Source organism: Budorcas taxicolor, chromosome 18, assembly GCF_023091745.1.
Source record: "Budorcas taxicolor isolate Tak-1 chromosome 18, Takin1.1, whole genome shotgun sequence".
Classification (NCBI taxonomy): Eukaryota; Metazoa; Chordata; class Mammalia; order Artiodactyla; family Bovidae; genus Budorcas; species Budorcas taxicolor.
The window spans coordinates 67,221,572-67,351,964 of NC_068927.1; the positions used below are offsets into that span (position 1 = coordinate 67,221,572).

The following is a 130,393-nucleotide window of genomic DNA, read 5'->3' on the forward strand; positions in this document are numbered from 1 at the left end:
CCATATTGATATCTAATCAAACACATTTCCTATGTTTACTCTCCGATTTCTATGGCAAGAGTCTCAAGTTGGCTTGCAAAGAACAGCCTTTATGGTCTTTCTTTTTTAAATTTTTTTATTTTTTGCCTTTATGGTCTTTCATGCCAGTGTTTTTCCATCCACTGTCCCCTAACATTTCTTCTTGGCTATAAATTCTCAACTGTCTTTAACATTGAACTCGATCTTTCACCCATACTGTAACAAGCCCAGAACTCTGGGCATCCATCTCACATGCCTGTCCCAACATCTCTCTGGAGCGTTTCTGTGTTTCTCTGGCCCTGGGTCTGCAATTCCCACCGTATTTTCCCAACAAGGTCTCATTTCTCATTTCCCTTTGTGCTGTGGTACATGAGTTTGTAGATCCAGGCCGCAATGAAGGGTGGTCAGCATTCAAACTCTGTCACACTGTGTCCCCTGCTGGGCTAACATTCAGCAATATTTAGAACACTTTCATGTGCAATAAAGTTACTGGAGTTACATAAGGGCTCTCTTAGTTTACAAATGCATTCTAAAAAGTTACGTATGCAATGACATACCTGGGATTATAAATTAAAAAAACACAAAAGTACATGATGCTACAAAAACACACAAAAAATAAGACAGATGATATAACATAGGGGAAGGACCCAATAGTCATTCCACTTATATAAACATTTGAAAATTGTCTCACAAAAGTGGTGGGCTGCACTCAAAGCTCAGTGGTAAAGAACCCACCTGCCAACGCAAGAGACGCAGGTTCGATTGATCCTTGGTCTAGAAAGATCCCACATACCCCCGGAGTAACTAAGCCCATACAGCACTACTAGCGAGCCTGTGCTCTAGAGCCTGCGAACAATGACCAAAGCCCATGACCTAGAGCCGCTAGTGTGCAACAAGAGAAGCCACCACTCTCCACAACTAGAGAAAAGGCTGCACAGGAATAAAGATCTAGCACAGTCAAAAATAAGTAAATACAATTATACATTTTAAAAACTAGAATATGCTTTTGCATCATGATTTTAACGCTGAGGATGAATTAAAAATGGTAGGTTCAAGGGGTGTGCATAAGTATCAAAACGCACATTTTAAATACGTTAAATTTATTTTAAGTCAACTATACATCCATGAAATGTTTAAAACTAATATCCAAAACCTATCATTTTATAAATATTCAAGTAATGTGAAATTCTTAAAATTATATGTAGAAATACTGAACTTGTAAAGGGGGTAAGTACACAATGGTGGGCTACTGGCAAAGGTCCCCAACTCCAGGTTAAGTGACATCATGCTGGCAATCTGACACTGTTTATGGGAGTATTGACACCCACAGAAATTGGCAAACATTATAAAATAGGCCTTAATTTACTTTCTAACTTAATGTCTACACTTAAGACTGAAGTAGCATATGTTAAAAATTCAGATTTATCTTAAATGTGTATAGTGTATCTGGTCATTACACCATGCATACTAAAGAAATTGAGGAAAACATGAGAACATATTCTTTCAGTATTCCAAATTCTGTGCAGACGTCCTTGACATTACTGGCTAATGGGTGAACTCTCACAGATGTCTTTCTTGTTGACCTGCTCTCCTATTCATCAAAAAAAGAGAAAATGGGGAAATAAAATAAAAGAAGGCAAAAGATAAGAATAGGAAGATCTTCAAACAAGACACATAGGTAAAGAGATATTAAGAAACAACACTCAACCTCAAGAATCTTGACAGATGCAATTAAAATCACAATTTCACACTGCTGTTACATGGCCTTCATTGGAGGTATCAGCATGCATCCAGTCTTAGATTTTAACATAGGTTGAATTTCTGGGTCATATGGTAGCTTTATTCCTAGTTTTTAAGAAATCTCCATACTATTCTCCATAATGTTTATGTCAATTTCCACTCTCACCATATACCTTGAGAAAATGGTAATTCAAAAATATACGTGTTCCAATGTTCACTGCAGCAATATTAAAATAGTTAGGACATGGAAGGAACCAAGATACTCACTGACAGATGAATGGATAAAGAAGTTGCAGTATATAGAGAGTATTACTCAGCCATAAAAAGTAATCAATGTGTCGGTTCTAGTGCGGTGGATGAACTTAAAAGCCCATTATACAAAGTCAAAAAAGGACAACAAATATAGTTTACTTATGCACACATATGGAATCTAGAAACATGGTACTGATGAACTTATTTGCATGGAGAGAACAGAAATACAGACATAGAGATTTATGGACCCAGCAGGTGAAGGAGATGGTGAGAGGAATTCAGAGTATCATTGAAATATATAATTACCATGTGTAAAATAGCTAGTGAGAAGTTGCTGTGTAACACAGGAGCTCAACTCAGTGCTCTCTGACAACCTAGAGAGGTGGGATGGAGTGGGGGGGGGGGGGTGGTCAAGAGGAAGGGTACATATGTATACTTATGATTGATTTATGTCATTGTATGAAAGAAACCAACATACTGTAAAGAAAGTTTCCAAACAAAAATATATTTTTAGAAATGTTCATCAAAAAAAAAAGAAAGAAATGTTCATCAACTGTGCTTCCTAATGATGGGGGCGGGGGGGGGGGGGGGGGCAAGTTCTTACTGATTAACAATCATTACTGGGCGACTTCCATTTTTCGAAGTGAGTGGGGGTAGGAGGAGCAGTGACAGGACACGCAGAGGTTAAAAGGAAGAACGCTGCAGACCAGGCTATGTGAGGACTACAGAGGATACTTAGTTCTTCAGTGTTCCTCACATTGCCTAGAACATGAGTGGGTCAACTGCATAATGGGACAACAGGCACATCCTGAAGTGAAGCCAGTGTAAAATGTAGTGACCCAACGAGCGAGTCTGGAGTCTCCGGCTTAGTGTTGCTGTCCCTGTGAAGAACTTCCCAAGGGGAGAATGTTTGCAAGAATTGTGCATAGGTGGAAATGAAGCTGGAGCCCCTGGTGGTGATGCAGGCATCAGGTGTCCATAGTTCATGGTGGAACACAAGAGAGTCTCTGCTCTGAGCAGCAGCAAAGCCGCCAGCGTATATGCGCAGTGAAGAGGAACCGCTCTCACGAAAGGTCTGGCAAGAGAGAGCCCTTATGAAAAGCCCTCTACCTCTCTGAGATGGATGCCCCTTCTTTCTCAAATAGCAATAATAAAAACTGAATCACAGCACCGGTTTGGTTGAGTAGCTAAATGGAACGATCTACAGGGAAGTCATCAATGTTGGTTTTCAGAAAAAAAGGTAATCAGCGTGAGGCTAGGGTATAAGCAGGGCTCATCAGGCAGGTGATGAGGGGTGCAGAAATGTCAGGACGGACAAGGTGTTCTCTCAGTCTCCAAACCTGGAGGGAGCAGGAGGGGGTAAAATGACCAGACTCCCTAAATCTTGAAACAGGTAACCTGGAATTAAATCCCAGATCCGTATCCATTGAGAAGAGATCACAAACATGATACAGCATCTCTGTGCTTGTTTCTTCTAGAAAGTGTCCGTTTGCTGCATAGGTACGTCCCACCTTCTTACTACCGCAAATCCCTCGATGTCACTGCCAGCCATATTGCGATACTCATAAAGCCCTTTCTTCAGTGTGAGCTACTTGATGGCTAATCAAGTGGCACTTTCAGGAAAATGATTGATCACATTCCTTGCACTCGTAAGGGTTTTCTCTAGTGTGGATTGTCCTAAAGGAACTCAGTTGGTGGGTTTGGTTAAAGGATGTCCTATATCCACTGTGCATATAGTGTTTCTCTTCTGTGACTGCCCAGATGATAATGGAAGCCAGACAGAACATGTAAAACTCGCCACATACATTACACTAATAAGGCCTTTCTAAAGCCTTTGACTGTGTGGATCACAAGAAACTGGAAAATTCTGAAAGAGATGGGAATACCAGACCACCTGACCTGCCTCTTGAGAAACCTATATGCAGGTCAGGAAGCAACAGTTAGAACTGGACATGGAACAACAGACTGGTTCCAAATAGGAAAAAAAGTACGTCAAGGCTGTATATTGTCACCCTGCTTATTTAACTTATATGCAGAGTACATCATGAGAAACACTGGGCTGGAAGAAGCACAAGCTGGAATCAAGATTGCCGGGAGAAATATCAACAACCTAAATATGCAGATGACACCACCCTTATGGCAGAAAGTGAAGAGGAACTAAAAAGCCTCTTGGTGAAAGTGAAAAAGAAGAGTGAAAAAGTTGCCTTAAAGCTCAACATTCAGAAAACGAAGATCATGGTATCTGGTCCCATCACTTCATGGGAAATAGATGGGGAAACAGTGGAAACAGTGACAGACTTTATTTTGGGGGGCTCCAAAATCACTGCAGATGGTGACTGCAGCCATGAAATTAAAAGACGCTTAACTCCTTGGAAGAAAAGTTATGACCAACCTAGATAGCATATTGAAAAGCAGAGACATTACTTTGCCAACAAAGGTCCATCTAGTCAAGGCTATGGTTTTTCCAGTGGTCATGTATGGATGTGAGAGTTGGGACTGTGAAGAAAGCTGAGCGCCAAAGAACTGATGTTTTTGAATTGTGGTGATGGAGAAGACTCTTGAGAGTCCCTTGGACTGCAAGGAGGTCCAACCAGTCCATTCTGAAGGAGATCAGCCCTGGGTGTTCTTTGGAAGGAATGATGCTAAAGCTGAAACTTCAGTACTTTGGCCACCTCATGAGAAGAGCTGATTCATTGGAAAAGACTCTGATGCTGGGAGGGATTGGGGTCAGGAGGAGAAGGGGACGACAGAGGACGAGATGGCTGGATGGCATCACAGACTCGATGGACATGAGTCTGAGTGAACTCCGGGAGATGGTGATGGACAGGGAGGCCTGGTGTGCTGCAATTCATGGGGTCGCAAAGAGTAGGACACGACTGAGTGACTGAACTGAACTGAAAGTATGAATTCTCTGATGTCCAATGAAACAGTACTTACAGGTAAAAGACATCACATTTCTTGTACTGATAAGGCTTTTCTCCACTATGGATTTTGCTATGGGTACTGAGCTACTTCCTTCAGCTAAAGGATTTCCAACATTCAGTGCAGGTGTAAGGCCTTTCTCCACCATGAACTCTGTGATGTACAATTATGTTCCAGTTTTGGAAAAAAGATTTATTATATTCACTGCACTCGTAAGACTTTTCTTCAGTGTGGATTTTTCTATGGATATGTAGAAGCTGTCTCTGGCTAAAGGATTACCAACATTTAAGCCCTTTCAGAAGTGTGAACTCTCTGATGACGATGAAGGCCTGACTTATCAGTAAAACATTTCCCACATTCTCTGCACTCATAAGGCTTTTCTCCACTATGAACTCTCTGATGACGATGAAGACGTGACCTATCAATAAAACATTTTCCACATTCAATGCACTCATAAGGTCTTTCTCCACTGTGAACACTCTGATGATTCTGGAGGCCTCTCTTAACAATAAAAGATTTCCCACATTCACTGCACTGATAGGGCCTTTCTCCGCTGTGAACTCTCTGATGGTACCGGAGACCACTTGAGAAAATAAAACATTTCCCACATTCGCTGCACTCATAGGGCCTTTCTCCACTGTGAACTCTCTGATGATACTGAAGACCTCTCTTATCAATGTAACATTTCCCACATTCACTGCACTCATAAGGCCTTTCTCCAGAATGAACTCGCTGATGATAATGCAGGTCAGATTTAGCGATAAAAGATTTCCCACATTCACTGCACCCATAGGGCCTCTCGCCACTGTGGACTCTCTGATGATACTGGAGGCCACGCAGAGCAACAAAAGACTTTCCACATTCACTGCACTCATAAGGCCGTTCGCCAGTGTGAACTCTCTGATGGTCAATTAACCTCCCCTTTTGGATGAAAGATTTACCACATTCTTTGCATTTATAAGGCTTTTCTCCAGTGTGGATTTTTCTATGGATTCTGAGGTACCTCCTTTGGCTAAATGACTTTCCACATTCAGGACAGGCATATAGTGTTCCTCCAGAGTTAAATCTCTGACCTGCAAGGAAGCCAGATTTGTGGGCAAAAAATTTTCCAGAATGGCTGCATTCATAAGACCTTTCTCTGGCATGAACTTCCTCGTGCTGAATAAGGCTATTTCTTTGGGTGCAGGCTTCCCTACATTTGCTGAACTCACAAAATCCTTCACCAGTGAGGGCTTCTTCATCCTGAACAAGTATATCTGTGGGGTTAGAGACCATCTTGCCTTCTCCCCAGCTCTGATGACTTTTTCCACTGTGAAAAACAGCATCATACTCCTTACTGTTGTTTCGTGGCATCCTGGTATTAGCGGCTTGTTTCTGAACTCCCATGTTGGCCAGGAAGTCATTTCCAATCTCCATGTTGGTAGACAGATTCCTTGCTGCATGGATCATACAGCTTTTCAAATATGCAGGTCTTCCCATATGACACTGGCAGAATTTCACTCCAATGTGCTGCTGAACATTGGCAGTAAAATAGAATTGTTTCCCACATGCCCCACATGTGTATTCTTTCTGCTCCCTATTTGTTCCTTGCTCTTCAGCTAAATGTAAAATGTCTCTCAAGACTGGGACACATATCTTACAAGGCTGGGTATTCTCAGGAGACAATTCTGCCCTGGGAGTCCTAATCTGTGATGCTCTCTCTGCAGATACATTCTGTTCAGAACATGTCTCTGCATCCTGGACTCCACAAGAACCTGAAAACAAACAGGTTGACTTTATTGGAGGGAATGACATCGTCACAACTGTACATCTGATACATGATAGAGGCAGTCCACGGAATCGTGTTCAGGACATGAACTGGGATTAAACTGAAGAAGCAGCTGGTCTCACTATGTCCAGGACACAAGGATTGGATGTGGCTCTCACAGCCAAGTGGTTAAGACACTGCACTGCCAATGCAGGGAGTGCAAGTTCAATCCCTGGCCATGGAACTAAGATCCCACATGTCTCACAGCCAAATAAAAGAGGAAAAGATTAAAAAAAAAAAAAGAAATAGTTACTATATTAATATCAAAGCTGACTTAACATAAACAAAGTCATCAGGGATAAAGAGAATAACACAATGATAAAGGGGTCAATTTTTCAGATTTCAAAATAATCCTTAACATTTATGTGCCTAACAATAGAATATTTAAATGTGAGGCAAAACAGACCTACAAGTAGAAACAGATATAATAGTTGGAGACTTCATTTAACACTGCTCTACCAGAAATGAGCAGATTCAGCAAACGGAAAATCTGTAAAGATGCTGTTGAACTGAAAAGTACCATCATCACTCAACTGGATGTAAGGACACCTAAAGACTACTAGTATACTCCATCCAAAATCAGAACAATAGTCTATTCATGCTGACATATAACATTCACAAGATAGACCACATCCTAGGTCAGAAAACATACCTTAACAAATCTGAAACAACTGAAATCATACAATGTCTTTTCTCAGAGCACAGCGGAATTAAAACAAAAATCAGTAACACAGTTGGGAAGATCCCCTGGAAAAGGGAAAGGCTACCCACTCCAGTACTCTGGCCTGGAGAATTCCATGGACTATACCCATGGGGTCGCAAAGAGTTGGACATGACTGACCGATTTAAAAAAAAAAAAAAAAGTAACACAAAGATAGCTGAAAAAAATCCCCAAATTTTGAGAATTAAACTATAGACTTTCAAATAAGACATTGGTCAAAGAAGAAGTCCCAAAAAAGAAATCTTAAGAAAACTTTTAATTAGAACTGGACATGGAACAAGAGACTGGTTCCAAATAGGAAAAGGAGTACGTCAAGGCTGTATATTGTCACCCTGCTTATTTAACTTTTATGCAGAGTACATCATGAGAAACACTGGGCTGGAAGAAGCACAAGCTGGAATCAAGATTGCCGGAAGAAATATCAATAACCTCAGATATGCAGATGACACCACTCATTGCAGAAAGCGAAGAAGAACTAAAGAGCCTCTTGATGAAAGTGAAAGAGGAGAATGAAAAAGTTGGCTTAAAGCTCAACATTCAGAAAACTACAATCACTGCACCTGGTCTTACACTTCATGGCAAACAGATGGGGAAACAGTGGCAACAGTGGCTGACTTTATTTTTCCAAAATCACTGCAGATGGTGACTGCAGCCATGAAATTAAAAGACGCTTACTCCTTGGAAGGGAAGTTATGATCAACCTAGACAGCATATTAAAAAGCAGAGACATTACTTTGTCAACAAAGGTCCATCTAGTCAAGGCTATGGTTTTTCCAGTGGTCATGTATGGATGAGAGAGTTGGACTATAAAAAAAGCTGAGCACTGAAGAATTAACGCTTTTGAACTGTAGTGTTGGAGGAGACTCCTGAGAGTCCCTTGGACTGCAAGGAGATCCAACCAGTCCGTCCTAAAGGATATCAGTACTGGGTGTTCATTGGAAGGACTGATATTGAAGCTGGAAACTCCAATACTTTGGCCACCTGATGTGAAGAGCTGACTCATTTGAAAAGACCCTGATGCTGGGAAAGATTGATGGCAGGAGAAGGGGATGACAGAGAATGAGATGGTTGGATGGCATCACCGCCTCAATGGACATGAGTTTGGGTAAACTCCGGGAGTTGATGATGGACAGGGAGGCCTGGCGTGCTGTGATTCATGGGTCACAAAGAGTTGGACATGACTGAGCAACTGAACTGAACTGAAGAAAACTTTTTAAGTATTTTCAAATAAACACAACATTTATCAAAATAAGTGAAAGCAGTGTTTATAAGGCAATGTATAGCATTGAATGAACATATTGCAAAAGGAGACCTAAAATCAACATCTGTGCTTTTACCTTATGAAACTACTATATAGAAAAATCAACAAAGCTCCAAAAAACCTTGTTATTTAAAATGGCCAATAATATAAAAAGGATTCTAGTCAGTGTGAAAATGAGGCAGTACACAAATTAATAATATCAAAAATGAAAGAAAAGGGGGGAAAAAATGAAAGAGGAGGGACATCCTTGGTGGTCCATTGGCTAAGACTCCTAACTCTCAAAGCAAGGGGCCCAGATTCCATCCCTGGTCAGGGAACTAGATATCACATGCTGCATCTAAGAGTTCACATGCCTCAACTAAAAGATCTACATGCTATGAAATATCAGTAAATTGAATCAAAAACTGTAAAAAATATATATATATATACACCATGATCAACTGGGATTACTGCAAGGTACACAAGGATAATGTAACATTCAAAAACCAATAAACAGAATCCATGTCAAGAATTCCCTGGCAGTCCCGTGGTTACGAATCCATAAGATCCCTGGTCCAGGAAGATTCCACATGCCACAGGGCAACTAAACCCTCAGGCCACAAGTACTGAAACCAACCTATAAACCTTGCTCACCAAACTAGAGAAAATCCTCCCAGCAACAAAGACCCAATGCATCCAAAAAATTAAAAAAAAAAAAAAAAAAAATCTAAAAACAAAACAAAAGCAACAAAAAAAGACAACCTAAAAAACTGGGAGAAAATATTTTCAAATGATGTAAGTCAGAAAGAGACAAATACCACTTGATTTCACTTCTTTACGGAATCTGAAATATAACACTATATATCTACATATAAACATACAGGAAACAGAAACAGACTCAGGAATAGAGAACAAACTTATGTCTGCCAAGTGAGAGGGAAGTAAGTGAAGGAAGGATTGGGAGCATAGTGTTAGCAGATGCAAACTAGTAAACATGGCATGGATAAACAAGGTCTTGATGCCATACTACAGGAAACTATATTCAGTACCTGTGATAAACCGTAAGGGAAACGAATAAGGAATATATATATATATATATATATATATGTCTGTGTGTATGTGTGTGTATTAAAAAAAACTTGGTAGCTATGCTGTGCAGCAAAAATTAACATAAAGTTGAGAACTGAACAGAATATTTTAATAAAATTATACAAACAAAAAAACAAAAAGACTACTGACCCTGAATCCTCAGCTGCAAATTTGGGGATACAGGTGTTCTGGCACTGAGGTTGCTCTCTTCCTAGCTATACTAACCACAGGACATAACTCAGCTTTTTGAAGAAGTAGTGCCCATGGTTCATTTGTGAGAAGAACATACCTGCCCCAGGGGAAAAGGAGAAAGGCAGAGCCTAGCTCTGAGGAGTGAGATGGGTGTGTAGGCCTTACCCAGCATGCACACAAGTGCAAAGTTCTCCAGCATGACATCAAGGTACAGGCGTATTTGAACCTCATCAAGAAGACACCATTCATTCCAGGAGAAGTACACGGCCACATCCTCAAAGGTCACACTGCCCTGGTACAATAGGGACAAATGAAACAATGAACAAACTCACTCCCAAAAAACCACCATCCAACTTCTTCGCACATCTCCCCCACTGCCCAGTCAGATGGGGCCTCCTGAAACCTGGAGTTAAAAAAACACCTCCCTCCTTTGATCTGACCCTCCCATTGGCTCCAGAAAACACAGGTAGTCCTTTCAAGCCAAAATCCTGCTCTTCCCTATGTTTATTCCCACCAGGAGAAAAAAAGAAAACAAAAACAAAAACCTGCACTTACCTAACTAAACCAGTTCAGCCTCACAAAAGTGACCAGTTCCACACTTCCTTCCATCGATGATGGAAAACAGGAACCTCCTCAACAAACCCCGGCCTGCATTCACGACCCTGAACATGGGGTTCTCCTTCCCAAACCAAGGGTCTGGGTGAATGGCAAGTGAAGAGCCTCAAGACCCTTCTCAAATACAAAGAATGCATGCATGGGCTTGAGAATAATTGAGGGACAGGGACAACCTCCATTTACCAAAAGTGCTTCTGCAGTCCTGGGAATCTATGGGAATGGGCAGACCATGGAGGAAGGTGACCTGGGTGATATTCCAGGGGCTCAAACTTTCCCAGGATTTCTGCCTAGGACCAGAGCCCTGGTAATGGAACGGCGGCTGGCTAAGGTCTCCTTTGTGACTCCATCCTCAGTACTACCTCTTTAGGACTTGTGAGCAAGGAAAAGCCAGAAATTCCCTCTACCTCAAATTAAGAATCACAAACCAACAGACTTTCCTTTCACTAAACAGTTTTGAAGCCTAATTTTAAAAACCTAAAAAGCACAGATGACGTCCCTCCTGTGCTCAAGTCTTCACCGCTTCCAGCATGTCTAAGCGGGAAATTACAACCTCTCATCTGGCACTCCAGGTGAAGCCTGCCCGCAAACGTTGTTCCTCACAGAAGCTGGACGGACCTCAGGTTCCCCAACATTCCTGCTTCAGTTGCGTCTCAAAGCCTCGCTCACACATTACACAGGTCCTCGGAAATAAGGACACCGCCTGTGAAGGCCTGCAAGAGGCCTTCAGGCCTGTCGTGGAAGAGGGCCCTGAGATAAAGCGACCTGGGCAGGCGTTCTCGCACGGGGCATTCATATTCTGACGGGAAGGCGGGCAGGGCGAAACGTTTACCTGAGGTGGCGCCGGCAGCGAAGCCGCCGCCATCCGAGCCTGTGGGCGGAGCGGAGCTTCCAAAGTGGAGCGACCAGGTCGGTTTCGGTAGGACAACTCCCCGCAGAAGGTGACCTCCCCGACCCTAAGAACAGACGCTGTGCAGTGTGCACGAAGACTCCGCTTCCGCCTTAGACCCCTCACTGCCCAGCAAACTCCTCACTCGTGAGCTTATCACCAGCCCCACGGTCTCGACAACAAACAAAACGTCGAAATAAACGCGCCGGAAGTCACTGCCGGATGTTCGGCCTCCAGGAAATGCGCGTCTTCTGAATGTTCAAGGGCTCAACCCGCTCCAGTGTTCTTGCCTGGAGAATCCCAGGGACGGGGGAGCCTGGTGGGCTGCCGTCTATGGGGTCGCACAGAGTCGGACACGACTGAAGTGACTTAGCAGCTACCTCACCTTCGCGCAAGTTCTTCTGGGTAATGTAGTGCCAAGGCCTCAAGGAACGGCGCCACACTGGAAACGCAAGGAGGAAAGCCAAGCGCTGGGAAATCACGTGTCGGGGGCCTCCGTCCTCATTAAAGAGATGGGGAGTCGATGACGAAATAGGGGGAGGGTGCTTCAGAGAATTTAAGTCTTTAATGATACTGATCACTTAAGTGTAGGAATAATCTAGCTGACATCCATTGGTAACTGGAAATAAGAAAATATTATCTTATTGCTCTTGAAATGCATGCAGCCTGAAGTGCTCAAGTCATCTGTAGATTATGGTCAGGGAAAAGGAAAAAAGACTACAGGATTCTGACTGGGAATGTCGAAAGTTGATACTGGGCAGGCCTACTACAGCTGAACACGCTTATTTTGAACACACTAACCTCAGATATGCAGATGACACCACCGTTAGGGCAGAAAGTGAAGAGGAGCTAAAAAGCCTCTTGATGAAAGTGAAAAAGGAGAGCGAAAAAGTTGGCTTAAAGCTCAACATTCAGAAAACGAAGATCATGGCATCCGGTCCCATCACTTCATGGGAAATAGATGGGGAAACAGTGGAAACAGTGTCAGACTTTATTTTTTTGGGCTCCAAAATCACTGCAGATGGTGACTGCAGCCATGAACTTAAAAGACGCTTACTCCTTGGAAGAAAAGTTATGACCAAACTAGATAGCATATTCAAAAGCAGAGACATTACTTTGCCGACTAAGGTCCATCTAGTCAAGGCTATGGTTTTTCCTGTGGTTATGTATGGATGTGAGAGTTGGACTGTGAAGAAGGCTGAGTGCCGAAGAATTGATGCTTTTGAACTGTGGTGTTGGAGAAGACTTGAGAGTCCCTTGGACTGCAAGGAGATCCAACCAGTCCATTCTGAAGGAGATCAACCCTGGGATTTCTTTGGAAGAAATGATGCTAAAGCTGAAACTCCAGTACTTTGGCCACCTCATGCGAAGAGTTGACTCATTGGAAAAGACTCTGATGCTGGGAAGGATTGGGGGCAGGAGAAGAAGGGGACGACCGAGGATGAGATGGCTGGATGGCATCACGGACTCGGTGGACGTGAGTCTGAGTGAACTCTGGGAGATGGTGATGGACAGGGAGGCCTGGCATGCTGCGATTCATGGGGTTGCAAAGAGTCAGATATGACTGAGCGACTGAACTGAACACACTGAAAACACTTATTTTGGTCCCCCAGAAAAGGCTGTCTTGCCTGCATAGTCAGTGATGGTGTGCAACTAAGTGAGCAACAATGATGGATATTCAGGACACCCAAAATGGCTGTATTCTTCCTCTTTGTACATCCCCTGCCCCACCAGTCTGATTCACCTATACCCTACTCACCTGCCTGAACTTTCATTTAATAATAAAGCCTCATCTGTCAATACCTACCTTCTTGCTCTAGCCCCAGATAGTCCTTGTTTTTCTCATTAGATAGTAACTACTTTGCATTGAATTTCTCAGAGACTGTGAGTGGCCTGCTTTTTTCCTGGTTTCCCTGTCAACTGACGAGCCAACCTCACCTCAATTCCCTCTAAAGCAAGTACCTCCCTATCCTCCCCAGTAAAAAAAAAAAAAAAAAAGCCTATGGCCACATCCTGCCTGCTGTGTCTGACCACGGTGACGTGTCTCTCCTGGGCCTTGTGATGTCTTTGTCCTTGTCTTTGGGCTCCTTCTTTGCTATTCAGGCTGAGCGATTATTAATGTTATCCTGACTCTAAGACTAGACCCCTTTGTCTCTCACAGCTGATCAGTGTCTCCAGTTTCCGCCACTCTTGCCCTGCCTGGCACAGTTCCACAGGGAGGAGGCAGGGCCAGGGTGGTTTCTCTGTAGGTATGCTGGGGTGGATAAACTGCGGCTAAGCAGCTGTCAGAAATGTGGGCTGTAACTGCCAACAATGGCCACCGCAGCCCAACCTGGGTTCTGCCCTGGGACTTGCCTTTGCACCCCAAAATCAAGTCCTTACCCTGGTCTTGACTGCACCAGATCCAGCAACATGTTGGGGCAGAGCATGTCTTCTCCTTGGCTGGGGTGTATGTGAACCTGCTCACCGGAAACCAGCAGCTGATAAAGCAGACCTCACTCTGCCAGGCTCAAGGGCCAGGAGCAAGCAAGCAAACTCCTACTAAACAGGGTTCAGGCTCCTGCAACTTTTCTATCTGTCCCACTGTGCCTCCAACCAGTCCACCACATAGAACCTAGGACTGGGACATTCTGTTTCTTGAACTGCTCACACTCCAGATGCCATGATGTTACAAAAACACACACACAAAATACATGATATGATAAATGATCTCACAAAGGGGTAGGACCCAATAGTCATTCCATTTATGTAAACATTTGAAAATAGTCATCACAAAAGTAGTGGGCTTCCCTCATGGCTCAGTGGTAAAGACAGCACCTGCCAGTGCAGGAGACAAGGGTTCAATCCTTGGTCCAGGAAATACCACAGGTCACAACTATTGAGCCTATGGTCTAGAGCCTGGGAACCAAAACTACTAAGTGCATATACAAAAACTATTGGAGCCCGAGTGCCCTAGAGCCCTGCTCTAGCACACTGCAATGAGACACCCGTGCACCACAACTAGAGAGTACCCCTCACTCTCCACAACTAGGAAAAAGCCTGTGCAACAATGAAGACCCAGCACCATCAAAAATAAATAAAATTATATATTTTAAAAAGTGGAATATGCTCTTACATCAGTAATTTTAACGTTGTGGATGAATTAAAATGCCAGGTAGAAACTGGTTTGAGGGGTACACACAAAGTATCAGAATATTGACATTTACATTTTAAATACCTAAAATTTAAGTCTACTACACAGCCACAAAATGATTTTTAAGATATGCAAAACCTGTCACTATATGACCATTCAACTATGGTAGCATACTTGAAAGTTATTTTGGCTACTGAACCTGTAAGAGGGGAAAGTATACAGCGGTGTGCTACTGGCGACGCTTCCCAACTCCATGTTCAGTGACATTATGTTCGCAATCTGACATTGGCTATGGAAGTGTTTACACTCACGGAAACTGGCAAACACTATAATATAAAAAAGGATTTACTTTGTAACTGAATGTCTGCACTTAAGATTGAGGTAGCTTATGTTAATAGTATACATTTATCTTAAATGTGTATAATATATTTGATCCTTGCATTATGCATAGTAAAGAAATTGAGGAAAACATGAGAACATGTCTCTCAGTATTCCAAATTCAAATTCCATGCAGGAGACACTCACATTGTTGAAGAATAAGTGAAATATCACAGATATCTTTGTTGTTTCCCTGCTCTCCTATTTGTCACAAAAAGGGAAAATGGGGAAATCCCACAAAATAAAAGTAGGCAAAAAGATAGGAACAGAAAGATACCCAAACAAGACACACAGGAAAAGAGACATTAAAAACCAACAACAGGTGGGGTGGGGGGGGTTCATGTTTGGGAACACATGTAAGAATTAAAGATTTTAAAATTAAAAAAATTAAAAACTATTTAAAAAAAAACCAACAACACTCAACATCAAAAATCCTGAGAAATGCAATTAAAAACATAATGATTTCATACTGCTATCTTACAGTCTTCATTGGAGGTGTCAGCATGCATTCAGTCTTAGAGTTTAAGATAGGCTGGATTTCTGGGTCATATGGTAGTTTTTAGCTTTTTAAGACATCTCCATTCTGTTCTGCATAATGGTGGTATCAATGTACATTCCCACCACAGACCCTGAGAAAACCATAATTCAAAAAGAAACATCGACCCCAGTGTTCATTGCATACTATTTACAATAGCTAGGACATGGATGCAAACTATGTGTCCACTGACAGATGAATGAATAAAGAAGTTGTGGTACATGTGTACAATGGAATATTACTCAGCCATAATAAAGAATCAATTTGAATCAGTTCTAGTGAGGTGGATGAGCCCAGTATACAGAGTGAAGTCAGGAGGAAAAAAATGTCATATATTAATGCATATAATGTATACATGCATATACATTAATGCATATGCATACGCTATATTAATGCATATACAGGAATAGAGACACAGACAGAAATTTATGGAAACACTGGAGGAAGGAGAGTGTATGAAAAATGGAGCGAATAGGACTGAAACACCCTCTACCATACATAAAACAGATAGCTATTGGGAAGGTGCTGTATAGAACTGGGGTCTCAACCCAGTGCTTTGTGACAACTTAGAGGGGTGGAACTGGGTGTGGGGATGGGATGCAGATTCAAGAGGTAGGGGACATATCTATACTTGTGGATGATCATGTTGTTGTATGGCAGAAAGAGCAAAACATTGTAAAGTGATTATCCTCCAATTAAAAGTAAATATTAAAAATAAAGAAAAAAGATAGCTTGATCTAGTGTGGGTCCCAAAAATGGGTAGGCAAGTACTTGTTGCTTAACAATCATTCGGTGACTTAATTCTTACATTTATGGAAGGGTATGGGGATGGGAGGAGCAATGAGAAGATCAGTAAAGAGGACAGGAGGAAGAACTTGGGAACCAGTCCATGTGAGAACCACAGCAGATGCTCTTCTTCCTTCAGTGTCCCTCACATTAACTAGAACCATCAGTGGGTCAACTAAATAATGGAGTAATAGGGACATGCTAATCAAACCAGTCAATCTTAAAAGAACCAGTCCTGAAGGACTGATGCTGAACCTTAAGTTCTAATACTCTGGCCACCTGATGTGAAGAGCCAAATCATTAGAAAAGACCCTGATGCTGGGAAAGATTGAAGGCAGGAGGAGAAGGGGATGACAGAGGACAAGATGATTGGATGGCATCACCGACTCAATGGACATGAGTTTGAACAAGCTCAAGGAGATGGTGGAGGACAGGGAAGCCTGGTGTGCTGCAGTCCATGGAGTCACAAAGAGTTGGACATGATTGAGCGACTAATCAGCAACAACTAGGAATATGCTGAAGTCTGTATATGAAGATGGAAAGGACTTCGGAAACCAAACATGGCATATGGTGGTGAAGAAGTCTGGGGTGATACCAATGACCCCGTCTGGAACGCCTGGCTTAGTGCTGCTGTCCCTGTGAGGAACTGCTCAAGCAGGAGGGTGACACGCCTGGGTGGAAATGAAGCTGGAGTCCCTGGTGGTAAGGCAGGAAGATGTGTGCAGTTCATGGTCAGGACACAGGAGACAGAGCCCTTGCGCTGAGGGGTAGAAGTCAGTGTATGCGTGCAGTGTGGAGGAACCACTCTCACGAAGGCCTGGCAGTAGTGAGCACCTGTACAAGTCCCTCACAGCATCGGTTTGGCCATGGTATAGGCAGGGCCTCTGGCGCGGGGCTGGGAGTGCTGAAGTGTTCGCATGGAGGGGTTCTTTTAGTCCCCAAACTTAGCGGTGGGGAGAGGCAGCAGAGGAGTGGAATGACCAGACTCCCCAAACCCTGAATCAGGCAACAGTGAATCCCAGATCCATGTCCACTGTGCCAAGATCGCCGAGATCACGAACAGATGATACTGTGTCTCTATGCTTCCTCTCTAAAGAGGGTGCATTTGATGCAGAGATTCTTTGCACCTTCGAACAACCAGCCCATCCTAAAGGAGGTCAGTCCCGGGTGTTCATTGGAAGGACTGATGTTGAAGCTGAAACTCCAATACTTTGGCCACCTGATGCGAAGAGCTGACTCATTGGAAAAGACCCTGATGCTGGGAAAGATTGACGGCAGGAGGAAAAGGGGACGACAGAGGATGAGATGGTTGGATGGCATCACCGACTCAATGGACATGGGTTTGGGTGGACTCCAGGAGTTGGTGATGGACAGGGAGGCCTGACGTGCTGCGATTCATGGGGTCACAAAGAGTAGGACACGACTGAGCGACTGAACTGAACTGAACAACCTTAAACTCCTTCAAAGTCACAGCCATCCATATTTGGGAAATTCATAAGGCTTTTCTCCAGTGTGAACTCTCTGATGACAATGAAGGTTTGAACTACCAATAAAACATTTCCCACATTCACTGCACTCGTAAATTTCTCCAAGATGGATTTTCCTATGGGAACTGAGGTAGCGGATTTGGTAAAGGATGTCCTACATTCTCCAGGCTTATATAGCCTTTCTCCCCTGTAAATGCCCTGATGATACTGAAAGCCAGGCAGAAAAGTGTATGATTTCCCACATACTTTACACTCATAAGGCCTTTCTCCAGTATGAGTTCTCTGATGTTCAATGAAAGAGTACTTACAGGTGAAAGGTTTATCATATTCCTTTCACTGATATGGCTTTTCTGCAGTGTGGATTTTCCCATGGTTATTGAGCTACCAGCTTCGGTAAAATGTGCTGCAAGTAAAAGATACTAAGTGTCACAACTAAGACCCAGCTCAGCCAAATAAATAAATAAATATTTTAAATGTGGGTCTGCCCATATCATATTTGCAGGATTTCTCCCCAACATGCTGCTTCTGGTGCTGCTGAATGTTGGCAGTGAAATAGAATTATTTCCCACATGACCCAGATACACATACAGCAGTTTCTGCCTGCTGTTTGCTCTTTGTTCTTGAGGCAAATGCAAAATGTCTCTCAAGACTAGAACGCACATCTTACAGAGCTGGACCTTCTCAGGAGACAAGCCTGTGCTGCATGTCCTCATCTGTGAGAGTCCTTCTTCAATTTGCTCTGTTCAAAAGGTGTCTCCTTATCCCAAATTCCATGCCAAGAACCTGAAAACAAAGAAGTGGTAAAGAAGTCCTTGTTGGCTTTTTTGGAGGGAGGGATGACATCACAAATCCATGTTGGACACGTGAAAAAACCACTGCCCAGGAGTATGTTCAGAAATAGGCTTGGAGTCAAATTGAGGAAGCAGCTGCAAGAGTCGTAGGCTGCAGTGAACCTGGGAAAATTGGGAAGTAGTAGAAATGACAAGTTGACCAAAGGTCAAGAATAGACAAAGATGAGAGAAGTGATTTGTAGCCACTGACAATGGCACCATGACGCTTGTCCAAAGAAAGAAAGTCATTCTTTCTGTTATGACTTGAACACAGACCTGATATCAAGCCCTCACCCAGCTGCCGTTCATTTCCCCAGGGTACCTCTGAGCACTTTATGTTGAGACCAGAGTGATGTCCATACCATGAAACCCCAAGAACTCTCCATTGCAAGCTGAAAGATTACATGGGACACAAACTATACAACTTCTAACTGAGTCAAGATGGGTCAACGGTAATACTGGCCCAGAGGAACTCAGTACACAATATATGACATTTAAATATTACATTTTAAAAAATCCAGTGGATCCAGGGAAAGGGATGGACAGTGGATAGAATTTAGGAATTTTAGGAATCTATCTCCACCAAAACGTATTAATAATCGTACAAGCAGAGTGTAATTTATCTAACACTTCTGCAGCTATGGAGCCTGCTGAATATCTGCAGTGTCCCACGAAACAGAGTTTGAAGAGATAAAGATTCACAACCAGAATCAGATATCACATGGATGTTAAGATGATCACATTGGGAAATAAAATAATTATGAATAAGCTAATTAACCTCTGCTAAAGAATAAAGAAAACAGCATACAATACCAGAAGGACGATGTAAGTTGAGAAATGAGAATTCTAACAGAGGACCAAAAGCAAAGCTACAGTCAAGTACACTGTAACTGAAATGAAGAATGCACATATTATTCATATTACTCATAGGCTGAACACACCTGAGAAAAGGATGTTTAAGCTTGATGTTCTCTTAGTTCCAAAACTAAAAAGCAAACAAAAACAAATGACAGAAAATAAAATGAAAAACACCAGAACATTCAAGACCTGTGGGAAAACTGCAAAAGGTTTAATATACACATATGGAAACATGGCAAAGAGAAAAAGAAAAAAGAACAGAAGAAATTCTTGAGGCAATAATGATGAAGAAATTTCAATCAAATTAATGTTAGATACCAACCCATAGATCCACAAAGCTCACAAACCACCAGACAGATTGAATTAAAAAAAAAAAAAAGACAGGTAAGTATATCACATTCAAATGCAGGAAATAAAAAAAGAATCCTCAAAGAAGCCACAGAAATAAATGCCTTTTAGAGAAGCAACAAAAACAATGACATTTGAATTCTCCTCAGAAATCAGGCAAAGAAGAATGGAATGGAGTTAAAATATTTAAAGTGCAGTGATTGTGATGGGGTTTGGGAAGGGTGGATATCCCCAATCTAGAGTTTAATATCCATAACATTAATCTTTAAGAGTGAAGGTGAAATACTTTCTTAGACACAGAAAAATTATGGGAATATAGTAAAGGAAATCTTTAGACAGATGAAAAATGACATCAATTAAAAATCTGGGTTTCAGACTTCCCTGGTGGTCCAATGGCTAAGACTCCATGTTCCTGATGCAGGGGGCCTGGGGTCAATCCCTGCCTGGTCAGGGAACTAGATCCCACATATTTCAACTAAGACCCTGTGCAGCCAAAATAAATAAAAATAAACACTTTTTTTAAAAAAAATCTGGGTTTCATAGGGAAAGTAAGAGCATTAGAGAATTAAAAATTTTCACTGACATATAACTGCAATGGAACACTGTGTATCTTTAAACTGTATAACATGATTTGATCTTGGCTTCTCTGGTGTCTCAGATGGTAAAGAATCTGCCTGCAATGCAAGAGACCTGGGTTCAATCCCTAAGTCAGAAAGATCTACTGAAGAAGGGAATGGCTACCCACTCCAGTATTCTTGCCTGGAGAATTCCATGGACAGCGGAGCCTGGCGGGCTACTGTCCTTCGGGTCACAAAGAGTTGGACACAACTGAGCGACCAAGCACTGCATATACCTTGCACTAACAAATTACGTTTAGTTAACAGAGTTACAACTTTTTTCCCATGATGAGAACTTTTAAGAACCACTCTCTTAGAAACTTCTGAATATACTGTCTAGTTTTTGGACTTTCCTGGAGGTCCAGTGGTTAGGACTCTACACTTACACTACAGAGGATGAGGATTCGATCCTTTGTCAGGGAACTAGATCCCACAAGCAACTCATCTAAATAAATAAATAATTAATTAATTATAAGATACAGTTTTGTTAATGAGTCATCATGCTGTGCATTACATTAAAAAATTCATTCATCTCATAAGCAGAAATCTATAACTTCTGACACCCTTCACTTATTTTATCAATGGACCTTCCCCCTCTTGGCAAGCATCAATTGTTAGTCTGTATCTAAGTTTGGTGTTGTTGATATTATTTTAAATATTCAACATGTTAGAATAATCATACAGTACAGTTAATCCTGGATCTAAATGGGTTAGAACTGCTTGGGTCCACTCATATATGGATTCTTTTTAACGTGGATATTTTTCAACAAATAGAGATGACTATAGGCTCTATACTTGGAAGAATCATAAATGCAAAAACTTCAGAATCAGAGAGCTGACGATGGGACTTTAGCATCTAATGATTTTAGTATAGGCAGGGGCTCCTGGAACCAATCCTTTGTGGAAGCAGAGGGACAATTGAGAAAAATAATAAAAAGGAAGAGAGAAAGCAATTAGGAGTTTTAAAAATTATAAGGTATTCAAATCACCCAGGAAGCTGCACAGTGTTATATGAAACTGGACTTCAGTTCAGTTGCTCAGTTGTGTTTGATATAACTGGATATATGGACACCTATAGACTACTAGTTTACTCCATCCAAAAACAACACATAGCCTTCTCATGCTGACATATATAACATTCACAAGACAGACCACATCCTAACCCAGAAAACGTACATTTAACAACCTTGAAACAACAGAAATCATAGAATGTCTTTTCTCAGAGCACAGAGGAATTAATGCTAGAAATCAGTAACACAAAGATAGCTGGAAAAAAATTCCAAAATACTGAGAATTAAACAATATACTTTCAAATAAAACATGAGTCAAAGAGGAATTCACCAAAGAAGAAATTTTGAGATAAATTTTTAAGTATTTCAACACTTCAAAATATGTGAATACAGTGAAAGCAGTATTGATAAGGTAATTTATCTATTTTTTCTTCTTTTTTCTTAATATATATAATTTAACCACTGTACCAGCATGGAATTTCCCAAAACATTGTAAGTACAGTTGATTTACAATGTTTCAAGCATGCAGCAAGATGATTCAGTTATACATATATATATACATTATTTTTGCAATTATTTTCCATTATAAGTTGTTACAAGCTATTGACTATAGTTCCCCGTGCTATACAGTAAACCTTAGTTACTTGTTGCCTATCTATTTTTAAAATTAGAAATCTAGCATTCTAGCAATTTATAGCACTGAATGCAGATGTCAGAAAAGACCTAAAATCAATCAGCTGTGCTTCTACCTTATGAAATCACAATAGGAAAAAACTAAATCCAATGGGAGAAGAAAAAAAATACTTAAAAATCAACTCAGAAAAATCAACAAAGCCTCCCAACAGTTGGTTCTTTAATATGACTGACAAAATAAAAAATATTCCATTCCCTGTAAACATGAACACAACACAGGATGCAAACTACTAATGAAGAAGGAATTCATAGGGCCTGGACTCCATCTTGGGCCTGTTCATACTGATCATGCTCGGCCACCTTTCCAATAGATGCTGAACTCTGTGTTTAGTGCCTATGAAAACAACAACAGAAGGATAAGACCCCCTCCAGACAGGGGAACCTTGAAGATCGTATCTAGGTTATTCTTGGCCTAAGAGAAAACATACACCAATCACCCCTTCCTCCAGACAGGCCATAAAATTTTCTGTATCTATCAGAGTGTAACCTTGGGTTTATTGATTATTGGCTAATTGTTTGACTGTTTGAGCACATGAGCACATAGCACATGAATGATGGGGTTATTAGGATTGTATTTTCCTTGGTTTATGTAAGTCTCAAGGAATTTGGAGTGGTGGGTTCAGACACGTACACATGGGGTATAAAAGATTTTCACAAATGCTGGTCGGGGTCCTTGGCTAAGAGGAGACTCTGCCTCGGGCCCGCCAGTATAATAAACTGCACTCCACTATCTGCATTGTCCTTCTGAGTGAGTGAGTTTGTTTCCCGGAACGTGTGGCTACAACACTGGGACACCCTCCACCTATCAAAGGTGTTTCTCCACCCCTGGGAATCTGTGGGAACAGGAAAGCCATAGAAGAAAGTGACCAGGGTCATACTCCAGAGACGAGGACTTGCCAGGACCGCTGCCTGACACAAGAGCCAGGTTACCTTGATGCTGAGAAGGGCCCTGTGGGAATCCTGGGCACAGAGGCCTTTTTGTCCTCCATTTCTTATAGTCAAGACTCCAGTCTCCATGACCTTCTCTCATTTCCATGTAACAGAACAGTTGCTAATCAAAAGAGGAACAGCAAAGAAACCACCTGAAGCAAGATTAAAGAACCAGAGAATCTCAACAAGATTAGGAGACTGGATCACCTAAGATCCTGCACACATCCTAATCCTGTAAGCAACCCTACTACCCTTTTGAAACTTTGTGGAAGAAAGAATACAAGACTGTTACTGCCTTGATCCTTACGACATATACCCGCCTGACTACATGCATGCATGCTCAATCACATCCGACTCTTTGTGACCTCATGGACTGTAGCATGTCAGGCCCCTCTGTCCATGGGATTTTCCAGCCAAGAATACTGGAATGGGTTGCTATTTCCTTCTCCGGGGGATCTTCCTGTTAGGTAGGTAGAATAGGGAAAAGGAGTCCAAAATGGCGGTGGCTAAAAGACAAGGAAGGGAAAAGCCCATGAAAATAGAACGAAAGAAGGTCCAAGGACCAGAGTGAAGACTTCAGGTAGAACAAACAGCACTCCTGGCTAAGCCCAATTTGCATAGGGCAGGCCCAGGTGGAGGAAAAAATACATATAAAAGGAAGAGCCAAAGCGCTTTCTCTCTCTCTTTCCCGCATGCATGCGCTCTTTCTCTCTCCCTCTCTCTCCCCCTCCCCTATGCACTCCCCCACTCTCTTCCCTCCAAGTCTTTGGGTTGGCATGCCCTCACGCTTCGAGGATGTATTCTCCTGCTAGAGCTGAAACACTGATTTGCCTAAGAGCTATAACACGGTTTGTCCAAGACCTGAGAGCTGTGATGCACCGAGGGCTTTTACGTCCATCGCTCCAAATCTTTGTTGAGACGAGACAAAGAACCGAGGAACATACACTCGTGTGACATTCCCAACCCAGGGATTGAACTTGTGTCTCTTGCATCCCCTGCATTGGCAGGTGGATTCTTTACCACTGTGCCTCCTGGACAGCCCATCTGACTACATAACCTTTCCCTACTCACCAGGAAGCAGGGGCACACAGTTCTTGAAGGGCTATGTACTGCATTCCCCTTTTGCCTGGCAAAGTTATAAAGCCGCTCTTTCTCCTCCATGAACTAAAAAGATGCACAATGTTCAGAGTCACACGTTAAAGTTTATTTGGGGCAAAATGAGGACTGCAGCCTCAGAAACGGCACTTCTAAGAGCCCTGAGAGAATGCGCCAAAGAGGCAGTGGCAGGAGGTCAATATATAAGATTTTGGTGAAGGGTGAGTTCCATACACTCTGGCACTTAAGAACGGTTTTCTGCTAGTCATGAGGAACTGATGTCACCATGAAGGGATTTGGTGTTTTTCTAGATATGAAGAGATGCTAGGATTGGGATCATGAAATCAGTTCCAGGAACTATCTAACTATCTAAAAGATCTGTTCCACCAGTTTCCCTGGAGCACAAAGTGCCTCACTGGGTACCCTGAATTCCCCTCGGGGGTGTTAAAGCTGGGCAGTTAGAGCAGCACAGGGTTCAGTCTCTGCAGAGGCGGATGGCAAATGCTTTTGTTGTTGCTGTTCAATCGCTGGCAAATGCTCTTGTGTGTGCAAGCTAAGTCGCTTCAGTCGTGTCTGATTCTTTGTGATCCTATGGACCGTAGCCTGCCAGACTTATCTGTCCATGGAATTTCCTGGCCAAGAATACTTGAATGGGTTGCCATTTCCTCCTCTAGGGAATCTTCCTCACCCAAGGATCAAATGTTTGTCCCTTGCATCTCCTGCATTGGCCAACAGGTTCTTTATCACTAGCACCACCTGTGAAGCCCACCAAATGCTCTTGCAAGTGCCAATTTGTAGCTGACGTTGCCATAACTCTGTTACAGCATTTCTGTTTGGCATTGGTGCCCAGAGCCAAGATTCTGGCAACAATCTCTGGTTGACTGGCTAACATCTCCTCCATTCCTCTGTCCTCAGTGCTATTGCTTATCAGTTGTGACCTTGAAAAAGCCACAACTTCCCTCTCCCTCAAATTCCTCATCACCTCTTACAGACTTTTCTTCCACTGAACAGGTTTTCCAGAGTTTTTCAACACCTAACTTAGATTGTGTCCTTCCTCTACTCAAAACACTCCTCCACTCCCACGGCCCTGAGAAAAAAAGTACAACCTCTCATCTGCCACTCCATGTGCAGCCTGGCCTCAAATGTGACTTGCAGAAGCAGGATGAACTCAGGATTCCAGATGTTCCTGCTGCAGTTCCATCTCCAAGCCTCACCCACGCAGCAGTGGTGCTCAGAAATAGGAACACCACTTCTGAAGGCCTCACTGTCCTGGACCAACGGCGCAAAATAAAGCAATGTGAGCAGGCACCTCTCACTCGAGGCATTCAGGGGAGAACCCTGAGCACGCAGCATTAACCTGAGGTGGGGCCGTCAGCTCAACTGCCGCCATCCGAGTCTGTGCAGGGACCCGAATGGCGACAGTAGGACGACTCGGTCGGATTCCGCACGGTTATTCCCCGCCAATGGTGAAGTCTAAGACCTTGTGCAGTACGAACAAAACCTCCACTTCCGCCTTTGGCCCCTCACCTCCCTCCCAACATCTCACTGCAGAGTTTCTGACCAGATCCACAGTTTCAACGACAATCAAATCTGTGCCTAACGACAAAAAGGCTACATGTTCTAATGGTTCCCCCTCTCCCTTAGGAAGGATGGATTCCTTCTCCAGCCCTAGAGGTCACGTCTCCGCTCTCTTGGCAATTCATCTTGGGTTTTTCTGCCCCAATGTTTCAGGTGTGGACCATTCTTCCTTGAGGCCTGAGAACTACATTACCCAGAAGTGTCGCGCTACGGAGCAGTGACGTTTATCCAATGAAAATACACAAAGGAAGCGTTTCCGGGGAGGGGCTCCCGGTGTCTTCCTGGCGGACATTTTGATTTCTCTCAAGTCTGTGGAGCCGGACGGAAGGTCTGAGCGTGCGATTTTGGGAGGCTTGTTACGGGCCGAGAGAGCGCAAGGGGCGTCTTCGAAGGCACTGCATAGGGGACGGCGTAAGAGCTGGGGACACTGCCGCCTGCAGGGTGTGTCCGCGCCAAGTCCGACCTGACCTGTGGATGGTCGCCGCACCGCTCTGTGAAGGAAGCTCTGATGGCGGTGCCTGCCCTGAAGGACCCCGGTCAGGTAAGTGCAGTGAGTTCCGGGTTCTCCGCTGCCCGTTTCCCCACCAGAATGTGAATACCCCAGGTGAGCAGGTTCCCGCTCACGTTGTTTGTGGCCTTAAAATATGTACAACTCAGAAGTTGAGTTATGTTTTAGTCCGTGTGGATTTTTAGGATTTCCAGCTCAAGAAACATCTCAAGGAACCCAGGGAGGTGAAGGGAGAAACTGTTGCAGGAAGGGGGACCCCCTCCGGGGCCCGAAAGTGGGCTCTGTGTAACACTCGGAAGTGAACTGTTCGAGGAGGCACTTGTGCTGGCAAAGCAAGAGATTTTATTGGGGAGGGGCTCTGGGTCAGAGAGCAGTAGGGTAAGGGAACCCAGGAGAACTGCTCTGCCACGTGCGTTGCAGTCTGGAGTTTTATGGTGAGGGGATTAGCTTTAGTTGTCTTCAGCCAGTCATTCTGACTCAGAGTCCTTCTGGGTGGTGCGCACCTTTTTCAGCCAAGATGGATGCCAGTGAGGAGGATTCTGGGAGGTGGTTGGACACCTGGTGTCACTTTTTTACCTTTCCTGATCTCTCCCTGTTGGTGGTGGCTTATTAGTTCCAGTGTTCCTTACCAGGACCTCCTGTTGTAAAACAACTCATGCAAATAGTTACTGTGGTACCTGGCCAGGGCAGGTGATTTCAGTCAGTGTGCTTTCCCTAACAAAGCCAGCGTATATATAGGTTTTGCAACAAAGGGCAGGTGTTTGGAAAGGGCAGGTTAAGGAAAGTCAGATAACCCAAGTTAAAGAATTAAGCACTTTTCTGTGTATGGAAAGATGTGAGAGTCTGGGTTCACTGAAATCATTTCTGTCGTGGCAGTCTGAGCTCTAGTGGAAGAAGAATTTCCAGACACAAAGCATTTTAGACTAGAGCGAATTTATGGAGAACAAAGAGGAGAGGTAGAGAGGAGTGCTGAAAAGACAGAGGGCAGACTTCCTAACTGACCAGGGAGAGCTGCCAGGAGACTGTTGGAACAGCGGGTGGCTCAAGGGCTTGTCGACTATAGCCTCAAGGAAAAGAAAATCCCTGTGGACAGGGGTGATGTTAGGTCAGTAAGTCAGCATTCTGTATATTATGTCATTTGGAGGCTGGATCTGTCTGGTTAGGAACAGAATGGCTCATAACAAACATGACAATGGTTGCTCTGGAGCTTGGCTAATTATGGAGATATTGTCCTATCATCTCAGTATAGGGCTCCACAACTCCTTTGATATGCACCTCTGGTATCTGGGGCCAGTATCCTGTGTTTTCATATCCTGAGTTTCTCAGGACTCAAGGAGTGACTGTAGTCTGCTGGCTGCTAAATGGCAGGTATTCTCCTTCCTGAATTCCCTTAGGGCTCACTGGCTCACACTGGAGGGCTGCAATCACTGATCACTGTGACATCTTTTCTGTATACCGATATGGCAGGAAATGTCCCATTTTTCACACTTTATCTCATATGCCTGACCCAGCCGCAGTGAGGCCTTAAGAGGTGGTGTCCCTCTTTCTGACCACAGGTGTAATGTGGTGTGGGTGAGGCTTGGAGATGCAACTGAACCAGCAACATTGGGGAACCTGGAGTCCATCGTGTTTCTTCAAAAAAACAAAGTTTGAGGCCAGGCTGCAAGTGGAGTGGCACATGAGAGGTTGTACCTTTCTTAGGGCACTGGGAGTGCTGGAGAGTCTTGAGTTAAGGAAGCACGTGATCTCTGGGCTTTTAAAAGTTCTCCAAGGCCTGTTCAGTGGAAGAAAAGTCTAGGGGTTGATGAGGATTTGAGCAATGGAAAGTATGGCTTCTCAGAGTTCACAGCTGATGAAAGGTAGTACTGAGGATGGAGTCATACAGTAGATGTTAGCCAGTCAGCCTGAGGTTATCTGGCTCTGGTAGCAGGCAGCTGCCCTGGCAAGTCCTGAGCCCCTGCAGCACTGCCCTGGTCACTTTCCTCTGTGGTCTGCCTGTTCCCACAGATTCCCACAGCTGCAGAAGAACATTTAGTAAATGGAGGTTGTCCCAGTCCCTTACTTGTGCATACTCTCATGTACACATTTTCTGTATTTGAGGAGGGTCTTGGGGCTCTTAACCTGCCATTTTCCCAACACTTCGGTTTGGGGACCTTGGCAACCCTGTGCCTGGGGTAGTGAGGGCACACTGGTTCTATGGAGGAATTAATGGAACATTGAAACCCATACCAGTATGTCGAAGTGCTTTGAGGTAAGGCTAAGCTGGTTAAGGTAAGTGCAGGTCTTTTTTTTCTGGTGGGAATAAACAACAGGGAAGAGCAGAATTTCAGCTTGAAATTAAATGCCTGTGGTGTTCCAGAGGCAACAGGAAGTTCAGATCAGAGGAGGGAGTTTTTCTTCCCCAGGTATCAGGAGACTCCATCAGGTTGGACAGTAGGGAAGATGTGTGAGAAGATGGAAAATGTGAGACTGTTCATGATTTTATTTGTCCCTGTTACACCAGAGCCGTGTGACCTTTGAGGATGTGGCCGTGTACTTCTCCCAGGAAGAATGGTGTCTTCTTGATGAGGCTCAGATACAACTGTACCTTGATGTCATGTTGGAGAACTTTGCGCTTGTATGCATGCTGGGTAAGGCCCCACTCCCTCCTCTATCCTCTTGAGCTAGGCTCTGCCTTTCTTCTCTTCCCCAGGGACAAGCTCTGTCTTTCTTACATGTGGACCGTGGTTACCACGTATCTGATATTTATTTCTGCCTGTCTGTACAGAAGAGTGTTGTCACTGACATGGGCACTACTAAACAGATGGGGAGCTATTCTTCCCACAGCCTTTTTCAGGGTTCCAGTTTCCCTACATACATGCCTGCAGCTTTAATTTTTGTCTTTTGATGATTACGATCTAATGGATGTGTAGTGGTATATCTTTACCATTTCCATTGCATTTCCCTTATGGTGTGCTTATTGGCCATTTCTATATCTTTTCTTTTTTTTTTTTTTGGTCCAAGCCATGTTGACTTTTGGGATCTTAGTTCTCTGACCAGGGATTGAACCTGGGCCTAATGGCTGTGAATGTGTAGAGTCTTAACCACTCTACTGTCAGGGAATTTCCGTGTATATCTTTCAAAAATATCTATTCAGGCCCTTTTCCCATTTTTTTCATCAGATTGGTTTCTGGTTGTTGAGTTCTAGACTTCATCCATATATTCTGGATATTAATTCCTTGTTGTACTCTGTGGTTGCCTTTTTACTGTGTTTATAGTTCCCTGTGATGTGCAGTAGGTCAGTTTTTTCCTTTTCCCCCATACCTTTCTTGAGGTATAATTGACAGATGACATTATATTAAAGGTATGAAGCAAACAAAAATGCTCTTTTTTTTTTTTGAGGTTCAGTATCTCGTTTATTCTTTTGTTGCATGTGCTTTTGTTGTCATAGATAAGAAATCATGCCCAAATCCAACATTTTGAAGCTTTTGCCCTTTGTACATGTCTTGGTAGGTTTATAACTAAATACCACTTTCTTTTTCTCTTTTTTTTGTACTTATGTACATGGTATTTAGTTTTTAGCCTCAAATTTCAGTTTCTTGTGGGGCTGGTATGTAGGTCAGTGATTGGTTTTTATATTGTAACTTTGTATACTGAAAACTTTGTTGTTTTTTAGTGAAAGCAGGCTTATTTACAGAGATACACCCAGAATGTGGGCCATCTCAGAAGGCAAGAGTGGCCTGTAATTACTTTTTGTTCTAGGGTATTTTTGGCAGGGTGTCTACATTTGGTGTTTTCGACATAACCTGATCATGTCATCTGAGAGTGAAGACAATTTTACTTCCTTCCCAATAAGTATACCTTTTCCTAATTAAACTAAAAAGCTTCTAAACAGCAAAAGAAGCTCAACAAAATCAAAGGGTAACCTACCTAATGGGAGAAAATATTTGCAAGCATATATTTAAGGGGTAAATGTTCCAAAATATAAGAACTTACACAACTGGATACCAGTCTTTTAAGTATTGATATCTTTTAAGTATTGATAGGTTAACTGACTTTCGAGTGTTAAACCAGTTTCACTTGCTCAGTTGGTCATGGTATATAATTCTTTTTATATAGTTTTTTAATCAATTTTTAAAAGTTGTTAAGTTTTTTGTGTCTATGTTCATGAGAGATATTATTCTATAGTTTTCTTTTAATGTTTTTGGTTTGGTATTAATACTGGCCTCAAAGAATGAGTTGGGAGCTATTCCCTTTGTTTCTATCTTCTGAAAGAGATTGTAGAGAATTGTACATTCTCTCATTACATGTTTGGAAGAATTTTCTTTTTGGCCACACTGCATAGCATGATAAATCTTAGGCCCTGACCAGGAATTGAATGCATGCCCCATGCAGTGGAAGCCCAGAGCTTAACCATTGGAACCCCATTGAGGCCCCCTGATTCATTTTCTTTAATTGACGCAGACCTATTCAGATTATCTATTGTGTGAGTTTTGGTAGACTATCTTTCAGGGAATTGATCCCTTGCATCTAGGTGATCAAATTCATGGGGTTGAAGAGTGCTCATATTTTTCATTATTATTCTTTTAATCTCCATGGTATCTACAGTGATGTTTTATTTTGAATTTTTTGTGTTATTAATTTGTGTTCTCTGTTTTTATCCTCATGAGCCTGTTTCAACTGCTGTGAACATAGGAGTGTATATCTTTTTGAATTAAAATTTTTGGCTGGATATATGCCCAGGAGTTAAACTGCTGGATCATGGCAACATTACTTTTAACTTTTTGAGGAACATCTATACTGTTTTTCATAATGGCTGCACCAACAGCATTTGTTATTTGTAGACTTTTGTTTTTAATATGTGTGTATGTAAGTATTTGGCTATTCTGGGTCTTAATTGGGACACCTGGGAGCTTTTAGGTGCTACATGCAAACTCTTATCTCGAGCTTGTGGAATCTTAATTCCCTAACCAGGGATGGGATCTGGGCCCCCTGCATTGAGAGGATGAAGTTTTCTTTTCTTTTTTTTTCTTTTTGGTAAGCAAGGGAGCATGGAGTCTTAGCCATTGGACCACCAGGGACGCCCCTCTAGACTTCTTAATAATGGCATTCTGTCTGGTGTGAGGTGGTACCTCATTGTAGTTTTGATTTGCATTTCTTTCTTTCATTTTTCTCTTTGCTTTTCAGTTTTGGAAGTTTCTACAAAGAGAACATCAAGCACAGAGATTCTTTCCTCAGCTGTGTCCAGTATATCAATAAGCCCATCATATTCATTCTTCATGTCTGTTATAGTCTTTTTGACTTCTAGAATTTTGTGTTCTTTCTTTGAATTTCCATTTCTCAAATGTCCAAGTCTTTGCGACCTCATGAACTGCAGCATGCCAGACTTCTTGTCCTTCAGTTCAGTTCAGTTCAGTCACTCAGTCGTGTCCGACTCTTTGCGACCCCATGAATCACAGCACACCAGGCCTCCCTGTCCATCACCAACTCCCAGAGTTCACTTAGACTCATGTCCATCAAGTCAGTGATGCCATCCAGCCATCTCATCCTCTGTCGTCCCCTTCTCCTCCTGACCCCAATCCCTCCCAGCATCAGAGTCTTTTCCAATGAGTCAACTCTTCGCATGAGGTGGCCAAAGTTTCAGCTTTAGCTTCAGTCCTTCCAAAGAACACCCAGGGTTGATCTCCTTCAGAATGGACTGGTTGGATCTCCTTGCAGTGCAAGTGAGTCTCAAGAGTCTTCTCCAACACCACAGTTCAAACACATCAATTCTTGGGTGCTCAGCCTTCTTCACAGTCCAACTCTCACATCCATACATGACCACAGGAAAAACCATAGCCTTGACTACACGGACCTTAGTCGGCAAAGTAATGTCGCTGCTTTTGAGTATGCTATCTAGGTTGGTCATAACTTTTCTTCCAAGGAGTAAGCGTCTTTTAATTTCATAGCTGCAGTCACCATCTGCAGTGATTTTGGAGCCTCCAAAAATAAAGTCTGACACTGTTTCTACTGTTTACCCATATATTTCCAATGAAGTGATGGGACCGGATCCCATTATCTTCATTTTCTGAATGTTGAGCTTTAAGGCAACTTTTTCACTCTCTTTCACTTTCATCAAGAGGCTTTTTAGTTCCTCTTCACTTGTCCCAAACTCCCAACTCTACCAAACATTAATCAGCATATATATTAAACTTGTTTTGTATTTCCAGTGTGATGAATGTGTTGGTAAGATGTGGAGAAGGGAAGCCTGCACAGTACTGGAAGCATTCATAGCATGTTTACTTAGCAGTCTTTTAATGAGCTTGTATGTCTGGCCTGTGAAGTTCACAAGTTACTTTCAGTTTATTTTCCTTCCATTAGGTGGGACAGCCATGTGTAGAAAGGGCTGGAATTGAGCACTTGTTTTTCTTGTCAGTTACCTTATTAAGAAGGACAGAATGTTCTGGCTATTTTATTTGTCTGATCTTTATCATTTCCTTTTTCATAATGCTTTGTCTATTTAGCACGTGTTTTGTTGTTGTTTTTTGTAGTTCATCAAGTTGTAAAGATTATGATATTTCTCTTTTTAATGTTAGCATTTATTGCTGTAAATTTTCTCCTTAGTACTGCCTTTGCTGAATCCTGTAGTTTTAGTGTGTGGCGTTTTGTTTACATTGGTCTCTTAAATATTTTCTGATTTCCCTTGTGATTATTTTCTTGAACCTATTTATTTCCAGAAATTTGTAGATATTTCAGTTTTCCATATGCCATGTTATGGATCTTAATTCTGTTGTGGTTAGAGAGGATAGTTGGTATAAACTTTATCTAATTATATCTATTTTTCCTATCCATTACTGAGAGTAGAGTATTGAAATTTACCATTATTGTAGAACTGTCTGTTTCTCCTCTTGATTGTCAGTTTTTGCTTCATGTATTTCAGTGATCTACTATTGAGTGTGTGACTATTTATACTTATTGCATCATCTTACACTGAATTCCCAAAATGTATGTCCTTTGTAGTCTTTTTAGATTTAAAATCCTTATTGTTTGGTATGATTTATAGCTACTCCTGTGTGCTTTTTGTTACTATTTGCACGAAATATCTTTATCTACCTTTCAGTTTCAACTTGTGTTTTGTCGACAGCATACAGTTGTTGTCATCGTCGTCTTGGATTGCCACACAGCCTGTGAATTCTTCCTTCCATGATCAGGGATTGAACCCATGCCCTCAGCAGTAAAACTGCGGAATCCTAACCATCGGACTGCCAGGGAGTTTCCTGGATTGTTTTTTTGAATCTATTCTGCCAGTCTCTGTTTTGCTCTGAGAGGTTAATCTATTTACTTTAGAGCAATTATTGATGAGAGATTATTTTTTTCATCTTGCTCTTTGTTTTTTGTATAAGCCTTGGAGCTTTGTCATTCCTTCCTTCCTTTTTGTTATTTTCTCTTTTTGTGTTTAGTTGATTTTTTTTTGTAGTGAAATATCTTAATTCCCTTTTCATTTCCTTTGTGTACATTATAAAACTTCTTTTTTTTTTTTTTTTTGTATTTACCATGGGGATTACATTTAATATCCTAAAGCTAGAGCATACTAATTTTAATTTATACCAGCTTACCATCAATAACATTTTAAAATTTTCTGGGAATTCCCTAGTGGTCCAGTGGTTAGGACTCTGCAGTCTCACTGCCATAGGCCTGGGTTCAATCCATGGTCTAGAACTAAAATACTAAGAGCTGTGCTGGCAGGCCAAAAAAACAAATCTTTTTGATGCTTCTATAAAGCTTTATCTTTATCATTTTACTCCTTAGTGTCTTTTCAGTTCAATCTGAAGGACTCCCTTTAGCAGTTCTTAAACTTCTGCATCTTTTGTTTACCTGAGAATATGCTAATTTCTCCTTCGTTTTTGAAAGAATCTTGGTTGGCAGATTTTTTTCCTTCAGCCATCTGAACATAGCAGCCCACTATCTTCTGGCCTTCTCAGGTTTCCCATGAGAAATCTGCTAATGATGTTGTTTGAGACCCCTTGTCTGTGATGAGTCACTTCTCTCACTGATTTCAAGATTCTCTGAGTTTCAGCAGTTTGATTATAATGTGCCACAATGTGGGTCGTCTTGTTTATTCTGCTTGAAGTTCGTTTATGTTCTTGGATGTTTACGTTCATATCTTGCCTCAAATCTAGGATGTTTTTCTGCATTAAATTTCTCTAGTGATTTTTTTTCACTACAGCAGTTGTACTTTTCAGCACCCAAGTTTCTTTTTTTAAAAATACTTACTAGCAAAAAAAAAGAAAAAAAAGGCAAAACAACTTGCTGTATCTTTATTGTTCCATTTTGTTGAGGCAGCTTAAAATTTTTTTGGGGGGTTCATTTGTTTACCAATTTGAACATCTTTTTCAGACAAATCTTTTTCTAGTCACTATAGGCTCTACTGGTGGCACAGACAGTAAAGAATCCACCTGCAATGCGGGAGACCTGGGTTTGATCCCTGGGTTAGAAAGATCCCCTGGAGGAGAGTGTGGCAACCCACTCCAGTATTCTTGCCCGGAGAATCCCCATGGACATAGGAGCCTGGCAGGCTACAGTCCGTAGGGTTGCAAAGAGTTGGACATGAGTGAGCAACTAAGCACGGTTACCATCTATTCTTTTTGTACCTTTTCATAAGGTACAGCGGCTGTTGATTGTTATTGTCCTTTCCTTCTTTGTATGCCTTGTGAGTTTTTGTTGTTGAAAACTGAACATTGGCATCTTATGATTGTAACTCTGGAAATACTGTGCTTGCCATTAACCAGGGTTTGCTGGGCAGTGGGGGGAGGGGGGGTTCTCCTTGTTTTTGATGTTTTTAGGGTGTCTCTTTCCTGTATATTGACATGAGATGTAAACTGACAGGCTTTTCAGTGTGCCTTTCCTTGGGGGTGCACCATGACTTAAAATTCCACAATATAAGTGGTTGTCTTTTATGATTTTCTTTATTATTATTCATTTCTTGTCTATGCGGGGTCTTTGTTGATACATAGGCTTTTCTCTAGTTGTTGTGAGCAGGGGCTATGCTCTAGTAGTGCACAGGCTTCTCATTGCTCTGGCTTCTCTTGTTGCAGAGCACGAGCTCAAGGGTATGTGGGCTTCAGTAATTGTGGCACATGGGCTCAGTAGTTGTGGTTCCCAGGCTCTAGAGCACAGGCTCAGTAGTTGTGGCACATGCACGTAGTTGCTCCACAGCATGTGGGATCTTCCCAGACGGGAGGTTAAACCTGTGTCTCCTGCACTGACAGGCAGATTCTTCACCACTGAGCCACCAGGGAAGCCCAGTTTTTGCTTTTGATTGCCGTAGTCCTCAAATGTTTCACTCTCAAAAGGGAAAAACAGAAAAATGAAGAACAGGAGGTGAGACACTGGCCCTTAAAATCTTCAGCCAGAGGGGGAAGAGATTTGTGTATCAGTGGTACCATTTACAGCAATGGGTGTCCTTCTCCGTATTACTCACATGCATTCAGGAGCAGCAGCCAGCAGTCAGGCTGTAGATCACTGACATTTGGAGGACTAACTAGGTCCTTATTTTCCATGCTGGCTCATGAAAAGTACGTGCAGTCTGCTCTAGAAACATGTACACAGTAGCCTGCCATGGCACTTTGGGTTGAGGAATGGGTAGCTCCAGAGGCTAAGAACTGAACTTGACTGAAATAAATTTAACTTGGGAAACTGCAGATCTTCAATAGATTCGAGTTCCAAGAGCTACCATTGGATTCTGTCAGCACAGTTACTGTTAAGGTGAGGAGATGGAATCCTAACATTTTGTATACCATCTGCTGCACATCCTTTCATCTGGTTCCATCAGAGCGTCTTTTGCAGTATTTAAATATTGTCCCTGTTTGTGTGCTGAGTTCTTCTGGGCTGGTGTTGGCCACTCACCTGACCTGCTCTTCTATTAAGAGTTGTATCACTTGCCTTCCATGTAGTTGTTGAACTGAGAGTGGACAGTCCTTCATGATTTGCAGGATGGACATGATTCTGGTCTCAGCACAAAGCACTCAGGTAGCCTGGCCAAGTTGAATGGCAGCTGGGATAGCTTCATGTCAGGTCTGTGTTCAAGTCATTTGAGGAACCCAGCCTGTTTGACTGCTGCCTTTAGTGTGATTGCCAGTGGCCACAAGTCATTTCTATAGACTTTTCTTCATTCTTGACACTACCAGCTTACAATTTCTTCTACTTCTCACTATTTATTTATCCATTTATTTTAATTTTGGCTGGATCTTCATTGCTTTGCAAGGGCTGTCTGTAGTTGTGGCGAGTGTGGGCTACTCTTTGTTCTGGTAGGCGGGCTTCTCATTGTGGTGGCTTCTCTCATTGCAGAGCATGGGCTCTAGGCCTGCAAGCTTCAGTAGTTGTAGCCCACAGGCTCAGTAGCTGTGCACGGTATTGGTTGCTCCACAGCATGTGAAATCATTGCAGACCCAGCCTCGAATCCATGTCCCTTTTTGGCAGCTGGATTCTTACCCAGTGTGGCACCAGGGAAGTCCTACTTCTCATTTTTATTCTGACTCCAGCCTGGGATTAATTCCCTACCGCCTCTCTAAACCATTTATTTTATTGGTCTTCACAGTGTTTCCTCCAGAGTATTTTCTGACACTGTTTATGTCCTGAAACACAGAAGTATCCCTTAATATTCCTTAAACACCAGATACCTGTTCCAGTCAGATTTTCTGAGGCCTGGACATACAGTTCTGCAGAGAAAAGGTCACTAGCAGTTGTGGTCCAGGCAGAAGCTATTGATAAGAGTGAACTGTAGAAAAGGCCTTTCACCCTTGCTCCATACCCAATTCTTGTGTCCTGTGTTTGCTGAGACCTCATCTGTTCTGTAACCTTAAAGCCCTGTAACACAGAGCAGCTGCTTCCTCAGTCTGACCCCAACTCCATTTCCTGAACACAGTCTGTGGACTTGTTCTTTCAAGTGTCAGATGTACAGTTGTAACGGTGGCATTTCCCCGTACTAAACTCAATATGGACTTCACTATTGTTTTCAGGTTCTTGGCCTGGAGTTGGGGATGAAGAGACACCTTTTGAACAGAGCAAATCTGCAGGAGTGTCACAGACTGGGACTCCCAGGACAGATTCGTCTGCTGAGAAGGTCCAGCCCTGTAAAATATGCATCCTGGTCTTGAAAAACATTTTGCAGTTGACTGAAGAGCAGGGAACAAATAGTGGACAGAAAGCAAACACATGTGGGGCACATGGAAAACAGTTCTGTTTCACTGCAGACATTCAGCAGCACCAGAAGCAGCACATGAGAGAGACTCTTTTACAACATATTACAGGGAAACTCTCATTTTTGAAGAGCTGCACAATGCATGCGTCAGGAAGTCTCTCCCCATACAGTGAGATTGGGAAGGAATTCGTGGCCAACATGGGAATTCAGCCACAGGCCCAAAACACCAGGAATCAACAAAACAACAGTAAGGACTGTGAAGCTGTTCTTCACAGTGGAAAAAGTCATCAGAGCTCGGGAGAAGGCAAGAAAGCCTCCAGCCGCACAGACATACTTGTTCAAGATGAGAGAATCCTCACTAGTGAACGGTCTTGTGAGTTCACAGGTGGCACTCACAAAAGTAACCATGTTCAGCACCAGAAAGGTCACATTAGAGAAAGGTCTTCTGAGTGCACTGAATGTGGGAAATCCTTTGGCCAAAGAAAGTATCTCAGGATTCATAGGCGAATCCACACTGGAGAAAGGCCTTATCAGTGCAAGAAATGTGATAAATCTTTTACCTATAAGAACCGTTTCATTGGACATCAGAGAATTCATACCGGAGAAAGGCCATATGAATGCACTCAATGTGGAAAATGTTTTACCCACCAATCCTCTTTCTATGTACATCAAAGAATTCATACTGGAGAAAGGCCTTATAAGTGCAATGAATGTGGGAAATCTTTTATCAACAACTCCAATTTCCATAGACATCAGAGAATTCACAAAGGAGAAAGGCCTTATACCTGTAATGTATGTGGGAAATCTTTTATAACTCTGGCTGGCATCCGATATCATCAGAAAGTTCACAACAGGGAAGTGCTGTATAAGGGCAGTGACTATGGGACATCCTTTAATCAAATGCACCACCTCAGTTCCAGTAGGAAAATCCACACTGGAGAAAGGCCCTATGAGTGCAGTGAATGTGGGAAATCTTTTACTGCTAGCTCTAGCCTTTGGTATCATCAGAGAATTCACAGTGGAGAAAGGCCTCATGAGTGCAGTGAATGTGGGAAATCTTTCATTGTTAGGTTGAGCCTTCGTAATCATCAGAGAGTTCACACTGAAGAAAGGCCTTATAAGTGCAGTGAATGTGGAAAATGTTTTACTAGCAGTTCGAGCCTTCTTCGTCATCGGAGAGTTCACAATGGAGAAAGGCCTTATGAGTGCAGTGAATGTGGGAAATCTTTTACTGCTAGCTATGGCCTCCGGTATCATCAGAGAGTTCACAGTGGAGAAAAACCTTATAAGTGCAGTGAATGTGGGAAATCTTTTACTGCTAGCTCTAGCCTTCGGTATCACCAGAGAGTTCACAGTGGAGAAAAACCTTATGAGTGCAATGAATGTGGGAAATCTTTTACTGCTAGCTATGGCCTTCGGTATCATCAGAAAGTTCACCATTGAGAAAAACTTTGAGTTCAGTGAATGTGGGAAATCTTCTACTGCTAGCTCTGGCCTTCGGTATCATCAGAGTTAACAGTGGAGAAAGGACTTATGAGTGCAGTGAATGTGGGAAATCTTTTTATTAATAAGTCCAGTCTTCTTGATCATCAGAGAATTCACACTAGAGAAAGGCCTTTTGAGTGCAGTGAATGTGGAGAATCTTAATAGTAGATCAGTTCTATTTGGTTATCTGAGTTCACACTGGAGAAGGGGCCTTACGAATGCAGCTAATGAGGAGAGCACTAGCGTTGGAGTTGGGGGTCGTAACAGCGTGGGAGGACAGAAGTACAGTCATCAGGCAGCAAATGGACCGTTTCTAGGTAGGGATTTGAGGCACAGAGGATGAGTTTTCTAATTATTACCTCCCAGCAATGGACAGATATTTGGGATTCAATGTCAGGTTGCCTGTTTTCAGGACAAGGGGAGTCTGGTCACTGTGATCCTCTTTCCCTTCCAATCCAGCTTTGGGAACTCAAAGAATACCTAATCCATCCTCTGTCCCTGCCCCCCCCTCCTCAAGAGTCCTGCTCATACACTGTACTTCATGCTAAGCGGTCATGACTGTCCACTGGAAAGCAACATTTGTGGTTTTCCTGTGAATGAATGATCCTATTATCTACCTGGTAATGCTCTGTTCCCAGCACCTCCATGCCACAGCATTGCACTGGGTTTAGGGCAGCCAAGAGTGGAGAAGAGACTTGTATGATACTGTATGATATCTCTTATGTGCAACTTAATACAAAAGAATACACATGCAAAACAGAAACAAACTCAGGTTTAGGGGCTTCACTGGTGGCTCACTGATAAAGAACCTGCCTGCCAGTGCAGGAGATGTGGGTTCAATCCTGGGTCGGGGTGATCCTTTGGAGGAGGAAATGGCAACCCACTCCAGTATTCTTGCCTAGAGAATCCCATGGACAGGGGAGCCTGGCAGGCTACAGTCCATGGGGTCTCAAAGAGCTGGACATGACTTAGCAACTACACTGATATAGAAAACAAACTAATGGTTATCAAAGGAGAGACAGAAGTGTGATGGGACAAATTATGTGTATGGGATTAAGAGATTAAAAACTACTTATAAAACAGCAAGTTTATACTGTATCAGATAAAGAATTATAGCCATTATTGTATAATAACATTTGGTAGAGTATAATCCGTAAAATACTGAGTCACTGCTGTACACCTGAAACTAGTATAATATTGTAAATCTACTGTAATTAAAATTTTTACTTTTCTCTAATTTTTTTAATTAAAAATAAGTTTAAAAAATAAAAGGTGAATTTTCCATGGAGAATTGTTAAGATTGTATTCTCTGGATGGTACAAGCCACCAGACATTTAATAAAGGGAGTATCTATAAAAGTGATTTGTATTATTTATGAGATGGTCAGTCAGGTGTGGCTACAAGAAAAAAACAGGAAAACAGTAATGCTCACAGATCCTGGAAACACATGGGACAGTTATCAGGGTAGTCATGAGACATAAGGCAGGAGTGGGAGTGTTCAGACCACTGTCTGTGTTGAGGTTCTGTGGGAAAGGCCTGGCAGAGTGGGGTAAACAATTTAGGATTGCTTGCTTTGAGTAACTTTGGACTTCATGCTATAGGGGTGGCCTCTAGTTGCTTGGTGCTTGGTGCTGTGATGATGAAGGAAGGGAAACATTGCCTCCAGGGGTGTTCAGCCATGTGGAGGATGTGTAGCTCTTGATTGTTCAGTTTGCTTTCACACAGAAGCAAGACACATTTGAGTATCACATGAGAAGCTAGTATATTTTGCTGTATGAGAAAGAAATAGTCACTTGGCTGCTTAGCCACATGTGCCATGTCACTTTGCCCATGACCTCTCTGGCCATTGATACGGGCATGGGGACTAGAAATAAAAATGCCAGTAAGGGCTTGCAGGCTTGTAGCTATTATGAACCAGTGGCCTACCTGAGATGAATTTCCTTCATTTCATAAACATTCCTGATCGGGAGGTGTCTGGTGGGGGAGCAAAGCGGATCGTGTCCCTGTGGTGCAAAGAAGCACATGATAAAAAATTGTATCTCCTAGTTTAATGTTTCTTTCCATTTTCCCAGGACATCCTACTAGATAATGAAGCATAATTAGGTTAATTAATTACCATACAACTTAAGTTTTTCTCTTAGCAATTGAAGGCAGGGATATACTTCTTACCATTTTACCCCAGGATGTAGCAGAATTTATTGCACATAATAATCACCTATTTTGAAAGAATAAAAATTAATTTTAAAAAGCAAAAAGAAACCCAAAGTGAGTAATTGATCCAAATGCCAAAATGAGAGAAAACTTATAGATGTTTAACAAGAGTAGGAAAAGTATTTTTCTCTGGTGCAGAAGGCAAAGAACTTAGAGAAACAAGTGTCACTGCTGATAAACACAAAGGAGCTGGAAGCTGGGAAACATCAAAGAAGCTAGTAGCACAGTGTCCATCAGTCACTGGCCTGGATTTACAATCATAGCAACAGAAAGAGTAGAAATGGAAGAGAAAGTTAAAAGTCGAAGAAGGTCACCAGGATCAGGATGGCGTGTGTGGCTCTGGCATCATGGGAAAGTCTGGGGAAATACTGTTGCTGTGAATGTGTTGGACCTGCTGCTTGTGCCTGTGAAGGACAGAGATCATGTACCCACTAGTCCAGATCATGGCACCCAAACAGTAGCATGCAGTTAAAATCCAAATACACGTGCATCTAACATCTGACAGAGTATCTGTCAGACATGACTGAGGAGCTGTATCCATTCTGAATGGAGCCCTCCAGAGAGCTCCATCACGTACACATGTACTGGTGGCATTACTATTAATAAAGTGTGTGATCTCCCATTGTTAACTTGTTCAGTCACCAAGTCATTTTCCACTCTTTGCCACCCCATGCCAGCTTCCTCTGTCCTCCACGATCTCCCAGAGTTTGCTGAAATTCATATTCACTGAGTTGGTGATGCTATCTAACCATCTCATCCTCTGCAGCCCCCATTCTCCTCTTGCCTTCAATCTTTCCCAGCATGAGGGTCTTTTCCAGTGAGTCAGCTGTTTGCATCAAATGGCCAAAGTATTGGAGCTTCAGCATCAATCCTTCCAGTGAATATTCAGGGTTCATTTCCTTTAGGATTTACTGGTTTGATCGCTTTGCAGTCCAAAGGGCTCCGAAGAGTCTTCTGGTTGATCCCAAGTGTATGCCCAAGTAGCCAAGCATCAAGGAGAGGAGTGCTGTCCTTCAGTACTGTGACCTTTGGCAAAAGACTGGGGACCAAGGCCACCTCTTCCTGCAAGTGGGAAACACCAGAGCTCCAGGAACAGCTCTGTCATGTATCAAGGCCTTGCTGTCGCACTGAGTTTCCTGGGTGTTGTGTTGCTTTAATAACCGAGGAAATAAGGTAACTGGGTACAGAGTGTCACAGGTTCAGGCCCTGTGAAAGCCTTCCTTTACCAGAAGGTTGAGTAAGCATCCAGCAGTTGTTGCTCACACGCCATGTCGTGACGTTGAAACAAACAACACTTTGTACCAGAAGACCCTGGGTAGCTTACTGCCATCATGGGCCCAGAGACTACAGAGCATAGGAGGTGTGTGCAGAGCTTCGACCAAGGAGTCTCCAGGAGGCACCAAAATAAGTGCCTATTAGGAACTTTCCTCACGGTCCAGTGGTTAAGACTCCACGTACCCAATGCAGGGGGCACAGGTTTGATCCCTGATCGAAGGAACAAAGATCCTGCATGCTGTGTGGCACAGCCAAAAGAAAGTATCTGTTGAATGGTTGGCCATCTGAACTGACTAGGACTTTTCGCTCATAAAGGCCCCAAAAGTGGGATGATTTTTGAGTGACGACATAAATAAGCCTTAGTCATCAACGCAGAATACATTGCCTCTAAAAGTCAGAAAGATCCAATAGGTCTGGCCCCTCTGAGACTGGTGGGAGCTGACAAAATCAGAAGTTGCCCTTTAACCACATCAGCCATAGAGTAGCCCGTACAAACACTGGATGGAGCTAAGAAGTTTACTGTGCTGGCAAGACACTGAAACGTGTGGGGCCGTAGCCCATCTGTTGTCTGTAAGCACAATGAATGTATGTCTTGCACAAGTGTCTTGCAAATCCCTCACAAGGGTATGTCATCAATAAAGCTCCACACTTGGGTGCCTGAGCACAGATGGGTCCAATAAAGTTCTTGTCCAGTGAGGTTGTATGTGATACCTGAACGTTTGAGGTGCCCCATGGGCAACTAAGTAAAGGTATATTGTACTGAGTCCCTATGTAGGTGAAGGAAAGCCTCTTGAAATAGGTATATGAAGATTGAATAGCACGTTCATTTCAATTATGAGTGAGCTATAGGGATCTCAGTGGATGGAACCAGGGAGATGCTGGTCACCAGGCTAAGTCACCATGAGATGCTGTTCCTCCTAGGACACTTAGTATCTATCTATGACAGTGTCTCAGATGTAAACAAAATTGGTTACTTCTCACTTCAAGTTAATGAACATGATGTGTATATTAAACATGTATTTTGAAAAAACATTCCATCTTGGCTGTGTTGGGTCCTGTTGTGGCACACGGGATCTTGGGGCATTCAGGCTCCAGAGCACGTGTGGGCTCTAGTTCGCAGCACTATAGTTGAGGTGGGTGGGGGCGTAGTTGCGCCAGGGCATGTAGGATCTTAGTTCCCCTCCCACGAATTGAACCTACATTCTCCACACTAAAGGCAGATTCTAACCATGGGCCACCAGGAAAGTCCCCACATATCTTTTTGATACATCTTCAAAATTACTTCTGGCCTTTCTGTTTTCTCATTTAATTAATTAAATTATTACTATTTTGCTGACTACTTTAGTTATTTCCTGTTCATGTACATACATGTGAAAGTGTTAAGTCACTCAGTTGTGTCCAACTCTTTGTGACCCCGTGGACTATAGCCTGCCAGGCTCCTCTATCCATGGAATTCTCCAGGCAAGAATAGATATGAGGATAAATTTAACAGTTTCCAACCCACTTGTATAAATCTGGAAGGAACCACATTTATGGCTATAGATCCTTGCAGAAACATTCAGATTCACTTAATTACATATGTCTTTTCTTTTACATACGACTTTTCTCACTCCATCTATCTGACCTCCTGGCTGTTTGATTCATTCCCATAGTGCTGTTTTAGCCCCTGCCAGATGCCTGCAAAAATTGGTGGTTCAGTGATTAAGATTCCAAGCTCCCAAAGCAGCGGTCACAGTGTGGTCAGGAAAAAAAGTCAAACCCTGGAACTGTGACTAATGGGCAGCTATTTTCTTCCCAAAACTTTAGTGCTATGGACATGTTGTTATAGAATGTATGAAATATGGAACCTGAAATGTGACAGAAAACAGTCCTAGTTTAAATGTACTGGATAACTACAAATTATAAAATTTGCTCCTCTTAAATACAGATGATAATACTGAGAATGCTCAGTTCAGTTCAGCTCAGTTCAGTTCAGTCGCTCAGTCGTGTCCGACTCTTTGCGATCCCATGAATCGCAGCACCCCAGGCCTCCCTGTCCATCACCAACCCCCGGAGTTCACTCAGACTCACGTCCATCAAGTCCGTGATGCCATCCAGCCATCTCATCTGTCATCCCCTTCTCCTGCCCCCAATCCCTCCCAGCATCAGAGTCTTTTCCAATGAATCAACTCTTCTCATGAGGTGGCCAAAGTACTGGAGCTTCAGCTTTAGCAATCTTCCTTCCAAAGAAATCCCAGGGTTGATCTCCTTCAGAATGGACTGGTTGGATCTCCTTGCAGTCCAAGGGACTCTCAAGAGTCTTCCCCAACACCACAGTTCAAAAGCATCAATTCTTCGGTGCTCAGCCCTCTTCACAGTCCAACTCTCACATCCATACGTGACCACAGGAAAAACCATAGCCTTGACTAGACGGACCTTAGTCGGCAAAGTAATGTCTCTCTCTTGAATATGCTATCTAGGTTGGTCATAACTTTTCTTCCAAGGAGTAAGCGTCTTTTAATTTCACTGAGAATGCTAGAGCATAACAAACTGTAAGTATGCTCCTTTGTTTTCAAATTTATTGAAATTTCCAAACACAGAGCTCTAATCATTATAAATTGTGATTTACTCATGAATTTTCTGTCAACAAAGAACAAAGACACAAACTTCCAGAGCATTCACACTGAAAAGAGTATAGTTTTGATTCCAAAATAAACTGCTGGAAACTGCATCTCAATTTTTAAAAATTAATTAATTTTATTTGGCAGTGCTTGGTCTTAGTTGTGGCATATGGGATCTCGTTCCCTGTTCAGGGATTGAACCTGGGTCCTCTACATTGGAAGCATGGCATCCCAGCCCCTGGACCACCAGGGAAATCCCTGCATCTCAATTTTTAATTAATGTGCATTCTTTTGATCCTTTCTGAGGAAAACATCTTCAAAGTTCAGTTGTTGTCCCCCCCCCCCCCCAAGAATTGCCTTTATTTTAAATATCTTTCTTGGTCTGTTTATTTTTTAAAGCATTTAAGTATTTAAATTAACTGAGTAAGGGCATTATAGATTATCTTTTGTTTCCAATGAAAATAATGATTTTTGGGGTAAAAGTATGTATTAAAACATAAAAATGTACATCCTAAATACATGCACTCTATGTTCAGTCAGGTATACCTTATGTGTGTGTTCAGTTGTATCCAACTCTTTACAAGCCCCTGGATGGTAGCCTGCCAGACTCCTCTGTCCAAGGGATTTTTCAGGCAAGAATACTGGAGTAGGTTGCCATTTCCTCCACCCAGGGGTTACACCTTACACAAATGTTCAGAACTTGTCACTTCATAATAATTTTACTATGTTTTTTGGGGGAGGGACGGTTAAAATATTTTAGTTGAAGGATAATTGCTTTACGGTGTTGTGTTAGATTCTGCTGTTACCAAGTTTCATTATCATTTGTATCATTTGTTGCTACTGGATCAGTATGATTGAGTTGGAATGATGTACCTCTATCAGCTTTTCCCAACTCCATGTTCAGTGACACCATGTTGTTAGTTTGAAATTGGCCATGCTAAGAATATTTGTATTCAAAAAACTGGAAAACACTACAAACCTGGACTTCATTATATTATTGAAAGTCTAGATTTAAAAATATGTGGATGTGCAGATTAAATTTAAACTACATGGTATATGTGGTAATTACATTGTATATAGCACACACAAAAATTGAGGATAAAAAGGAGCTTTTTATTTGTTACTGAAAAGAAAAGTAGGTGAAAGATATGAACAGATATTTTACCAAGAAGACATACAGATGGCAAATAAACCATGTGGAAAAAGAAAGATCAACATTATTATTCCTTAGGGAGATGTAATTAAAATGACTACTTCCTTAAATTCAAAATTTAAGGAAATCCAAAAGACTGACCATACCAAGTATTGGCCAGAAATTGGAAGCATTTTACATGCTCCTGGTGGGTATGTAAAAACAATCTATAAATGTAGATCATAGTTTGTCAGTTTCATAAGTTAAACATTCACCTATTCTATGACTCAGGCTTTATACTTTGAATTACTAACACAGTGTAAGTGAAAATCCATCCATCCATACAGAATTACATATAAACGTTCTAGCACCTTTATTTACAATAACCCACAGTAGAAATAACCCAAGTGACCATAACCAGATGAATGGATGAACAAACAATGTAACTATAGAAATGCTACTATTCAGCAATAAAGAATGTACTACTTATATATTATCACTTAAGAATCTCAAAATATTTAGATTCTGCACTTCAAATAGACACACTATATCATATGTCAACTACATCTGAATAAGAATTTACAAAATGACGCAAGAGAAAAATCTAGGTCTGTGACACTTTCTAGGAAATCAGATCTTGAGAAATCCCTAGTGGTCCAGTGGCTAAGAATTGGCACTTTGACTGCCATGGCCCAGGGTTCAGTCACTGGTGAGGGAACTATGATCCTGGAAGCCTCAAAGAACAACCAAAACCAAAATGAAAACTCCTCGTGTCTCGCAATCCTATATTGCCTTTCTTTTCTGATGACCTTGGAGAAGCACCCTTGTCTTAGTGGCAGCAAACACTGATGAGAAGAGATGTCTTCCCACCTGAGTTAACAGGAATGCTGGCTGATCACAGAGCCGCACTGTGGATGAAGGGATCTTTCTGTTTGTTTCTCTGCCTCTGTGGCAATGGCCTTTGGCTGAACATTCCAGATGTTCAGGCATCTGTGCACACTGATACTGCATAGTCACAGTCACTGGAGCATCTGCTGATGCAATGTTAGGACACACTCCACCTACTTCACTACAATCTCCGCTCCAGGGTTACTTGATGAACATGGTTTCCTCCAGCCCCGCAGACTTACAGTGGAACTATCTAGTGAATTCTAGGGATCAGGACATGTGGTTCTTTTATAGGTTAACTGCTGAGCATTATGTGATCATTCACTGTGAATAACAATTCATGTTTCCAGAAGCACTGGAGGTTGTCACAACTTCATGGCTCCTCAGATGTTTTCTGAGCCCACAAAAAAACCCTGATACACAGTCCACAAATCAGGACCCCAAAGCCTTGCAGTCTTTCTGAGGAGACCTTGAGCAACAATGTATTTACATTAGGCCAACCCCACAAAGAGAGCTACATTCTTCAATCATACTGATGTGAGGCACACAAGGCGCAGGACCCCCCATGAAAGTTGTGCCATCATTAATGCTGGTAGAGCCCAATTTTATTCTGATCACCTCATATAAAGTGAATAGAAGGCCCAGACCAAAGAGAGCTGAAACATTAATGCCTTTATCATTGCAAAATGCAAAGGAATACAAGGCATGCAGTTCTCAGCTTGGTGACTGGGAAAATCAGAAGTGTCACCAGAAACTAACATGTCCCTGAAAATGCAGTCCCTGATGGCAAGTCACCAACAGAACTGAAACTGGGTCCAGTGGGCCCAAATTGAGTGAGGTTCATGCCCTAGTTTCGCAATGAGAAAGGAATGAGGATGCCATAAGAGCTAAGACTACTCATTACTTCCCTCCACAGAAAGGGATGGGACAGAAGTCAGCTTCCCTGAGCATGCTGGGAGGTAATTTCCACACTGTGTGAACCTGCCAGGTGATAGAAATGAAACTGGCAGTGACATAAAGCTGGAAAGGGCCTGGCAGGTAATTGAGCCACAGGGAAAGCCCCTAATAAAGTAAAGCACAGCTTCTTAAAGATTCCTACATACCTGGAACTTAAGGGGAATCTCCCCAGTGTAGATTTTCAGATGCATTAGATGGCTCAGTCACAACTTCTCCAGTGTAAATATACTAGAAGGAAACTGCACATCCCAGCGTATCTAAGGCCTTTCACTGGTGTGACATCTCTGGGGTTGAATGAGGTCATATTTCTAGCTGAGACGTTTTTTTCCAACATTCACTGCACTCAGGACCTTTTTCGAATGTGAACTCTCTGGTGCTGAATGAGGCTGGAACTTTGGCTAAACGATTTTCCACATTCCCCACACTCATAAGGCCTTTCTCCAGTGTGAACTCTCAGGTGTTTAACAAGGTTAGATTTACAGCTAAATGATTTCCCACATTCACTGCACTCAACAGGCCTTTCTCCAGTGTGAACCCTCCAGTGATTCTTGAGGTTGGAGCTATGGCTAAATGATTTTCCGCAGTCCCCACACTCATAAGGCCTTTCTCCTGTGTGGACTTTCCGATGTGAGCTAAAGCTGGAGCTTTGCTTAAAGGATTTCCCGCATTTACTGCACTCATAAGGCCTCTCTCCAGTATGAAGTCTTCTGTGGTGAATGAGGCTAGAGCTTCGGCTAAAGGATTTTCCACATTCACTGCACTGATGAGGCCGTTCTCCAGTGTGAACTCTCCGGTGGTAAATGAGGCTAAAGTTTTGGCTAAAAGATTTCCCACATTCACTGCACTCATAAGGCCTTTCTCCAGTGTGAACTCTCTGATGCTGAATGAGATTAGATCTTTGACTAAAAGACTTCCCACATTCCCTGCACTCATAAGGTTTTTCTCCTGTGTGAACTTTCCTATGGCTGTTGAGGCTATAGCTTTGGCTAAACGATTTCCCACATTCGCTGCATTCATAAGGTCTTTCTCCACTGTGAACTCTCTGGTGTATAATGAAGCTGGAGAGGTAGGTAAACAATTTTCCACATTCATGGCATTCATAAGGCCTTTCTCCAGTGTGGACTTTCTGGTGCTGAATGAGGTTACATCTTCGAGTACAGGCTTTTCCACATTTGCTGCACTCATAAAGCCCTTCTCTAGTAAGGACTCGTTGGTCCTCAACAAGTGTATCTGTGCAGTGGAAGGCTTTGTTGCCTTCTTCCCAGTTCTCATGCCTTTTTCCATTGTGAGAGACAGCTTCACACTCATTACTATTGTTTGGCTTCTCCTCAGTGTGAATGACCTGTTGATGGAAAAATCCCACATTGACAAAGAAGTCGTTCCCAGTCTCCCCATAGACAGTGGGTTTCCCAGACACATGGGTTGTGCAGCTGTTTATAATCAAGGCTGTGTCCACAGCACTTCTGATGGGTATTTCTCCAATGTGTTGCCCCTGGTATTGCTGAAGGTTAGCAGAGATATAGAATCGATTTCCACATGTGTATGGTTTCTGCCCTAGATGTGTTTCCTGGTGCTCAGGAAAGTGCAAAATATCTCTCAAGACTGGGCCACACATCTCAAAGGGCTGGCCCTTCTGGGGAGACGAATCTGCCTTGAGAGTCCTGATCTGTGACACTCCTATACAAATGCTCTGTTCAGAAGGTGCTTCCTTATCTTCTACTCCGTGCCAACAGCCTGAAATTAAAGAAGTGATGGTGAAGTACATGTCAACCCTATTGAGAAGAGGCAAAACCATCACAAATGTAACTCAACACATCAAAGGATCAGTTCATGAAACTGCTTTCAGGAAATCTCATCTTCAGGAAGCAATTGCTGTGTACTACTGGGTCCCTAAGTTCACGGAATGGTGCGGGTCTCACTGGGCACAGGACATGAGGAAACGTTTGTGCTGTAACTCATTTTTCTGTCAGCAGCTTTTCTTTTTTTGCAGCCATGCCACTTGGCATGTGGGATGAGAGTTGCCCAAACAGGGATTGAAACAGTGCCCTCTGCAGTGCAACCACAGAGTCTTAACCACTGGACCACTGAGGAAGATCTGTCAGTAGATTTTAGCAGGATTATATCTGCTGATGACATGTGATGCTGTGCAGAAGTCCAGTCCAGTCCCAGAAAAATCTGACTGAAACAAAGGTAACAGTATTTAAGGACTATTAAATACCTGCACCCTTTAGAACATGGCAATGTCTGAGTAGGAAACAGTGTGAGGAATGAGTGAGGTAAGCAGTGTGGAGAAGTGGAGAGTAGCTCTCAGCTGGAATCAGAGTAGAAATGACTAATAGAAATGACAAGTCAGCACAGTGTCAAGAATTGAGAAGGGAAAGGAGGGAGGTGTGGCTCCCGGCAATGGCACCAATACAGAAGTAAAACAGGATAGGTCCCTGGTATGATTTCAACCAACACCTGAAGTCATGTCCTCTGTCAACTTTCATTCATCTGGGTCAGGTCTGCTCTGAGCCCATCTTGTTGAGAATGGAGTCATATCCATCCTGTGAAGCTCAGAGGACTTTTTCTGTGCCCCACCTGAAGATCTGCATGTACCCAAGAGAACCAAAATCATAAGGGAATGACAGGACAAGTCAGTAGCCAAAACAGGCCCAGACAACTCAGCACACAGGAGACCACCAGAAACCTATTAAATGTTAACAAAAAATTCCTAAGGCCGTAGCTGAAGAGAAGATAGCACAGTAGTAAGAACCAGGAATCTGACTTCCCTTCTGGACGACGACACCAGTAGAGTTAGTCTAATGCAACTCTTCCGCCGTGCTCAATTGCTTTAATTGTGTCCCTTTCAGCTCTTATCATGGTCATAGTAGTCATCCTTCCACTCCCTACCTCTGAGCCCTTGGGGTGGGGACCTTGTACATGTTCCAAGAATAGCTTCCAGGAGTCAGCATGGGCAATAAGGAGTCTGTCCTCCAAATGTCAGCAATACTCCAACATCAGAAACAAGAAAATGATGCCAGCTTCTACCACTAGTATTCATTGTAGTATCGGAAGTTCTACACGGAGCCTTAAGAAAAAAGACAAAAGGGATCCATAGCTCACGAAATTGTGAAGATTGCACCACAAAACTTCTAGAATAAATGAATTCAGCAAATGAAGAGTATACAAATTAAATATGTGTGGGAATTCCCTGGTGGTCCAGTGGCCAAGGCATGGGTTCATGCTGTGGTTGGGGAACTAAGATTTTGAAAGCAGCAGTGTGGCCAAAAAAAAAAGAAACTGGTAAATGTTTTGTATACATGTTCCAAGTGAAATAAAGCAAAAAGAACCTTAACTAAGGGGCTGTCAATAACATTTGTATAAGCAGTGACTATGTAAGTGCCTACACTTCCAGCACAGTCAGAAACAAATGTGAGCTATAGGAAAGAAGGGTGCTATACTAGGGTGCTATGGTGCTAGAGAGTTACCCAGCGAGGCAGAGGGCAAGGCATGGGGGTCCATTAGGCTGACAAAACAACAGTGATACCAAACTCTTCCCTAGGAGGCTTTGGGGCAGTAGGTGCTGTGCTGACACAGATGAGAAGGAGGCGAGCACTCAGCCCAGCCCTTGTAAACACAGCACAAATCCAGGCAACTAGGGACACACCTGCCCCCGGAGAAAAGAGAAGCACAGAGCTTGGCCCAGGGCACAGGGGCACGTAGAAGAGCTTACCCAGTGAGGATGTAAGTGCAAAGTTCTCCAGCATCACATCGTGGTACAGGCATCTCTGAGCCTCGTCAAGGAGAGCCCATTCCTCCCAGGAGAAGTACACAGCCACATCCTCAAAGGTCACACTGCCCTGTCAGGATACAGACAGATGAGACCATCAACTGCCTCACTCCTGAAGACCCACAATCCACCTCCTCGCACATCTACCCCATCGGCAGCTTCCTCCTGAGAGCTCAGAAGAGATTCCTGACCTCGGTGCCACAGCTGACTGCTCTCTCCTCACTCTCCCACTAACCACTCTGTTCACGCTGCCGTCCACGCTGCAACCAGTGGAGCCTGTGAAGACCCAGAAGAAATCGCCTCCCTCACCTGCTCCACACCTCCCACTGCCTCCAGAATAGATGCCCACTTCACAGACAGTCATTCCAGCTCTCACTGCTGCTCCCCACAGCCAGTTTATTCTCACCAGGAAGGAAGGAGACCTGCAATTCCCCGAACCAACTTAGCTTCACCTCCAAGCACTTCCTGTTTTTGTGACAAGCTTCCACAACTCTTTCTATTGGTGGCCTGAAACGGGAGCCCTTTCATATAATGCTTAGACTGGACTCAGGACTGAGCTAGGATTCTCCAAGGTCTGCACACCCAAGGGCTGGGAAAATGCCAGGTGACACGTTTCATAACAACTCAAATTTGGAGAAAATTAGAAGGCTTCCCTGGTGGCTCAGACGGTAAAGAATCTGCCTCTGATGCAGGAGACTTGGGTTCGATCCCCAGGTCAGGAAGATCCCCTGGAGAAGAGAATGGCATCCACTCCAGTATTCTTGCCTGGAGAATTCCATGGACAGAGGAGCCTGGCAGGCTATAGTCCATGGGTTTGCAAACACGACTGAGTGACTAACACAGGGTTGCAACTAGGGAGGGTAATCTCCACTTACCCGATTAGATTCCAAAAGCACCTCTGCAGCCATGGAAACCTGTGGGAAGTGGTAGGTCTTAGAGGGATGTGATCCTGGCAATTTTCCAGGGACTGAGACCTTCCCTACACACCTGGGGGCATCTGAACCAGGTTCCACGAGTGTCTAACCTCTATTCACTCTCAGCAATTGTGCGTCCTTGGAAAAAAACCCCAAACTCCATCTGCTTCAGTGTCCTCAGCATCCCTACGATTAGTTCTTTCATTGAACAGACTCTGGTGATTTTGCAAACCTAACTTATGTCACTTTTCTTTGCCTCACAATTTTCCATGGCTCCAAATTTGCTGTATGACTCAGGAAACTCAAACAGGGGCTCCGTATCAACCTGGAGAGGTGGGATGGGGAGGAGGTTCAAAGGGGACCGGATATATGTATCAGTTCAATTCAGTTCAGTCGCTCAGTTGTATCCGACTCTTTGCGACCCCATGGACTGCAGCACGCCAGGCTTCCCTGTCCATCACCAACTCCCGGAGTTTACTCAAACTCATGTCCATTGAGCCGGTGATGCCATCCAACCATCTCATCCTCTGTCGTCCCCTTCTCCCACCTTCAATCCTTCCCAGCATCGGGGTCTTTTCAGATGAGCCAGTTCTTCATATCAGGTGTATACCTATGGCTGATTCATGCTGAGGTTTGATAGAAAACAACAAAATTCTGTAAAGTAATTATCCTCCAATTAAAAAAAATTTTTTTTTAATTTTCCATGGCTTCAAAGGCCTCAAGAAGGAAGGTACAACTCCTCAGTCTGCCACTGCAGATGGGACAGCATACCCACACTGTTCCCTGCAGCCATCAGATGGACCCCTGCTGTTGCTAAGTCGCTTCAGTCGTGTCCGACTCTGTGCGACCCCATAGACGGCAGCCCACCAGGCTCCCCCATCCCTGGGATTCTCCAGGCAAGAACACTGGAGTGGGTGGCCATTTCCTTCTCCAATGCAGGAAAGTGAAAAGTGAAAGGGAAGTCGCTCAGTCGTATCCGACTCTTCGCGACCCCATGGACTGCAGCCTACCTGACTCCTCCGCCCATGGGATTTTCCAGGCAAGAGTACTGGAGTGGGGTGCCACTGCCCAGTCTCCACGAATTCTCCTGCCTCAGTTGGACCGCCACATCTCTGCGCCTGCGCATCCCTCCGCCCATCACCCTGTACCAGGCGCCACCGTGCGGTCGGTCAAACAGAAGGCCCCGCCCGCCACCGCAGCCCCGCCCTGGACACCCGGGTCTGAGCTGCGGGCACGTGCGCAGGCGCTCGCGGCTTTACGTCTGTTAGGATGAGGCCGAGGAGGGCCGGACTGATGAGCGTTTACCTGAGGAGTGTCCCTCAGCGCCGCCGCCGCCGCCGCCACCGCCATCGGACTCGGTGGGCGGAGAGGGGCCAGCCGAGCGTCCCGGAAGGACCCGGCACCAGCGTCTCCAGGCCGCCCTGCAGGTAGCGATGTGCCCGACTGTAGGACCGCCTCTGGTCCTTGGGGGCAAAGCGTCTCCTCGCGCCTTCTCGGTCACCTCAACCCCGACCCTTCGGCCCTCGAAAACCGCTCCAAGACGCGCTAGGAAAACACAGTAAGTCCCGCCTTCACCCAGTGAGCCCACCCCCCGGAAATGCCGAAATTCTGGGCGTTCATTGGGCGGGCTCCGCTGCCGCTCAACGCTCAGCGCTCTGGATAATGGAGTTCGGGCAGGCCAAGGCCTGCAGCCTGAGAGATTCTGCTTGAACCTCCCAGGGCCAGGCAATCCTCTAGGCTGCTCAAAACTGACCTCCCTGTTCCTCCAGGTAGGCTAGAAGCTTCGCTTCCTCTGCAAGGGGCTAAGGACAATTTCTGAGGAATTCGAAGAGCATTTAGAAAGCCTTCAAAGCTATTGATCTCCGAAGTGTTTGGATAATAATTTAGATTCCATGCAGCTGTAGTGAACATGCCCTGATAGATGGCAGTGATGAAACACTATCATACTGTCCCTTAAATGTACTCAGACTGAGGCGTTTAAGTCATTTTTGTGAACTTTAGTGAGTTTTGTCTGGGACTTTAAAGGAAAACAATCACCTGTACCATAGGAGACAAGATCAGTTCAGTTCAGTTCAATCGCTCAGTCGTGTCCGACTCTGTGCGAGAGTCAAGACAGGAGACAAGATAAAGGAGGCATACTGGGCCGCTCTGACAAAGATGGACGTCGTGGGATCTGGGCCTCGCCTTCCTCTTAGTCAGTGACTGTGCTGAACTCAGAAACATCGTTTTATCCATTAAACATGAAATTATTGTATCTTAAATGCAAATCTTTTGTATACGTACGTTCTTTTTTTAATATACAGTTGCCAGTTTCTCATGAAATATCACCTTTGCTATTGTTTATTAAGGAGTACTACTGTCTGTACATCTATAAAATAGAAAGTTGTTGAAAAACAAAATTCAGCTGAGTATGTGTTACAAATCTAAATGATTTGGACTTCCCTGGTGGTGCAATGGTCAAGAATCCACCTCCCAGGGCAGGGGACATGGGTTCCATTGCTGGTCTGATAAGATTCCACATGCTGGGGGCAGCTGAGCCCCTGTACAGTAGCTACTGAAGACTTCCAACCTAGGGCCTGTGCACCATAACAAAAGAAGCCACTAATAAGCAGCCCTCACCCCACAACTAGAGTGTTACACCACCCCCCATCCCCCTGCTGCCCTGCAGCAACTAAACTAACGAAAGCCTAGGCACAGCAAGGAAGAACCAGTGGACCCAAAAATAAATAAATAAAATTTCTAAATGGCTTTATTGAATGATTCATGACTCTGACAGTGTCAGTCAAGCAAGTTCAGAGAGTTCCAAAGTGCCACAGAAACAGAAAGTTTTCTTTAAGGCAGCACAAAGACATCATAAAACTTGTGGACATGGGGAGAGGGGAGGAGATGGTGAGATGGACGAGATGAATAACAAGGAAACTTACATTCAGTTCAGTTCAGTCGCTCAGGCGTGTCCGACTCTTTGCAACCCCATGAATCGCAGCACGCCAGGCCTCCCTTTCCATCACCAACTCCTGGAGTTTACCCAAACTCATGTGCATTGAGACAGTGATGCCATCCAGCCATCTCATCCTGGGTCGTCCCCTTCTCCTCCTGCCCCCAATCCCTCCCAGCATCAGAGACTTTTCCAGTGAGTCACCTCTTCCCATGACGTGACCAAAGTATTGGAGTTTCAGCTTCAGCATCAGTCCTTCCAATGAACACACAGGACTGATCTCTTTTAGGATGGACTGGTTGGATCTCCTTGCAGTCCAAGGGACTCTCGAGAGTCTTCTCCAACACCACAGTTCAAAAGCATCAATTCTCCGGCGCTCAGCTTTCTTCACAGCCCAACTCTCACATCCATACATGACCACTGGAAAAACCATAGCCTTGACTAGACAGACCCTTGTTGGCAAAGTAATGTCTCTGCTTTTGAATATGCTATCTAGGTTGGTCATAACTTTCCTTCCAAGGAGTAAGCATCTTTTAATTTCATGGCTGCAGTCACTATCTGCAGTGATTTTGGAGCCCGAAGAAATAAAGTCTGACACTGTTGCCACTATTTCCCCATCTATTTCCCATGAAGTGATGGGACCAGATGCCATGATCTTTGTTTTCTGAATGTTGAGCTTTAAGCCAACTTTTTCACTCTCCTCTTTCATTTTCATCAAGAGGCTTTTTAGTTCCTCTTCACTTTCTGCCATAAGGGTGGTGTCATCTGCATATCTGAGGTTATTGATATTTCTCCCGGCAATCTTGATACCAGCTTGTGCTTCTTCCAGCCCAGTGTTTCTCATGATGTACTCTGCATGTAAGTTAAATAAACAGGGTGACAATATACAGCCTTGACGTACTCCTTTTCCTATTTGGAACCAGTCTGTTGTTCCATGTCCAGCTCTAACTTGCTTCCTGACCTGCGTACAGATTTCTCAAGAGGCAAGTCAGGTGGTCTGGTATTCCCATCTCTTTCAGAATTTTCCACAGTTTCTTGTGATCCACACAGTCAAAGGCTTTGGCATAGTCAATAAAGCAGAAATAGATGTTTTCCTGGAACTCTCTTGCTTTTTCCATGATCCAGCGGATGTAGGCAATTTGATCTCTGATTCCTCTGCCTTTTCGAAAACCAGCTTAAACATCTGGAAGTTCACAACTCACGTATTGCGGAAGCCTGGCTTGGAGAATTTTGAGCATTACTTTACTAGCGTGTGAGATGAGTGCAATTGTGCAGTAGTTTGAGCATTCTTTGACATTGCCTTTCTTTGGGATTGGAATGAAAACTGACCTTTTCCAGTCCTGTGGCCACTGCTGAGTTTTCCAAATGTGCTGGCATATTGAGTGCAGCACTTTCACAGCATCATCTTTCAGGATTTGAAATAGCTCCACTGGAATTCCGTCACCTCCACTAGCTTTGTTCGTAGTGAGGCTTTCTAAGGCCCACTTGACTTCACATTCCAGGATGTCTGTCTCTAGGTGAGTGATTACACCATCATGATTATCTGGGTCGTGAAGATCTTTTTTGTACCGTTCTTCTGTGTATTCTTGCCACCTCTTCTTCATATCTTCTGCTGCTTTTAGGTCCATACCATTTCTCTCCTTTATCGAACCCATCTTTTCATAAAATGTAATCTCTAATGTTCTTGAAGAGATCTCTAGTCTTTCCCATTCTGTTGTTTTCCTCTATTTCTTTGCATTGATTGCTGAAGAAGACTTTCTTATCTCTCCTTGCTATTCTTTGGAACTCTGCATTCAGATGCTTATATCGTTCCTTTCCTCCTTTGCTTTTTGCGTCCCTTCTTTTCACAGCTATTTGTAAGGCCTCCTCAGACAGCCATTTTGCTTTTTTGCACTTCTTTTCCATGGGGATGGTCTTGATCCCTGTCTCCTGTACAATGTCACGAACCTCATTCCATAGTTCATCAAGCACTCTATCATATCTAGTCCCTTAAAGCTATTTCTCACTTCCACTGTATAATCATAAGAGACTGATTTAGGTCATACTTAAATGGTCTAGTGTTTTTCCCTACTTTCTTCAATTTCAGTCTGAATTTGCCAATAAGGAGTTCATGATCTGAGCCACAGTCAGCTCCCTGTCTTGTTTTTGCTGACTGTATAGAGCTTTTCCATCTTTGGCTGCAAAGAATATCTGATTTCACTGTTGACTATCTGGTGATTTCCATGTGTAGCATATGTGAAATAGATAGCCAAGGGGAATTTGCTGTTTGGCTAAGAAACAAAGTGGCTCCATATCTGCCTAGAGGGCTGGGATGAGGAGGGTGATGGGAGGGAAGTTCAAAGGGATATATGTATACCTAAAAGACTCTGATGCTGGGAAGGATTGGGGGCAGGAGGAGAAGGGTACGACAGAGGATGAGATGGCTGGATGGCATCACTGACTCAATTGACGTGCTGCTGCTACTGCTAAGTCGCTTCAGTCGTGTCCGACTCTGTGCGACCCGATAGACGGCAGCCCACCAGGCTCCCCCATCCCTGGGATTCTTTAGGCAAGGATACTGGAGTGGGTTGCCATTTCCTTCTCCAATGCATGAAAGTGAAAAGTCAAAGTGAAGTCGCTCAGTCGTGCCCGACTCTTCGCGACCCCGTGGACTGCAGCCTACCAGGCTCCTCCGTCCATGGGATTTTCCAGGCAAGAGTACTGGAGTGGGGTGCCATTGAGTCTGAGTGAACTCCGGGAGTTGGTGATGGACAGGGAGGCCTGGCGTGCTGCAATTCATGGGGTCGCAAAGAGTCAGACACGACTGAGCGACTGAGCTGAACTGAACTGATGACTGATTCAGGTTGAGGTTTGACAGAAAGCAACAAGATTCTGTAAAGCAGTTATCCTTCAATAAAAAAATTAAAAAAAATTCATAAATAGGAAAAGGAATTATTTCAGATGTTATCTCCCTTTGGAGAAAAGTTCTTTTTAGAGAGGTTACCACATCTTCCTTTGAGGAATGGAGAAGGTCCACGTGACAGATGATCCCATTGGTACTGACCAGAAAATTCGTTGCTAACGCTGTATGATTACATTTCTGGGGAAAGGTGTAACTGCAGTTATGATACAGATCAAGTCTTGGTTTTAACACGGATCACTCTGCTTAGAACCTGTTGTTTTTTGTTTAACCAAGTGAAAAATCTAATTATTGTATCTTGTGGAAAAAAATGTTTATGCAATGGTAACTTTTTAAAAATTCTGTGTACACATAGATGCATCTATCTGGGTTTGCCTGTGTGTATGTGTGTGTATATGTATACACATAATATATATATGTTATGTGTTTGTTTCTTAAAAAGTAATTTGTAATTTGGGTATAGAGTTGTTGTTTGCTCACTTAACAAGAGTTTTTTTATCTACCATTGTATCAGTAATTCTAGCATAATAATTTGCACGGGTAATTATGTAATTTAAAAAGTTAAAAATACAAATTGATAATTGACCTAACAGAAGAAATGAGTATAGTTATAGCTGGTAAGCTAGATTAGGGGACTTTTTTCCCCCTCATGCAGAGATCAAGGAAGAACTTAGAGACAGGAGTGTCACTGCTAGTGAACAGAAAGGTGTTGAAAGCAGGGAAACATGATGCTGTTAGCTCAGTGATGTCCATCAGCCACTGCTTTGGATTCACAATCAGTGTATTGCAAAGAGTCAAAATGGAAGAGAGACAATAAAGAAGACAAAGGCGCTCACTCGGATCAGGATAGTACCTGAGGCTCTGGCCTCATGGGAAAATCTGGGTGAGAGTCTGTTGCTTGTGCCTGCGTAGGGTAAGGACCATGTACCTACTAGTCCAGCTCATGAAGCCCAAACGTACAACATCAATGGAAGATAACATAACTGCATGTAAGAAGCTGATAAATTTGTCTGGTGTGAGTGAGGAACAATATCCATAATTGTTTTTACACTTATTGTTTTGCTGTTTATTGGGCCACCTACTCTAAGAGGAATGCAGATGTATACCAAGAGTATCCAGAAAAGGAAACTACAGAAATCGGTGCACTTTGGAGACTGAATTCCTAAGTCCACTCACAAAGTTGTTCTAGGGCAAAATTTCATGGCCTGGAAGTCACTCAGAAGACAGGGAGTGCTGAGAGAAACCCCTCAGCACCCCTCAGAAACCCGTTTTCTTAATAGAAGAAAAGTTTACATCCACCATCATCAAGTAAATATTTCCATCCAAAAGCTGTCATCGTCTGGGGGACCCCTCTGGAAGAGAGAGCCAAGTTGTTGCCTAAGGCCTGTTGGTTGACAGTCTGATCTGTGGGTCTCAACTTGTGTCCAGTCAAAAAGTGAAGTTATAAAGACAGAGAATAGAGGAGTTCCCCAGGATCCCAGCTCCAGTCTGAGTGAGGAAGATAATTTCCATATCCTGCTTGGCATGTCCTGCACTTTCACATCTGAAATATCTAGGAGATATTGATTTTAATTTGAGACAGAAATAAATGAAGAAATCCTAGAAAGAGAAATGAACTCAAATGTGTCACTTCCTTCTGCTTGGCTGTATCTACTGCTGAACACAGCACAAGACTTTCTTTTGGGAGCACATTTTCTTACTTGAGTCCCTAAGTTATGTCTGACTCTTTTGGGACCCCATGGACTGTAGCCCGCCAGGCTCCTCTCTCCATGGGATTTCCCAGGCAGGAATACTGGAGCAGGTCCCAGTTCCTCCTCCAGGGGATCTTCCCGACCCAGAGATTGAAGCCAAATCTCTTGTGTCTCCTGAGTTGGCAGACAGAATCTTTACCCCTGAGCCACCATGGAAGAAGTCCTATAATAATGCCCCTATTCAAGTCAGAGTATTTTACTTTAAATGGATTTAAGAGTAAGTGGTTATTAATGAAGGTCTTCTGGTGGACTCCATCCAAGTGTTCATATAAGGGAGTATTTGAATAAACAATGCACCATTCACACGACATTTCTTCCTACAGCCATGAATTGAATGAAGATCATTTCATCGATGTATAAAGTCACCTTCAGTGTATGTATATATATTTTTGACCAATCCACGCGGCTCTCAGGATCTTAGTTCCCCAACTAGGTATCAAACTCCTACCCCTGTACTGGAAGCACAGAGTCTTAACCACTGGACCAGAGGGAAGTCATCTTTAAAAAATTATATATATAGTTATTCTAAAAACTCAAAGATAGAAGGAAATATAAGTAGTTTCTCCTGTTCTTCCAGTACAGACCACTTCAGGGTAATCAAATTGAGGAGACAGAAAAAAAAATTTTAATTCAAAATATTTTTTAATAAGCACCAAATAGGATAGTCCTAAACTTTTCACTGAGAACCTCTTCATTACTGAAAGAATGTCTGAAACATAATCAGTTAAGTTAGGCTTTTAGTCAAGAAATCTCAAGCTGCCAATCGTCCCAGATGGTAAAGAATCCACCTGCAATGCAGGCATATGGGTTTGATCCCTGGGTTGGGAAGATCCCCTGGAGAAGGGAATGGCTACCCACTCCAATGTTCTTGCCTGGAGTATTCCATAAACAGAGGAGCCTGGTGGGCAGCAGTCCATGGGGTCACAAAGAGTCAGACTCAACTGAGCGAATACCACTCACTCATTCACTCAAAGCTGCCAATCAGAGCTTCTGATAACCAAGTTAATGACCTTGAAATTATAATCTGTTATTTTTAACTATAGCATATTTTACGTTACCCAAATTTTTTTGTTGGTCAAATTCCTCTAATAAGAGTTTTACATTCTCACCTTCCCTATCATTAGCCATAATTAACCAAACCATAAATAACCTAAAAATTGGTAGGTCTTCATAATAGTCTGAACATTTAAAATTGTTCAAAATTTAAGCAGAGAATACTCAGATTTTATATATTTACACTTGTATAATTTATCACCCACTTTTACTTCAGTGACATTTCCTAAGAATCTCCAATTTTCATTTAAAGGAATTTAATAGATATTTATACAAACAAGAATTTATTTTATGTTATCTATTTCAGTGCTTACCATTACATTATCAGTTATGTATCTGAAATAAAGAAGGCATTCAGCATCAATATTCAGCAGGCAGAAACTGACTCTTCATGAACATTCACACATCAGTCATGAGAAGTTTCAGTGTTAAAGCAACTGTAAAGCAGTCAAAATTTTCAAATAAAAAATAGATCTCATTTTTGGGCAAGTAAAAATGTTGACCCCAGTAGCAATAAACCTGTGTGGTCCTTGGATGTGGAATATCAGATATAACAAAAATTATGTCATAGAACTGGATATAAAAGCAAGGGCAAAGACTTAGGAATCCTTTTGAAGACAAATCATAAAATGAACCTAAATTACAGAATGCAGGCCAGTAGACATGGTGAGGGAATTAATAGTTTCCTTAAGCCACAGGTGGCTCTAATGGTAAAGAATCTGCCTGCAAAGAAGGAGGGTTCCATCTCTGGGTTGGGAAGATCCCCTGGAGAAGGAAATGGCAACCCACTCCAGTATGCTTGCCTGGGAAATTCCAAGGACACAGAATCCTAGTGGACTATGGTCTATGGGTTCACTAAGAGTTGGATGCAACTTGGTGACTGAATGTGTGTGCACGTGCACACACACACACACACATAAGATAAATGTGGGGGGTGGGTAGGAGAGAGGGAAGAAGGGTGAGAGAGAGAAAATGTGTTGCCTGGCAAGATTTAGAAGATTAGAAAGTTCAATGACAACAGCAAGGCAGTTAAAAATATAATCAACTGATAAGCCAACTTTATATTTTAATTTTTAAAATTCCTTGATTATTCATTTGCATTGTTGTTTAGTGGCTCAATTTTTTCCACTCTTTGCAACCCCATGGATCATCGTCCATGGGATTCTCCAGGCATGTATCCATGGGGTACTCTGGCATCCTGATGCCAGAGTGGTTTGTGATTTCTCACAGCAGGATTCCTTTGCATAATCTTTAGCAATATTTGCTTTTATAAATGAATTAAATGCCTGTCGATGAGAGGGAGAGACTCTGGTTTCTCCAAATGGAAAAATAATATAAACAGGCTCTGTTGATGAGAGAAAGGCAGAGACTTTATTACTACGGACTTCCTTCAGCTCAATTTCCTTTCCCACCATAAGAAACGCATATATGAGCACCTGCCACTCAGACCTCAGGTGCCTGCTTAGTGTCTGGGAGATCACCTTCATCTTACTGCTCTTCACGTGCCGGTGGTGGGAAGCTGTTCAAGTGAAGCTGGTTCAGGGTGTGTGTTGAGGGAAAAGGGGAGAGAGAATTACAAAGAGATGAAACAGGGGCTTCCCTGGTGTTTCAATGGGTAGGATGCTGAACTTCCACTGCAGCGGGCGTGGATTCGATCCCTGGTCGGGGAGGTAAGATCCCACATGCTGTGGTGAACAGTCAAGAAATTAAAAAATAAAAAGCACTCAGAGATGATAAAACTGGTAGGAGAAAGAGGAGACGTTGTGCATATCCAGGGTTGGAGAACCGGGTTGAAAATCTGTCTCTAGTTCTCTCAGAAAACATCTTGCCTAAATATGTAAGATACAGGTGCGCTGTGACCCCAGAAAACAAAACTATTTTACAGAAAAGAGTATGATCTCAGGGAGACAGCAGTGCGCGGTCCTAAAGAGAGATCTTACTTCCCTGCCCAGGAATTGAACCTGGGTAGCCTGGATGAAAGCCAGACTACCAGGGGCTATAGGCTAGAAGCAAGTGTCCCTGGTTCTTCCCCTTCCCCTCACCTCCTCCCCCCCCCCCCCCACCTTTGAAATGAGGAATGTTTCAAGGAGGCAAAATCTATTAAAAAAAAAAAAACAGGAAAAAAATTTATTATTAGAGACACAACATAGTGTATGGAAGAGCGCACAGAGAGCCAGTTTATTTATTTGAGTCAGAAGCAAGGCAGAAATACACAGCCAGGGAGTACAAAGAGGTGATTTAAATCCCTTATATAGGACAGTCCTTCCGGGTCTTTGTGTTTTTGCTGTCATGTCCTACTCTTTTCGACCCCATGGACTGTAGACCGCCAAGGGTCTTTGTTTACTTTTGGTCAATCATCTTGTTTCTTTTTTCAGACCTGACCAGTCTTAGGACCGCCCCCTCAACATAGTTGCAAAACTTTTTGTAAACATGGATCCCACTACAGAGACCTGTGGATGCATGTCCTCACTTATGGGGTTCAGCCCCTCCCTTTTTGACCTTTTTAAGGAGCATTCCTGTGCATGTGGAGACAAGAAAGTTTTCCTTGACCTCTGGAAAGGGCGCCTTATCTCTCTTGTATTTTTTTTTTTATTTTTTAAATTATGAAAATATAGCACATTTACAGGAGATTTGAAAAATACAGAACAAGCTTACATGTAGTTGCACTATATATTACAGTTTTTTAATAGATACATTAAGATTTTTAATTAGAGTTTCAATATCAAACTCTCTAAAGTTAGTAGAATGAATATACAGAGACGTAAAAGGATATAGGAGACCTGAAGAGGACTAGAAACCAATTCAACATAATTAAGATTTACACAGTTTTCACACAACAGTAGGATACAAATTCTATTCAAGTTCCCATAGAGTAAACCAAGAGACACTGGAACATATCCAGGGACATAAAACGAGGAGCAGGGGTCACCTTATCTCTTTATTCCAACAGAGCTCAGCTTCTGCCACTAGCTTTGTCCTTGGAGTGTCTGGGTGAAAACAAGGTGAAGGTGAAGTTGCTCAGTCATGTCCGACTCTTCGCGACCCCGTGGACTGTAACCTACTAGGGTTCTCCATCCATGGGATTCTCCAGGCAAAAATACTGGAGTGGATTGCCGTTTCCTTCTCCAGGGGATCTTCCCGACCCAGGGATCGAACCCGGGTCTCCCGCATTGGAGGCAGACGCTTTAACCTCTGAGTCACCAGTGAAGCCCCATAGCTTCCATTTTCCTCCACTTGACAAACACCAATATTCTAATGCCAGGCCCCACCTACCTCAGTTATTGGACTTCTTGAGATAAAAGACTTCTGGGCTTTCCTAGTGGCTCAGATGTTAAAGAATCTACCTGCAATGTGGGATCCCTGGGTCAGAGAGATCCCCTGGAGAAGGGAATGGCAAACCATTCCAGGATTCTTGCCTGGATAATTTAACGGATAGTGGAGCCTGGTGGGCTGCAGTCCACGGGGTCACAAAGAGTTGGACATGACTGAGGGACTAAGGATTTCACTTTCAAGAATTGTTGCTTATCTGAAAAGTATCTCCTTACCCAGTTGACTGCCAGGACAGTGGGTGCAGGAATGAGCTTGGAGCCTGTTCAGCAGCTGAACCACAAGATAAAGGCTTGGATGCCATGATCTCATCTCCTTGTTGGGAAGTGATTTTCACTTTACCTGTAATCGCAGTCACATTGTCTGCATGGGGAGTGGAAATTATCTGTAAACGACTTTTTATTTTTATTTTTACTTTATTTTACTTTACAATACTGTATTGGTTTTGCCATACATGGACATGAATCCACCACGGGTGTACATGAGTTCCCAATCCTGAAGCCCCCTCCCACCTCCCACCCCATATCATCTGTCTGGATCATCCCCATGTGTAAATGACTTTCTGAATTGTGTATATCGCTCAACACTATAGAAATCTAATCATAAAGATGGCTCCCCGATGATGTGGTAAAATAGCTAGGAGAGAAAATATTGGGAATTATCAAGGAGGAAGGGGGAAAGGACGAGAGTCAGGTGCACACCTGACATTCAAACCTCTTAATGAGGGAGTGAAGTTGAGTAGATGGTTCTGCTGGATTCATTATCACTTAGAAGGTTTTCTCCTTCAAAGAATGAGCTGTCAAAAATGTAATGATGAGCTGTGATGTGGATTCTCCCCTTTAGTCTAATTGGGATTTATTGTGCTTTCTGTGTCTGACAAACATGGAAACGTTTCAGCCATTATTAATTTTTTTTAACCTCCCTTGCTTCTGATTCATAAGGCCATTTGGTATTTTCCTACAAGTCACTCATGCTCTTTTTTCCTGTATCTCTCTTTCTGTGCTTTCTCATATTTTCCATGGCTACACCTTCAGGTTCACTCATCTTTTGTTACATGCTGTCTCAACTGTTGTTTTTCCCATGTAGCATATCTTATGCTTTATATATACACATATGTAGGAGACACAAGAGTTTGATCCCTGGGTTGGGAAGATCCCCTGGAGTAAGAAGTGGCAATCCACTCCAGTATTCTTGACTGGGAAATCCCATAGATAGAGGAGCCTGGAGAACTACAGTCGATGGGGTTGCAGAGTCAGACATAACTGAGCACATGCACATATGCACATATCCACGTACAAATTGATAATACATAAATATATTTTAATTTCTCTAGCAAGAAAGTATATGGCATGTACACCCGTGGCAGATTCATGTCAATGTATGGCAAAACCAATACAGTATTAAAATTAAATTAAAAAATATTCAGTTCTCATTGTCAAATGATATCTATGTTTTGAAGATGCATACTGAATTGTGTGTGCATAAAATTGTACGTTTGACATTTGCTGTGAAATGCTTCAGGAGAAATAGGACCACCTGGTATGGACAGGCGTGATGCTCTTGCACTGATAATCAGTTGTTGAGCCTGCATCTTTTTATTCTAAGTAATGTCATATGTATTTGAAAATATTCATTAGAGAAGGTTTGAAAAGCATATCTTTAATAAAAATTAGTGCTCTTTTGATTGAAGAATGTATCTTCACTCAAGAAAAATACGCTTTATTTGCTTTTAGTTTCTATCATTTAAGAGTTGTCTTAGTTCATTTCAGTTCAGTCGCTCAGTTGTGTCCGACTCTTTTAGACCCAATAGACTGCAGCACACCAGGCTTCCCTGTCCATCACCAACTCCTGGAGCTTGCTCAAACTCATGTCCGTAGAGTCAGTGATGCCATCCAACCATCTCATCCTCTGTCATCCCCTTTTCCTCCTGCCTTCAATCTTTCCCAGCATCAGGGTCTTTTCCAGTGAGTCAGTTCTTCGCATAAGGTGGCCAGAGTATTGGAGCTTAAGCTTCAGCATCAGTCCTTCCAATGAGTATTCAGGGCTGATTTCCTTAAGGATTGACTGGTTGGATCTCCTTGCAGCCCAAGGGACTCTCAAGAGTCTTCACCACCACAGTTCAAAACCATCAACTCTTTACGTTCAGCTTTCTTTATGGTCCAACTCTCACATCCATACATGACTACTGGAAAAACCATAGCTATGACTAGACGGACCTTTGTTGGCAAAGTAATGTCTCTGCTTTTTAATATACTGTCTAGATTGGTCATCGCTTTTCTTCCAAGGAGCAAGTATCTTTTAATTTCATGGCTGCAGTCACCATCTGCTGTGATTTTGGAGCCCAAGAAAATAACGTCTATCACCATTTCCATTGTTTCCCCATCTATTTACCATGATGTGATGGGACCAGATGCCATGATCTTCATTTTTTGAGTGTTGAAAGAGTTGTTTGCTTCATATCTTTCATTGCTTTTCAAAATGCAGGATTCGTAGGGGAAATCCCTTGTCCAGAGGTTAGGGCTCCGGGCTTCCACCACAGGGAGTTTGGGTTCAATGCCTAATTGGGGAACTAAGATGCCATGTGGTGTGGCCAAAAAGTAAAATAAATAAGTAGGATTGTTCTAGACGTACTTGTATATATGCTGAGTCACTCAGTCATATCCGACTCTTTTGCGACCCCACTGAGCTGTAGCCCACCAGGCTCCTCTATCCATGGAATTCCCCAGGCAAGCATCCTGGAGTGGGTTGCCATTTCCTTCTCCAGGGGATCTTCCCAACCCAGAGATGGAACCCTTCTGCATTGCAGGCAGATTCTTTATGGTCTGAGCCACTAGAGAAGCCCAAGTGAACCCAATATAAAAAAGAAAAATTTTTTTAAAGAGTAAATAATTTTTTCAAAATTATAGGATTTATAAATTCAGATGGGTTCACTACCCAGCACAGCAAGATAAGTGATGGAAATCAGCCCAGTGTGCAAGTTGCAAACCAGAGGAAGAAAAATCATCTCCGTGAAATTACTTTAACATCCAGTGAATTACTGTGGCACTAGTGGTGAAGGACCTGCTTGGCACTGCAGGAGAAGTGAGAGACATGGGCTCGATCCCCTGGGAAAGGAGATGGCAACCCACTCCAGTGTTCTTGCCTGGAGAATCCCATGGACAGAGGGGCCTGGTGGGCTACAGTTCATAGGGTCTCAAAGAGCTCAACATGACTGAGCCACTTAACACCCAAGCACACACGAATGTTACAGGATAATCACATTTTTCAGAACAAAAGAGGCATATGGGTTATCACAAGGCATCTCCTAATATTTTTTTGGTAATTTATCGAGGTAAAATTCACATAATATTAAATTAAACTTTCTAAAATAAACAGTTTGTTACCAAACTAACAAATACACAGGTGTCAAAACAAATCCCGGAGACAGTTCTGGGTGACTTAGAAAAGGATAGGCTTCTTTCTTGAAAAACTATGTGTGTCAGTCCCAGAGAACTTGATGAGGGTTTTTCTAACAGTGAATCAAGTTGGGGTCTTTAACAAACTAGGGTGTGGGCAGGGTCTCAGGTGGTGGGGTCTCCTAAATTTTTTTAAATTGGAGGATAATGGCTTTACAATGTTGTGTTGGTTTCTGCTGTACAAGGACTTGGATCAGCCATAAGTATACATATATCCCCTCCTTCTTGAGCCTTCCTCCCATCTCGCATCCCACCTCACCCCTCTAGGCTGTCATGGAGCACCGGGCTGAGATCCCTGTCTTATACAGCAACTTCTCACTGGCTATCCAGTTTACATAGGATAATGTATATGTTTCAGTTCCCTCTCAATTTGTCCCACCCTCTCCTTCCCCTGCTGTGTCCACAAGTCTGTTTTCTACATCTGCTTCTCTGTTCCTGCTCTGCAAATACATTCATCAGTACATTTGTCTAGATCCCACATATATATATTTATGACTCATTGGAAAAGACCCTGATGCTGGGAAAGATTGGAGGCAGGAGGAGAAGGGGATGACAGAGGATGAGATGGTTGGATGGCATCACTGACTCTACAGCCATGAGTTTTGAGCAAACTCCTCCGGGAGTTGGTGATGAACAGGGAAGCCTGGCGTGCTGCAGTCCACGGGGTCGCAAAGAGTCGGAAACGACTGAGAGACTGAACTGAACTGATGGCCAATTAACAAAGTTGTGACAGTTTCAGGTGAGTAGTTAAGGGACTTAGTCATTCACATACATGTATCCATTCTCCCCCAAACTCCACTCCCATCCAGGCTGCCTCATAACATGGAGCAGAGTTCCCTGTGCTCTACAGTATATCCTTGTTGGTTCTCCGTTTTAATACATGTATACATGTCCATTTTGCTTTTTTGCATTTCTCTTCCATGGGGATGGTCTTGATCCCTGTCTCCTGTACAATGTCACGAACCTTATTCCATAGTTTGTCAGGCACTCTATCTATCAGATCTAGGCCCTTAAATCTATCGCTCATTTCCACTGTGTAATCATAAGGGATTTGATTTAAGTCATACCTGAATGGTCTAGCGGTTTTCCCTACTTTCTTCAATTTGAGTCTGAATTTGGCACTAAGGAGTTCATGATCTGAGCCACAGTCAGCTCCCGGTCTTGCTTTTGTTGACTGTATACAGCTTCTCCATCTTTGGCTGCAAAGAATATAATCAGTCTGATTTCGGTGTGGACCATCTGATGATGTCCATGTGTAGAGTCTTCTCTTGTGTTGTTGGAAGAGGGTGTTTGCTATTACCAGTGCATTATCTTGGCAAAACTCTATTAGTCTTTGCCCTGCTTCATTCCGCATTCCAAGGCCAAATTTGCCTGTTACTCCAGGTGTTTCTTGACTTCCTACTTTTGCATTCCAGTCCCCTAGAATGAAAAGGACATCTTTTTTAGGTGTTAGTTCTAAAAGGTCTTGTAGGTCTTCATAAAACCATTCAACTTCAGCTTCTTCAGCGTTACTGGTTGGGGCATAGACTTGGATTACTGTGATATTGAATGGTTTGCCTTGGAAACAAACAGAGATCATTCTGTCATTTTAGAGATTGCATCCAAGTACTGCATTTTGGACTCTTTTGTTGACTGTGATGGCTACTCCATTTCTTCTGAGGGATTCCTGCCTGCAGTAGTAGATATAATGGTCATCTGAGTTAAATTCACCCATTCCAGTCCATTTTAGTTTGCTGATTCCTAGAATGTCGACGTTCACCCTTGCCATCTCTTGTTTGACCACGTCCAATTTGCCTTGATTCATGGACCTGACATTCCAGGTTCCTATGCAATATTGCTCTTTACAGCATCGGACCTTGCTTCTATCACCAGTCACGTCCACAGCTGGGTATTGTTTTTGCTTTGGCTCCATCCCTTCATTCTTTCTGGAGTTATTTCTCCACTGATCTCCAGTAGCATATTGGGCACCTACTGACCTGGGGAGTTCCTCTTTCAGTATCCTATCATTTTGCCTTTTTGTACTGTTCATGGGGTTCTCAAGGCAAGAATACTGAAGTGGTTTGCCATCCCCTTCTCCAGTGGACCACATTCTGTCAGACCTCTCCACCATGACCTGCTTGTCTTGGGTTGCCCTGCGGGCATGGCTTGGTTTCATTGAGTTAGACAAGGCTGTGGTCCTAGTGTGATTAGATTGACTAGTTTTCTGTGAGTATGGTCTCAGTGTGTCTGCCCTCTGATGCCCTCTTGCAACACCTACCATCTTACTTGGGTTTGTCTTACCTTGGGCGTGGGGTATCTCTTCATGGCTGCTCCTTACCTTGGATGAGGGGTATCTCCTCACCGCCGCCCTTCCTGACCTTCAACGTGGGATGGCTCCTCTAGGCCCTCCTGCGCCTGCACAGCTACCACTCCTTGGATGTGGGGTTGCTCCTCCCAGCTGCCGCCCCTGGCCTCGGACATGGGGGGCTTCTCTCCACCGTTGCCCCTGGCCTCGGCCACAGGGTAGCTCCTCCCGGCCGTCGCCCCTGACCTCGGACGTGGGGTAGCTCCTCTCCGCCGCACTTAGCGCGCGGGCTGCCTGTGCTTAGTGTGCTGGCCGCAAAAGCAAAATGGCTGTCTGGGGAGGCCTTACAAATACCTGTGAAAGGAAGAGAAGCAAAAGGCAAAGGAGAAAAGGAAAGATATAAGCATCTGAATGCAGAGTTCCAAAGAATAGCAAGAAGAGATAAGAAAGTCTTCTTCAGCAATCAATGCAAAGAAATAGAGGACAAGAACAGAATGGGAACGACTAGAGATCTCTTCAAGAAAATTAGAGATACCAAGGGAACATTTCATACAAAGATGGACTCGATAAAGGACAGAAATGGTATGGACCTAACAGAAGCAGAAAATATTAAGAAGAGGTGGCAAGGATACACAGAAGAACTGTACAAAAAAGATCTTCATGACCTGGATAATCACGATGGTGTGATCACTCATCTAGAGCCAGACATCCTGGAATGTGAAGTCAAGTGGGCCTTAGAAAGCATCACTACGAACAAAGCTAGTGGAGGTGATGGCATTCCAGTTGAGCTGTTTCAAATCCTGAAAGATGATACTGTGAAAGTGCTGCACTCAATATGCCAGCACATTTGGAAAACTCAGCAGTGGCCACAGGACTGGAAAAGGTCAGTTTTCATTCCAATCCCAAAGAAAAGCAATGCCAAAGAATGCTCAAACTACCGCACAGTTGCACTCATCTCACATGCTAGAAAAGTAATGCTCAAAATTTTCCAAGCCAGACTTCAGCAATATATGAACCATTAACTTCCTGATGTTCAAGCTGGTTTTAGAAAAGGCAGAGGAACCAGAGATCAAATTGCCAACATCCGCTGGATCATGGAAAAAGCAAGAGAGTTCCAGAAAAACATCTATTTCTGCTTTATTGACTATGCCAAAGCCTTTGACTGTGTGGATCACAATCAACTGTGGAAAATTCTGAGAGAGATGGGAATACCAGACCACCTGACCTGCCTCTTGAGAAATCTGTATGCAGGTCAGGAAGCAACAGTTAGAACTGGACATGGAACAACAGACTGGTTCCAAATAGGAAAAGGAGTACGTCAAGGCTGTATATTGTCACCCTGCTTATTTAACTTATATGCAGAGTACATCATGAGAAACGCTGGACTGGAAGAAGCACAAGCTGGAATCAAGATTGCTGGGAGAAATATCAATAATCTCAGATATGCAGATGAAACCACCCTTATGGCAGAAAGTGAAGAGAAACTGAAAAGCCTCTTGATGAAAGTGAAAGAGGAGAGCAAAAAAGTTGGCTTAAAGCTCAACATTCAGAAAACTAAGATCATGGCATCTGGTCATCACTTCATGGGAAATAGTTGGGGAAACAGTGGAAGCAGTGCTAGACTTTATTTTGGGGGGGGCTCCAAAATCACTGCATATGGTGACTGCAGCCATGAAATTAAAAGATGCTTACTTCTTGGAAGGAAAGCTATGATCAACCTTAATATTATATTCAAAAGCAGAGACATTACTTTGCCGACTAAGGTCCGTCTAGTCAAGGCTATGGTTTTTCCTGTGGTCATGTATAGATGTGAGAGTTGGACTGTGAAGAAGGCTGAGCGCCGAAGAATTGATGCGTTTGAACTGTGGTTTTGGAGAAGACTCTTTAGGGTCCCTTGGACTGCAAGAAGATCCAACCAGTCCATTCTGAAGGAGATCAATCCTGGGATTTCTTTGGAAGAAATGATGCTAAAGCTGAAACTCCAGTACTTTGGCCACCTCACGCGAAGAGTTGTCTCATTGGAAAAGACTTGGATGCTGGGAGGGAATGGGGGCAGGAGGAGAAGGGGATGACAGAGGATGAATGGCATCACTGACTCGATGGACGTGAATCTGAGTAAACTCTGGGAGCTGGTGATGGACAGGGAGGCCTGCCATGCTGCGATTCATGGGGTTGCAAAGAGTCGGACACGACTGAGCGACTGAATTGAACTGATACATGTGCATCCCACACTCCCTGACTACCTTCTCCTAATCTTGATGCGCTCCTCTGATCCCCTTTAATCTTGCCTCAGGTGATTTCTTGGCTGTTGTTTTCCAGTCACTAAGTTTTGTCCAACTCTCTGCGACCCCATGGACTGCAGCACCCCAGGCTCTGCTGTCCTTCACTATCTCCCAGAGTTTGCTGAAACTCATGTCCATTGAGTCAGTGATGCTATCTAATCATCTTATCCTCTGCCACCTTCTTCTGTTGCCTTCAATCTTGGCTGCTCCTCCCTTACTAGCAACTGTTTGGAACCACCTTTTGGAACTCAGTGAACCTCATAATGGCTGGAGTTTTGCCTACAAGAAATGGGGGACCGAAAGGCCTCCATGTCTGGGAGCCCCCACTTGGTTTCAGATTCAGTGGCATTAGGTTCATGCACAATGTGGTGCAACAACCACCTCTACAAAGTTCGAAACACTTCCATCCCTCCAAAGTAAAACCTCTTACCCATCAAACAGTGTCTCTCAATTACTCTCACCCCCACCCTACCCACTGGCAACCACCAATCTGCATTCTGTCTCTAGAGATCTATGTATTCCAGATTTGTCATTGTTGTTGCTGTTGTTCAGTCACCAAGTTGTGTCCAACTCTTTGCGATCTCATGGGCTGCAGCATGCCAGGCTCCTCTGTCCACTATCTCCCACAGTTTGCTCAAATTCATGTTCATTGAGTTTGGTGATGCTAGCTAACCATCTCATCCTCTGCCACCTCTTCTCCTTTTGCCTTCAGTCTTTATCAGCATGAGGGTTTTTCCAGTGAGTCAGCTCTTGGCATCAGGTGGCCAAAGTGTTGGAGCTTCAGCTTCAACATCAGTCCTTCCAATGAATATTCAGGGTTGCTTTCCTTTAGGATTAACTAGTTTGATCTCCTGACAGTCCAGGGGATTCTTAACAGTCTTCTCCAGCACCACAATTTGAAAGCATCAGTTCTTCAGCCCTCAGCCTTCTTTATGGTCCAGCTCTCACATCTGTTATGTGACTCCTGGAAAAACCATAGCTTTGACTATAACGGCCTTTGTTGGCAAAATGATGTCTCTGCTTTTTAACATGCTGTCTAGGTTTGTCATAGCTTTTCTTCCAGGGAGCAAGCATCTTTTAATTTCATGGTGGCACTCACCATCCACAGTGATATTGGACCCCAAGAAATTAAAATTGGTCACTGCTTCCACTTCTTCCCCTTCTTGTTTGCCATGAAGTGATGGGATTGGTGACATCCGTGATCTTAGTTTTTTTGAATGCTGAGTTTCAAGCCAGCTTTTTCACTCTTCTCTTTCACCCTTATCAAGAGGCTCTTTAGTTCCTCTTCATTTTCTGCCATTAGAGTGATAGCATCTGCATGTCTGAGGTTATTGATATTTCTCCCAGCAGTCTTGATTCCAGCTTGTGATATTTTATGTTTGAATATAGTGCACAATGGTCACAATATGTCTAGTTAATGTATATCATGGTTTATGTTCACAGTGTTTTTCTTTTTTATTCATTTATTTATTTGGCTGTGTCAGGTCTTACCTGTGCCATGTGTGATCTTTAGTTACAGCGTTCGAACTCTTGGTTGCGGCATGTGAGATCTAGTTCCTTAACCAGGGATCCAACCCAGACCCCTGCGATGGGAGTGCGGAGTCTTAACCGCTGGACCACCAGAGAAGTCCCCACAGTTTTTTCCTTGTAATAAGAAATTTTAAGATCTACTCTCTAAGCACTTTCAAATACACAATACCTTTTTTTTGGCTGCACTGGATCTTCGTTGCTTTACATAGACTTTCTCTAGTTGCAGTGAGCAGGGCCTACTCTCTAGTTTTGGTGCACAGGTTTCTCACTGCTGTGGCTTCTCTTGTTTCTGAGCACGGGTTTCAGTACTTGTGGTGCAAAGGCTTGGCAGCATGATGAGTCTTCCTGGACCAGGGATCGAACCCTGGCCCCCTGCATTGGCAAGCAGAGCTTTTACCACTGTGCTACCAGGGAAGCCCAATACATTGTTATTAATTATACTCACCATGCTGTACATTACATCCCATGACTTTGAGTCAATATCAAGAAAAAATAACACGAAGAAAATATATAATTGTTTAAATCAACGGGAATTGATTGGATTAATTATGGTGTATCTTCTTGATGGGACACTTGTGGATGTGTTTGTGCCGCAGTCTCTCTATCGATGCAGGTCCAGAACGCGCTGATATGTTTAGTAAAGAGTGGCAGAATGTTAAGTGAGGTTATCTTTCTTTTTCTGAGCGAGAGGAAGAAAATATATATATATACACCTATGGGCTTCCCTCATGGCTCAGATGGAAAAGAATCTCCCTGCAATGAGGGAAACCTGGGTTCGATCCCTGGGTTGGGAAGATACCCTGGAGAAGAGAATGGCTACTCATTCCCGTATTCTTGCCTGGGAAAGAGGAGTGGGCAGACTACAGTTTATGGGGTCACAGAGAGTCAGATATGACTGAGGAACTAACACTTTGACTTCACTTTCGTGCACGTATATACATGTCATACATATTCATATATACACATGAATTAGTGAGTTTTAAAATAAAAATATATGTGTTTTGTATGTTTACATGTATATGTCTGTACATCAACATGTATATATGAATTGAAATTACACATTAAAAACATTTATGAAAAATGAGTACCTGTGAGGAGGAATCATATGTTAAAACAAAGACTTCAGACTCATAAGGAATCCTGAATTGATTCTTATATATGTATGTATATATATCTATATAGGTATGCATGTATTTGGCTGCATGGGGTCTTAGTTATGGCATGTGGGATCTGGTTTTCTGATCAGATATTGAACCTGGGCCACTTCTTAGCTGCTGAACCATCAGGTAAGTCCCTGGATTGAGTCTTGATGGGCTCCCCTCTCTCATTGTCAGATCTCAGGGTCCTTTCCTCACATCCCACTGGAATTATTCCCCCACATCTGTTCCTGCCGCTTCTGGTGGGTATCTGTATTAGTCACTTTCAGTGATTCCCTTTCAGTGCTTCACAGAAGTCCAGACGTTTGTCACGGATGACTTCTTTTCTCTTTGCAGTCACTGGTACTTCAATTACAGGTGGAGTGATAATCACTTCCCAGAAAGGAGCTGAGATCATGGAATCCCAAGCCTTTATCTTAGATGCGTATGTTCCATTTGCCCACCTGAACACTCTGTATCAACAGTCACTGTCCTTGAAACAAATCCAAGTTTTTAGGTAGCTCTTAATTTCAGATAAGTTTCAGGTTCTTAGAAAGCATGTATTTACAAAATCAGGTAACTGTTCCAAAGGCTATTAGATAGACTATAGACAACTTACCCCCACTCTCTGTGAACAGAGACACTAAATTTCTTATTGATTCATCTCCACAGACCTCTATGATCAGGAGAAATGATGAGTCATTATTACTTCCGAGGTACTGCAGGACTTTAGGGGCCAGAATGATCAGTACCTTCAGTGACGCCAAGATTGTCAGGCTCCCTAATACATGTAAATTTTAAATAGATAGATAGATATACTTAGATGGTAGGTAGAGAGATACACATACAGGCACAAGCATATTCAAACAGAAAAATATATTTGCTAAGGGAACCAGAGACATGTCATCATGCTATTCCACCTCATTCAGGAAGCCTGTCATCTTCTCTCTTTTCAGCTATATTGTCTGAATTTCTCTCACTTTATTCTCATTAAACACAACCTCATAGCCTACCTTCTAAAAATTTCAGGTCACAGGCCCTGGTGAGTTTTAAAATGAAGAAGGTAAATCTCCTACTTCGTAGACTCCTGAGGTCTGTGTGATGGTGGTGTTTATAAGCGCACAACTGGTTTTGTGTTTTATTTTTGGCTGGGGAACATGTGTTAAGTGGAGTCTTTAATGAATTATTTGTAAAATTCTATCATCACTGCAAGGCGGTAATATTTGTCGCATTCAGACCAAGGACATAATCATATATTCAATTTGGGGGGATTATGGAATAAATGAGTAATCAGGGTGGTTAATCAGTAATCAGGCTTCCGTGTTTGGCTCAGCTGATAAAGAAGCTGCCTGCAATGCAGAAGGTCCTAGAGATGCAGAGTGGATCCCTGGGTCAGGAAAATTCACTGGAAAAGGAAATGGCAACCCATTCCAGTATTCTTGCGTGAAAAATTCCCTGGACAGAGGAGCCTGGCGGGCTACAGTCCAAACGGTAAGAGTCAGAAGTGACTAAGCATGCGCAAAGTGTAATACATCACATAAATGAATCATGAGCTGCAAATTTAAATAGCTGCGCACAACCTTCTCACTTAATCTGTAACCCACACATGTCCCTCTAATAGATTCTTTTTTAAGTTATGTTCTCTTTTTATTGTTGTCGTTCAGTTGCTAAGTTGTGTCCGACTCTTTGTGACCCCATGGACTGAAGCACGCCAGGCTTCCCTGTCCTTCACTATCTCCCACAGTTTGCTCAAACTCATGTCTATTCAGCGATGACATTCAACCATCTCATCCTCTGTCGTCCCCTTCTCCTCCTGCCTTCAGTCTTTCCTAGCATCAGGGTCTTTTCCAATGAGTCGGCTCTTCACATCAGGTGGCCAAAGTGTTGGAGCTTCAGCTTCAGCATCAGTCCTTCCAATGAACATTCAGGGTTGATTTTCTTTAGGATTGACTCGTTTGATCTCCTTGCAGTTCAAGGGACTCTCAAGAGTCTTTTCCAGCACCATAGTTCAAAAGCATCAATTCTTAGGCATTCAGCTTTCTTTATGGTTCAACTCGCACATCCATACATGACTACTGGAAAACTATAGCTTTGACTATATGGACCTTTGTTGGCAAAGTGATTTCTCTGCTTTTTAATACACTGTCTAAGTGTGTCATAGCTTTTCTTCCAAGGAGCAAGCGTCTTTTATTTATTTTTGGGTGTGCTGGGTCTTCTGCTGCCCAGGCTTTTCTCTAATTGCATCAAGGCAGCGGGGTACTCTTCATAGCAGTGCAGGGGCTTCTCATTGCTCCGGCTTTTCCTGTTGCTGCGCACCAGCTCCAGGGCACTCAGCTCTGGAGCAGAGACTCAATAGTTGTACCGCACAGGGTTAGTTGCTTTTCCAGCATGTGGGATCTTCCTGAACCACAGATTGAACCGATGTGTCCTGCATTGACAGGAGGATTTTTTACCACTGAACCATCTGGGAAGCCCTCTCTAATAGATTTTTAACAGAAAATAGCTTATGTGGCATTTCGTACATGACTGTCAACTGTTTATTACAAAAAAAAAATTATGTGCCCGTGTAAAACAGTGTTGTTTTTCAGCTAAAATAATTTAATGTTTTATGGATCAGACGGTGCTTCTCAGTGTTCTGTACATTGACTAACAAGAAGGAGAAGCCCGGGTCCCACCATGTCCATCTTCCTCGGAGATGTCCAATAGGCCTCCTCTATCTTGTCTGCTATGGTCCAGGTGATTTTTTTTTTTTTCTTTAAAGTCCCGGCCAAAACTCACTAAAGCTCACAAAAATGACAAACTCCTCAGTCTGCGTGCATTTCAAGGACTCTTGCATCTACCAGCGTATGTTCCCTAGAGGCGACTGCATGGAATCTGAATTATCTAAGCACTTAAACAGATCACTATTGATCTCATTAAGGCTTTCGAAATGCACTTCGGTCTCCGCAGTAATTGGCCTTCGCCTCTTTAAGAGGAAGCGAAGCCCATCCCCGAGCTAGAAAAACAGGGAGGTCTGCTCTCAGCCGCCCTGGAGATTGCTTGATGCCTTTCCAGGGGAGATTCAAGCAAACACGCCCCTCCTGCCCGCCTGTGTGGCAGCGGGAACTCCATTACCCAGAAAGCCATGCGTTGAGAGGCAGCTAAGAGTACCCAATGAACGCCCAGAATTTCAGCGTTTCTGGGACGTGGTGAGGCGGGACTTCTGGTGTCTTCGTTGCGGTCTTTTCGGTTGTTACCTGGGTCCTAAGGCCGAGTGCGTAGACTCGGGCTTGAAGTAACAGAGAAGGCGCGAGAAGAGGCTTTGTACCCAGTGGCCGGAGGCTCTTCTAAAGTCGGGCACGTCGCCGCCGGCGGGGCGGCCTGGAGACGCTGCTGCCGGGTCGGTACGGGCCAGGATATACCAGGCCCAGCGGTTCCGTAGCGGCGGGTGCCCTGAGCGACCTGCTTCAGGTAAACGCTGTCCTTCCGGCCCGCATCGCCCTCGACCCGCCGGACGCTAAAGCTCAGAGTGTGGGAAGCCTCCTCACGTGCCCGCAGCCCCGGCCCCGGGATACAGGCGGTGAGGCGGTCGTGTGTGGGGCCCTGTGTCTGACGGACAGTGTGATGGCGCATGGGAGAGGGTGACAGGCTGAGGGACCCCCAGGTGCAGAGGCTTGAAGGTCGGACTGAGGCGGGAGGACCGGGAACCCTGGAACCCATTTGATGTCTGCAGGGAACAGGACACACGGCTGCTGAAAGTCAGTACAGAGGTTAGACGCTCGGCCCCAGGTACTTGGTTCGGGTGCCCCCAGGTGTGCGGGGAAGGCCTGAGGCCCTGGAAAATTGCCAGGATCACATCCCTCTAAGACATACCTCTTCCCACAGGTTTCCATGGCTGCGGAGGTGCTTTGGGAACCTAATCGGGTAAGTGGAGGTTACCCTCATCGGTCGCAACACTGTTAGTCGCTCAGTCGTGTCCGACCCTTTGCGACCCCATGGACTGTAGCCCGACAGGCTCCTCTGTCCATGGAATTCTCCAGGCAAGAATACCGAAGTGGGTTGCCATTCCGTTCTCCGGGGGATCTTCCTGACCCGGGGATCGAAACCAGATCTTCCTCATCAGAGGCAGATTCTTTACTGTCTGAGCCATCAGGGAAGCCCTCTGCTGCTGCTGCTAAGTCACGTCAGTCGTGTCCGACTCTGTGTGACCCCATAGACGGCAGCCCACCAGGCTCCTGTCCCTGGGATTCTCCAGGAAGCCCTCTAATTTTCTCCAAATTTGAGTTGTTATGAAACGTGTCACCTGGCATTTTCCCAGCCCTTGGGTGTGCAGACCTTGGAGAATCCTAGCTCAGTCCTGAGTCCAGTCTAAGCATTATATGAAAGGGCTCCCGTTTCAGGCCACCAATAGAAAGAGTTGTGGAAGCTTGTCACAAAAACAGGAAGTGCTTGGAGGTGAGACTAAGCTGGTTCGGGGAGTTGTAGGTCTCCTTCCTTCCTGGCGAGAATAAACTGGCTGTGGGGAGCAGCAGTGAGAGCTGGAATGACTGTCTGTGAAGTGGGCATCTATTCTGGAGGCAGTGGGAGGTGTGGAGCAGGTGAGGGAGGCGATTTCTTCTGGGTCTTCACAGGCTCCACTGGTTGCAGCATGGACAGCAGCGTGAACAGAGCGGTTAGTGGGAGAGTGGGGAGAGAGCAGTCAGCTGTGGCACCGAGGTCAGGAATCTCTTCTGAGCTCTCAGGAGGAAGCTGGCGATGGGGTAGATGTGCGAGGAGGTGGATTGTGGGTCTTCAGGAGTGAGGCAGTTGATGGTCTCATCTGTCTGTATCCTGACAGGGCAGTGTGACCTTTGAGGATGTGGCTGTGTACTTCTCCTGGGAGGAATGGGCTCTCCTTGACGAGGCTCAGAGATGCCTGTACCACGATGTGATGCTGGAGAACTTTGCACTTACATCCTCACTGGGTAAGCTCTTCTACCCGCCCCTGTGCCCTGGGCCAAGCTCTGTGCTTCTCTTTTCTCCGGGGGCAGGTGTGTCCCTAGTTGCCTGGATTTGTGCTGTGTTTACAAGGGCTGGGCTGAGTGCTCGCCTCCTTCTCATCTGTGTCAGCACAGCACCTACTGCCCCAAAGCCTCCTAGGGAAGAGTTTGGTATCACTGTTGTTTTGTCAGCCTAATGGACCCCCATGCCTTGCCCTCTGCCTCGCTGGGTAACTCTCTAGCACCATAGCACCCTAGTATAGCACCCTTCTTTCCTATAGCTCACATTTGTTTCTGACTGTGCTGGAAGTGTAGGCACTTAAAAAGTCACTGCTTACACAGTGTAAGTACTACTTACAGATCCTTTGGTTAGGTTTTTTTTTTACTATATTTTTGTTGTTGCAAAATATACAAAACATTGGCATATACAAAATATACAAAAAATGGCATTTAGTCCATTCTCATTGTGCAGCCATCACAATCCTGCATCCATAGAACTTTTTCATCATCCAACTGAAACTCCATTTCCATTAATCAGTCACTTCTTCCATCCATTGACGGCCACCATTCTACTTTCTGTATCTATGAATTTGACTGAGTGTTTCATGTAGGTAGAATCAGATAGTAGTTCTCCTCTGATGTTTGGCTTACTTAGCATAATATGCTAAAGGTTTATCTATGTTGTAGCATGTGTCAGAATTTCTTTCCTTTTTATGACTAAATAATGTATGTACAGATTTTGTTTACTCAGCATTCCATCAGTGGACAGTGGGTGCTTCTGCCTTTTGTTTCTCGTGAATCATGGTGTTATGACATGGGTGTGCAGATTTCTTTTAGTGTCCTTGCTTCAATTCTTTTAGGCATATATATACCCACAACCAGAATTTCTGTATCTGTGATAGTTTTCTTTTAAACTTTTTGAAAAATCACCATAGTGTTTTCCATAGCAGCTGCACAAAGGTACCAACTTCTCCTCTTCTTGCATACACTTCTTGTTTGTTTTTTTTGAGTAATAACCATTATAATTAGTGTGAAGTGGTAACTCATTGTGTTTTGATTTGCATTTTTCTAACGACTGATGATGTTGAGCATCTTTTCATGTGCTTATTGTTTATTTATCTTTGGAGAAATGTCTCTTCAAAAAGTCTTTTGAGAATTTTTGAATCAAGTTGACTGATTTTTGTTGTTGAGTTTTAGGAATTCTCTTTGAGTGTTAACCCTTCATTGGATATGTGATTTGCAAATATATTCTCCCATTCTATGAGTTGTCTCGTTCTTATGTTCATGGCATCCTTTGATGTACCAAAAGTTTTCATTTTGATCAAGGCCAGTTTGTTTTTCTTTTGTTGCTTGTGCCTTTGATGTCATATCTAAGAAATCATTGCCAAATGCAATTGTCTTGAAGCTTTTCCATTATGTTTTCTTTTAACAGTTTTACGGTTGTCACTATTAAGTTAGATCTTTGACCTATTTTGAGTTAATTTATGTACCATGCAACTTCATTCTTATGGATGTGGATATTCAGTTTTCCTGGCATCATGTGTTGAAAAGTCTGTTTTTCCTTTTCGGATGGTATTGACCTTCTTTTTGAAAACTGTTTGAACTTATATGAGCAAGCTTATTTTTTAGCTCTTTATTCTCTTTCATTGGTCTATATGTCTGCCTGGATTCCAGTATCATGCTGTTTTGATTACTGTAGCTTCACAGTGGTATTTGATATTTAAATGTGTGACTTCTCCAACTTTGTTCTTCTTTTTCAAGTTTGTCTTGGCTATTTCGTGTCCCTTGAGATTCTATATGAATTTTAGGAAGAATTTGTCTAATACCACAGAAATTCTCACTGGATTTTTGATAGGATTGCATTGAACATGTAGATGTTGTGGATAGTTTAGTTTTTTTTTTTTGGATAGTTTTGACATCTTCAATATTAAATGTTCCAATCCATGAGCATAGAAGTTTTTCCATTTATTGTCTGTAATTCTTTTAGCTATGTTTTGTAATTTTTAATGAACAAATCTTACCTCCTTGGTTAAATTTGGTAATTTATTCTTTTGACAAATACTTTTATCTGTGGAATTCTTATCTTAGTTTCCTGTTGCTAGTTAGTGTATAGAAATGTAACTGATTTTTTTTTTCCATTTTATATTCTCTTTCTTTGCTAACTTAATTTATTCTAACAGTTTTGTGGTGGAATCTTTAAGATTTGATGAGATGTGGTGATTTCTTCTTTCTTTTCACTTTTGGATGACTTTTGTCTTTCTTGCCTAATTGGTCTGTCTAGAATTTCTAATAGTATGTTGAATAGTAGTGTTGGAAGTTGGCATTCTTTTCTTATTTGTGATTTTGGAAAAATAGTTTTCAGTCTTTTACTATTGAGTTTGATGTTTGCTGTGGGTTTTTAATTTTTTGCTTCCATTATGTTAAGCTAGTTTCCTTCTATTCATAGTTTCATAGTTGAGTATTTTCATCATAAAAGGGTGTTAAATTTTGTCAGCTGTGTTTTGTACATCGACTGAGATGATAACATTTTTTTCCTTTCTGTTAAAGTGATATATTACATTGATCAAACTTTGTATGTTGAATCATCCTGGCATTCTAGACATAAATCCCAGTTGTCTGTGGCATACCATCTTTTTATTGTGCTGCTGAATACAGTTTGCTAGTATTTTATTGATTAATTTTGCACTGATAATCATCAAATATATTCCCCTGTAAGTTTCTTTTAGTTTCTTTGTGTGCCTTTTTCTTTTAATATCAGAGTAATAGTAAGAGCTCCAAATGACATAAATTAAAGCAATTTTGCATTACAAAGTGGTTACATCAGACTGATTCTACCACTGTAGTTGTTGTCCAGGTGGGAAAACACCTGGTTTTACTGCTCTGCCATCTTCCTGCTTACTTACTCCTGCATCTTACTACTCTGCCATCTTTACTACTCTGACACTCTTTTGTTGTGTCCATAGGTACTATTTGTAATATTTGAAATATGTTTCCTGTGATCTGTTGTGTCCTGAGTTTTTTGGGCTAGTATTGGCTGCTGACTTGTCCTGTCCTTCCCTTCCCTTTGGAGTTGTATCATCCAGCTCTCATGTGGTAGCTCAGCTGGGGCTAGAGGAAGAGTCTTTTGTGCTTCCCAGGATGCATATGATTCCACCCTCCACAAGATGGGCCCAGAGGGGACCTGACCCAGATGAACAGCAGATGGAAGAGGACATGACTTCAGGGCTTGATTGAAGTCATATCGAGAATCTCTCTTGTTTTACTTCTGTTTTGGTGCCATTGCCAGCGGCCAAGCTTACCTCCATCTTTCCTTCTCCATTTTTGACACTTTACTGACTTGCCATTTCTATTAGTCATTTTTATTCTGACTCCAGCTGAGAGCTACTGACTACCTCTCTGGACTGCCTACCTTACTCATTCCTCACACTGTTCCCTCCTCAGCGCTTTCCCTCTTTGTAGTGTTCTAAAGTATGCACCTATGTAATAATCCTTTAACTCCTGTTAACCTTTGTTCCAGTCAGATTTTTCTGGACCTGAAATAGACTTCTGCACAGCATCACATGTCATCAGCAGGTATAATCCTGCTAAAAGCTATTGACATGCCTTCCCTGGTGGTCCAGTGGTTAAGACTCTGTGCTTCCACTGCAGGGGGCACTGATTCAATCCCTGCATCCCACATGCCAGGTGTCATGGCCAAAAAAATAAGGCCATTGACAGAGAATGATCTGTAGCATGTGCCTTTCCCCTGGGCCTTTCTTTGTGTCCTGTGCCTATTGAGGCCTGTACTGTTCGGTGACCTTAGGGACTGAGTGGTGTACAGAAGTTGCTTTTTTAAGGTGACCCCAACTTCCTTTTCCTGAAAACAGCTGCATGGACTGATTCTTTGATGTAACAAGTTACTTTTGTGATGCCTTCTCAAAAAAGTTAATGTGTACTTCGTCATCACTTCTTTAATTTCAGGCTGTTGTCATGGAGTAGAAGATAAGGGAGCACCTTCTGAAAAAAGCATTTCTGTAGAAGGAATGTCACAGATCAAGACTCTCAAGGCAGATTCATCTCCCCAGAAGGGCCAGCCCTTTGAGAAGTGTGGCCCAGTCTTGAGAGATAATTTTCACTTGCCTGAGCATCAGGAAGCACATCTTGGACAGAAACCGTACATGTGTGGGAATCGATTCTATATCTCTGCCAACCTTCAGCAATACCGGGGGCAACACATTAGAGAGATACCCATCAGAACTTCTGTGGACACAGCCTTGATTATAAAGAGCTGCAGAACCCGTGTGTCAAGGGAATCCTTTTTCTCTAAAGGAATAAGGACAGACAACTTAGCCAGCATGGGATTTTTCCATCAACCTGTCTCTCACACTAATGAGAACCCAAACAACAGTAATGAATGTGACACTGTCTTTCACAGTGGGGAAAGGCATCGGAACTGGGGAGAAGGCAAAAAAATCCTCAGCTGCACAGACACACTTGTTGAGGACCAACGAGTCCTCACTAGAGAAGGGCTTTATGAGTGCAGCAAATGTGGAAAAACCTCTACCCGAAGGTGGAATCTCATTCAGCACCAGAAAGTCCACACTGGAGAAAGGCCGTATGAATGCCATGAATGTGGAAAATCCTTTACCCGAAGCAACAGCCTGAAGACCCACAGGAAAGTTCACACTGGAGAAAAACCTTATGGGTACAAAGAATGTGGAAAATCTTTTAGTCAAAGATCCAACCTTGTTCAACATCAGAAAGGTCACCATGGAAAACGGCTTCATCAGTGTGGTGAATGCGGAAAATCCTTTAGCCGAAGCTCCACCCTCATTCATCACAGGAGACTTCATACAGGAGAAAGACCTTATGAGTGCAGTAAATGTGGGAAATCCTTTAAGCAAAGTTCTAGCCTCAGTTCACATCAGAAAATCCACACAGGAGAAAGGCCTTATGAGTGTAGGGAATGTGGAAAATCATTTAGCTGCAAATCTAACCTCATTATCCACCTGAGAGTTCACACTGGAGAGAGGCCTTATGAGTGTCAGGAATGTGCAAAATCCTTTAGCTGCAAATCTAACCTCATTAACCACCTGAGAGTTCATTCTGGAGAAAGGCCTTATGATTGTACAGAATGTGGACAATCTTTTACTCAAAGATCCATCCTCATTCAACATCAGAGAATTCATACTGGAGAGAGGCCTTATGAATGTCATGAATGTGGGAAATCTTTTAGCCGAAAATTTAGCCTCATTTACCACCGGAAAGGTCACACTGGAGAACGGCCTCATCTGAGAAAAGAACGTGGGAAATCTTTTAATTGCAAATCTAACCTCAATGAACACCTGAAAATTCACACTGGAGAAAGATCTCATGAGTCTGGGGACAGTGGAAGATCCTTTAGCCACAGTTCCAGCCTCATTCAGCAGTAGAGGGTTCACAGTGAAAAATATCTTAAGAGTGCAGTGAATGTGGGCAGTCTGTTAGCTGCTAATATGGCCTCATTTAATACTAGAGACTTCACCCTAGTGAAGGGCCTTAGATGTGCCAGCAGATGCAGTTACTTCTAGTATAATTACACTGGAGGAAAGAAGTTGTGAGGGAGCCATCTACCTGAATAACCCTAACCCTAACCCTAACCCTGAATTAAAGCTGAATTAAAAATCTTCAGTAGGGGCATTCCCCTAAAATTCCAGGTATGTGAGAATCTCTTAGGAGTTGTGTTACAGTTTCTTACCTCCCAGGACCCTCACCAGCTTTATGTCACTGCCAGTTCTGTTTCAGAATTCATTTTCATCTCTATCACCTGGCAGATCCACATACCTGGCAGTGTACATAAATTACCTCCCAACATGCTTAGGTAAGCTGACCTCTGTCCCATCTCCTTAGGGGACGGAAGTAATGAGTAGTCTTAGCTCATATGGCATCTTCTTTCCCTTCTCATTTCCACAGTAGGGCGTGAACCTCATTCAGTTTGGGCCCAGTGGACCCAGTCTGAATTCTGTGGGTGACTTGACAGAAAGGCCTGCATTTTCAGGGACATGTTAGTTTCTAGTGACACTTCTCTTGGATTTTCTCAGCCTCCAAGTGTGGAGGAACTAGAGGAACCACACTGGGAATTGCATGCCTCATGTTACTTTGCACTTTGCAATAATAAAGACATTAATATTAAGCCCCCTTTGGTCTGGGCGTTCTATTCACTGTGTAAGGTGATCTGAAGACAGCTCGGCTCTACCAGCATTGAGGGTGGCACAGATTTCATGGGGGTCAGGTACATTGTTTGCCTCACATGTCAGTATGAATGAAGACTATAGCTCTCTTTCTAGTTTTGGCACAATGTAAATACATTGTTACCCAGAGTCTCCTAAGAAAGACTGCAAAGCTTTGGGGTCCTGATTTGTGGACTGTGTATCAGGGTTTTTTTGTGGGCTCAGAAAACACCCTCGGAAGCCAGGAAGTTGTGACAACCTCTAGTACTTCTGGGAACATGAATTGTTATTCAGAGTGAATATCACATAATGCTTAGCAGTTCACCTATGAAAGGACCACATCCCTGATCCCCAGAGTTCACTAGATAGTGCCACTGTAAGACTACAGGGCTGAGGCGAACTCTCTTGGTAAAGTACCCTGGAGCAGAGGAGACTGCAATGAAGTAGGTGGAGTATGCCCCTTCCCCAGTTGTGTCAACAGATGCTCCAGTGACTGTGCAGTATCAGTGTGCACAGATGCCCAGAAATTGGCAGCCTCCAGGCATGTGTGTCTTTTGTGGCTGAGGTCATTGTCAAAGAAAATGAGCTATTGGTTTTCTGGATTCCTATAGCCTCTCTGGGGTGTTCAGCCAAAGCCCCTTGCCACAGAGGCAGAGAAACAAACACGGAGAGAAAGGAGAACCCTTAGTTCACAGTGTGGCTCTGTGACCGGCCAGCCTTCCTGTTAACTCAGGTGAAAAGGAATCTATTACTCATCAGTATTTGCTACCACTAAGGCAAGGCTGTTCCTCCAAGGTCATCAGGAAAGAGAGGCAATATAGGATTGCCAAGCCTGATTTTCTGAAGAGTGAGATATCAATATTTCGCCTTTGAACCATTTTATAAAATTTTATTCTAGTCATCATGCAATATTCTTCATCTATTTGAAGTATGCAATTTAAAGTTTACATGTAAACCAAGAAAACCTCATTGGAATCACAATAATGTAAGTTATGGCCATCATTAATTTACCTTCCAATAGATTGTTTTGTGTGTTCTAGAATTATATATGATTTTATTCTTCAAATGTTTAGTTTTTTCTGATTTTATTCATGGTTCATAATTATTTTGAGATTCTTCACTTATATATAAATAGTTCATGCTTTTTATTGCTGAACTAAGTATCTTTTCTGTACTTACTCCATTTGTTTATTCATTCATCTGGTTAAGAGAATTTGGGTTACTTCCAGTTTTGGCTTTTCTAAGTAAAGCTGATAGAATAGTTTTGTGTCATTCTGTATGTATGTATTTTCACTTGTCTTGTGTTAATAACTCAAAGTGTAATACCTGAGTCAGAATAGGTGAATGTTTAACTTACAAGATGGCTAAATGGTGACCTTAAATCATTTTTTGCTTTTATATATCCACCAGGTTTTGTAAAATGCCTCCACATTTTTGCCAGTACTTGATATGGTCAGTCTTTTGAATTTACCCTTTTAGTAAGGAAACACTAATTTTAGTTACATCTCCATAAGAATTCATGGTGTTGAACTTTTTTTTAAATGTGTTTATTTGCCATCTGTATATCTTCTTGGTGAAATATCTGTTTATATCCATACTTGTTTTACTTTTTTTTCTCATTTTACTTTTTTATGTTGTGATTATTTACCATTTTATTAATAAATAATCAGCTCATTTTTGTTCCTTAATTTTTATGCATTCTGTACAATGTAATTGCCACATATACTACATAGTTTTATAAATTTAATCTGCATTGTTTATATATTCTTAAGCCTAGGCTTTCAAAAACATAATTAAGTCTTGGTTTGTAGTGTTTTCCAATTTCCCTTATATAAATACTCTCACTTTAGCCAATATCAAACTGCCAACATGGTTTCACTGAACATGGAGTTGGGAAGAGTTGCTAGAAGTCCATCATTCTAACTCCAGGAACTACAATAATCTGTAGGACTCAGATAATAGTAAAACATAGTAAAATTATTAGGAAGTGAGAAGTTTTGAATATTTGTTTCATGAAAGTATAATTGACTGAACATACACACTGCATGTGTTTAAGGTGTATATTTTGATGTTTTGATACACACTTAAAACACCCCTGAAACCAAAATTTACACTGGAAACAAAAGACCATCTATTGATATATTAATGACACTTACTCAGTTAATATTAGTGACACTCAGTTAAATTATTCAGTTCATTATCTCAATTATTCAAGAAGAGAAAAGCAGAACATGCAAGATATTTCAATTACAGGCAATTGTTGAGGAAAAAACAAAAAAACAAACTTTGAAAACGTTTTTCACACAAAGGGTCAGAAAGAATGCTTATTGGGAATTCCCTGGCAATCTATTGGTTAGAGTTCCACACCTCCATTGCAGGGGACACAGGTTCCATCTTTGGTTGGGGAATTAAGATCCCGAATGCTGTGCAGTGCAGGCAAAAAAGAAAAATGCATATTAAAAGTTGAGAAGCAAAGCAAAAAGGAAGTTGAGATGCAATTTTCTAGCATTTTATTTTGGAGTCAAAACCAAACTGTTTTCAGTATGAATCCTTTGATAATTTGTGTCTGTGTTCTTGTTGAGGGAAAAGCCATGAGTAATCCACCATAATTCAGAATAATTGGGGTGCTATAAAGTGGGGAATTTCAGTACATTTAAAAGCAATCAGAAGGAGCATAGGTATAATTTAAAGTGTTTTCAGCTCTAGACATTCTCAATTCTATCACCCACTTAACAGAGGAGCAAATTTTAGACGCTAATTTCTAAAGTTATCCAATGCATATAGACTAGGATTTATTGAAGACTGTTTGTATCTCTCTTTCCCACATATCAATTGCCTATATTTGGTAAATACTGTAATCACAAATATAATCAAAAGCAGAGACATTACTTTGCCGACTAAGGTCCGTCTAGTCAAGGCTATGGTTTTTCCAGTAGTCATGTATGGATGTGAGAGTTGGACTGTGAAGAAGGCTGAGCGCCGAAGAATTGATGCGTTTGAACTGTGGTTTTGGAGAAGACTCTTGAGAGTCCCTTGGACTGCAAGGAGATCCAACCAGTCCATTCTGAAGGAGATCAGCCCTGGGATTTCTTTGGAAGGAATGATGCTAAAGCTGAAACTCCAGTACTTTGGCCACCTCATGCGAAGAGTTGACTCATTGGAAAAGACTCTGATGCTGGGAGGGATTGGGGGCAGGAGGAGAAGGGGACGACAGAGGATGAGATGGCTGGATGGCATCACGGACTCGATGGACGTGAGTCTGAGTGAACTCTGGGAGTTGGTGATGGACAGGGAGGCCTGGCGTGCTGCGATTCATGGGATCGCAAAGAGTCGGACACGACTGAGCGACTGAACTGAACTGAATGTTTTGGGAAGAAAATAGTTGCCTATTTCAGGGCTGGGTCTTGAAGGGCATATTTCACAAGCTACAATCATGCAGCTGTATGCAGACATCTGTGTGTGCTAAGTCACTTCAGTCGTGTCCCACTCTTTGCAACCCTGTGGGCTGTAGCCCACCAGGTTCCTATGTCCATGGAATTCTCCATGGAGTGGGCAGCTGCCGTGCTTTTCTCCATGGGATCTTCCCAATCCAGGGATTGACCAATCCAGGGATTGACCCTGCAACTCTTGTCTCCTGCATTGGCAGACAAGTTCTTTACCACTAGTGCCACCTTCTGGCAGGAGCTAAAATAGCACTATGGAAATCAGACAGCCAGGAGGTCAGATCCAGAGACTGAAAACAGATGCTACTATAAGTGAGCCAAATGTCACTGAAAGGATTCACAACAGTAATTAATTTATTTCACACTTATACAGCTGGGAAGGGAAATGTTTGTGTTAGAGTTATCCTCATAAGTGTTTACATGATCTTTTCCAAATAACTTTAAGCACAAAATAGCAAAAGGAATTGGTAGACAAAAGTCATACAATATGATCAATTACATGAGAAAAGACCAGAAGTCATGTGAAAGACATAACAAAAATGACTTTTATATAGAAATGAGGTTCATTAGCATAAAGAGAAGTAACCGATTTTGTTTACATCCGAGACACCACCATAGATGTTAGGGATCCTGGGAGGGATGGCATCTTACGGTGGGTTACAATACATTGGTCCCGTCCGTTGAGGCCCCTGTACCTCCTGTAACGCACATGAACAGGCCATTCAGTCTTTGCAGGTCAATAATTTACTGTATATGTGTCGTTTAGTCACTTGGTCAGGTCCGACTCTTTGGCAACCCCATAAATGCAGCCTGCCAGGCTCCTCTGTCCATGGGATTTCCCAGGCAAAAATACTGAAGTGGGTTGCTATTTCCTTTTCCAGAGGGTCTTCCCGACCCAGAGATCAAATCTGTGTCTCCTGCTTTACATGTGGGTTCTATATGAATTGTAAATAAGCACGTGAAAATAGTGTCAGTATTATTGTTTAAGGAAATATGAGTGAAAACCACAGCGAGGCCCTTCTGCACACTCATTTTCATGGGTAGCATTGAAAGACTGACAATATCCAGGTGTTGAAGATACAAAGAAAAGCAGAACCCTCATACACTGCTGGTAGGAATGCAAAGTAGTAAAAGCTTGGAAACACTGGCAGTTGATAAAGTTAATCATCCACTTTTCCTCACTATAATTACAAGAGAAATGGAAACCCTGTGTCCACAGAAATACTTGTATGTATTCGCACATTTGAGCTTCCCTAGTGGCTCAGTGATAAAGAATCCATCTGCCTGGAGAATCCTATGGACAGAGGAGCCTGGCAGGCTACAGTCCATGGGGTCCCAAAAGAGGCAGACATGAGTTAGTAACTAAACAGCAATTCTCACATTTCCAGGAACTTTATTCTTCAAAGCCTACAACTAGGTAGCAAAAAGAAATATCCATCTACAGATGGATGGTTAAGAAAGTGTTATATTTATCAGTGGAATACTCCCCATCAATATGAAGAAATGACCACTGACACAAGGCGGGGGAAACATCAGTTTGAAAGCATTTTAGTAGGTAAGGATATGTGCGTCATGTGTATCCACAACCGCCGTAGACTAGAAGCCTGCTGAGATTGGGTGTTCACATCCAACAGGAAAATGAAGGCCTGGGATCTGGCCCTCAGCTGCCCAGTTCTGAGGGGCCACCCCAGGTGATATAATTGAAGATTTGCTCCTCGCCTGGAGACAGGCTGGGGATATAGGACCTGAGACCCTTTGCTGCGGTGCTTGCACCTGGACAAACGTCTCCTTGAATGGCAGATACAAAGAAGCTTTAAGGGACTAAAAATAACTCCATGCATGGGCAGTTGGGGCAAATTATAAACAATAAAATACGAAAAGGCCCAAAGCCAGCTGCCACCTTTGAGGTGCCCGTCTGCCGGGAGCCAAAGCGAAATTACAAAAAGTACTACACATGATCTCTGCACACAGAACCTCCACAGAGGGGCAGGCAGACCCTCTGATCTCCCCCTGCCCTCACTGCATCTAAGGGACCTGCTCGGCCCTCCTCCAGAAGCCAGCAACGACATCTGCTCTTTGCACTTGCTCTGTTGTTCTGTGGCTCGAGTTCCAATAAAGCCTTGCCTGAATTTCTCATCTGGCCTTTTATTGATTTCTATTGATTAGGGAAATCCAACAAGCTGAGTTGGTAACAATCTCTGAGCTAGACTAAATGGCTCCAGACTAAGGGCCACTGGGAGATGGAAGAAGGCTCCGCAGGTGGCTCAATGGTAAAGAATCTGCCTGCCAATGCAGGAGACACGGGTTCAATCCCTAAGTCAGAAAGATCCCTTGGAGGAGGAAGTGGCAACCTAGGAAATCCCAAGGACAGAGGAGCCTGGCAGGCTGCAGTCCATGGGGTTGCAAAGAGCCAGACACAACTGAGCATTCACACATTGGGAGATGCGAGAAACACTGCTGCACCCTCAAGTTCAATGAGCTGCACCATTTGCTGATGAGGAGTCTTGCCTTGTGTGTGTGCGTGTGTGTGTGTGTGTGTGTGTGTGTGTGTGTGTGAAAGAGAGATTTGTGTGTGTGTGTGTGTGTGTCAAAGAGAGAGAGATTTTAGTGTGTGTGTGTGTGTGTGTGTGTGTGTGTGTGTGTGTGTGAAAGAGAGAGAGATTTTAGTTCCCTGACCAGGAATTGGACCCATTCCCTCGGCAGTGAGAGCTCAGAGTCCCAACCACCGGACCTCCAGAGACTTCCCAGGACTCTTGCTTTCTTGCTTTCTGGCCTCTTTCCCACTCCTACCAGCCTCTGTACACACGCCCTCACATAACAGCCTCATGGTGCCCCCAGCCGGGTCATCTGTGCGTCTATCTTGTCCCCTGACTCTCCCGCATCATGTCCACACCTGACTTAGACTGCCGGACCCCGCCCTCACCCACACAGACCCACGTCTCCTGCCTGATCATCACGTATTTTCCTCTCTCTTGGGGAGGGATCCAGATCTGGGTGCGTCTGCTTCCATTTCCTTTACGTATCCCACAGCTAGTATTTATTGACATGTCTATTTTCGCCCGTGCTGTGTCTCTTGCTGCGCACGGCCTTTCTCTAGTGGAGAGCGGGGCCACTCCAGTCGCAGCGTGTGAGCTTACTGCAGTGGTGTCTCCCGTGGAGCCACGCTCTAAGGTGAGCAGGCTTCAGGAGCTGCAGCACTCTGGAGGGCTTCGAGGGGGGGCTCAGCACCACGACTAGTTCATAGGAATAGGTGTTAGCCACTGTTTTGGAGGCATAAAGCAGAGAAAATCCCTCCCCCCAGGTGGATCACAAACTTTGTTCTTTTTTGCTTTCTATTTCAGTCTCCTACCCTTGGCCTTGTAGATGTCATCTTCGTCTTCTGATCATCGGACTCACTGGTTCATTCTTTAAATATCCCCATCCCAGGTGGGCTTCCCAGGCGGTGCAGCAGTTGAGAATCCACCAGCCAATGTAGGAGACACAGGAGGTGTGGGTTTGATCCCTAGTTTAGGGAAGGTCCCCTGGAGGACGAAATGGCAACCCACTCCAGTATTCTTGCCTGGGAAATCCCATGGACAGAGGAGCCTGGCGGGCTACAGTCCGTGGAGTCGTACATGAGAGCGACAGGACACACACAGACACGCATCCTCCTTTGTATTCTATTCAGTCCTTTATCAGTGTTGTCTATAACCAACATTTTTCCTATTTTTAAAAAGCATATATTCTTGGTCCTGTGGCTTTTTCTCTCCTCACCTCCTGGCTTACTTTTTCCTCTTAATTTCATTCCTTTATACTTTTCTTCCAGTTCTTCATTCCATATAACATATGTTACTTACTGTGACTCTTGTGAGCCCGGCATTCTTCTTCCATGTCTAGTTATTTCCCACTGGATGTATGAGTTGCTCTGTGTTTGTGTGTGTGTGTGTGTGTGGAGGAAAGACCAAGTTCAGGCCAGAAGCCTTGGAGGACACACGTATGTGAAATGACTAGGCAGGGCATGGAAGGGAGTCCAGCTTTCACCACAATAGGCCACCAGATTCATCTGTTTTAACCTTAATTTGGCCAGGGTAGAGGTGCCTTCTGAGCTGTCATCCCCAAAGTCTGTGGGATGAGAGGGCCTGGCCTGACAAGCCAGGACAGTTCATCAGCCTGACCTCTCCTCAAAGTCTATACAGGAAGTCATTGAGTATCCCAACGCCATGTAACTGAAACCGTGTGTGTGTGTGTGTGTGTGTGTGTGTGTGTGTGTGTGTGTGTGTGAATTAGCAAAGGGTTTCAGGACAGTGGGGAAGGGCACAACATATGGAACGCTTCCCAGATTTGCATGTTATCCTTGCGTAGGGGCCACGCTGATCTCTGTCATATGTCTTTATGTCTTTATGTCTTTATGTCTGCAGCATAAAACTCTGCTGCCGTTTCATTATATGTACTGCTGAAATGAGCATGAAGCCACTTTCTTTCTATTTAAGTGTTTTAGAATTACTTGGCTGCATCAGGTCTCAGTTGTGGCGCGTAGGTCTTGAGCTCCCAGGCTTCAGTGGTTGCAGCCCGCGGACTTAGTTGCTCCAGGGCATGTGGAAAGTTAGTTCCCTGATCAGGGCTGGAACCCGTGTCCCTTGCACCGGCATGTGGATTCTTAACCACTGGCCCAGCAGGAACTTCCCCAGAAACTGCCCTGCTTTAACTCCTCCTCCCCACAGCTTAAGACTCTCATCCAGACAAGTCTGAGGTGACCTCAGTTCCCCACAGGACTCTGCTAGTTGCTGTCATCTGTGTTTCTCGCTGCAGTTTTGGGGTGTGATCAGCAGCCCTCCCAAGATGACCATCTCTTCCGCACCTGGAACTGTCTTGAGGTCCCCATTCCATAAACCAAGTCCGTAAGTCTGATTCTGCCTTACCTGCAGCGGCCACAGTAGGTCAGGCCAGACTCTCTCACACCTGGAATATTCATTTCAAACTGACATATCATTAATGAGGCCTGCCAAATGGCAGCTCTGTGTAAATCACTGGAGATAACAGAGCCAAACAAAACAGAAAAAAAATTGCTATCAATGGGGACCGACAGGCAATAAACAAGACAAGTAAGGAGAATATAGTGTGTGATGGAGATCAGTGCTGTGGAGAAAAAGCTGAGAGGGTAAATAGAGACTGACGGGGGAGGGAGTGGGGAGGTGGTGAGTTGTAGAAAACGGGTCCAGGTCAGTTCTTACTGAGAAGCAGATGTTTGAAAAAAGACCTGGAGAGAATTTGAAAAGAACTCCAGGGTTCTTCCCCCAGAGACAGAAGGAAGGGGAATAAAAGCCTAAAATGAGGGTGAAGCCTCGGGGTTCTGGGAACAGCAGTGTCAACGAGGGTGGCTCAGAGGAAGCAAAGGGGCAAGAGGAGGAGATGAGATGCCTAGCACCCCAGAGCTGGGTCAGCAGGGCCTCTGGGCCACGGTCAGCACGCCAATTTCTACACTGTGGGACCTCCACACTCTCCTGCCTGGGGCGAGGCAAGCCCAGAAACGGCATGTAAATGCTAAGGGTGAGTTGACAGGTATTTTAGGTCCATTGAATCTGATCACATAAACGAGCTTACATTTTGTATGGCTTTGTTTTCATGTTAATTTCACATTGCTGATCATTTTTATGGAATTGTATGAAACTGCGAGGCTAAGGGAAGTGGAGGAGCTCTTTACTAGAGGCAGTCTGAGCCGCTGGGAGCTTCCACAGACAAGGGACATGTCCAGACATAACAACAGTTCCCTACTTAATCCCTGGCCATCCAGAGGGTAAGATGCTGAGCAGGGGGTTGGGACTGATCCCTGGTCGGGGAATTAAGATCCTGCATGTCACGTGGTGTGGAAAAACAAATAAATTTTTTTTAAAAAATGTTGTTTTTAAAGTGTCCCTCTGATGACTGCTTCGGGAATAGAAAGACTCGTGGGGGGGATTCCCTGGAGGTCCAGAGGTTAGGATTCCAGCTTTCCCTGCTATGACCTTGGGTTCAATCCCTGGCTGGGGAACTAACACCCCACAAGCTGTGTAACAGCACCCCACCCTTCCCCGACAACAAAAAAAGACTGGTGGGAGAAGTTAGTCAGGAGTTGGCCTCATTAATCCGAGGGAGGGCTGGAAGAGTAACGGATTATGGATATAACTTGAAAGCAGATAATATTAGGACTACTCCCAAAATCCCTTCTCTCAGAAAGCGCTCTGTCTGCTTCCCCAATTCTCCTCTCATTTTCCAGGGGGTCACTCACTCCACTAGTCAGAAAAAAGTGCTGGATTTTCCTGAAATCCCTTCCTCCGGCCTTCCCCCGAGTGAGTACACAACACACCCCCACCAGATTTTCAGACCAGGCGCCAGTCCCTATTTAAACCCCTTCCCCCTCCTCACTCCCCACAAGTCCATCAAACATCGTGCACTTGCTTTACCTAAAATAAGCACTGCTCTTTCCCTTCCCACTAAATGATCTTTGTTTCCAGTCCTGTGATTCTTTTGTTGGACTAGGAACCCTTCCTTTGGGATCCTAGGGGCACCCTCTGACTCACCAGCACAGGAGGAGAGACTTTTTCTTTGTCTCCGTTTTTGTTTTGGCCCAGCCTCATGGCTTGATGTATCTTAGTTCTCGTGGCCCTCACCAGTGAAAGTGCCAAGTTCTAAATACTGGACCCCCAGGGAATTCCCAAAAGGAGGGAATATTAGCCTTATTCCCTGCTTCACTTGGAATCCACAAATCTTGGAAAATTGGAAAGTGTTAAGTTTGTATAAGTCTCATTTGTGACAAAACTGTGGGACTTCCCAGGTGGCTCACTGGTAAAGAATCCACGTGCCAATGCAGGAGACCAGGGTTCGATTCCTGGGTTGAGAAGATCCCCTGGAGAAGGAAATGGCAACCCACTCCAGTACTCTTGCCCAAGAAATCCCAAAGCAGAAGAGCCTGGCGGGGTACAGTCCATGGGGTCACAAAAGAGTCAGACACGACTTGGAGACTAAACAATAATGACGACAGAACTTGACCAGAACACGCCTGAGATTATTATACTTTCTATCCCCACTTCAGCGCAAGTGTTGCATTTCACTGCAGAAATATGTGTTGACTGTGGCCTATTGCCCCAGGCCAAGGGCTGGTATGTAATACTGTACTGGAAAGCTGAGCCTGCCGCTAATGAAGCTTCCAATGAAGATCCCATCAACAGGCACACTATCCAATCAGGCCTTTAAATACATTACTGTCCCTTGATCCTATAAAAGGGAGGAGCCTTGGAAGGGCACATCAGATGAACTCAGTTGAGAAGGGGAGTCACACGGGGAAGAGTCCTCGGCCTTCAGCTCAGGGTCACCCAGCGTGGAGTTCAGTCTTCTGGGGGAGGTGAGTTTCCTGAACAAAAGGAAATTTTGCTATCTCGTGCGCGTGTGTGTGTGTGTGCATGCGCCCGCTCCTGTGTTTGTAAGCATAGCTCTGGGGAGAAAATTCCTAGATACAAAGACATGGATGCCTCGCAGGCATGGGGGATAGTCTGTCGGAACATCTGATCAGGCTGTGCAAAATCTGGCCCGACTGAGGCCAACTTCTCCTAGGAAAATCTGGGTCCGGCATGGTTTTTAATTTTTTTCCGTCACTAAATCATGTCCGACTCTTTGCGACCCCATGACTGTAGCCTGCCAGGTTCCTCTGTCCATGGGATTCTCCAGGTAAGAATACTGGAGTGGGTTGTCATTTCCTTCTCCAGGGGATCTTTGTGACTCAGATCAAACCCAAGTCTCTTGTATTGGCAGGCAAATTCTCTACTGCTGAACCCCCAGGGAAGCCCCCTGGAGGTCCAGATGGAAGTGGAGGTTCACGGCTAATTGAGGTGAGGGTGGGGCTGAAAGTGAAAGGGTGTGTGTCAGTTACTTAGCAGACTTTTACTCTGTGCTTGCCATGTGCCAGTGACTCCTCCATGTGCTTCCTATGTAGTAATTATTTTGGCTCTTGTGGCAATTCTGAGCTGGGTGTCCTTAGAGATCAGAGTCCCCCTGACAAGGATGAAAGCCTGATGGTATCATGTATGGGGTCACACAGCTTGGAAATGCCAGGCTTCAGACTAAAAACACCAGTAATATGGTGTGGGGGAAGGGTTGTTGTGTTTTGTTTTCTCTTGAGATATAATTGCCATATATACTGTATTAGTTTCAGACATACTACATATGACATATTTGCATGCATTGGGAAATAATCACCACACTTAGTCTAGTTAGCATCCATCAACATACATCGTTACATTTCTTTTTCTTGCGATGAAAATACGACAATTTCATATTCCAACAATCGTCTAAATAAGACAGTTTCAAATTCCAAGTCTTAGCCATAATGCTGCTCTGCAGCCTTGCTTGTGTGAAATTGAGTGCATGTCTGCAAATGTGACCATGTGGTCTATGTATGCCTGGAGAAGTCCACAAAGAGAACACATGGGACTTCTCTGGCCATCCAGTGGTAAAGACTCGAAGCTTCCAATGCATGGAGTGTGGATTTGATCCCTGGTTGGGGAACTAAGATCCCACATGCCACATGGCAAAAAAAAAGAGAGAGAGAGAATTCATACGGAGTCCCAGGGGTATTACACCGGGGTGGGGGGGGGGGGGGAGGGGAAAGAAACCCATGAACGTGGATATAGATAACCAGCCACTACACCTAAGGTGGGGTGGGAGGGGTGAGGACAAGCGGAGGCGAAGCCTGGCGGAACCAGGAAGCCCTTGGTACTTTTCACCGAGAGCAAGAGGGAGCCACAGAGGGAATTTTAAGTGGAGCAGTGGAGTCTGACCTGAGCAGATTCACATTTTTAAAAGACTTACTGGATAGGTGTGATAAGCGGATCGTTGTTGTCTAGGCACACTGAGGCCTGTCCAACTCTTTTGAGACTTGGTGGCTTGTCTCACCAGGTTTCTCTGTCCATGGAATTCTCCAAGCAAGAATATTGGAGTGGGTTACCATTTTCTTCTCCAGGAGATCTTCCCAACCCAAGGATAGAACCCAAATCTCTTCTGTCTCCTGCACTGGCAGGCGGATCCTTTATCACTGAACCAGAAGCCCTGATTAGGGGGCGGGCAAAGATGTGCTCTGTTCTCCTATAGGGTTTTTCCTAGAATCATCTTTGCCTCATTCATTGATGAGATCAGGGTGGCTACTCTGATCAGATCACCAGGTGAGGTTGACACAAAGCATGATATCAGTTAACAGAAACTATTTAGGTATTTGGAAGCCTACCTATCAATCCCAAAACAGCCCCAATTTCTGATCTTGTGGCATGAATTACTTAAAAAAAAAAAAAAAACAACAACACCTCAAATCCAGAGACTTCCCTGGTAGTCCAGTGGTTAAGATTCTGCACTTTTACTGCTGAAGGCATTGGTTCGATTCCAAGACCCATGGCTGAGCCAAAAAAAAAAAAAAGAATAACCTTTGAAATGTGAATTGTATAGAAAAATAAAAGAAAATAAAGTCAGAACAATAATATAGGAAGAGGATTGAATCTTTGGCTTGACATCCCCAGGGTGTGCCTATAGTCCTTGTTGTTTAGTCACTCAGTCCTGTCTGACCCTTTGCGACCCCATGGACTAGAGCTTGCCAGGCTCCTCTGTCCATGGAATTTCCCAGGCAAGAATACTGGAGTGGGTTGCCATGCCCTCCTCCAGAGGACCTTCTTGACCCTGGAATCAAATCTGAGCCTCCAGCTTGGCAGGCAGTTTCTTTACCTCTGAGCCACCAGGGAAGCCTGTGCCTGTGGTTGCCCAGACCATATGCTTTACAGTTACAAATCAGTATTGAGCAATGCAAGCTTCACCTCTGAATCCTCCACTCCGATGGAAAAGGACAGGCGTTAGAGACAGATAATATCAGTGAAGCAAAGACACATGGTTTTCATAAGGAAGGATAATTGTTGATGGGAAAAGAGGGACAGAGGTGAAAGTTAAGGGCAATTTTTCTAAGGAATGCATCTTCAAGCTGATACAGGGTGTAGCGGGCTGGGTCTGCAGACTGCTGTGTCTGCTGTAGGAGTCTGCAACAGAAGATCATGTGTGTGGATTCCAGCCTGCCTGTTTCATTCACTTTATTGTCCTTCTTATTATGATTTTTTGTCCTTTTATTATTGTCCTTTTTTTTGTGATAGTTTGTTTTCTCATAATGACTGAAGGGATATCTTTGTATTGATACTAGATCATTGTCTTCATTCAGTTCAGTCAATTCCAATTATTATTTAAGACTCCATTTATTCTTTTAAGACTTCCCTGGTGGCTCAGATGGTAAAGCATCTGCCTACAATGTGGGAGACCTGGGTTTGAGCCCTGGGTTGGGAAGATCCCCTGGAGAAGGAAATGGCAATCCACTCCAGTACTCTTGCCTGGAAAATCCCATGGACAGAGGAGCCTGGGAGGCTACAGTCCATGGGGTCGCAAAGAGTCAGACACGACTGAGCGACTTCACTTCACTTTTATTATTTTAAAATAATTGCTTTGCTTTCTTTTTTGGCTACACTGGGTCTTAGTTGTGGTATTCAGGAGGATCTTGTTCCCTGACCAGGGATGGAGCCCAGACACCCTGCATTGAGAGTGTTGCGCCTTAGTCACTGGACTACCAAGGAAGTTCCCCCATTTACTGTTTAAATCTTTTTAAAAACTATTTATTTTTATTTTTTGGTTGCACTGGGTTTTTGTTGCTCTGCATGGGCTTTCTCTAGTTGCGGTGCCCGGGCTTCTCATTGCGGTGGGTTATTCTGTTGCGGAACACAGGCTCTAAGCTCACAGCCTTCAGTAGTTGCAACACACAGGCTCAGTAGTCATGGTACCCAGGCTTCATGGCTCCATGGCATGGAGAATCTTCCTGGACCATGGATCAAACCCGTGTCCCTTGCATTGACAGGGGGTTCTTATCCACTGTACCACCAGGGAAGTCCACTCCCCCCGCCCCTTATTATTTTAAGGTAGGTTGACTTTTAGATTATTTACAGCATGGACTAGAGATCTCTTCAAGAAAATTAGAGATACCAAGGGAACATTTCATGCAAAGATGGGCTCAATAAAGGACAGAAATGGTCTGGACCTAACAGAAGCAGAAGATATTAAGAAGAGGTGGCAAGAATACACAGAAGAACTGTACAAAAAAGATCTTCATGACCCAGATAATCACAATGGTGTGATCACTCACCTAGAGCCAGACATCTTAGAATGTGAAGTCAAGTGGGCCTTAGAAAACATCACTACAAACAAAGCTAGTGGAGGTGATGGAATTCCAGTGGAGCTATTTCAAATCCTGAAAGATGATGCTGTGAAAGTGCTGCACTCAATATGCCAGCACATTTGGAAAACTCAGCAGTGGCCACAGGACTGGAAAAAGTCAGTTTTCATTCCAATCCCAAAGAAAGGCAATGCCAAAGAATGCTCAAACTACCGCACAGTTGCACTCATCTCACACGCTAGTAAAGTAATGCTCAAAATTCTCGAAGCCAGGCTTCAGCAATACATGAACCATGAACTTCCAGATGTTCAAGCTGGTTTTAGAAAAGGCAGAGGAACCAGAGATCAAATTGCCAACATCCGCTGGATCATGGAAAAAGCAAGAGAGTTCCAGAAAAACATCTATTTCTGCTTTATTGACTATGCCAAAGCCTTTGACTGTGGGATCACAAGAAACTGTGGAAAATTCTGAAAGAGATGGGAATAGCAGAGCACCTGACCTGCCTCTTTAGAAATCTGTATGCAGGTCAGGAAGCAACAGTTAGAACTGGACATGGAACAACAGACCGGTTCCAAATAGGAAAAGGAGTACGTCAAGGCTGTATATTGTCACCCTGCTTATTTAACTTATACGCAGAGTACATCATGAGAAACGCTGGACTGGAAGAAGCACAAGCTGGAATCAAGATTGCCGGGAGAAATATCAATCACCTCAGATATGCAGATGACACCACCCTTATGGCAGAAAGTGAAGAGGAACTAAAAAGCCTCTTGATGAAAGTGAAAGAGGAGAGTGAAAAAGTTGGATTAAAGCTCAACATTTAGAAAACGAAGCGTATGGCATCTGGTCCCATCACTTCATGGGAAAATAGATGGGGAAACAGTGGAAACAGTGTCAGACTTTATTTTTTGGGGCTCCAAAATCACTGCAGATGGTGACTGCAGCCATCAAATTAAAAGATGATTACTCCTGGGAAGAAAACTTATGACCAACCTAGATAGCATATTCAAAAGCAGAGACATTACTTTGCCGACTAAGGTCCGTCTAGTCAAGGCTATGTTTTTTCCAGTGGTCATGTATGGATGTGAGAGTTGGACTGTGAAGAAGGCTGAGCGCTGAAGAATTGATGCGTTTGAACTGTGGTGTTGGAGAAGACTCTTGAGAGTCCCTTGGACTGCAAGGAGATCCAACCAGTCCATTCTGAAGGAGATCAGCCCTGGGATTTCTTTGGAGGGAATGATGCTAAAGCTGAATCTCCAGTACTTTGGCCACCTCATGCGAGGAGTTGACTCATTGGAAAAGACTCTGATGCTGGGAGGGATTGGGGGCAGGAGGAGAAGGGGACGACAGAGGATGAGATGGCTGGATGGCATCACTGACGCGATGGATGTGAGTCTGAGTGAACTGCGGGAGTTGGTGGTGGACAGGAGGCCTGGTGTACTGCGATTCATGGGGTCGCAAAGAGTCGGACACGACTGAGCGACTGAACTGAACTGAACTGAATCAAAGCATTTCCAATGCGAGTTCTCACCAGCAGTGATTGAGAGTTCCAGGTCCTCCAATCCATGCCACAGCTAACTATTTTCTCCTAGTGCTTCTGGGAGGTAGTGATTTTGTAGCTTGTTGTTTTATTTTAAATTTCTGGGATTACTAATAATGTTGCCATTTTCTCCATTCGTTTATTCACTAAATGTCCAGTAGAATTGGTCCATGAACTCAGTTGAACCTGGATTTTATTTCTTTTCAACTATGACAGTGTTGTATTTTTTTTTTTGACAGTGTTGTATTTAACTACATATTTCTTCTGCCTCTAGGTTTGCAGTCCTTGAACATCTACTGGTTGTTGCAAGATTGCCTCAGAAACAAATTAGTGGAGACTGAATCCCTCAAGTTGCAGCTCTCTGAGAAGTCTTGTTAAGAATGGCTTCAGACCTCAGAATCTCCTTTGAAGGTGAACCATCCAGGAGGGGTCCTGGGTCAGAAAATTCACCCACCCAAGGATCTGCCATCCAGGAGGAAGAGGGAATCCCTGAGTTCCCCAGCACTCAGCTCAACTTACTTCGAGACAGCAATAACTTAAGTGCAAGACAGGAACTGCAAAGACTCTATCACTTATTTCACTCATGGCTGCAGCCAGAAAAACACAGCAAGGATGAAATAATTTCTCGTCTGGTCCTGGAACAATTTATAATCAATGGGAACTGCAGTGACAGGTCCACTTTACGGAAGAAATGGAATGCAAGTGGCAGGAACCTGGAGAAACTCATGGAGGATCTGACAGATGATGGCATGAAGATGCCCGGCTTAGTAAGTAGGGATTCTGAGCACAGGGGGAGGGGCATGGGAGTGTTAGAAATAAGAAGTTGGAGTTGCTTGGGGGTAGAGAAAGAAGAGTTGTTACAGACAGTAACCAGGCTTCATTCACAGGTCCGTGTGAACATGCAGGGACAGGAAGCCCTCTTTTGTGAGAATATGCCCTTAAGACAAGTCATCATTCACTTCACAAAACAGTTATCAACAGGAACCCCAACAAGAGAGAATGCGGGGACACCCTCCTGGACTCCTCAAGATACATCCCTGGAAACAGGACAAAGTGAGTGGGCAGAGCCCAGGTCCCAGAGGGGTGGCCCATGTGGGCTCTTTCTTGGGTATAACTTCACTGAGTCACTTTTTCGCCCCCTACAGGAAATGAAGATCAAGAAAATGGTGGCAACATTTCTGCGAAAAGAGGCAGTATTACTAGTCCAAGCAATCAAATACCTTCCCTAATCATTGTCCAAGAAGAGAACCATCCGAGGCTGGAAGAAGAAGGTGTTTCTCTGGAGAATCCACGAAGCTCCAGAAGAGGAGCAGGTCCAGGCCCCTCCAGGCCCCAGGACGGATCCCTGAAAGGACCCTGCTCTCAAGAGGTCCTCATGGAAGTGGAACCAGACCAGGTCACTCCTGAGCCTGTTTCTACCCGCCAGAGCTCTGAGGGGACTTCTGCACGTGGGAAACACCAGGAAAGACCCCATAGAGCCCCAGAAGTATACAGATGTGAGAGATGTCCCAAGACCTTCAGGCATTCCTCTCGGTTCCGAATTCACCAGAAAAGACACAACAATGAGAGAACATATATTTGTGCCGAGTGTGGCAAAGGCTTCTTCCAGGCATCCGACCTCCATGTGCATCAGAGGATTCACACAGGAGAGAAGCCCTTTGTGTGCAGCACATGTGAAATGGCCTTCACCCACAAAACCAACCTTCGGGCTCATGAGAGAACCCACACGGGAGAGAAGCCCTATGAGTGTTCCCTCTGCCAGAGACGCTTCCGCCAGTCCTCCACCTACCACCGCCATCTGAGGTTTCACCAGAAAACGACCCTCAAAAGTGCTCCACACTAAATTAAGCTTCCTTGGCTACAGCCCCAATGTAACGGATATAAATATGTATGTGAATATGTAGATTTCCATAGTATTTCTCTATTTAGAATATACTTTATGAAAATAATTAAAAGCAAAAAGAAAAAAAGTGTTGGCTTTCCTGACAGTCCAGTGGTTTAGACTCTGTGCTTCCACTAGAGGGCATGGGTTCCATCCCAAAGAAAGGAACCCTTTATATTTAAAAGATATATAATCATTTCTTAAATTCAGTCAGGGAACTAAGATCCCAAATGCTGCACAATACAGCCCAAAAAAAGTACAAATAAAAAAATAGAAAAAAAAAGAAATAAAATTTTAAAATGTTAAATAGAATTTTCTAACTGTATTTTCCATTTATTGTTTCACTCTCCTAAAATGCAAGTTTATGGAGGGTAGGGAGTTTCTCCATTTTGTTCACTTAAGTACCTTGGTTGCCTAGAAAAGTGTCTGGAACATTTCAAATAACCAATAAATGTCTCACGAAGGAATGGATGTGTTATATTGGTGTTTATTCTTTAAACTTTCAACATGTGCCTTATGTGAGAAGACAGTGAGTTCCAAGCCCAGGACACAAACACCGGCCCGCAGTGGTGCTATCAGGTTTTCCCTGCCTGCTCTCCTGTCCTCCACTCGCACCCCTTACCTCGAGTGCAGCCGCAGGCACCTAGAAAAGGTGAGCAGAGAGGGAAACTCAGAAAAGAAGCCAAACCAAAGAAAGGAGCCCTTTATATTTAAAAGATATATAATCATTTCTTAAATTCAGTGTCTTAAAATTTGATAGGTGAACGACCTAAATAAAACTGGTACTGAAAGCTGCAGGATGCAATTTTATTAGCAAGTGCCAGAAAAGTCCAGTGTGTTCCCTTCATTTCTTCCAGTAGAGGGAGCTTACTTGCAGAATCAGTTTGAAAGTTCACTTTGGAAAAAGTGGATTCTGTGTACAGCCAAGGCTTGGCATACATTTGTGAACTGTATCCAGTAGGAAATCAGGGTTGAGTTTCACTGAGAAACTGGAAAGTGCTACGTAGAAATGCCTGATTCTGGAATGGGGCATTCTGCTGGGTAAATGTGACACCTCTCCAATTCCCTTGACGCTTCCGTAGAAGGGAGAGCTACCTGAGCCCAGATAATGTGTACATGCTCCAGATAAATGTAGAGAAGCCCTCCTTTAAAAAAAAAAAAAAACTCTGAAGGCAAGCTTTAGAATAACTTTTTTTTTTTTAGGATAACTATTTTCTTAAATTATTTTTTGGTTGTGCTGGGTTTTCGTTTCTGCACATGGGCTTTCTTTAGTTCATTAAGCGGGAACATTTTCCTTGTGGTTCAAAGGCTTCTCATTGTGTTGGCTTCTCTTGTTGCGGAGCCCAGGCTCAGAGTTGTGGCAGACAGGTTTAGTCTTCCCTTGGCATGTGAACTCTTCTTGGACCAGAGATAGAACCTGTGTTCCCTGCATTGGCGGGCAGGTTCTTATCCACGGGACCACCAGGGAAGTCCTATCCATCTTCTTGCTTGGGCTGTTTCCAGGTGTTTTGCTACTGTGAATATTCTTGAAAATCTTGGTATTAAAGAAGGCTTTTCTTTGGAAAGACCTCTGGGAGGTGGGCTGTGAAACATAGCAAAAATACGTGTATTGGACTCTGCTCAGTTCCCCAGAACAGAGCTCTGAGACCTCTTGTATTTTCCTAAGAGATAAAAACACAAGGGGCATGTTCTGTTCTCCTCTTTAGTTTTGGACTCCTGCTCCTGATACAGAAGCAATTAATGCTTTGACATTTCTAGGATGAAAGTGTCTTTTCATCTCTTAGTGAGGTGATGCTTGGTGGGTTCCTGGATGGCTTCAGGATGGGGGCTCATCACTGGAAAGAGCAAACCATGATTAGAAACTTGAAACGTTTAGCTCCACTCCGCCATCCTTCTGGAAGTGGAGAGGGACTGGAGATTAAGTTAATCATGAATCATGCCTTTTTAAGTTCAGGACTTGGAGTTCCTCCCAGCTAAAGAACACATCCATGTGTTCTTGCCAGGAGGGTGGCAGGTCCCAACTCTACAGGGATAGAAGCTCCTGTGCTCAAAGACCCTTCCTAATCTCTCTGTACCTCTTCATCTGAAAGTTCATCTGTATCCTTTGGCATTTCCCTTGCACAATGCCGGAGACCCGGGTTCGATCCCTGGGTCGGGAAAATCCCCTGGAGAAGGAAATGGCAACCCACTCCAGTATTCTTGCCTAGGAAATCCCATGGACAGAACCTGGTGGACTACAGTCCATGTGGTCGCAAAGAGTTGGACACGACTGAGCAACTTTACTTTCACTTTTGCTTACAATAGAGTAAACTGGTTAAATAAGCATTTCCCTGACTTCTGGGAACTGTTCTAGCAAATAATCAAATTCAAGGAGAGTGATCAGAGGAAACTGATTTGCAACCAAATCGGACAGAACTTGTGGGTAACGGGGGAACCACTCTTTGCAACTGGCCTCTGAAGTGTGAGCCAGTTTTGTGGGACTGAGTTCTTGACCTGAAGGATTTGCACTAGGTGCAGTTAGTGTCAGAAAGACCCAGGTGGGGTCACAGAGAACCGGTTGGCGTGAGAAAAAAATCACACTTCTGGTGTCAGAAGTGTTGAGTGTGGTTACTTGAAAAAAACACATGCGATTTCCCTGGTGGTTTAGTGGTTAAGAATCTGCGTTGCAATGCAAAAGACACTGGTTCAACTCCTGATTTGGGAAGATCCCACAAGCCACAGGGCAATTAAGTCGGTGCGCCACAATTGCTGAGCCAGCACTCTAGAGTCTGTGCTCTGCAACAAGGAAGCCACCACAGTGGGAAGCCTGGGCACCTCAACTGGAGGGTAGACCCCATTCTCTGCAACGAGAGAAAGCCTGCAAGAAGCAACAAAGACCCAGCACAGCCAAAAAGAAGAGTAAATGGAAAAAAAAAAAAAAAGATATAGGCACACCAGTTTTCATAGCAACACTGTTTACAATAATCAAGACATGGAAGTCTCATAAGTCCCATCAACACATGAATGGATAAAGACATGGGATACATTTGTTGTTGTTTGGTCACTCAGTCTTATCAGATGTTTTGCAACCCTATGGACCATAGCCCAGCAGACTTCACTGTCCATGGGATTTTCCAGGCAAAAATACTGAAGTGGGTTGGCATTTTCCTTCTCCAGAGGATCATCTTGACCCAGGGATCAAACCCACATCTTCTGCATTGCAGGTGGATTCTTTACTGCTGAGGCACCAAGGAAGCCTGTGGTATGTATGTGTGTGTGTGTGTGTGTTTGTGTGTGTGTGTGTGTATGTATATATATATATTTGTGTTGGACTCTTTGCAACTCCGTGGACTGTAGCCCACCAGGCTCCTCTCTGTCCATGGGATTTCCCAGGCAAGAATACTGGAGTGGGTTGCCATTTCCTACTCCAGGGGATCTTCCTGACCCAAGGATCAAATCCATGTCTCCTGAATTGCAGGCTCATTCTTTACCTGCGGAGCCATTTGGGAAGCCCATATATATATATATATATGAAATATTATTCAGCCATAAAAATAATGAATTTCTGCCATTTATAACGATATGGATGGACCTAGAAAGTGTTATGCTTAGTGAAATAAGTCAGTGAAAAATACTCTATCAATCATGTGTGGAATCTAAAACTGAATTAAGAGAATGTATATGGCAAAAAAGAAACAGACTTATAGAGAGCAAACTAGTGCTTATCAGTGGGGAGGGGGGAAGAGGGAGGAATAAGACAGGGGGAAAGATGCACAGAGACAAACCACTATGTGAAAAATAAATAAGCAGCCAGGATATATTGTACAGCACAGGACAATATAGCCACTATTTTGTGATAACTTTAGATGAAATCTAATCTGTAAAAATATTGGATCACCATTGTATTGAATCACACCTGAAACTAATCTAACATGGTAAATCACCTATACTTCAATAAGAAAAAAATAGTGTTGAGTATGGTAGCAGAGTAAGAGTAAAGGACAAACACAAGTATTTCTCCCATTCCTGGAGGCAAACATTTTCAAATTGATTTTTATCCATTACCACATCATTAGCATTATAAAAGATCTTGGATGTCCACGTCTTCCGAAATGCTTAGTATTGTGACTAGTCTGATTTTAATACCTGACCTTTGAGTAGTTTATTGGAATCAGCAAGTAAGATAAATTATTTTTTTTCCAAAAAAAGAGTTTTTCTCTCCCTCCTCTACTTAGGCAATACGGTTAAGTTTTGCAGGTTAAATGCACAGTCAACACGTCTCCTTGACAAACCAGTTGCCTGTCTGACTCCACTTGGCACCATGCTGCTACTGCTGCTAAGTTGCTTCAGTTGTGTCCGACTCTGTGCGACCCCATAGACGGCAGCCCACCAGGCTCCCCCATCCCTGGGATTCTCTAGGCAAGAACACTGGAGTGGGTGGCCATTTCCTTCTCCAATGCATAAAAGTGAAAAGTGAAAGTGAAGTCTCTCAGTCGTGTCCGACTCTTAGCGACCCCATGGACTGCAGCCTACCAGGCCCCTCCGTCCATGGGATTTTCCAGGCAAGAGTACTGGAGTGCGGTGCCATTGCCTTCTCCACTTGGCACCATACAGATATGGAAATCATAAACAGAAAGAGTGCAGGGCCTCCACCATCTCCAGTCCTAGTGGTTATAGGTAGAGTTCAGCAATACAAAGGTGGGCTCCCGCTGATTACCTCCTGTGCATTCGGCTGAGGTGGAGACTCTGCTATGAGTCCAGATTAGCACATCTGGGGAGTTTCTGTGTGTATTTATATTATTTTATTTATTATTTTTGTCTATGCTAGGTTTTCCTTGCTGCGACTGTTTTCTCTAGTTACATGAGCGGATTCTACAGTGAGGGCTCAGAAGTTGTGGTGCCCAAGCTTAGTTGCTCCGCTGCTTGTGGGCTCTTCCAGGACCAGGGATCGAATCCGCGTCCCCGCATTTGCGGACGGATTCTTAACAACTGGGCACTGGGGAAGTCTGGGAGTTTCTGCAGACACACAGCTTCTACAAAACCTATGACCCCTGTAGCGAAAGCATGGGGTCTTAACCACTGAACCGCCAGGGAAGTCTCGTAACAATATTTTTATAGGGTGAACTTCATTTAAAGTTATTACAAACTAATGGCCATATTTCTCCGTGCTACGGAGAACTTTTCCTCGCTTAGGTGGCTGCCAGGCAGGTTTCTCTAACTCTAGTTTCCCCAGATGTGGAAACTACAGTAACCAGAGGGCAATGTGCCGAAAGGTGGCGGCGTTGAGCCAATTACAGCCCAGGACTGAAGTATTTCCCTGCGCGTGCCTGGCGTGGGGGCGGGACTTCCGGCGTCCTCCTTGTGGCCGTCGTTTTGGCTTGTCTCAGGTGAGATTTGGAGAAGGAAATGATAACCCACTTCATTATTCTCTCCTGGAGAATCCCATGGACCGAGGAGCCTGGCAGGCCATGGTCCATAGGGTCGCAGAGAGTCAGGCACGACTGAAGCGACTAAGCACCCATTCACGCAGGTCAGATTGCCAGCTTAGAGTTTCAGAGCCAGGGATCCTAAAAAAGAAGGAGCTGGAGGCTTCCACAGAGGCCCGCCCAAGATTTGGCTGCGGCACACCTCGTGAAGTGAAAGTTGTTCAGTCGTATCCGACTCTTTGCGACACCCTGGACTCTATGAGTGAGTGAGTGAGTGAAGTCGCTCAGTCGGGTCCGACTTTTTGCAACCCCATGGTCTGTAGCCTATCAGGCTCCTCTGTCCATGGGATTTTCCAGGCAAGAGTGCTGGAGTGGATTGCCATTTCCTTCTCCAGGGGATCTTCCCGACCCAGGTATCGAACCCGGGTCTCCATCATTATAGGCAGACGCTTTACCGTCTGAGTCAATATAGTCCATGGAATTCTCCAGGCCAGAATACTGGAGTGGGTAGCCGTTCCCTTCTCCAGGGGATCTTCCCAACCTAAGGATGGAACCCCCGTCTCCCACATCGCAGGCCGGATTCTTTACCAGCTGAGCCACTAGGCAGCGTACCTCGGGGCGACCCAAAACAGTCAGAGATCCAAATCTCCGCGCCTTACAGACTCCGCTCCGCTCCAGCGGTGGCGGCGACGCTGAGGGACCCACCACAGGTAAACAAAACGTTCATCCTCCGAGCAGTCACCGCCCTCGCCACACCAGACTGAATCCCCGAGTGCCCGCAGCCCAGGCTGTAAGGTATAGTTCAAGACGAGGCAATGAAGAAAGGAAGACGACCTCAACAGAAACAGGTTACCTTTACTCAGGCAAGGAGGGCTCTCCTTCCTGGATGCTGATGGCCCCTCTAATAGTTTGCAAAAGTTGCCATAACAAAGTGCCTGAAACTGGGAAGCTTAAACAGGAATTTATTTTCTCACAGATATGGAGGTTAGAAGTCTGAGATCAAGGAGTTAACAGCATCGATTCCTCTGAATTGGCGCCCCGTGGCTTGTAGATGGCCATCTTCTCTCTGTGTCTTCACACGGTCTTCCCTCTGTGTGTCTTTCCTACCTTCTTTCTTGTCTAAGGACACCAGTCACATTGGATTAGGATCCACCCTAGTGGTTTTATTTAAGCTTTTTAAAAGACTACTTCCACGTACAAAGACATTCTGAGGTACTGGATGTTAAGACTTCAACAAATGAATTTTGGGGCATACACTTCAGTCCATAACTGCCCCCATGCATCTTTTCATAGGGACACCAGAGAAACTGGCAACACTACAAATCATGGCTTGACTTACTGTTTGGGGATTATTTTTTGTTTTGTTTTGGATTCTGTTCTGTTTCTTTTTTTATTTCTGGGAAGCTTGCAGGATCTCAATTACCTGACCAGGGATTGAACCTGGGCCACAATAGTGAAAGCCCAGAGTCCTAACCACTGATCATCAGGGAACTTCCCTTTATTTATTTTATTATTGAATACTTTGACTTAAAGTACTGGAGAATATAATAAAAACTCAGACAAAAGTTTAAATTAACTGTAAGTTATATGAGGCAATTGTACCAAAAAAAGTTGGGGGAGATATATTCCAGTATTCCAGAATAGTAAAAACAATTATTCCTTAGTAAAGAAGAAATAACTCCAGAAAGAATGAAGGGATGGAGCCAAAGCAAAAACAATACCCAGTTGTGGATGTGACTGGTGATAGAAGCAAGATCCGATGCTGTAAAGAGCAATATTGCATAGGAACCTGGAATGTCAGGTCCATGAATCAAGGCAAATTGGAAGGGGTCAAACAAGAGATGGCAAGATTGAACGTCGACATTCTAGGAATCAGCAAACTAAAATGGACTGGAATGGGTGAATTTAACTTAGATGACCATTATATCTACTACTGCAGGCAGGAATCCCTCAGAAGAAATGGAGTAGCCATCATGGTCAACAAAAGAGTCCAAAATGCAGTACTTGGATGCAATCTCAAAAACGACAGAATGATCTCTGTTCGTCTCCAAGGCAAACCATTCAATATCACAGTTATCCAAGTCTATGCCCCAACCACTAATGCTGAAGAAGCTGAAGTTGAACGGTTTTATGAAGACCTACAAGACCTTTTAAAACTAACACCCAAAAAAGATGTCCTTTTCATTCTAGGGGACTGGAATGCAAAAGTAGGAAGGCAAGAAACACCTGGAGTAACAGGCAAATTTGGCCTTGGAATGGAAAATGAAGCCAGGCAAAGACTAATAGAGTTTTGCCAAGAAAATGCACTGGTCATAGCAAACACCCTCTTCCAACAACACAAGAGAAGACTCTACACATGGACATCACCAGATGGTCAACACCAAAATCAGATTGATTATATTCTTTGCAGCCAAAGATGGAGAAGCTGTATACAGTCAACAAAAACAAGACCGGGAGCTGACTGTGGCTCAGATCATGAACTCCTTATTGCCAAATTCAGACTTGAAGAAAGTAGGGAAAACCGCCAGACCATTCAGTTATGACCTGAATCAAATCCCTTATGATTATACAGTGAAAGTGAGAAATAGATTTAAGGGCCTAGATCTGATAGATAGAATGCCTGATGAACTATGGAATGAGGTTCGTGACATTGTACAGGAGACAGGGATCAAGACCATCACCAAGGAAAAGAAATGCAAAAAAGTAAAATGGCTGTCTGGGGAGGCCTTACAAATAGCTGTGAAAAGAAGAGAAGCGAAAAGCAAAGGAGAAAAGGAAAGATATAAACATCTGAATGCAGAGTTCCAAAGAATAGCAAGAAGAGATAAGAAAGCCTTCAGCGATCAATGCAAAGAAATAGAGGAAAAGAACAGAATGGGAAAGACTAGAGATCTCTTCAAGAAAATCAGAGATACCAAGGGAACATTTCATGCAAAGATGGGCTTGATAAAGGACAGAAATAGTCTGGACCTAACAGAAGCAGAAGATATTAAGAAGAGGTGGCAAGAATACACAGAAGAACTGTACAAAAAAGATCCTCACGACCCAGATAATCATGATGTGATCACTAATCTAAAGCCAGACATCCTGGAATGTGAAGTCAAGTGGGCCTTAGAAAGCATCACTACGAACAAAGCTAGTGGAGGTGATGGAATTCCAGTGGAGCTGTTTCAAATCCTGAAAGATGACGCTGTGAAAGTGCTGCACTCAATATGCCAGCACATTTGGAAAACTCAGCAGTGGCCACAGGACTGGAAAAGGTCAGTTTTCATTCCAATCCCAAAGAAAGGCAATGCCAAAGAATGCTCAAACTACCAAACAATTGCACTCATCTCACATGCTCAAAATTCTCCAAGCCAGGCTTCAGCAATACGTGAACCGTGAACTTCCTGATGTTCAAGCTGGTTTTCAAAAAGGCAGAGGAACCAGAGATCAAATTGCCAACATCCGCTGGATCATGGAAAAAGCAAGAGAGTTCCAGAAAAACATCTATTTCTGCTTTATTGACTATGCCAAAGCCTTTGACTGTGTGGATCACAATAAACTGTGGAAAATTCTGAAAGAGATGGGAATACCAGACCACCTGACCTGCCTCTTGAGAAGTCTGTATGCAGGTCAGGAAGCAACAGTTAGAACTGGACGTGGAACAACAGACTGGTTCCAAATAGGAAAAGGAGTACGTCAAGGCTGTGTATTGTCACCCTGCTTATTTATCTTACATGCAGAGCATCATGAGAAACGCTGGGCTGGAAGAAGCACAAGCTGGAATCAAGATTGCCGGGAGAAATATCAATAACCTCAGATATGCAGATGACACCACCCTTATGGCAGAAAGTGAAGAGGAGCTAAAAAGCCTCTTGAAGAAAGTGAAAGAGGAGAGTGAAAAAGTTGGCTTAAAGCTCAACAATCAGAAAACGAAGATCATGGCATCTGGTCCCATCACTTCATGGGAAATAGATGGGGAAACAGTGGAAACAGCGTCAGACTTTATTTTTGGGGGCTCCAAAATTACTGCAGATGGTGACTGCAGCCATGAAATTAAAAGACGGTTGCTCCTTGGAAGAAAAGTTATGACTAACCTAGACAGTATATTCAAAAGCAGAGACATTACTTTGCCGACTAAGGTCCGTCTAGTCAAGGCTATGGTTTTTCCTGTGGTCATGTATGGATGTGAGAGTTGGACTGTGAAGAAGGCTGAGCGCCGAAGAATTGATGCTTTTGAACTGTGGTGTTGGAGAAGACTCTTGAGAGTCCCTTGGACTGCAAGGAGATCCAACCAGTCCATTCTGAAGGAGATCAACCCTGGGATTTCTTTGGAGGGAATGATACTAAAGCTGAAGCTCCAGTACTTTGGCCACCTCATGCGAAGAGTTGACTCATTGGAAAAGACTCTGATGCTGGGAGGGATTGGGGGCAGGAGGAGAAGGGGACGACAGAGGATGAGATGGCTGGATGGCATCACGGACTCGATGGACGTGAGTCTGAGTGAACTCTGGGAGTTGGTGATGGATAGGGAGGCCTGGGGTGCTGCGATTCATGGGGTCGCAAAGAGTCGGACACGACTGAGCGACTGAACTGAACGGAACTGAAAGAAGAATGAACAAAGTTCCAAAATAAGTCTTTATTGTTTCACTAACTTGTTATGGGCTAATGAAAACGAAAATAGCCAACACTCATTTTTTTAAAAACAGGCAGAGTATATGAACATTTTAATAGACATAAAGGTGGCAAATGAGCCAAAGAAAAATGCTTAACATCATGAAACATCAGGGAAGTGTGACTAAAACTACAATGAGATATTGTTATATACATTTATTAAAAGGGCCAAAACTTAAACAGTCCCGCCATACCCAACTGTTGGCAAAGATATGGAAGAACCAGTCTGTCACTGCTGACAGAAATACAAAAGGAAACAAGTTTTAGTTCACAGTTTGATGTTTCTTGAAAAGTTATATATTTATTTTCCTGTAACTCAAGCATCACACTCTAAGGTATTAGACAAGAGAAATGAAATACATCCTTATTGAAGAATTGTACTGAGATGTCCATAGCAATTTTGTTTGATAGAGCCAAAACCCAGAAACTATTCATATATCCAAAAAACAAATGAAAAAATAAACAAATAGTGGTATATGCAAAGAACATCATACTCCTCAACAACATAAAAAATGAACTACCCACATCAGAACCATCGATGAATCTCAAAATAAACACACTGCATGAGGGGAACACGAAGGGGAAAAAAGACTAACCACTTTATATAATTCCACTCATAAGAAGTTATAGAAAATGCAGAATATTTTATTATAAACTAAATCAATGTTTGCCTGGAAGGCTGCAGAGGGCAGACAGAGATTATTGAAAAACATGAGGTAAATATTGTGCAATGCATAAGTTGTTTGACCACTTCCAATTTGCCTTGATTCATGGACCTGACATTCCAGGTTCCTATGCAATATTGCTCTTTACAGCATCGGACCATGCTTCTATCACCAGTCACAACCACAGCTGAGTATTGTTTTTGCTTTGGCTCCATCCCTTCATTCTTTCTGGAGTTATTTCTCCACTGATCTCCAGTAGCATATTGGGCACCTAATGACCTGGGGAGTTCTTCTTTCAATATCCTATCATTTTGCCTTTTCATACTGTTCATGGGGTTCTCAAGGCAAGAATACTGAAGTAGTTTGCCATTCCCTTCTCCAGTGGGCCACATTCTGTCAGACCTCTCCACCATGACCTGCCCTCCCTGGGTTGCCCTGCGGGCATGGCTGACTTTCATTGAGTTAGACAAGGCTGTGGTCCTAGTGTGATTGGATTGACTAGTTTTCTGTGAATATGGTTTCAGTGTGTCTGCCCTCTGATGCCCTCTTGCAACACCTACCATCTTACTTGGGTTTCTCTTACCTTGGGCGTGGGGTATCTCTTCACGGCTGCTCCAGCAAAGCGCAGCCGCTGCTCCTTACCTTGGACGAGGGGTATCTCCTCACCTCCGCCCATCCTGACCTTCAACGTGGGATGGCTCCTCTAGGCCCTCCTACACCCACGCAGCCACCACTCCTTGGATGTGGGGTTGCTCCTCCCAGCTGCCGCCCCTGCCCTCAGGCATGGGGTTGCTCCTCCAGCTGCTGTCCCTGGACTCGGGTGCCGCCCCTGATCTCAGACGCAAGGTGGCTCCTCTCAGCCACCACCCCTGACATCGGAGGTGGGGTGGCTCCTCTCGGCCGCCACCTCTGACCTTGGACTTGGGGTGGCTCCTCTCGGCCGTCGCTCCTGACCTCGGACACAGGGTGGCTCCTCGGCCATTCCTGCGCCGTCACAGCCTGGCACTCTAGGCCGCTGCCCTTGACCTCGGGTGTGGGGTAACTCCTCTTAGCCACCACCCTTCAGGCATTGGGTCCTCCCGGCTTCTGCCCCTGACCTCCGACATGGGGTAGCTCCTCTCGGCTGCACTTAGTGCACCAGCCGTAGCCGCCTGAGCTTAGTGCTGACCATTATCTCTACTACTGTGGGCAGGAATCCCTCAGAAGAAATGGAATAGCCATCATGGTCAACAAAAGAGTCCAAAATGCAATACTTGTATGCAGTCTCTAAAATGACACAATGATCTCTATTCATCTCCAAGGCAAATCATTCAATCTCACAGTAATCCAAGTCTATGCCCCAACCAGTAATGCTGAAGAAACTGAAGTTGAACGGTTCTATGAAGACCTACAAGACCTTTTAGAACTAACACCTAAAAAAGAAGTCCTTTTCATTCTAGGGGACTGGAATGCAAAAGTAGGAAGTCAAGAAACACCTGGAGTAACAGGCAAATTTGGCCTTGGAATGCGGAATGAAGCAGGGCAAAGACTAATAGAGTTTTGCCAAGAAAATGCACTGGTCATAGCAAACACCCTCTTCCAACAACACAAGAGAAGACTCCACACATGGACATCACCAGATGGTCAACACTGAAATCAGATTGATTATATTCTTTGCAGCCAAAGATGGAGAAGCTCTATACAGTCAACAAAAACACTACCAGGAGCTGACTGTGGCTCAGATGATGAACTCTTTATTACAAAATTCAAACTTAAATTGAAGAAAGTAGGGAAAACCGCCAGACCATTCAGGTATGACCTAAATCAAATCCCTTATGAGTATACAATGAAAGTGAGAAATAGATTTAAGGGCCTAGATCGGATAGATAGAGTGCCTGATGAACTATGGAATGAGGTTCATGACATTGTACAGGAGACAGGGATCAAGACCATCCCCATGGAAAAGAAATGCAAAAAAGCAAAATGGCTGTCTGGGGAGGCCTTACAAATAGCTGTGAAAAGAAGAGAAGCGAAAAGCAAAGGAAAGATATAAGCATCTGAATGCAGAGTTCCAAAGAATAGCAAGAAGAGATAAGAAAGCCTTCTTCAACAATCAATGCAAAGAAATAGAGGAAAAGAACAGAATGGGAAAGACTAGAGATCTCTTCAAGAAAATTAGAGATACCAAGGGAACATTTCATGCAAAGATGGGCTTGATAAAGGACAGAAATAGTATGGACCTAACAGAAGCAGAAGATATTAAGAAGAGGTGGCAAGAATACACAGAAGAACTGTACAAAAAATATCCTCACGACCCAGATAATCACGATGGTGTGATCACTCATCTAGAGCCAGACATCCTGGAATGTGAAGTCAAGTGGGCCTTAGAAAGCATCACTACGAACAAAGTTAGTGGAGGTGATGGAATTCCGGTTGAGCTATTTCAAATCCTGAAAGATGATGCTGTGAAAGTGCTGCACTCAATATGCCAGAAAATTTGGAAAACTCAGCAGTGGCCACAGGACTGGAAAAGGTCAGTTTTCATTCCAATCCCAAAGAAAGGCAATGCCAAAGAATGCTCAAACTACCGCACAATTGCACTCATCTCACACACTAGCAAAGTAATGCTCAAAATTCTCCAAGCCAGGCTTCAGCAATATGTGAACCGTGAACTCCCTGATGTTCAAGCTGGTTTTTGAAAAGGCAGAGGAACCAGAGATCAAATTGCCAACATCCGCTGGATCATGGAAAAAGCAAGAGAGTTCCAGAAAAGCATCTATTTCTGCTTTATTGACTATGCCAAAGCCTTTGACTGTGTGGATCACAATAAACTATGGAAAATTCTTCAAGAGATGGGAATACCAGACCACCTGACCTGCCTCTTGAGAAATCTGTATGCAGGTCAGGAAGCAACAGTTAGAACTGGACATGGAACAACAGACTGGTTCCAAATAGGAAAAGGATTACGTCAAGGCTGTATATTGTCACCCTGCTTAAATAAAGTACATGCAGAGTACATCATGAGAAACGCTGGACTGGAAGAAACACAAGCTGGAATCAAGATTGCCGGGAGAAATATCAATCACCTCAGATATGCAGATGACACCACCCTTATGGCAGAAAGTGAAGAGGAGCTAAAAAGCCTCTTGAAGAAAGTGAAAGAGGAGAGTGAAAAAGTTGGCTTAAAGCTCAACATTCAGAAAACTAAGATCATGGCATCCGGTCCTATCACTTCATGGGAAATAGATGGGGAAACAGTGGAAACAGTGTCAGACGTGTTTTGGGCTCCAAAATCACTGCAGATGGTGACTGCAGCCATGAAATTAAAAGATGCTTACTCCTTGGAAGGAAAGTTATGACCAACCCAGACAGCATATTAAAAAGCAGAGACATTACTTTGCCAACAAAGGTCCGTCTAGTCAAGGCTATAGTTTTTCCAGTGGTCATGTATGTATGTGAGAGTTGGACTGGGAAGAAAGCTGAGCGCTGAAGAATTGATCCTTTTGAACTGTGGTGTTGGAGAAGACTCTTGAGAGTCCCTTGGGCTGCGAGGAGATCCAACCAGGCCATTCTAAAGGAAATCAGTCCTGGGTGTTCATTGGAAGGACTGATGCTAAAGCTGAAACTCCAATACTTTGGCCACCTCATGCGAAGAGTTGACTCATTGGAAAAGACTCTGGGAGGGTTTGGGGGCAGAAGGAGAAGAGGACGACAGAGGATGAGATGGCTGGATGGCATCACCGACTCAATGGACATGAGTTTGAGGCGTGCTGTGGTTCATGGCGTCACAAAGAGTTGGACACGACTGAGCGACTGAACTGAACTGAACAGTGGACATGTTTTATGTCTGAAAGACTCTACAAATAATCTTTTTATTTTTATTAGTAGCCTTGATGGGGGTTCAGTTCAGTTCAGTCGCTCAGTCATGTCCAACTCTTTGCTACCCCATGAACCACAACACACCAGGCCTCTGTCCATCATCAGCTCCAAGTTTAGTTCACTACAGTCGCTCAGTCATGTCCGACTCTTTGCGACCCCATGAATCGCAGCACGCCAGGCCTCCCTGTCCATCACCAACTCCTGGAGTTCACTCAGACTCACCCCCATCGAGTCAGTGATACCATTCAGCCATCTCATCCTCTGTTGTCCCCTTCTCCTCCTGCCCCCAATCCCTCCCAGCATCAGAGTCTTTTCCAATGAGTCAACTCTTCGCATGAGGTAGCCAAAGTACTGGAGCTTCAGCTTTAGCATCATTCCTTTCAAAGACATCCCAGGGCTGATCTCCTTCAGAATGGACTGGTTGGATCTCCTTGCAATCCAAGGGACTCTCAAGAGTCTTCTCCAACACCACAGTTCAAAAGCATCAGTTCTTCGGCGTTCAGCCTTCTTCACAGTTCAACTCTCACATCCATACACGACCACAAGAAAAACAATAGCCTTGACTAGACGGACCTTAGTCGGCAAAGTAATGTCTCTGCTTTGAATATACTGTCTAGGTTAGTCATAACTTTTCTTCCAAGGAGTAAGTGTCTTTTAATTTCATGGCTGCAGTCACCATCTGCAGTGATTTTGGAGCCAAAAAAAATAAAGTCTGACACTGTTCCTACTGTTTCTCCATCTATTTCCCATGAAGCAATGGGACCAGACGCCATGATCTTTGTTTTCTGAATGTTGAGCTTTAAGCCAACTTTTTCACTCTCCTCTTTCACTTTCCTCAAGAGGCTTTTTAGTTCCTCTTCACTTTCTGCCATAAGGGTGGTGTCATCTGCATATCTGAGGTGATTGATATTTCTCCCAGCAATTTTGATTCCAGCTTGTGTTTCTTCCAGTCCAGCGTTTCTCATGATGTACTCTGCATGTACGTTATTTAAGCAGGGTGACAATATACAGCCTTGATGTATTCCTTTTCCCATTTGGAACCAGTCTGTTGTTCCATGTCCAGTTCTAACTGTTGCTTCCTGACCTGCATACAGACTTCTCAGGAGGCAGGTCAGGTGGTCTGGTATTCCCATCTCTTGAAGAATTTTCCATAGTTTATTGTGATCCACACAGTCAAAGGCTTTGGCATACTCAATAGAGCAGAAATAGATGTTTTTCGGGAACTCTCGTGCTTATTCCATAGTCCAGTAGATGTTGGCAATTTGATCTCTGGTTCCTCTGCCTTTTCTAAAACCAGCTTGAACATCAGGGAGTTCACGGTTCACATATTGCTGAAGCCTGGCTTGGAGAATTTTGAGTATTACTTTGCTAGTGTGTGAGATGAGTGCAACTGTGCGGTAGTTTGAGCATTCTTTGACATTGCCTTTCTTTGGGATTGGAATGAAAACTGACCTTTTCTAGTCCTGTGGCCACTGCTGAGTTTTCCAAATTTGCTGGCATATTGAGTGAAGCACTTTCACAGCATCATCTTTCAGGATTTGAAACAGCTCAACTGGAATGCCATCACCTCCACTAGCTTTGTTCGTAGTGATGCTTTCTAAGGCCCACTTGACTTCACATTCCAAGATGTCTGGCTCTAGATGAGTGATCACACCATCGTGATTATCTGGGTCGTGAGGATCTTTTTTGTACAGTTCTTCTGTGTATTCTTGCCACCTCTTCTTAATATCTTCTGCTTCTGTTAGGTCCAGACTATTTCTGTCCTTTATCGAGCCCATCTTTGCATGAAATGTTCCCTTGGTATCTCTAATTTTCTTGAAGAGATCGCTAGACTTTCCCATTCTGTTCTTTTCCTCTATTTCTTTGCATTGATTGTTGAAGAAGGCTTTCTTATCTCTTCTTGCTATTCTTTGGAACTCTGCATTCAGATGCTTATATCTTTCCTTTCCTCCTTGGCTTTTCGCTTCTCTTCTTTTCACAGCTATTTGTAAGGCCTCCCCAGACAGCCATTTTGCTTTTTTGCATTTCTTTTACATGGGGATGGTCTTGATCCCTGTCTCCTGTACAATGTCACGAACCTCATTCCATAGTTCATCAGGCATTCTATCTATCAGATCTAGGCCCTTAAATCTATTTCTCACTTTCATTGTATAATCATAAGGGATTTGATTTAGGTCATACCTGAATGGTCTAGCGGTTTCCCCTACTTTCTTCATTTTAAGTCTGAATTTGGCAATAAGGAATTCATCATCTGAGCCACAGTCAGCTCCTGGTAGTGTTTTTGTTGACTGTATAGAGCTTCTTCATCTTTGGCTGCAAAGAATATAATCAATCTGATTTCAGTGTTGACCATCTGGTGATGTCCATGTGTGGAGTCTTCTCTTGTGTTGTTGGAAGAGGGTGTTTGCTATGACCAGTGCATTTTCTTGGCAAAACTCTATTAGTCTTTGCCCTGCTTCATTCTGCATTCCAAGGCCAAATTTGCCTGTTACTCCAGGTGTTTCTTGCCTTCCTACTTTTGCATTCCAGTCCCCTAGAATGAAAAGGACATCTTTTTTGGGTGTTAGTTCTAAAAGGTCTTGTAGGTCTTCATAAAACCGTTCAACTTCAGTTTCTTCAGCATTACTGGTTGGGGCATAGACTTGGATAACTGTGATATTGAATGGTTTGCCTTGGAGACGAACAGAGATCATTCTGTCGTTTTTGAGATTGCATCCAAGTACTGCATTTTGAACTCTTTTGTTGACCATGATGGCTATTCTATTTCTTCTGAGGGATTCCTGTCTGCAGTAGTAGATATAATGGTCATCTGAGCTAAATTCACCCATTCCAGTTCATTTTAGTTCGCTGATTCCTAAAATGTTGACGTTCACCCCTGGCATCACTTGTTTGACCACTTCCAATTTGCCTTGATTCATGGACCTGACATTCCAGGTTCCTATGCAATATTGCTCTTTACAGCATCGGATCTTGCTTCTATCACCAGTCACATCCACAACTGGGTATTGTTTTTGCTTTGGCTCCATCCCTTCATTCTTTCTGGAGTTATTTCTCCACTGATGCTTTGCTGGGACAGCCATGAAGAGATACCCCACGCCAAGGTGGGGTAAGTGTTGCAAGAGGGCATCAGAGGGCAGACACACTGAAACCATACTCACAGAAAACTAGTCAATCTTATCACACTAGGACAACAGCCTTGTCTAACTCAATGAAACCAAGCCATGCCTGCAGGGCAACCCAAGATGGGTGGGTCATGGTGGAGAGGCCTGACAGAATGTGGTCCACTGGAGAAGGGAATGGCAAGTCACTTCAGTATTCTTGCCTTGAGAACCCCATGAACAATATGAAAAGGCAAAATCAACTCCCAGAGTCCACCCAAACTCATGTCCATCGAGTTGATAATGCCATCCAACCATCTCATCCTCTGTCATCCCCTTCTCCTGCCCTCAATCTTTCCAGCATCAAGGTCTTTTCGAATGAGTCAGCTCCTCGCATCCGGTGGCCAAAGTATTGGAGTTTCAGCTTCAACATCAGTCCCTCCAATGAACCCCCAGGACTGATCTCCTTTAGGATGGACTGGTTGGATCTCCTTGCAGTCCAAAGGACTCTCAAGAGTCTTCTCCAACACCACAGTTCAAAAGCGTCAATTCTTCGTTGCTCAGCTTTCTTTATGGTTCAACTCACACCTATACGTGACCACTGGAGAAACCATAGCCTTGACTAGATGGACTTTTGTTGGCAAAGTAATATCTCTGCTTTTCAATATGCTCTCTAGGTTGGTCATAACTTTCCTTCCAAGGAGAAATAGTCTTTTACTTTCATGGCTGCAGTCAGGGGGTTGGTTGAGGCCACAAAATAGTATTTTTGGCCTCTGGGAGCATGTTGAGCTTCACCGAGTCTGAAACATGTCTCCAAACACAGGGGTGATCAGCTGCAGAGAACACTTGGCAGAAATGCGGTCATGACCCCTTTAAACAGGGGGTGAAGCTCACTTGGATGTGCCACTTTCCAAACTCCTCTCCTGGCCAACCTCACAAGTGCCCAGACCCAGCTCTCTGCGGATCCATGGGGACTACATTACCCAGAATGTTCAGAGTCGAGCGGCAACAATGTTACCCAATGAGAGCTTAGAAAGAGGAGGCCGCGGAACGTGAGGGAGGAACTTCCGGCTTTCTCCGCTCGGGGGCCATGTTAGCTGTTCGCGGTTTTGTTTAACCGGCGTGAAAGGTGCGGGAATCTGGGCCCGTCCTGAGGTGACGGAATTGAGGAAGTGCGAGAGAGAGGTTCTGTCCCCGCTGCACAGAGGCGGGTCTCAGGCTCGACGCCGCCGCCCGGGGGGCCCCATCCCAGGCCTCGGATCCGGACCGCCGCGCCCGTCTGCTCTCTCCTCTCCTGGCCCCGCTCCGCCCACAGAGTCCGATGGCAGCGGCAGCCCGAAAGAACCCGCTTCAGGTAAACGCTGGTCCTCCGAGCCGTGACCCCACCAGACATTAAAAACCCAGGGTTTAGGACGGTGAGGCGGTCGTGGGTGGGACCCTGTTTCTGATAGCGTGGTGGCGCGTGGGAGAGGGTGACAGGCAGAGGGACACCTGTTAAAGGGCGAACCGAGCGCTGCGGCACCGAGATTGAATGGGTACCAGCGTCGCAGCCTTCAGGGCCAGGCACTGAGCCTGGGAGGCCTGAGCCCATCGAACCCCGCCATAGGCTCATCCTTCAAGAGTTGGCGTTTTCCACATTTCCTACGGCTACAGAGGCACTTTTTTGGAGCCAGCGTGCGAAGTGCTGTTGCGAGGGTGTCCCATTTCTTCACTGGCCCTGACCACCAGACATGTTCTCTGGATTGTGGTTTCTTGCGATCTCTTGCTGCCTTGTCCCCAGTTTGGGATCTGGAAGTCCTGGAGAAACCCCACGGCCAGGGTTATATGAAGGGATTTTTGTTTCTGACAGCCATCATAAACAGGTGTGAAAGGTCTTCAGTCTTATTGTGCCTGCAGGATTTTAGTTGTGGCATGAGGAATCTTTAGTTGCAGCACGAGGAATCTTTAGTTGCAGCATGCAAACTCTTAGTTGTGACTTGTGGGATCTAGTTCCCTGACCAGGGATCGAACCCCGGGTCCACTGCTTTGGGAGCTTGGAGTGTTAGCCACTGGACCACCAGGGAAGTCCCACGTTGTATTTTCTGATGTGAACCATGAGGGAGTAAAACAGGATTCAGGTATACTCCTGTTGTTTTGTTTTGAGCAGGTGTGGTAATGGGAGCTCTATTAACTGAGATGAGGAAGTTGGAAATAGTAATATTCTCCAGAGATATTAGAAACTTCTGAGATGTTTCTGAGAGCATTAGGTGGTGGCATTAATTGAGCGGCTAAATACACAAGTCTAGAAGTCTGGAGTGTGGGACAGTGAGGAGGTGGTGATTGTAGGCATGTTGCTGTTTGATCCAGTCTCACAGATTATGGATACCTGAAAAGGGAATATCCTTGATGACACCAGGGTCCTGGAATTGAGACTTATGTGACCTTGGCCACATAAGTGGAATATCCTGGCATGAGTGTGTGGATCCCTCTATGCCAGGTCCACAACTTTGATACCCACCTCCGCACCTCTTTCTATAGATGACTGGTTCCAGTGTTAAGTGGGACCATTTGAAGACAGTGGCATTAGTAGTGCCAGGGCCTGGTTTCTTCTCTGAGTTGGAGAGTTTGGGAAGAAGATGGGCGTGGGGTGGATGTATGTGTGTTGAGGGGGGCGAGGGTTGGGGGGAGTGGATAGTTGTCATTGAGAAGGGGGCTATTTATGATTTCATCTGTCCCCATCTTGCCAGGGCAGTGTGACCTTTGAGGATGTGGCTGTGTACTTCTCCTGGGAGGAATGGAGTCTCCTTGATGATGCTCAGAGATGCCTGTACCACAACGTGATGCTGGAGAACTTGGCACTTATAATCTCCTTGGGTATGACTGTCAGACTCATGTCTGTTCCTTGAACTGCCTCTGCCCTTTTTCCCCCAGGAGCAGTCTATCCTCACGTCAGGACCCTGGACACTGCTCCCTTCCCCAGTTCCCTGAATTGGTGCTAAGGTTGGTTGGGCTGAGATTTGCGCACTGTGCTCTCCTTCCTTTAGCATATCCAACACTAGCCTTCCTGTCGATTTGCACTCTTATTATTTTTTTAAATTCTTTTCATTATTCTTTTCCATTATGGTTTATCATAGATTTTTTATTTCTTTGGTTCTTGTGTCATCAGAGTGCCATGTATTTGATTGCTGAGAGAGTGGAATCAGGTTGGAGAGCCCACAGAATTTCACAGGATGTGAATCAAGCAAGGTGGCTCAGATGGTGCCTGGCCCTGCATCGTAGTACATAAAGGACATGATGACAGTGCTGTATTCAAACTGCAACAGAAACCCGTTGAGTTTGACTAAAATTTTGATTCCAGTGGCACACTTCATTTGTGTCTTTCCTTCTTCCCCTTTCCTGACACTTTGCTGCTTCATCATTTCTTTTGTCACTTACACTCTCACTTCTAACCTGTGGTCAACCTCACATTTCTGGACTCCTCTCTCACCTGTCTTTCTCACCACTGCATCTGCAGTGCTTTCCGCATTGGCCTCTGTGTGTTGTTTCATGAGGTGTGCACACGTTCTTAAATAGTCCTGCAACACCAGGTGCTCTGATACAATTGTATTTTCTTGGGTCTTGACACAGATTTTTTAAAATTATTTTATTTTTATTCTTTTGAGTGTGTGTGTGACACAGCCTTTTTATACAGTGTTCATGTGTCACCAGCAGACAATTTCCTTTTGAAAGATGGTTGTTGAGGAATGAATTGCAGACCCTGTGTCTCTGCTTTGTGTGTCCACCACATGGTTGTGCCGTTCACCTCATGAGGTCTCTCCCATTCTCTGATCTTGATAGCCCAGTAGTTCTAAGCAGCCCCATCCTCAACCAGAACCAACTCTTTGTTCCTGCAAACAATCGCATGGACAGGTTCTTGGGTTTATTACACTGAACTTGTGTAGCAGCTACCCCCTCCCACCAAAGTCAGTGTGCACTTCACCAGCATTACTTGCTTTCAGGTTGTTGGCATGGAGCAGAGGATGAAGAGGCATCTTCTGAACAGAACATTTCTGTACATGGAATGTCACAGGTCAGGATTCCCAAGGCAGGCATGATCTCCCAGAAGGCCCATTTTTGTGAGCTATGTGACCTGGACTTGGGAGACATTTTGCACTTGACTGAGCACCAGAGGCAGAAACTGTATGATATTGGGGCATGGGAGAAACACTTGTATCTCAGTGTAAAACATCAGCACCACAAGCAGCACATTGGAGAGACATGCCTCAGAAGCAAGATGGGCAAAGCCTCATTTATGAACAACTGCAGATTTTTTGTGTTGGGGAAGTCACTTTCCTGTAGGGAATCCACACAGACCAGGGATAAGTCAAACAGGAGAACTGAGTGTGGAGCAGCCTTTCACAGGAGGAAAACTCATTACAGTCCTGGAGAATGCACTGGAGACTTCAGTTGCAGACATATAGTTTCTCAGCATCAGAGAGTCCTCACTAGGGAAAAATGCTACACATGTAATGAATGTGGGAAATCTTTTAGCAAAAGCTACAGCCTCAATGACCATTGGAGAGTTCACACAGGAGAAAAGCCTTATGAGTGTGGGGAATGTGGCAAATCCTTTAGACAGAGCTCTAGCCTCATTCAGCATCGGAGAGTTCACACTGGAGCAAGACCTCACGAGTGTGATGAATGTGGAAAATTATTTAGCAACAAATCCAACCTTATTAAACATCGGAGAATTCATACTGGAGAAAGGCCGTATGAGTGTAGTGAATGTGGGAAATCCTTTAGCGAAAGCTCTGCACTCCTTCAACACCGGAGTGTTCACACTGGAGAAAGGCCTTATGAGTGCAGTGAATGTGGAAAATTCTTTACATACCACTCCAGTCTCATAAAACACCAGAGAGTTCACTCTGGATCAAGGCCCTATGAGTGCAATGAATGTGGAAAATCCTTTACCCAAAACTCCAGCCTCATTGAACACCGTAGAGTTCATAGTGGAGAAAGGCCTTACAAGTGCAGTGAATGTGGGAAATCTTTTAGCCAAAGCTCTGCACTTCTGCAGCATCGGAGAGTTCACACTGGAGAAAGGCCTTATGAGTGCAGTGAATGTGGGAAATTCTTTACTTACAGCTCCAGTCTCTTAAAACACCAGAGAGTTCACACGGGATCAAGGCCTTATGAGTGCAGCGAATGTGGGAAATCTTTTACTCAAAACTCCAGCCTCATTAAACACAGGAGAATTCATACTGGAGAAAGACCTTATGAGTGTAGTGAATGTGGGAAATCTTTTAGCCATAGCTCTAGCCTTATTAAACACCGAAGAGTTCACACTTGTTAAAGGCCTGATAAGTGCAGTGAATTTGGGAAATCGTTTACCCATAGATCCAGCTTCAGTGACCACTAGAATGTTTACATTGGAGACATGCTTTGTGTGTATTTGTATATGGGAGATTAATCTTTAGGCTCCTAAAACAGCATAATGTCACATTGGATGAACGCCTTACAAGTATGGCAGACGTGGAAAATCGTGTAGCTGAAGTCTAGCTTCAGTATAATCCAGAGAATTCAGTGGAGAAAGCCTTTATAAGTTCAGCGAATGTGGGAAAGCCTTCAGCTGAAGAATGTATTTCACTGAATACCACAGTTTCAAATGGGAGCACTACCTTCAATGTGCAGGTATATATGATTTCTTTGTTGAGTGCAACAACACTGGAGGAAATCCCTTATGAAGATGCCATTTGCCTGTTTTGAACCTCATTCATCCAAACATCCACTTAACTTCAGGTATGTGGGAACTGTGTTGCACTTTTAACCTCTCCAGAACCCTTGCCAGATTGATGTCACTGCTAGTTCTGTAGCAGAAATCATATCACCCCTAACCACCAGGCAGATTTCTATTGTGTGCCACATTCACCCAGCCTAGTGTGTTCAGGGAAGGAAAGCCCAGTGCTGACCTATTTATGGGATGATTCATGAGCAGCTTGAGCACTTAAGTCTTTCCCAGTTTTTTCCCCTCCTTCATGAGTTAAAGCATGGATCTTACCCAATTTTGGCCTAAAGGACTCTGCTGGTAATTTGAAAAGATGGACTACACTTTATTGGTATTATTGATATTATTGGTCTCATGAGACTCTAGTGATGGGATTTTCTAGCCTCCAAGACATCAACCCAGGAAACAGTTTCCCCTTGTTCTTGTTTGTAGAATAGTAAAGGTCTTACTGTTTAAGCCACCATTTATCTTAGGAGTTTCTTCACTGTATGGGGTGGTTTGTTGTTAATTGGGCTTGCTAGCCTGAAGAGATGAAATGCTTTGGTGAGGATCCCAAATTGTGTGCCTCAGTGGAGATAGCATGATGGCAGAATATGCCTCTCTAATTGTGGCCTAGGTTGCATTGCTGCTCAAAGCCTTCCTTTTGACCACCTTCAAGGACCACCTTCGTGGTCCTAATTTATAAATTATATGCCATGATATTTTTCAGGTTCAGAGTTCAAACTGAGGAGGGAGCCGTTTCTGATTGCTGTGACTACTCTCAGTGCTTCTGAGAGCAACATAAACTTGTTCTCTTGTTCACAGGTGATATTGCATCTTGCTCAGCACTGTTAAGGGAAATCTGTTCCCCGGGTCCTGCAGTGGAGCCCTGTGCCTTGATGTCCTGAATTCTGTTTAGAGTAACATCAATGATTTTAAGATTATAGAAACACTGGATTAATAGAGGCGGAGACTACAGCATACTGATTAGAATGTGCCCCTTTCAAAAGGTCACTTAAAATGTTTAATCACTATGGCTTTGGAGGATAAGCAGGTATGGAAATTCTCAGAACTTCTGAAACTTTTTATCTGTATAACTTAGGGCCTTTGTCAAGGAAAATAAAATAAAAGTTTTGTGGATTCCTCTGGCCTTTCTGGGCTGTTCATCTAAGGCCATTGTGCAGACAGAACAAGGATAGAGAGGAGAGAGCTTGTTAGTCAGCTCTGTGAGATTTGTGACCCATCCAGTATCCATGTTGAATGAAGTTTCCACTTCAGAAATTGCTTACCTGTTTTTGCTGAGGCAAGTACTGAACCTGTCCATTGAGTCAGTATGGTTGCCAAACCTGATGTTGTAAATGAGGAAATCATGTTCCTATTTAAACTATACAATTTGATGATTTTTTACATTTATGTGAATCTATGAAACCATCAAACAATCATGATAGTTTCTGTCACCCCATACTTACTTGAATCTCTTTGTCCTCCAAGCAGCCATTAATTTGCTTTTCATTATAACAGATTAGTTTGCATTTTCTAGAATTTTACATGATTGAAATCATAGAGTGTTTAGTCTTTTTTCCCCCCCTTTGGGTACCCTTATATGACATGTTTATTTTGCAGTTCATCAGTGGTGCTTATATGAGTGGTTCTTTTTATATTATTGGGAATTATGTTCTATCACTATACCACAATTCATTTATTCATCTGTTTATGGATATTTTAATTATTTCTAGTTTTGGCTGTTACAAATAAAAGCCGTATAGAAATTGGATACAGTTCTTCATATTGAATCGTTTCCTTTCTCTCATGCTGATACCTCAAAATGCAATACCTGAATCAGAGTATAGGTGAATATGTAACTTTTCCAGAAACACCACACTGTCTTTTAAAATGATTGCTCCCTTTTGTGTTCCTACCTGCAGTGTGAGTTCCAATTCTCTCATAGCCTTGCTAAAGTGAATATGATTTGCTTTTAAAAATCTGACTCTTTGAGTAAATGTATATAGAATTAGAGCACTTTGGTTTTAGTTTCATTTCCCTTATATTTCATGATGTTGAGCATAGTTGGTGTATAGGAGATACAGAAGGGTCAACATGTTAAACAGTTCAGAAGACTCAATTAGCCAAATCTGGATCGTGGCCAATTCTAACAAACAAATGGCAAGTGAATAATATGATTAAAATAAAATGGTAAGTGGGGGGAGTTCCCTGGCCATCCAGTGGCTAAGACTGAGCACTTCTGCTGCTGGGGGTATGTGTTCAATCCTGGTTGGGGAAGTAAGAGTCCCGAAGCTGCATGGCCTGGCCAAAAGAGAGCCTCCAAGGAAGTTCCAGTAGATACTTCTACTCTAGGAGAACTTACCCTACCCACTGCCCACTAAGCGCAACTGAACTAATAATCAGTTTACCCTGAATACAACAGTTGATGGCCAAAGTTCTCAGCATTTTTTTTTTTTAAAGGTG

The 130,393-nt window shown here is 43.6% G+C and overlaps 5 protein-coding genes across 5 annotated transcripts; 3 read left to right on the forward strand and 2 right to left on the reverse strand.

Moving 5' to 3' along the window:
• Positions 1-5,134: 5,134 nt before the first annotated feature.
• Positions 5,135-6,348, reverse strand: LOC128064109 (zinc finger protein 211-like). The gene has a single exon (XM_052656906.1). It carries the CDS (start codon positions 6,346-6,348, stop codon positions 5,218-5,220), a length of 1,131 nt encoding a protein of 376 aa, XP_052512866.1. The 3' UTR covers positions 5,135-5,217.
• Positions 6,349-17,781: 11,433 nt separating this feature from the next.
• On the reverse strand, positions 17,782-54,131 carry LOC128064110 (zinc finger protein 211-like). The gene is given in 7 exon segments (XM_052656907.1): positions 17,782-17,926; positions 18,010-18,182; positions 18,469-18,478; positions 48,288-48,320; positions 48,322-49,708; positions 51,690-51,816; positions 53,966-54,131. Coding segments are annotated over 7 exon segments (1,920 nt in total). The 5' UTR covers positions 54,011-54,131.
• A 24,942-nt stretch (positions 54,132-79,073) lies between these two features.
• On the forward strand, positions 79,074-86,269 carry LOC128063767 (zinc finger protein 211-like). Its single transcript, XM_052656580.1, has 4 exons — positions 79,074-79,080; positions 79,177-79,215; positions 80,129-80,255; positions 84,231-86,269. The coding sequence occupies exons 2-4, from the start codon at positions 79,183-79,185 to the stop codon at positions 85,679-85,681; spliced, it is 1,611 nt and encodes a 536-aa protein (XP_052512540.1). The 5' UTR covers positions 79,074-79,080; positions 79,177-79,182; the 3' UTR covers positions 85,682-86,269.
• A 16,752-nt stretch (positions 86,270-103,021) lies between these two features.
• On the forward strand, positions 103,022-104,484 carry LOC128064112 (zinc finger and SCAN domain-containing protein 4-like). The gene is made up of 3 exons (XM_052656908.1): positions 103,022-103,408; positions 103,529-103,694; positions 103,787-104,484. The coding sequence occupies exons 1-3, from the start codon at positions 103,022-103,024 to the stop codon at positions 104,482-104,484; spliced, it is 1,251 nt and encodes a 416-aa protein (XP_052512868.1).
• Positions 104,485-123,303: 18,819 nt separating this feature from the next.
• Positions 123,304-128,901, forward strand: LOC128063770 (zinc finger protein 154-like). Its single transcript, XM_052656582.1, has 3 exons — positions 123,304-123,559; positions 124,932-125,058; positions 128,753-128,901. Exons 1-3 carry the CDS (start codon positions 123,527-123,529, stop codon positions 128,833-128,835), a joined length of 243 nt encoding a protein of 80 aa, XP_052512542.1. The 5' UTR covers positions 123,304-123,526; the 3' UTR covers positions 128,836-128,901.
• The last annotated feature ends 1,492 nt before the right edge of the window (positions 128,902-130,393 follow it).

Excerpts from the sequence above, each read along its gene's own strand:
- LOC128064109 (XM_052656906.1), bottom strand. The coding sequence starts at position 6,348 with ATGGAGATTGGAAATGACTTCCTGGCCAACATGGGAGTTCAGAAACAA.
- LOC128063767 (XM_052656580.1), top strand. The coding sequence starts at position 79,183 with ATGGCTGCGGAGGTGCTTTGGGAACCTAATCGG. Across the intron at positions 79,216-80,128 it reads TGCTTTGGGAACCTAATCGG|GGCAGTGTGACCTTTGAGGA; the intron begins GTAAGTGGAGGT and ends GTATCCTGACAG. Across the intron at positions 80,256-84,230 it reads TGCACTTACATCCTCACTGG|GCTGTTGTCATGGAGTAGAA; the intron begins GTAAGCTCTTCT and ends CTTTAATTTCAG.
- LOC128064112 (XM_052656908.1), top strand. The coding sequence starts at position 103,022 with ATGGCTTCAGACCTCAGAATCTCCTTTGAAGGTGAACCATCCAGGAGG. Across the intron at positions 103,409-103,528 it reads GCATGAAGATGCCCGGCTTA|GTCCGTGTGAACATGCAGGG; the intron begins GTAAGTAGGGAT and ends CTTCATTCACAG. Across the intron at positions 103,695-103,786 it reads ATCCCTGGAAACAGGACAAA|GAAATGAAGATCAAGAAAAT; the intron begins GTGAGTGGGCAG and ends CGCCCCCTACAG.
- LOC128063770 (XM_052656582.1), top strand. The coding sequence starts at position 123,527 with ATGGCAGCGGCAGCCCGAAAGAACCCGCTTCAG. Across the intron at positions 123,560-124,931 it reads CCCGAAAGAACCCGCTTCAG|GGCAGTGTGACCTTTGAGGA; the intron begins GTAAACGCTGGT and ends CCATCTTGCCAG. Across the intron at positions 125,059-128,752 it reads GGCACTTATAATCTCCTTGG|GTGATATTGCATCTTGCTCA; the intron begins GTATGACTGTCA and ends TCTTGTTCACAG.